Source organism: Thamnophis sirtalis, unplaced genomic scaffold (genome assembly GCF_051295495.1).
Source record: "Thamnophis sirtalis isolate CommonGarterSnake01/CBP01778 unplaced genomic scaffold, rThaSir2_p1.2 scaffold_10, whole genome shotgun sequence".
In the NCBI taxonomy this organism is placed as follows: domain Eukaryota; kingdom Metazoa; phylum Chordata; class Lepidosauria; order Squamata; family Natricidae; genus Thamnophis; species Thamnophis sirtalis.
In genome coordinates this window covers 62,415,483-62,551,993 of record NW_028261390.1, presented here as the reverse complement: position 1 = coordinate 62,551,993, position 136,511 = coordinate 62,415,483, and the positions used below count along the sequence as shown (strand labels likewise).

At 42.1% G+C, this 136,511-nt stretch overlaps 3 protein-coding genes across 10 annotated transcripts in view; 2 read left to right on the top strand and 1 right to left on the bottom strand.

The window, feature by feature from the left end:
• Nucleotides 1-19,659: 19,659 nt before the first annotated feature.
• Nucleotides 19,660-68,139, bottom strand: LOC148043912 (cyclic nucleotide-binding domain-containing protein 2-like). Of its 2 annotated transcripts, XM_087723795.1 has the most exons (15): nucleotides 67,911-68,139; nucleotides 65,750-65,858; nucleotides 60,728-60,805; nucleotides 56,056-56,144; nucleotides 52,807-52,969; nucleotides 51,145-51,228; nucleotides 42,697-42,761; nucleotides 35,857-35,934; nucleotides 33,986-34,046; nucleotides 32,117-32,174; nucleotides 31,292-31,341; nucleotides 28,538-28,597; nucleotides 25,915-25,962; nucleotides 21,229-21,441; nucleotides 19,660-20,301 (listed from the first exon to the last, which is right to left on the bottom strand). In XM_087723795.1, exons 1-14 carry the CDS (start codon nucleotides 68,051-68,053, stop codon nucleotides 21,238-21,240), a joined length of 1,290 nt encoding a protein of 429 aa, XP_087579921.1. In that variant the 5' UTR covers nucleotides 68,054-68,139; the 3' UTR covers nucleotides 19,660-20,301; nucleotides 21,229-21,237. The 2 variants fall into 2 exon arrangements, with proteins under 2 accessions (XP_087579921.1, XP_087579920.1); XM_087723794.1 differs by lacking the exon at nucleotides 19,660-20,301 and having other exon boundaries at nucleotides 20,697-21,441.
• A 3,863-nt stretch (nucleotides 68,140-72,002) lies between these two features.
• Nucleotides 72,003-85,542, top strand: EXOC1L (exocyst complex component 1 like). Its single transcript, XM_087723793.1, has 3 exons — nucleotides 72,003-72,355; nucleotides 81,648-81,778; nucleotides 84,868-85,542. The coding sequence occupies exons 1-3, from the start codon at nucleotides 72,235-72,237 to the stop codon at nucleotides 85,132-85,134; spliced, it is 519 nt and encodes a 172-aa protein (XP_087579919.1). The 5' UTR covers nucleotides 72,003-72,234; the 3' UTR covers nucleotides 85,135-85,542.
• A 10,746-nt stretch (nucleotides 85,543-96,288) lies between these two features.
• EXOC1 (exocyst complex component 1) overlaps nucleotides 96,289-136,511 on the top strand; it is a 48,978-nt gene continuing 8,755 nt past the window's right edge. Inside the window, exons 1-17 of one of the 7 annotated variants that reach the window (XM_087724714.1) lie at nucleotides 96,289-96,441; nucleotides 97,324-97,454; nucleotides 99,185-99,344; nucleotides 100,568-100,588; nucleotides 105,508-105,695; nucleotides 106,975-107,202; nucleotides 111,422-111,554; nucleotides 115,161-115,270; nucleotides 116,906-116,959; nucleotides 119,323-119,472; nucleotides 123,493-123,598; nucleotides 127,616-127,660; nucleotides 130,694-130,857; nucleotides 131,780-131,890; nucleotides 131,981-132,057; nucleotides 133,755-133,983; nucleotides 134,830-135,013. In XM_087724714.1, the coding sequence (XP_087580840.1) occupies nucleotides 96,318-96,441; nucleotides 97,324-97,454; nucleotides 99,185-99,344; nucleotides 100,568-100,588; nucleotides 105,508-105,695; nucleotides 106,975-107,202; nucleotides 111,422-111,554; nucleotides 115,161-115,270; nucleotides 116,906-116,959; nucleotides 119,323-119,472; nucleotides 123,493-123,598; nucleotides 127,616-127,660; nucleotides 130,694-130,857; nucleotides 131,780-131,890; nucleotides 131,981-132,057; nucleotides 133,755-133,983; nucleotides 134,830-135,013 (2,215 nt within the window). In that variant the 5' untranslated portion in view covers nucleotides 96,289-96,317. The remainder of the gene's footprint in view (nucleotides 96,442-97,323; nucleotides 97,455-99,184; nucleotides 99,345-100,567; nucleotides 100,589-105,507; nucleotides 105,696-106,974; nucleotides 107,203-111,421; nucleotides 111,555-115,160; nucleotides 115,271-116,905; nucleotides 116,960-119,322; nucleotides 119,473-123,492; nucleotides 123,599-127,615; nucleotides 127,661-130,693; nucleotides 130,858-131,779; nucleotides 131,891-131,980; nucleotides 132,058-133,754; nucleotides 133,984-134,829; nucleotides 135,014-136,511) is intronic. The other 6 variants (XM_087724715.1, XM_087724717.1, XM_087724716.1 and 3 more) reach the window with 6 other exon arrangements.

Below are 136,511 nucleotides of genomic sequence, written 5' to 3'. Positions count from 1 at the left end.
TTTTATTACTGGGAAGACTGAATCAAGAATACACGATGCCTGTAGTCTGCTTACTGTATATAGGCAGTCCTCAACTTGTGACCACTTTATGACAATTTATGTTGTTGAGTGAAAAATTTGTTAAGTGGAATTTCTCCCATTTCACGACTTTTCCCACCACCCTTGTTAAATGAATCAGCACAGTTGTTAAATTAACAACCATGTTAAATGAGCAACATGGCTGTTAATTTAACAACTGCAGCGATTCACTTAACAAGGATGGTGAGAAAAGACGTAAAACGGGACAAATTCCACCTAACAAAGGGTTGCTAAGTGAATCTGGGTTCGCCATTGACTTTGCTTGTCCGACGGTCGCAAAATGACTCCCGAACCCTGCAACCGTTATAAATATGAGTCAGTTGCCAAGCATCTGAATGTAAATCAGCATGGGGATGTTGCGATGGGGACAAGTGTGAAAAATGGTTCTAAGTCACTATTTTCAGTGCCGTAACTTCAAACGGTCATTAAGTGGACTGTTGCAAGTCGAGGACTACCTGTATTGATTCTCATATCATTAAGGGTATATGTTCAATACGGCTAAACCTGGCCGCTTTTCAAGAGGAAAAAAAAACGCTCTACAATATTGTATTGGACCTGGCTACTTGAGAGACCGCCTCCTGCCATTCACCTCCCAACGACCAATAAGATCACACAGATTGGGCCTCCTCCGGGTGCCGTCGACCGGACAATGCCGGCTGGCGGCTCCCCAAGGGAGGACCTTCTCTGTAGCTGCACCAGCCTTGTGGAACGAGCTACCCGCAGAGATCCGGACCCTCACCACTCTCCCGGCCTTCCATAATGCGACCAAGACCTGGCTGTTCTGGCAGGCCTGGGGCTGTTGATTAATTTCCAGCCCCACCTGATGGAATGGATGTTGTATTAATTTTTTAACATTGTATTTTTAAATACTTTAAATGTTTTTACTTTGTTGTGAGCCGCCCAGAGTCCCAAGGGAGTGGGCGGCATACAAATCTTATTAAAGTTCAAAGTTCAAAAGTACTTGTCCTAAATAGTTTAAAGAAGGAACAGGTAGTACCAGATGAAGAATACAACGGCTTGCTTTCCAACTTAAGAAATAAAATATACATTAAAAAAGAAAGAAATCAAATCATAAAGGTTGAAGGTGAAAAGCCAGGCAGATATTTGAAGGATGATAACAGCGTGTGACGTCTCCTGTTTCTATGCCCTTTGGAAGATGTTTTGTACTAATTTGCTGAATTCGGGTACCCACTAAAATGGCACTGATGGGGGCAAGTGCTCCTCGGCCTTGGTTTTTGCCCTCGAGTATACACACACACACACACACACACACACACACACACACACACACTGGATATCTGTGCTTCACGACGAAACTGTGTGATCAGGCAATGCAGGGAAAATCTGGTTCAATCAGTTGGCTCAGCGGTGGTCGGTGATTGAAACACATAAGGGAATATAATTCCCGCTGCCTTGAGTCCGGAAGCAGTTCCATAGGTGGAAGCGTAGACATTTTGGTGAGGTACCAACGTTTAGTACTGTAAGGAGCCCCAGGCCGCTTTTGAGTGAAGAAGAGGAACGCCTGCCAGTTTGAACTGAGGTAACAGAATGTGAGGCAACTGGCAGTTGGAACAGGGTTCTTTTCAGGTGGGGAGGGGGAGTAGAACTCCTTAGCATCAGAGCGTGTTAATTACTGTATAAGAAATATGAATGATGTGATGGTCGTTTTGAAAAATCCTTTCTTAGCAAGCACTTAGAAGCTGAGAGGAACATACGTGCCAAATTTCAATTTTGTAGGCTTTACGGTTCTGGAGATTTTGTGATGAGTGAGTGGTATTTGGCTTTTATATATAGAGATATTTTTCAAAGACTACAGAAAGACTATTCAGCATGGGAACATATTTGCTATTGGAGTGTTAGTGCAGATATCACAAATAGATAGATTTGGGGGAAACACTGAATGCAAATAGTCCTCAACTTATAACCGTTTGTTTAGTGATGGTTCAAAGATACAACTTGAAAAAGTGAGTTACAATTGGTAACTCATAATCGGTAACTTAACAACCATTGGCGCATTCGCAAAGTCAATTGATCAAACTTTCGGTACTTGGCAACTGGCACGTATTTATGATGGTTGCAGATTCTCAGGGTCATGGAGTCATTAGCAATCTCCCTAGCCAGCTTCTGACAAGCGAAATAAGTGTGTCATGCCCCCATCGGAGCCTGAATCTGTGGAGGAGGATGAGCAGGAGCTAGAGCCAATGGAGATTGAGGGGGCGGATTCATTGGCTTTGAAGGAGTGTGGGGTGGAGCAGTCCAAGGCCCCTCAGAATTGGGACAGCTTGTTATCAGGGAGGAATGGGGGCAGGATGACCGAGAGAGGGCAGTAGAGATGAGGACCAACAGAGCTCAGGCGATGAGCAAGGACCGCCCCCTCCTGATCCCTGAGCATGGAGAGTGGAGAGAAGGCTGGAACGGCGCAGGCCGACCCGACAACTTGGGAGGAGAGCACCCCCCACCCCTTTTCACTTGCCAAGAAAATGGGAGCATTTGAGGGGACATTTGGAGCATTAAAGGGGAATTTGAATTCTCAGCTGCCTGTGTGACCTTTCTCACCTTGTCCCGGGTCATCACAGAGTGGATCTGCTTAACAATCACACGATTCACTTAACAGCTTTTGCAAAAAAATATTGCACAACATTAGGTGCCACTCACTTAATAATTGCCTCACTTAGCAATGGAAATTATGATCTGGACTGCAGTCATAAATTGAAGGCTACCTGCCTTTTCTATATCCAGGCCTTGCTAGGTTATCTAATTTAAAAAGTTCTTTTAGAAAGTGCACTTTAATCCAAATTAGATATTTTAAACAATCCTAATCAGAACGTAATAAAAAATCCTCTCCTGATGAGAAAAAAATTGGCCATAAAACAATCAGGCATTGATAAGCAGAAAGTATTATCCACTTCCGCATGTCTTAGCAATTTTCTCCAAAGGCTCTTGCCAAAACATTTAAGAGAGAAATATATTTAAGTCCTTCGGTGTAAGTTTTCCTATGCAAGCTCCGTTGAAATACAAGTAGTCCCCGACTTACAAAAACTCATTTAGTGACTATTAGAAGTTGCAACGGCACTGAAAAAAGTGACTTATGACCATTTTTCACACTTACGACCATTGCAGCATCCCCACGGTCTTGTGATTTACATTTGGATGCTTGGTTCACATTTATGACGGGTGCAGTGTCCCTAAGTCATGGGATCATCTATTGCCAACTTCTGGCAAACAAAGTTAACGGGGAAGCCAAATTCACTTAACAACTGGGTTACTCATTTAACAGTTGTAGTGATTCACGCAACAAATGTAAAAGGAAAGTCGTAAAATGGGACAAAACTCACTTAACAAATTCCTCTTACATAATTCCTCAACATAATTTCCGGGCTCAATTGTGGCTGTAAGTCAAGGTTGACTACCTCTACATGGCAATGCTCCAAAATTCAATTGATGGAATAAAACTTCACTTCTATTTGTTCAGTAATTTCCCCCTCTCTTATATGTCTACGAGTTAGTGAAAAATTGTCTACTAGTTAGAAATAGGTAAAGGTGAAAATTGTCTACTAGTTAGAAATAGGTAAAGGTAAAGGTTCCCCTCGCACATAAGTGCTAGTCGTTCCCAACCCAGCTTATCTCCGTTTCAAAGCCGAAGAGCCAGCGCTGTCCGAAGATGTCTCCATGGTCATGTGGCCAGCATGACTAAATGCCGAAGGCGCACGGAACGCTGTTACCTTCCCACCAAAGTGGTCCCTATTTTTCTACTTGCATTTTTTACGTGCTTTCGAACTGCTAGGTTGGCAGAAGCTGGGACAAGTAACGGGAGCTCACTCCATTACACGGTGCTAGGGATTCGAACCGCCGAACTGCCGATCTTTCTGATCAACAAGCTCAGCGTCTTAGCCACGGATTAGCTGCATCCAGCTCCAACGGTCCTTGGAGGAAGCAGACTATCTAGACCCCTTCCAGTCAGGCTTCAGACCCGGTTACAGCACTGAAACCGCCTTGGTCGCATTGATGGATGATCTCTGGAGAGCCAGAGATGAAGGACATCCCTCCATCCTGGTCCTCCTTGACCTCTCAGCGGCTTTCGATACCATCGACCATGGTATCCTTCTGCGAAGACTGCGGGAGGTGGGAGTGGGAGGCACCGTGTTACGGTGGTTCTCCTCCTACCTCTCGGACAGGTCGCAGTCGGTGTTAGTGGGAGGGCAGAGATCGTCCCCAAGGCCCCTGAAATATGGGGTGCCGCAGGGTTCGGTCTTATCCCCCCTACTATTTAACATTTACATGAAACCGCTGGGAGAGATCATCCGTAGGCACGGGATTAGATACCATCAATATGCGGACGATACTCAATTGTATCTGTCCGCCCCGTGCCAAATCAATGAAGCGGTTGACGTAATGGGCCGGGGGCTCGAAGCCGTCATGGACTGGATGAGGATTAACAAGCTTGTGCTCAACCCAGAAAAGACCGAGTGGCTGTTGTGTTTTCCTCCCAAAAATTCGGCCATTAATCCAACACTCAGGCTGGGGGGTCAAATTTTACACCCCTCAGAGAGGGTTCGCAACCTGGGAGTCCTCCTGGATTCACAGCTATCATTCGACCATCATATAGCGGCTGTGACCAGGGGGGCATTCGCCCAGGTACGCCTGGTGCGCCAGTTGCGACCCTACCTGAACCGGGAGGCCCTCACAACAGTCACTCGGGCCCTCGTGATTTCTAGGCTGGAATACTGCAATGTGCTCTACATGGGGCTGCCCTTGAAGAGCATCCGGCGACTTCAGCTAGTACAGAACGCAGCCGCGCGAGTGATTGCGGGTGCACCCCGATTCACCCGCATTACACCTATCCTCCGCGAGCTGCGCTGGCTACCTGTTGATCTCCGGATGCGCTTCAAGGTGCTATTGACCACCCATAAAGCCCTACATGGCAGTGGATCTGGATACTTGAGAGACCGCCTTCTGCCAATTACCTCCCTACGGCCTATAAGATCTCATAGGTTAGGCCTCCTCCGCATCCCATCGGCCAGCCAATGTCGGCTGGCAACCACAAGGAGGAGGGCCTTCTCAGTAGCGGCCCCGACCCTTTGGAACGAGCTCCCCGTAGAGATTCGTACCCTCTCCACCGTCCAGGCCTTCCGCACAGCCTTGAAGAACTGGCTCGCCCGTCAGGCCTGGGGATAAGGACCACTACCCCGCCCGAATGTTGTATGCATGTTGCGTATTATTTTATTATGTGTTGTTGTCGTAGTATTGTATTGTATTGTATTCCCCTCTCCCTGGTTTCTGTGAGCCGCCCTGAGTCCCCCCAGGGAAAAGGGCGGCCTACAAATAAAATCAATTCCAATTCCAATTCCAATCTCTGATTAGTTAGAAATACATATGCAAAATAAAACCCAGACAAGATAGAAAATGTGACTGTATATTTGGCAAGAGAGATATTGGTAATGGACACTTAGTTATGGTCATTACTTCCTTCCTTAGACAGGAGAATAGTGAACTATGTACTTTGAAAAGGAAAACAACTATAATTACATTGTGGTCTGGTTCTATCAGAGTCGGCACAGACCCAACTCATTATGTGTAAACTCGATGTACCACACACTATATACTTGCATCCTTTACTGACAACAGTGTAGTTCTCTCAATGCGGCCCATTAAGGAAGGATGGGTAGAGGATATCCCTCCATATTACCAGAAACCAAGGCCCTTCTTCCATAATTAGAGGATATAGGACATTAGGGGGTACAGGGCGAAGGCATCTAATTAAATTAAAAGGAAATGAGCTAAATTGCTCACATCTAATAAAATCATCCCTATTGATTTCTGTTTCACCACGAATAACTTATTTAGAATCAAATTATTAAGCCAACGTGCCCTACGTCAACATCAAATTTTCATTAAAAAAAAAAAAATTCTGGTGTCCATTGGAGAAATGAAGATTCCTGTATAGAAGATGATATTTCTTGAAGGCACTCTTATTTTTTGAACATTGAAAACTCGGTTCCACCACAAATGCGCGTACGAGAAAAGCGCGTGTGACTAAAGCGCGGTGACAAAACCGCGCCGTCAAAACCGCGGAGACGAATGAGCGCTGAAGCGCGCCGACAACAGCGCGCCGACAGAAGCGCGCTGTAACAAAACCCTAAACCTAACCCTAAACCTAACCCTAAACCTAACCCTAAACCTAACCCTAAACCTAACCCTAAACCTAACCCTAAACCTAACCCTAAACCTAACCCTAAACCTAACCCTAAACCTAACCCTAAACCTAACCCTAAACCTTACCTTAACTTAAATCGCACTTCTGTCGGCGCGCTGTTGTCGGCGCGCTGTTGTCGGCGCGCTGTTGTCGGCGCGCTGTTGTCGGCGCGCTTTTGACATCGCGGTTTTAGCGCCGCGGTTTTGTCGGCGCGCTTTTGACGTTCGCGGTTATGTCGTGCCACGGAAAACTCTGCCAGTGGAGAAGGAGAAATATGAGGCTCTTGTACTGTGGCCGGTCACCTTTCTCCAAGTTTAATTGTTACGAAATGTAATTTGCTTAGAAACAATACTTCTGTCATCCCACCCCCCGGCGGGGGGAGATGAGCTGGAACAAAAGCCAAGAGCCAACAGAAATTGAGAGGGCAGCTCTGTTGGCCTTGGGGGAAACTGGGGAAGGGCAGAGTCAATCAAGGCTTTTCAGGATCTTGCAGACCAGGAAGAGAGACAGAGCTCAGGAAAAGAGCAAGGACCACCCTCTCCTGATCCTAGAACACGGAGACAAGAGAGAAGGCAAGAACAACGCAGAGCGTTTGGCTAATCTTGCTTACTAGGAAACTCACAGCCAGAAGCTGTTGAAGGTGGGTGTGAGAGCTTTGCTCCAGGACTTGTATTACATGTGGGGACATTTGGGGGCAAAGTTGGAGCAATAAAGGGGAATTAGACCTGTTCTCTGGCTGTGCCACGCTTTTGTGCCACGCCCCGGGTCATCACAACTTCACTCGTGAGCGATCAATGATCTACCATAACTCTGAATGGCCACTGGCTGTTCAGGTGCACAACCCTTGTTGTCTCCCACTTTGCAAACCTTCTTTTGTGGTTCAACAAGTGAGAGAAGGAGAAAGCCATGTTCTCCGAGGAAGTAATGTCTTTCGCCGTGCTAAAATCTGATCATTTGCAATTGAAATTGAAGAGTATTCGGAGACTTCAACTCGTCCAGAACGCAGCCATGCGAGCGATTGTGGGTGCACCTCGGTACACCCACGTTACACTTATCCTCCGCGAGCTGCACTGGTTACCGATCAGTCTCCGGATACGCTTCAAGGTGCTAGTCGTAACTTATAAAGCCCTTCATGGTATTGGATGTGGGTACTTGAGAGACCGCCTGCTGCCAATTACCTCCCACAGACCCATTAGATCTCACAGGGTTGGCCTCCTCCGGGTGCCATCTACCAGCCAATGCCACCTGGCTATTACCCGGGGGAGGGCCTTCTCTGTGGCAGCTCCGGCCCTCTGGAATGAACTCCCCGCAGGGATTCGGACCCTCACCTCTCTCCAGGCCTTCCGAAAAGCCATCAAAACCTGGCTTTGCTGGCAGGCCTGGGGGTGATGAGTTTCCTCCCCTCTCGACATGTATGGTTGTGCGACTGTTGTCTACTTTTATTATTTGTATTTTGTCTTTTATGTTCCCCCCCTTTTTTCCCCCTTGAATTGTTCGCCGCTCTGAGTCCTCCCGGAGAAGGGCGGCATACAAATAATAAAATACAAATACAAATACAAATGAAACGAAAGAGCTGAAGGACTACAATTTCCATTGCATCCTCTCCAGGTCCCTGCTTTTCTTCATCCACAACAATCCAAAGTTGCTTATTCTGAGTACGGCTCCAGAGCAGGAGTGGGGGGACTATGGCGCCTTTATGATCTGTAGACCAGGGGTGGGTTGCTCCTGGTTTGGCCAAACCGATAGTAGCGGTGGTGGGAGGCTCTGCCCACCCGCCTGGATGCTTCCGCGCATGCACAGAAGCATCGCGCGCAAGCACGCGCGTGTGAAACGTGCCCGGACTGTTAGTGAAAAAATTGACAACTCACCACTGTTGTAGACGTCAGTTCTCAGAATTCCGGAGCCAGCCGTGTGGTTCATGTTTTAGTCCTATCGAGTGTTCTCCATACTTTTCTTCCTTCTTTTCAGCCAGTATATTATTTTCTTTTAACTTGAGAAAGTTTGAATGCTTCTTATTTATACGCAGCAGTCCAAGAGGCACTAGAGAACGCAAATCAATACTGATGTCCAATAACTAAGGCATGTCGTTTATCTCTTGCATCAGGCTGAGCCATATTTAGATTGTACCCAGGAAAAGGATATGCGGCTCAGGCCTCAAGATCACTACACCAATTAATAGTTTGCCAGGCAGTGGAAAAAAAAAAAAGGTTGCCTTATATCAAATCAGTTACGCCATCCAAATATTGTCTATTTTAATGGCGTCCTCCAGGCTCTTAGGCAAGGGTCCTCTAACTACAGCCCGCAGTCTGGTTATGCCCCACTGACACAATGTATCCGGCCCACGCAGTAGTGGGATTAAGCCCTGGGTCAGTGGGTGGGCAGGGGAGGGTGAGCTGGCGGAGGGATGATACCAGTGGCTGGTGGACTGACGTGCGTGGGGAGACGGGAGCGTGTGGGAGATGGCAGAATCTGAGCCCTTCCTAGGGGTTTGCAGAAGCCACCCTGCCTAAGTGGGGAGGGAGGACAGTGTGTGGGAGACCGCACAGTCGGAGTCCTTCCTGGGTGTTTCCAGAAGCCGCAATATTTTAGGAAATATTACAAGGGCAGAATATTTCTCCTAAAAGGGATGCAGAAACTCGCACACACACACACACACCGCTCCCTTTGTCAATGGGCCATTAAGGCCCAGGCCAGTCTATTCTACATAACAAAGGTCTACCTCCTTCAGGAAGAGCCATAATAGGAATTGCCCAAAGCCCTTTCATTACATCATCACCCAGCAAGAGTCAGCCAAGCTTGGGACTCAGGACAGTCCCTGCATAGCCCCATGGGAGTCTGACAACCAATCAGAATTCAAGTTCAAATTCAAAGCCCAACAGAGGGTATAAATTCTCTCTCTCACCCATTTTTGCCCAGGATCTCAAACTATGTTGTCCTGACCACCACCATTAAACCGTCTTTTTAAGCACTCTCCATGTTTAACCAGTGTCTTTCTCCCCACTTAGAACTGAACCCAGATGGACATTTCTTCCAAATGAAAGCAGTATATGACCCTCTACGTTTCCTGCTACAGTACTCAGCAAGATGGCAATTTGCTGGTAAACTAATAATCCTCAAGTACATGTTTATTTTTAGTTTTGAAATTCCTCTCAAGAATTTGGGCAAAGCTAGATTCCTTGTGCAGTAGAAACCTTGATGATCGGTGCTTTGTTTTTCTCATGTTTACTAACCAATTACAGAGTACATGGCAGTTAGGTGGCAGAGACGCATATTGTTCATTTATTTTTGGCATACTGCTTTCAGCCACCACTTCTTCTTTACGTGTTGCATTGATCATTATTAATCAGAACAGAAATTCTGGAGAGCTTCATTGGGAAGTCCCACTTGCAAAGTTTTAGTTGTCGGCGTTTGATATTTTGTGGACCATGGCTTACAAATCAAGGAAAAGAAAGAATCCAGTGACTCAGCTTTTTAAAGAGCCCTAGGCAGAATGTAACATGGGTGCATTTAAATATCTGTTCTTCTAGGTCTCTTCTGCCAATATCAAGTGAATGGGATGAGCCACAGATGTAACACAGTGTCTGAAGCTTTCTATGACTTATTATTCGTAAGCTCTGAGAAACATCTCACTCCACTGATGTTAGTGTTCAATTGTGAACTACGAATGTTCAGAAAATGTAGGGACAAATAAATAAACCTCCTGCCCCTTGCCAATTACCTCCAAAAGACCAATTAGATCCCACAGATTAGGCCTCCTCCGAATTCCATCCACTGGCCAATGCCGACTGGCGACTACCCGGAGGAGGGCCTTCTCTGTGGCTGCTCCGGACCTCTGGAACGAGCTCTCCGTGGAGATTCGAACCCTCACCACCCTCCAGGCCTTCCGCAAAGCCCTTAAAACCTGGCTGTTCCGACAGGCCTGGGGCTAATGAGCTTTTCGTCCCCCCTCGAATGGTATGGTTGTTGTGTGCTTTTAAATTGTGGTATTGTTCTGTTCGTCTTTTTTATTCCTTATTGTACCCCCCCACCTTGACTTGGGTTGTGAGCCGCCCTAAGTCCCCTTCGGGGAAAAGGGCGGCATAGAAATATAATAAATTCAATTCAATTATGATTTTAAAGGCACAGGAGCCTATGATTATTGTTGCATTTGAATAGAGTAGAGTAGAGTAGAGTAGAGTAGAGTAGAATAGAATAGAATAGAATTGAATTGAATTGAATTGAATTCTTTATTGGCCAAGTGTGATTGGACACACAAGGATTTGTCTTTGGTGCAGATGCTCTCAAGCGTACATAAAAGAAAAGATATATTTGTCACGAATCATAAGGTACAACACTTAATGATAGTCATAGGGTACAAGCAAGCAATCAAATCATACTAGGAAACAATCAATATAAATCATAAGAATACAAGCAACAAAATTACAGTCATACAGTCATGAGGAGCAGGAAATGGGTGATAGGAACGGTGAGAATTTGATTTTTTTGATTTTTATTAACATTTGTAGGCCGCCCTTTTCCCTGAGGGGACTCAGGGCGGCTCACATAAAATCAGGGAGGGGGAAAATACAACAATGACATAGACACATATAATAAAAGTAATAAGCAACATACATTCATCATTCGGGAGGGGCAACTATCCTTGTCCCCAGGCCTGACGGGCTAGCCAGTTCTTCAAGGCTGTGCGGAAGGCCTGGACGGTGGCGAGGGTACGAATCTCCACAGGGAGTTCGTTCCAAAGGGGCTACTACCGAGAAGGCCCTCCTCCTTGTAGTTGCCAGCCGGCATTGGCTGGCCGATGGAATACGGAGGAGGCCCAATCGGTGAGATCTAATTGGTCGCAGGGAGGTAATTGGCAGGAGGCGGTCTCTCAAGTATCCGGATCCACTACCATGCAGGGCTTTATGGGTGATTAATAGCACCCTGAAGCGCATCCGGAGATCGACAGGTAGCCAGAGCAGCTCGCGGAGGATAGGTGTTATGTGGGTGAACCGAGGTGCACCCACAATCACTCGCGCGGCCGCATTCTGTACTAGCTGAAGTCGCCGGATGCTCTTCAAGGGCAGCCCCATGTAGAGCACATTGCAGTATTCCAGCCTAGAGGTCACAAGGGCCCGAAGTCTACTATTAGAAGACTAATAGTAGTAGTTATGCAGACTTAGTAAATAGTTTGACAGCGTTGAGGGAATTATTTGTTTAGTAGTGATGGTGTTTTGGAAAAAAACTGTCCTTGTGTCTAGTTCTTCTGGTGTGTAGTGTTCTATAGCGTCATTTTGAGGCAGATGTTGAAATAATTTAGGTCCATGATATGTGGGGTCTGTAGATATTTTCACAGCCCTCTTTTTGACTTGTGCAGTATACAGGTCCTCGATGGAAGGCAAGTTGGTAGCCATTGTTTTTTCTGCAGTTCTGATTATCCTCTGAAGTCTGTGTCTGTCTTGTTGGGTTGCAGAGCCAAACCAGACAGTTATGGAGGTGCAGACGACCGACTCAATCATTTCTCTTTCCCATCCCTTTTTTAGCAGGCCTTTTAAAGACTAAATGGGGTACCAAAATGCAATCTAAAATTAAACATTTATTTGCGACGTGAATGCCTCTATATGCGGGGTTGTGGAAGGTAGTTATGCACACAAATAGCACAAGGGCAGACCATGTGTCATCAAATGGCTGTGACACACACACACCCAGCAGCGCCTCCCCCAGATGTGTCAACAACCAGCTGCTGGCCAGACATCTTTTGCTGTCGCAGCTCTTGATTTTCCAATGTGGGAAGGAAAATCCATCTGGTTCAGATCCAACCTGGGAGAAAGACGCTGGAATCAACATGGAGGCCGATTGGAAAGAAACTTTATTAATGAACACAACTACAGACAAAGACAGGGTGAAGTTCTGGATCAGCTGAACAAACGGCTGAACAGGTGGATGGATCTCTATAGTTTCTGTAACTTTGGGATTTGTGCAACATGGGCTTTGTGTTTCTAAAAGGGTGTTGGGCAATTCCTATTGTGGCTAGTGGCTTTCATCCTGTGTTGGATCTTGGGTGAGGGGCTGCTTCCTCTAACCCAGGGGTCCCCAAACTTTAAGACTTGTGGACTTCAACTCCCAGAATTCTCCAGCCAGCTAATCCTACCATTCTGCTTTTGTTAGCCGTCAAACTTTGCAGCAGAGTTTCAAAATAGCCTGTCTTAAATGGATTTCTGCCTGCAGTATTTGCTTTGCTTATGAATGGAGCCCTCTAGAGAGTTGGCTTCCTCTTTCAATAAGCTCGTCATCTCCTTATGTGCTGGTATCTACTGTGGGCTGTTAAGAAAGATTTTGGGACTGCTTTCTGCCTCTAAATCATTTTTTCCTCCATTTCTCCTTTTGGGAAATATATTCTGCTTTTTTTTTAATATTTCCCAAAATATTTCGTTCTTCTGGGGAGTGGGGGCTTCCCACACCCAAATATATTGGCAATCAATTGTCACTGAATGTAGGGAAATGAGGAGGCAAGGAATTTCTGGTTGGTAAACATGGAAAGTTTAGTAAAGGTGGAGTTCTTGCCTCAGAGTCAGGAGGTTGTGAGTTCAATCCCAAGTAGAGGCAGATGTAGGGTCTCCTGCTTGGGCAGGGGATTAGACTAGATGACCTTCAAGGTCTCTTTCAGCTCTGTTAATCTGTTACTTCAAGTTCTACTAGCAGACATTTGAAGAATCACTGAATTAGAGAAATGCATTCCTAAAACCAGGGATATACACCAGTGGTGGGTTTCAACATTTTTTAGAACCTCTTCTGTAGGTGTGGCCTGCTTTGTGGGAGTGGCTTGCCAGCCATGTGGCCGAGTGGGAGTGGCTTGGCAGTCATGTGACTGGGTGGGCGTGGTCAACTTGTAAAATGTGGTGAAACACACTTAACAACGCTCTTCCTTAGCAACCAAAATGTTGGCTCAGGAACTCTGGCATTGAAGTATGCAAGTCTTAAAGCTGTCAAGTTACAAGACCCTTGCACCCCTAACCCTTTGGAACCCCCCCCCCAAGGGGTGTTTTATACTTGACAGCTTTAAGACTTGTAGACTTCAACTCCCAGAATTCCTCCTCCAGTCATGTTGGCTCAGAAACTCTGGCATTTGAAGGACGCAAGTCTTAAAGCTGTCAAGTTACAAGACCCTTGAATCCCTAAACCTTTAGAAAAAAAAAACCCAGGGGTGTTCAAACTTGACAGCTTTAAGACTTGTGGACTTCAACTCCCAGAATTCCTCCTCTCGCTCTCCATCTTGATGATGTGTAGACGGGCAGGGGGAGGGAGCTGGAACCGGTTCTAAATGGCACTGTAGATTTGTGGAACCTCTTCTATAGAAGAGGTTAGAACTGGCAGGAACCCACCCCTGATATACACCATTCTTAACAACTCCTGTGAACTGTTCACTGGACATATATACAGATACAGCTAATAGATGTGTCAGGCCTGGAAGCCATCTTTTACATTGGGCCTTCAGGCCTTCCCCATTCTCTGCCATGGGGAAATGGGAGGGGGCATGACATGGAGTATGAGTGATATATAGTCAAAATGACATGCTTTTCTCAAAGAGTCAAGGCCATCTTGCCCAGCAGCTGTGATAAGGTGATTGGGAGGCATCTCCAGTTTTGGATGGCGCTTGATTGGGCCATGTGATGGCCATGTGGATGCTGGGCAGGGACTTGAACTTTCAGTTGGGTGGGGGAAACCTGGAAACTTTCAGATTCGGGTTTTCCCAGATGTGCCAATATGACATCTCTCATTAAATGAAACTTTGAGGAAACTCAAGCGTCGGAGTCTTCTTTCGTTGGGGGTGTTACTTGGAACCCTAACATTAACCTGAATCCTTTTTAAAACTCAACCAGCTCCCCCCGAGCTCCAGGGTGCTGTTGGGGTCCTGAGCCCCAAGTGGACCTTCATAGAATAGATTAAGGTTGAATCCCTGGCCTATTTGCCCTCTAAGCCAACAACGTGTCTTTAATTAAAGTGATTAAGGTGAGAACATAAGAAAGGAGCAAGAAGAAATAGACGTGTTCCTGATTTGGTGCCTTAAAAACCAAAACCAAGGATGAACTGGCAGGAGTCTATACGGTTACAGCCAGATGTTGGAGACCTACACCTGCAGTATATGCCAGCGGTGGGGTTCCCTTCCCTACCGATTCGCAAATGTGAGTGCCTTCTGCGCACGCGCCGTGCTCACGCATTATGTCGGGGAGGTGGAGCCTCCCGCAGCCGCCGCCACCAGTTCGCCCAAACTGGAGAGAACAGGCTGAATATCACCTCTGATATATGCAAACATTAGAAGTGCTTGAAAAAAACAGTCAATGGATTGGAAATGAGTGACTATACTTCAGCTGATGAGAAAGATGAAGAATCATCCGATGAAGAAATGTAGCCTTGCAAGAGGATATGACAGAGGAGACAGCTCATCATAAGGGGGGGGGGTGGAATAAAGAAGCAAGATAATGATTTATGCCCTGTAGAAAATAGAAATGTGGCTGAAATGGAACCTCTTATACCACCCGAGATATAAAAACAGAATATTGACTTTCATCAAGAAAGTTCTTTTCTACACTCTTAGTGCTCGGAGAACGGGGAAAAAAATAAACAAAAGAATCTTGAAGCTCGGGTAGTGGAAGGTAAATTAATTTAAAAGACACGAAAGGGATTCTCATGATCTGAATATAGCAAAGGAAGGACATCGATTGTTGAAAATAAAAAAAGGAACAATATAAGGAAGGAGATTGTTAAAAGGTATCCACAACCGCTCAGAAATGGGAATAAATCGATTTAGCGGGATTGTAGGGCAGAGTTCCTGTAGAACGTTTCCAGCTTTGCGCAGTGGCAGGGGAGGGGGAGAAAGGGGATGATTCCATGCGAGCGGCTGGCAAACGCACACACGCACACTTCCATTTGCCCCAGCAGTGTCCATGCACACCTGCTGCTACCGAGATACACCCATATTACACCTGTCCTCCGCGAGCTGCACTGGCTGCCAATTGGTCTCCAGACGCAATTCAAGGTATTGGTTATTACCTTTAAAGCCCTACATGGCTTAGGACCAGCCTATCTGCGAGACCGCCTACTGCCATACACCTCCCAACGGCCGATAAGATCCCACAGAGTGGGCCTCCTTCGGATACCGTCAGCCGGACAGTGTCGGCTGGCGGGTCCCCGGAGGAGAGCCTTCTCTGTTGCTGCTCCGACCCTGTGGAATCAGCTACCTTCAGAGGTCCGGACCTTACCCACTCTCATGGCCTTCAGGAAAGCCGTTAAAACCTGGCTGTTCCGGCAGGCCTGGGGCTGTTGACCTTAGTGTTAAGGTCCAGCTCCGATTAGAACGTATGTGTGTTGTGAATTTTAAACTATTTTTTTACTTATTTTGCTTTTTTTTTCCCTTGGGCGGCCTATAAATTTAATAAATGAAATGAAATGAATGCTCACTTAAATGGAGCCTGCACAGGCACTCACCCCCTGATTGTGCAAGTGAGGATAGCAATAGCAATAGCAGTAGACTTATATACCGCTTCATAGGCCTTTCAGGCCTCTCTAAGCGGTTTACAGAGAGTCAGCATATTGCCCCCAACAATCTGGGTCCTCATTTTACCCACCTCGGAAGGATGGAAGGCTGAGTCAACCCTGAGCCGGTGAGATTTGAACCGCTGAACTGCTGATCTAGCAGTAGCCTGCAGTGCTGCATTTAACCACTGCGCCACCTTGGCATATACAGGCTCACCAGAATTCCCGGAATTCCGGGAGTTGAGGTCCACCAGGATGTGCATATACAGGCTCACCAGCCGTTTCCATGGCCCAGTTGCAAACCCCTCACCGTCCACTAGTGCAGGGGTGTGTTCAACATTGGCAACTTTAAGCCTGGTGGACCTCAACTCCCGGAATTCCGGGAATTCTGGGAATTGAAGTCCACTAGGCTTAAAGTTACCAACGTTGGACACACCCCTGCATGAGTGGGCCACAGCCCACAGGTTAGAGGCCCCTGTTGTAGATGGTATTTGAATTAAAATAAGGGAGGACTGAATTTTTAAAAAATAGGGTGAATTATAAGTGAGATGCCACAAGGAACAATCCCACTAAAGAAATGTTAATAAAAGACGTATTCTTTTGAGAGGAAAGCCCAAATGGAGGATGGAGCTTATTTGGTGAAAAAAAAGATTTCAGAATAGTGATTGATTACAAACTAAATGAATAATAGCAGTAAGATGACTGCAAAGAAGGCAAATGCAATTTTTGACTTCAGGGAGCAGAGCCGCCTAAGTATTGTGTACAGTTCAGAATAACACAGCTAGAAGAGAGGGGTGGGATTTAGCCGGTTTGCGCGAACCGGGTGCTAATTTTGCTTCTGGTTTGCTGAACCTGCAATGACTGGCTGGCCCCACCCTCCCCTCCCAGGAGTCTCCACGTGGCCCATTTTGGATGCCAGTTAAGTTCAGGGCCTGCCCGAAGGCTCTGGGAGGGCAAAAAACAAGCCTCCCGGAAGTTCCAGAAGTCCTAAAACTGGCCTGTTTGTGGCGTCTGGAAGGCCTTCAGAGCCTGGGGGAGGCTGTTTTTGCCCTCCCGGACACTTGAAGGAAGCTTCCGGAGCCTGGGGAGGGAGAAAACACCCCCCCCCCCCGCTGTGGTGCATGAGGCCGAGTAGGTCACACACATCATGGCCACGCCCACCCAGCAACTGGGCAGAAAACCGATTGCTAAACATTTTCAACCTTGGCGGTCGTCTAGTCCAGCCCCCTGCTCAAGCAGGAAACCCTATACAATTTCCCACAAACAGATGTCCAATCTCATCTTAAAGCGTAATGGAATACCCACAACGTCTGAAGACAAGCCATTCCACTGATTGTTCTCATTGTCTCACAGTTTAAATTGAATCCCTTGATGTTCGTCAACATCAGTTGACGGAGAGCAGGTGGGTTTGTTTTTATTTTTTTTACGCACACAACTATTTTGGATCAAATTCAAGCCCGTTCTTCATGCTTTACTAAAGAGAAAGCTAAAATAAAACAAAATCTCCCAGTCAAAACAATAGTTTAAATCAGGGATATTGGCTAACAACCCCAGGTCATTTTAAAGAATTATCGCACGGGGGCTCGAATACTTTTGGAAAAGCAAAAACAGCCTGCAGATAATAATATTTCAAATGGTTAGTTTTAAAGTTGGGATTTCAAGTTATTTTTCTTCACCCTACAAGAGAAGTATCTCCCCACCGTTTCAAGATTCTATGCTGTACTTGGCTTATGAAATTTAAAAAAAAACCATAGATGTATTCTGTAAGTTTTGGGTTTTCCCACTGGGACCCCGCCATGATATCAATATGCCCTGGCAACATTTCTCGGCCATATCCTATAATCGTGTTTCCAACTTGTTCCGAGTCCATTAAAACAGTTTCCCCCCAAAAGCTAAAAGCATTCAGTGGCAACTACGAGGTGTGTAAAATCCATTATGCTTCATCTTCTATTCTGCCCAAGGCAAACATCAGTTGTTGTCGAAGAGTGGGTGGGCTTATTGACTGTTTCAAGGTACTATGGGCAAGCAAGTTCGTTCCCTTCTGGCTACCCGGAAGCCTCCTCTGCTGTCTTTCTGATATTGACTTCCTAAAAGGTTGAACTCCTGGCAAAACTAGGCTGTTGGTCTACCAGAATTTCACAATGGTGCTAGACTTCTGCGTCAACCGTCAGTCAGTGGCGTTTTCCACAGCCAATGGCAGAATAGGAGAACAATGAATGACAAGACTTTGCTTGCCAAATTGGGATTTAGCGTGATCTGGGACCCCAGCCAAAAATCAAGGAAATAACCGTATTATTCTTCAAGTCAGCTGTGGCTGATTAGGCAACGGAAAGTCCCTTGGAGAGAAATGCCTTCCCGTTGAACGATTGGCAGCTCCCAATCTCAATTAACAAATGCTCTGTCTTACGGTTCCACCACAAATCCACGAAGCCCTTATCCGCGAAGACATAAGCACGAAGACTAATTCGCGCCGTTCTAAGCGCTAAGGAAAAACGCGACCCTACCGCAATGACATAATCGCAGAGGGCAAATTCTCGCATTCCCAAGCACTCAGTACCCTAAACCTAACCCTAAACCTAACCCTAAACTTAATGCTAAACCTAACGCTAAACCTAACGCTAAACCTAACGCTAAACCTAACCCTAACCCTAACCCTAAAACAAACCCCTAAACCTAATCCTAACCCTTACCTTAATTGAAGTCGGCTTTCTGCTGTGGCGCCGTTTTAAAGCGCCCTTCTGTTGCCGCGCTGTTATCGCACCGGTGATGATGCGTGGTGATGACGTCGCGGCTTTAGCGCCACGATTTTATCACCACAATTTTGACTAGCACGGTTTTGTCGTGCCACGCTGTCTTACACATTGGCAACAAAAATCAGAACACCCAATGCAAGCTGGGCAGATACGACCTCATAGATGACCCCCCCACTCTGTCAAGGACCTAGGAGTACTCATCTCAAATGATCTAAGCTCCGGAGCTCACTGTAACAACATTGCCAAAAAGACATTTTGCAAAGCCTTTTCTCCGGTAACACTGTACTGCTAACTAGGGCATACAAAACCTTTGCCGGACCAATCCTTGAGTACAGCTCTTCTGCCTGGAATACACACTGTATATCTGACATTAATACAATTGAATGAGTTCAGAGATGTTTCCTGAGAAGAGTACTCCACTCCTCTGCTCACAATAGATTCCCTTATGTCACCAGGCTCAAAATGCACCATCCACCCCCAGCCCTCTGAAGACAAACACAACCCTGATGCGTCCCTTGATGAAATCGAGTTTGACACCCCTGATATTATGGGATAAGAGTTTTATTTGCTAAATTTCATTTCATTTCATTTATTAAATTTATAGGCCGCCCAATCCTGGAGGATTCCGGGCGACTTACAACGAAAGAAGAAAAAAAGAAAAGCAAAATAAGTAAAAAAATAGTTTAAAATTCACAACACACATACGTTCTAATTGGGGCTGGACCTTAACACTAAGGTCAACAGCTCCAGGCCTGCCGGAACAGCCAGGTTTTAACGGCTTTCCTGAAGGCCATGAGAGTGGGTAAGGTCCGGACCTCTGGGGGTAGCTGATTCCACAGGGTCGGAGCAGCCACAGAGAAGGCTCTCCTCCGGGGGCCCGCCAGCCGACACTGTCCGGCTGACGGTATCCGAAGGAGGCCCACACTGTGGGATCTTATCGGCCGTTGGGAGGTGTATGGCAGTAGGCGGTCTCGCAGATATAGGTTTGACCTTTGTAACACATTTCTCAGTTGGCAAAATCTTTTTTTTCTCAATCTTGGGGAATGGGTTTTATACATTCAGAAGACATCAAGTTTATAATAAGTAGCAGTTTATTTACTGGTTGAATAAAAACAGCCTCTAATTGGGATTATTGCCGATAACTATATTTATATTTGTATTTTTTATTAAATTACTACTTTTAAAGAAACAAAAGGATTGGAAATTATGAATGGTAACTTTCCAGATGGAAATAATTAGTCAGTGGTCATGCTGTGCTGGAAGTATCATCAATTATGGAAACAGATTTACAATTTAGGATGGGTTATAACCAAATTATAACCAAGAGGAAAAAAAACAAATTGTGGGCTGGGGTGGAGAATTCTGGAATAACAGTAATGATAATAATAGACAGTAAATAAATTTAACAAATAAAATAAATAAGACCTGAGCATCTTATATTTACATAATTTTGAAAGAGAAATAGTCATCCAAACATAAATTACTTGACATTTAATTAATCGGTAGAATTTCTAAATGGATTTTCACAAGAGCAAGAGAGGAAGAAGAACATGGTATATATTATAATTTAAGTAATATTTATAAGTTAAGAAATTACATATTTTATCTTTTCGCAATTTAGACAGATCAAATGAGGGTTTTTTTGCTTAAGTAATAGCTGGCCTGTGTTTGAGTCATCGTAAATCCATTGTGCAGTACTGCAAATATAGTGGGCAGACAAGTATCCTATTTATAGAGATGTTCATTCATGGAAAAGATGTCTTAAGTCTGGTTGAGGAAAAAAAACATCATAAAGGAGAGCTAATAACACAATAATTGTCTTCCAGGGGATCCAAAATTGGACACTGTGGGGAAAAAAAATCCATACATCTATATGCTTTTTATAGCCGCTGGGAGGTTCACAGTTCAGAAAGATATATTACAGCTAAAATAGGCATAAACTCCCTAGCTGCCTCCAATCCCACAAGTAGGAACACAGTTTGAAATCCCCCAGTACTATAAATCCAGCCCAGCCACAGAGTCAAGGAGCTCAGGCAGGGGGGGTTGCTATGTAGGAGGGAGGCTGGAACACCACCAGCAGCCCAAACTGACCTCTCCTGGTGCTCAACATAAGAAATAGCATCGTGCATCTAGCAATCTGTGGATGCCTACCTGGCAGTGGTGGGTTTCAAATTGTTTTAGAACCTCTTCTGTAGGTGTGGCCTTCTTTGTGGGAGTGGCTTGCCAGCCATGTGACTGGGTAGGAGTGGCTTGCCAGCCATGTGACCGGATGGGAGTGGCTTGGCAGTCATGTGACTGGGTGGCCGTGGCCAACTTGTAAAATGTGGTGAAACTTACTTAACAACGCTCCTGCTTAGCAACCAAAATGTTGGCTCAGAAACTCTGGCATTTGAAGCACGCAAGTCTTAAAGCTGTCAAGTTACAAGACCCTTGCACCCCTAACCCTTTAGAAAAAAAACCTCCAGGGGTGTTCAAACTTGACAGCTTTAAGACTTGTGGACTTCAACTCCTTAAGTCTTACCAATATCTCACACACTGATATAAAAGCACCAGTGAATATAAATCCATTTTACAATACACAAAAGAAACGGATATGTGTTTTTTAAAAATAGTTATTGTCATATATTTTCACAAGTAAGTATTTTCTTATCAGGAGGAAAAAGTTGGCTTGCAATGCTTATAAAATATATTTACCAGCCATTACTACTTTTGATGCCTTTTAAGGTACTGTTTAATAAGTTTGTTCTTGTATCTGTTCCATGTTTGCTGTACATTGTAACTCTCCTGGATCATCCTCTCTGTGGGGTAACTTCTGAACATCTGTAATGCCATCTGCCTTGATTTAGTGGTTGCTTCTTCCAGAAACAGCCGTTTGGGAATAAATATGCACTCTGCGCCTTCACTGATCTGTGGAAACAGGACAATAGAAATAACAATCTCTTTTTCTAAACAAGATAAGTAATCCATATTTTAAGGCTACACACTATTGTGTTATGTATAAAATAAATCTGAGATGAAATATCAAAAAAAAGGTATCAAGCAGTGGTGGATTGCAGGCGGCACGCTCTGGTACGGGCGTACCGGAGCCTACCCAGAGCACCGGATATGGTGCTCCGGAGGGCCCACTCGGCCACCCAAGCTGCTTACCTGTCTTTTAAGTCTTCGGTGCTTCCGCTGAGCAGCTGGAGCATCGCAGAGGCACTAAGATGCACGCACTGTGCGCGTGTGCACCTGCGCTGCGCACGTCCATGTGGACGCCGCCGGTGTTAGATTGAGTAATGGATAGGCACACACAGGCTTAATGATAACAACAACTCTTTATTGAGTACAACTAGTAAGAACAATCCAGCGAACGTTGAGTCTGACAGCAGCCCTTTTATAGGGAGCTGTCAGATCCTTCGATCAATAGGATTAAACCTCTGTTCCCGCCGAAACAGAGGACCTTGGTGGAAACAACTGTGGTTAGGATAGATATCTAACAGCCGGGCCCGTTCCAACTGTACCGGTTGGAACAGGATCCGGAAAACATCACTGGTATCAAGGTAGTTAAAGTATTTATTGCAGGGGTAGGGCTCAAAAATTTCAGCAATGGGTTCTCTGCCCGGTTGCTGAGTAGGCGTGGCCATGGTGGGCATGGCCCAGTCGGCCTCCTGCACCACGGCAGTGGGTGGGTGTTTTTGTTTCATCAGGCTCTGGAGGCTTTCCTTGAGTCTCTGGGAGGGCGAAAACTGGCTCCCCCGAGCTCTGGTGGCTTTCTGGAGGCCTTCTGGAACTTCCTAGAGGCCTTTTTCCCCCCTCCTCGAGCCTCTCCACGGGCCCTTCACGTACCTCGCATCCAAAACATGCTTGGGAGGGGCGGGGTGGGGTGGGTGGGGCCAGCCAGGGGTGGGATTTGGAAGTTCCCCCAAACCCAGAAACATATAGCAGCCCACCCCTCATTAATCGGTACTCATATATGCTTGCTAAAAGTAGAACATTTATTTAAATGTAGCCCACAACAAAAGACTATTTTTAGTGTTAAGATGAAGAACAATCAGTGGTGGGATTCAAATAATTTAACAACAAGTTCTCTGACCTAATGACCAGCTGGGTAGGTGGGGCTCGGTGGTTATGTGACCATATGGACATGGCCAACTCAACATTGATGGGCGCTTTGCCTTAGCTGTTACAATGTAATGAGGGTTAACGGGAGAGGCAGTTTCTGTAAGCCGGGTAATAAAGCTTAAGCTAGAAACAACACCCGAGTGTTTCCTTCCTGCCTTCCTTACAGGATTAGCCCTGTAAAGTGGGGAAAAACAAAAGGAGATTTCTTCCAACAACCGGTTCTCCGAACTGCTTAGAAAGTTAGCAACCGGTTCTCCTGAATAGGTGCGAACCGGCTGAATCCCACCCCTGAGAACAATCTTATCCAAATATGAGAATTTTTATCAAGAAGATGGTTTGTCTAAAGAACAGTATATTCAAATTTCCAAATAAAATGAAGAGACTATCAGAGAAAATGTTACTGTCCAATAAATGATTTATCAGACGTGCATTCTTTGTGTCTGCTATTTCTAACTCACAATTAAATTTAAAACTTATTTAGGGCTGATATTAATTAGGGAACAACACCCCCCCCCCAAAAAAAAGTTTTATTTGAACCAGGAACAAAACACAACAACAAATCACATTCAATACCTGGTTTCAAAGTAGGAAAATATACATATATGAACTAACACCGTTTCATAGCAAGAGTTCCGATTTAATTAATTTATACCTTATGTGTTTCAGAAGACACATTTTAGGCGGCAAATACAAGGTGAACATGTATGAAAGTACTTTAGCAGTTATTCTAAATATTTATTGCTTTCCGTTTTGTTGTTTCGCAATAAATTGTAGCAGCGGCTAGAATTTAACCCAAAAATGTTTTATTTGGAACGCAGATAAGTATGCTCTTCGCTGAAGCTCTTGTCTTGTATTTCTTGTTTAAATTTACTATTCAAAATTAAGTGGATAAGACAGAGCACAACAATTCTGTAGCACTTAAGCTTAAAGCCCTAGAATCATATCATTTCCTACATAATTTCATAGTTATATTTCTTAATTTCATAAAGTCACTGGTCTCTCGGGAAACTGCTGCATGTAGGAAATTTTAAATGGCATCTTAATGTTATTTAAATAAAGTCAAATGAAGAAACAAGAATAAAAAGATACCTACTCATAACTACTATATTGTTTCGATAGTCAATTTAGCCACCATAAAAAGAATGTAATTTAAAAAATGATTATATACAAGAAACATCCTTGCATAAGGAGACCAAATCAGTACTTCTAGACTTATCTATATGTTACCAAGGCCAAAAAACTAGGTTTTTTTTTCTTCAGGAAACTTTTTTGGTAAGAAAAAACTTTTCCTCAGTGGAGCTGGCTGCTTCCATAGTAACAATTCCCGTGATTGTTATACCGTGTTCACTTTTAAATTAGGAAGTGGAGAAGAAAAACTAGCACAGCTCTGTTATCCCATAGTCTATTATTATTATTATCATTATATACTTTATTCATTAAACATGAAACTCAGCCAACTGAACATTCAAAAATGCATTAAATACCAGTCACTGGTGCTAATGGTTGATACGGTTTGCTGCCAGCATCCTAGGTATCAACCAAGTACCTTCTTAAAATCTAAGATGTTCCACTTGAGAGACCGCCTGCTGCCAATTACCTCCAATAGACCGATTAGATCCCACAGATTAGGCCTCCTCCGAATTCCATCCGCCGGCCAATGCCAACTGGCGACCACCCGGAGGAGAGCCTTCTCTGTGGCTGCTCCGACCCTCTGGAACGAGCTCCCCGTGGAGATTCGAATCCTCACCACCCTCCAGGCCTTCCGCAAAGCCCTTAAAATCTGGCTGTTCCGACAGGCCTGGGGCTAAAGAGCTTTTGCCCCCCCCCTCGAATGGTATGGTTGTTGTGTGCTTTTAAATTGTGCATTATTCTGTTCGTCTTTTTTATTCCTTATCTGTACCCCTTCCCTTGACTTGGATTGTGAGCCGCCCTGAGTCCCCTTTGGGGAAAAGGGCGGCATATAAATGTAATAAATTCAATTCAATTCAATTCAATTCAAGTAGCGCAGTTTTTTGTAGTTCCGCTGGTGTTATTGCAGGAAGCTGCAATTTGTTGATGTATCTTGTAAAATTCTTGGACATGGTGCCAAGTGCCCCGATGACAATGGGTATCACTGTTATATGCTTCATCCATAGCCGTGTAGTTTCGATGGCCAGGTCGCGATATTTCATTATTTTTTCTAGTTATTTTTCTTTGAATCTGGCATCTCCAGGAACAGCGATATTAATAAACTGTACACTTCGGCCCTCTACAACCATGATATCTGGCGTGTTGTGCTCCAAATGATGATCCGTTTGTATTCGAAAGTCCCACAACACCTTCTCATTTTCGATCACTTTTTCCACTTTATGTTCCCATGACTTTCTGGATACAGGTAAATCAGATTTTTTACATAATGACCAGTGGATTAATTTAGCAACTCGGTCATTTTTAGCTTTGTAATCAGTTTGTGCAATTTTGCTGTATTCATATATTAAATGTGAAACAGTTTCGACTTTGTTATTGCAAAGTCCGCAGTTTGAGTTGTCAGTGGATTTTTGTATCTTCGCTTTCATGGCATTAGTTTGTAGTGCTTGTTCTAGAGCAGCCAGTATTAAACCTTCCATTTCTTTCTTGGTGGTTCCCATCTTAAGCCATGTCCATGTCAAGTTGTCATCACATTTTCCTTCAATGTTTTTCAAGTGCTGTCCGTGTAAAGCTTTGGTTTTCCATCTATTTAATCTGTCATCCAGCTGTTTTTCTCCTTTGTTTCTGTTGTTTTTATGCTGTTCTCCGTTTTCACAGCCTGCAGCAATTTTTCTGTATTTTGGTTCACATAACCATTCAAACTTCATTTTTCTTCTTCTACAGTTTGATGGATTTGCCAAAGCCCCCTGCCCCCTATTTTTGTTGGCAGATAAAACCTGTCGATGTCACTTCGTGGATGTAAAGCGTGGTACATATTCAAAAGTTTGCGTGTTTTCCGGTCCAGGTTTTCCAGTTCAGCCAGAGTCCAATTGATGATTCCAGCTGAGTAGCGTATCACTGGAAGTGCCCATGTAATGGCTTTAATTATGTTTTCAGCATTCAGCTTTGATTTTAATATTTTGCGGACCCTCCTGATTCTCATCTAAGAAGCTTCTTCAGTTCTGAAGAATTGTTCACTTTATTTATATGCTCTCCTTTTTCACAAAGAATATTGATTTCTGAATTGACAGTGAAGGGTAATCTTCAATCTTAACATTATTTTTTAAATAAGGTAAACACATTTTCTTTTTTTCTAAAATAATGACTTACCAAACTGAGTTGAAGAGAACATGACTTGTCCATTAAATTGGCCAGTCCCTGTAATGATAGTTTAAGATAATGAATGAATTAATGCTAATAATATTGTTTCCATTTTTTTTAGAATTGTTTATTTATTTTACTTTATTTATTACATTTATATGCTGCCTATCTCAGTGTCAAGTGACTTTGGGCACTATTGTGCCAGCTAACTCTGAATCTTATTTTTCCTACTTCAGAATACTATCCAGTTATTAAAAACAGGAATCCTTTGTTTTATTTTTCTTTGTATAATAGGTATTTTAAAAATTAGTTGCAGTGGAAAGATTTTTTATTTGTTTAGCATATGGCATCAGCCATGTAATCACTGATATACAAATTTACTTTAAATAAAGCATCAACAAATGTGTATGTGTGTCTATACTAGCTGGATACCCATGCTTCGCTACGAAACGTAAGGAGCCCCACACCGCTCCTGAGTGAAGGAGTGGAACTGAGGTAACGGAATGTGAGGCAACTGGCAGTTGGAATGTGAGGCAACTGGTGGTTGGAACAGAGTTCCAGGTGGCGAGAGGGAGTAGAATGTCTAAACTGCCAGCCTGCATGCTGGATGAGTCATTCACTGGCCACGCCAATGGCCAGTTTAGCAAAGGGGTAGCATCAGAATGTGTTACTATACGGCAGCTGGCAGTTATAAGAATTACTGGTGATGTGATGGTCATTTCGCAAAAGCCTTTCTTAGCGAGAACCTAGAAGCCAAGAGGAACATACGTGCCGAATTTCGTGCATGTTTATCTTTTCCCACTATCTGTTGTTGTCGCTTGAGATCAGGAGGGGAAATATTAGAAAGTACATGGAACCATGAGAGTGGTGTGGATTTAAGGGTTCCAGATGTTATTCTTATTGGGTCATTAAGGTGAACATCAGTCTTGTTGGTATGGCAACTTCTTCCTCACGCGTGTGCGCAGGATTTGGTGACTGAGTATACTAATAATTGTGCAACTATATGCAATGTTTTTGCTTCAGCTTCTCCCCGTCTCCCCACAAGGTCAAACACAACCCTGATGTGGCTTTTAATGAAATCGAGTTTGACACCCCTGATCTAAAGGGACATTTATACCGGTAGGTAAAGCTTTCTGAGATGGTGATATTTAGGTTTTCTGAGTAAGAATTGGAGTTACTTCTCCCAGTTTCCATAATAGGGACCATACTTTCTGGCTACTATGGGTGAAGCAGAGGTAGGTTTCTGCCGGTTCGTCCCAGATTGGGTGAACTGGTAGTGGTGGTGGCAGGAGGCTAGATGCTTCTTCGCATGTGAAACCCACCATTGGGTTGAAGTCTAAGTTTTCAGTTATTTCTATCCGTCTTTCTTTATGCTTGTTGTTAACAGAGTATTATATTTCTTCTCCCAAATGAGGGTCACCTTTTCTTCGGCATTCTTCATCGTAAAGTGTAAAGATTAAATGTGGTATTATTTTCCTTAGCGTTCTTTTCAGTTTAGATCAATCATAAATATATATTGCATTGTGGTGAAAATTGAGACTTGATGGTTAGCTTAAAGTTATTGATTTCTTCAAGCCAAACTCATTTTATTAAAGACAGCCTTGGAAACACTTCTATATTTATGAACATTATAAGCTACAGAGATGTTAACATAGATAAAGAGTTATTGTTCTGAAGATCTTCATGTTAAAAAATGTTGACAGGGCATCCACCTGGTCCCTGTTTTGGATCATAACTTTTTAAAACGGGAGAAATGCTTTGATCAAAACCCAGGCCAAATTTAGTTTGCTTTAAGAAGATGAAGAAAATGGAGCCACATAAAAGGAATGCAGAGGAGTGAGAAATCACGAACAAGATGAGATTCTACTGCTCCCCTGAAGATTCTTCACAAACAAATACAACAAAAATGCATCTTCTTGTTTTAGCTGGCTACCAAGACTGGAAATAAATCCGACTTCAAAAATAACTGAGATGGTTTGTAGGAATGTATTAGCATATGTACAAAGGATGAGAGGCGTTGCCTTCTGTAGTTCCCGCATATTAATTACCATATTTATGGAATATAAGACGCAGCTTTCCCCCCCTCCCAAAAGAGCTTAGAAATGTTGGTGCAATTATACACTGAATACAGCTATTTTTAGCCTCCCGAAGCCCCACCCCCGCCTCCCATTTTTGCAAAAAACGGGCTGTTTTTCGCAAAAAGGGAGGCTTTTTTGCCTTCCCTCAGCCCCCAGCAGCCCTCTGCAGGCTTCATCAGGGCTGGGGCAAGGCAGAAATGGGGGCGTTTTTGCCTTCCCTCAGGCCTACTGAAGCCTGCAGCATGATGCTGGGGTCTTAGGATTACATCATGTTACACGTATATAGTTAGAAATTAACATCCAATCCAAAAATTGTTGGAGGTGGTCCTCAACGTATGCCCACAATTGAGCCAAAATGTGTGTTGTTCAATGAGGTTTGCCTCATTTTACAACTATTTTGCCAGATTTGTTAAGTGAATCACTGGAGTTGTAAAATTAGTAACATGGTTGTTAAGTGAATCTGACTTCCCCACTGACTTAGATTTTCTTTATATCTGCAGCATTTTAAAAACATATCCATATGTTCAATCAATTTGTACATTTCTAATACTCACAAAAATATCACCTTGCTTAAGAGTTCTTATCTTTAGCAGCTGGGCAGCTAAGGAAACTACCTGCATTGAAAAGAAAAAAGTGTGTTAAATGAATTATTCCCTCCCCCCCTTAATTATAGTTTGCAGCCTTTTAATTATTAAGAATTTCGCTTTGACTTAACTGGTAACTATAGCACAACTGATTATATTAAAGCAGTGATAGCTAACCTTTTCTCCTCACGTGTTGAAATCGTGCACATGTGCGTGTGCCCACACCCATAATACAAAGCACCCCGCCCCCTGTGACCTGCCCCCCCGTGCATGCATGCACAACCACCTGCGCTCCCTCTGCTGTGCTCCCTCTGCCCCATGCATGTGTGCTACTCCCCGCGCATGCATGCAACCCCCCAACGCGTGCTTGCAACCCCCACGCTCCCCATTCATCCTCAACCACGTACATGCACATGACCCCTCTGCATATGCGCACAACCCCCCAGACCGCCCTGTACATGCACTCATCTCCCACATATGTGGCAGAGACCCAGAAATCAGCTGGCCGGCGGGAGGCGCGCATGCACTCATGGTAGAGTTGAGCTGGGTGACAACTCATGTACCCGCAGAGAGGGCTCCGCATGGCACCTGTGGCCAGTTCTAAAGATAATATTTTGTTTAATTTAGTTTGGTAAGTGTAACTAACAAGAAAGAAATGGAGAAGTCATTGGATCTGCCCAATTGAAAATAAGAACAGGTTTAACCTTGAAAGGGTTTACAACCTGTTCATTTTAATCATCTTCGAATATCCTGTACAACAATCTGCTCCTACGAGTGTGTGATTGGGGGAATTTCAGTATGAGGCTATTCTCAGTTAGAAACATTTGTGGAACTGCTGGGCCATTGAAAGTTTTTCTCTCAAGGGTATTTAGTTCTTTCAACCCTACTTCAAAACATTTCTCTCTATTTTTTTTACTGTGTAATAATTATTATTAATAAAATATTATTGATTAGTCTTGTTTTATTTATTTTTATTGCTCTATATATGCCTTTGGCATGTTGTGAGTATTTCTGCTTTTCCTTGTTTGTTTAATGTAAAAGTCAAAGAATCTAGCACTGCAGCTTAATTGTTAAACCATTTCCCCCACAAACATCACCTGACTACTCCCTCAAGAGACGCATCTTCCTGAAATTATAACTTTTGTACATCAGTTGGACGATATGTCTCCATAAGCAGCAACATTTTCAAAAATGCTGATGTTTAAGGGAGATGTTTACTTGTTCTTGTTGTTCAAAGTGGGATCCAGGATCATTGACATTTATACTCCTCGAAGGCTTAGTGCCCTCTTTCTAGATACAGGGATTTCCATATTTCTTGGAACCCCCATTTGTACCCCTTATCAACTGATTGTAAAACAATCCTTTGTCAATGGTCAGTTGTACATGTAAGGCCATTTTCAATCGCTATAGGTAAAGGTTCCCCTCGCACATATGTGCTAGTCGTTCCTCAGCCTAGGGGGCGGTGCTCATCTCCGTTTCTAAGCCGAAGAGCCAGTGCTGTCCAAAGACGTCTCCATGGTCATGTGGCCGGCATGACTAAATGCCGAAGGTGCATGGAACGTTGTTACCTTCCCACCAAAGTTGGTTCCTATTTTTCTACTTGCAAGGTGGCACAGTGGTTAAATGCAGCACTGCAGGCTACTGCTAGATCAGAAGGTCAGCGGTTCAAATCTCACCGGCTCAGGGTTGACTCAGCCTTCCATCCTTCCGAGGTGGGTAAAATGAGGACCCAGATTGTTGGGGGCAATATGCTGACTCTCTGTAAACCGCTTAGAGAGGCCTGAAAGGCCTATGAAGCGGTATATAAGTCTACTGCTATTGCTATTGCTATTGCTATTGCTATTTTTTACATGCTTTTGAACTGCTAGGTTGGCAGAAGCTGGGACAAGTAACGGGAGCTCACTCCATTACGTGGCGCTATGGATTCGAACTGCCAAACTGCCGACCACTCTGATCGACAAGCTCAGTGTCTTAGCCACTGAGCCACCGCGTCCCACCGTGTTCATAAGTTAGTAACCCGGTTATTAAGTGAATTTGACTTAGCAATAGCAATAGCAGTTAGACTTATATACCGCTTCATAGGGCTTTCAGCCCTCTCTAAGCGGTTTACAGAGTCAGCATATTGCCCCCAACAACAATCTGGGTCCTCATTTTACCCACCTCGGAAGGATGGAAGGCTAGGGATTCGAACCACCAAACTGCCCGCCTTCTGATCGACAGCGTCTTAGCCACTGAGCCACCGCGTCCCCTTCAATCACTATAACCATATCTAAAATTCAACTGATAAATCTGATAGATCGAGCCGAGGTGGCGCAGTGGTTAGGGTGCAGTACTGCAGGCCACTTCAGCTGACTGTTATCTGCAGTTCAGCGGTTCAAATCTCACCGGCTCAAGGTTGACTCAGCCTTCCATCCTACCGAGGTGGGCGAAATGAGGACCCAGACTGTGGGGGCAATGTGCTGACTTTGTAAACCGCTTAGAGAGGGCTGAAAGCCCTATGAAGCGGTATATAAGTCTAACTGCTTTTGCTATTGCTATTGATTTTGCTTTTAGTTACAGGAGACCATTGTTTTACTGTAGCTTTTCCTAGCTTTCCTAAGGTTATCATAAAATACTGCCTGTTGGTGTCTTAAGTTTTTCCACGACAAGATAACAAACTATGATTGCAGAACCTTTTAGGCACGTATACACATCCACACATCCATCCATAAAGTATTGTCTTACCTGTGGTCCTTGTTTCTCAGGCTTGCATTTAGGTGTAATTTCCCCTGTAGCTTTATCAGGTGACCAAAAAGATGTAGATCACAATTAAACAATCATGAACAGCTTCTAAGGAGAGGCTTAGAGGTCTTTTGAAAATGTGTATGTTGAAATTAGTTTATTGGCCTATCTATATTTAAATATTTTAAAATTATAATTTGTCTAAAATTGTGTGTACACATACACATAGACATGTATATAATCTTTTAAAGAATCCGTCTAAAAGCATTACAATTTTTGAACTAAATTTTAATACTTGTAAATCTTTTTATCTCTTTTCTATTCTTGTCTTTTTTCCCCCTGTTGATTGTACTATAAACACCAAAGGTTTATAATATGAAACCTGCTGGAATCAGTTCATGGCGCCTGTAGATTTTAGCTAAATTTGGTTTTAATTAAAATAAGGGGAAAAAATGAATCAGGAAACACAGTTGATTCATTCAAGTTGCATTGTTGTGCCAATTAGGAAGTAAGTGCCTGCAAAATCTGCTTCATTTTATCTAACAAAGATCCTGATTACTAAGCTATAAATTGTAACTCTCTTTGCAGGTCTGTCTAAATGCATTTGAAATTATCAGTTATCTTGATAATTTATCAACATAGTTTCAAACTGTAGAGCAAAATACACTTGAAAAACTCAATGCTAGGAAATACAGTAGCAAACTGCATGTACAAACCGATTTTTGACCTAGAAAATAGTTACAAAGATTATAATATACTGAATTTTATTGCGCACAAATTAATCTATCAAGGATTATATTGAGGAAACGATTAAGTTAAAATAATTACCATTATCTTGAGTGTCAATTGTCCTTGGATCAAGCCTAGCTGCCTCTGTACAACAGCCCTATAAACTCATGGAGAAGGTTTATTATTTGTTTTGTTTCTTTATCTTTAACCTTTATTCTTTTTTATGAACTAAAATACAAATTTAATAGTTGGGGCGTGGTCTCAAGATGTCTCATTAACTCCACTGGAAATACCGTGAGCATGTGTTTAAAATATACTGGACTAAAAACACAGAATTTGAATATTGTAATTACCTTGGTTATTTTCCATAATGTGAGAAATACTGTTTATTATAAATTCCAATACTATGTGTCTTAACAGTTTCATTTTTCTACCAAACCAAATCACCACACCATTCATGCTTTGTTTTCTAGTTGACTACCTAATCTTGTTCATTTTAGTATTTATGATTTTATTCTAAACTATCCAGAGTTGCTTTGGATAGTGAGATGGGCGGCATATAAATTTCATAATAAAATAAAATCTATTATGTCTATCTATAAGACATAATCTATGTCTTCAGCCTTTTCCAATAACCTGAACTATAATGCCAATATTCCGATCCAACCTGCATCCTATACAAGTTGGGTTAATCTCCAATTGCTCATTGTAATAAAAGAATTTCTATAAAGCATCTGCCAATGCTTTAGAATTGTATCTCTTTGAGAATCTGCAGCAACCTATTTTTTTAAGTTTAAATTTTACCATATCTATTTCCTTCTTTCCAGACATTTTCCTGCTTATTGTACATCTCGACTCAGGCTAAACATTTTGTCTTCAAAATAAACAAAAGGATACAAGCACCAATATAAAGTGAAATAAAAACTATTTGTTATGACACTGATTCCAAGCTGAGGCATGACCAGATACTAGACTCAATATTAAATTGTACATCTAAAAACAGATATTTCATATATATATAATATATATGAAATATATATTATATAATCCCAGTAAGGGTATGGCTAGCTGATGAGAGCTAAATAGCTTGAAATAGATCTATACTAGTCTCCCTTTATTTATTTATCAGCACAAATAAAACACAAATATAACAAAGGCAACAGTAAAAATATTGGGTTTCTGTCTGGATGGTCTCTTGTGACGAGCCGAAGGACAGAGAATGGAAGCAGTGAACTTCCTCCCATATTTGGACATACCAGGGGTTGTGACTATATATATATATATATATATATATATATATATATATATATATATATATGTATGTATGTATGTATGTATGTATGTATGTATGTATGTATGTATGTATGTATGTATGTATGTATGTATGTAATATTTATGCTGATAAATAAATAAAGGGAGACTAGTATAGATCTATTTCAAGCTATTTAGCTCTCATCAGCTAGCCATACCCTTGCTGGGAATCGAACCTGTGCTCTATTGCCTCTTAGGCAGATGTGTTAACCATTGAGCTACAGGGCTCGACTCCTTATCAGCCAGGCCAGGGTGAAAGGTATATATTTAAAGTCACAACCCCTGGTATGCCCAAATATGGGAGGAAGGTCACACTTCCATTCTCTGTCCTTCAGCTCGTCACAAGAGACCATCCAGACCTTCCTCCCATATTTGGGCATACCAGGGGTTGTGACTTTATATATACATACATACATGTATACATACATACATACTGGCCAGAACTGGCTGAATACCACCTCTGCAGGGTTTTAAAATGTATTCTCACTTTAGTCCACTCCAACTTTGACAACTTTTAAGATATATGGAGTTCAACTCCCCACCCAGCATCTTAAAGTATCCACAAAGTTGATAAACTGCTGTAGTCAGTATTAATTTTAGCAAATCAAGTGATGCATTAATAACACTTGTTATTGTTTTCTGTTTAAAGATACTTACTGATTTTACAATAACAATGAAGTCAGAATCCAGGCTGTCCATTATAACACTTGTTCCTGCTCTATAAATACAAAGGAAAAACAGACTATCAGAGCTTACTCAGTAAGTAGGTTTTTAACTCAACATGATCATTAACTCATGCTGTAGTCTGAAAGTATATGAAATATGCTAAAAGCAACATTGAATTTCAATTGCTGTTTCATTTAGCCTACTCGTGTTTCTATTTTAATGTTGACTGTTCAGTGTCCTTTTCTTAGAAATCTTAATGGTAAACAATGATGAGAACTTTCCACAGAGAAGAATATGATATACATTCCTCAAATAAATTACAATATTTTGCTTAAGATTGATAGTACTTTGATCACTTTAGAGGTTTGCCATCAGTACTGGCTGTATAACAGCTACTTCTCTCCAAGGTCTGCATAATACATAATTGGTTTGTTTCTTCAATCTCCTGAATTGTATGGACTTTTAAAAAATCTGAACTTTTTCAAATTTAAAAATTTTCCCACCTAGAATTTTTACTTTTAAAGAAATGGTGGTAACAATGGCAGTCTCCCTCCTCCATAACCTACTGCACACACTTAACCTCCCATATAGATAGAGCGGCCTAGTGGTCTAGGGGTGAAGAATGGTGCCTCCCACTCAGAAGGTTGACTGTTCAATCCCACGTAGAGGCAAATGTTTCTCTCTCCTAGGATTCAAAGAAAAAAACTCTCTGCGGACATCTGGCCAGTAAACACTTTAATTCCATCCAGTTGCCCCGATTCTACTTCGAATTAAGGGATTACAGGATTGTAAAAAGGGAATTTTTATGGAGAGTGAATGAGAGCGTTAGAAGTAGGGCTTCTACTTTCCCTTGAATATTCCCTGGGAATATTTTCAGAGGATTTGCAATGACTAAACTGGACATGACTGAGCTAATCCCGAGGGAGGCGTCAAACACATCATCAGTTTAGAGTTTTTGTGCAAGAAATGAATTTGCAGTGCTTTTAACCGCTAGTCGGCGCCCTGATTTCTTGCACCTAACAGGGCTAGAGTTTAAACACATGCAAAAAATAAATGCAAGTAAAAGCCACTGGTTTTAATATATAAATTTGTGCTTGAGTTCAGCACAAATACTTGCTGAACTTTGCAAACCCATCTTTTTTTCTGTCAATCTCCCTTATCACCTTGCCTCATCTCTATCCAATTTTGTCTTCTTTTTTTTTCTTTTCTTTTTTTAATATCCAATTTTGTCTTCTGAATGTCCTTTTCTTACAGTGTAACTACCCTTCTCCCTCACCCTTGCTTCTGTAATATGATCTCTGGCCTGCATGTTCACACACATACACTTTGGTTTGGCTAGAATTGACAAGATAAGCAAGCTTCCCATTGGAGATTTTTCAGAGTTTATAAGGTGTTTTTTTTTAACCTCTTTAATCTTTTCCTTTTTTGGAGTTGGAGGAAAATACAGTAACTTGCCTAGTACAAGATTGTGGGCCTGATGAATAATACATATTTGTTTCATATTTTTTTAGCTTGTCTTATGTATGTTTCCTGGTAAAATCCCAATTTTGGGGGGGGACTCTACTTAGAGTTAGGGTTCAGTGTCTATAAATTTGGACAGGAAAATGGACATTGCCAAAGAATTCAGGGCACATGAGTATGCTTAGCAGAGCACTGATTTTTTGTGCCTCGCTTATGTACGTTTCCTGGGGAAATAACATGGGAAAATCCCACTGGACGCAAATCCATTTAAGGTTAGGTCTCCATGAATTTGAACAGCAAAATGGACATTGCCAACGAATGAATAATACAGGTTTGTACCTGTAGAAAATCTGCCATGTATTACTAATTGTTCTAGCAAGATACATGTTATTAATAACAACCTGTATAATTTCTGTAGAGAACAATGAATGATAAAATCTATTTTTTCTGACGGCCAAGTAGAGAACAGTGGAAGTTTCCTGCAGAAAAACAAGGCAAATAGATATTAGAATTGCTAATGAAATATTTGTTCCAAAACTGAAATATGTAAAACAAACCTACATTTGGTAGCAGGAAGCTTTGATGGCTCTCTAGTTATTCAAATCTTAGTTCTTGGTGAGATCACTCGCTCCTCTGAGAGTGTTTTGCTTGAGGATAATTTTTGATCTAATCTGAATTTTTAGTGGGCTGAGGTCTACAGTGCTTTAATCATCCTAGGCTGCCCCTATGCATTTTAGCTATTATCAATGGATTACACAACTCAACATAATTAATGTTAAGATAACAAGATACTACTATACATTGACATCTGCTGGTTGAGAATGTACATTGATATGGTTACAGATGCAGAATTATAAGGAGATGAAAGGCAGGTATCACAAATTATGGTGTTAAATGCTTTGCTAACATATTTTTCCAATATTTCTGGTAATATTTCAAACGTGTAACTGTGTTTACACACTAAGCCTTCATAACACTACAAATAAAGACACCTACTATTCCCTGACTAAGTGGCTCAGTGGCTAAGACACTGAGCTTGTCAAGCAGCAGTTCGAATCCCTAATACAGGTCTCCTGCGTGAGCAAAGGGGGTTGACTAGATGACCTCCAAGGTCTCTTCCAACTCTGTTACTTTTTACTGTATATTATCTCCAATAAACACAAATGAAAAACCTATAAGCTCTCATTTTCTGCCATAGGTCTGACTGGCCACTGTATCTTTAAGTTTCGTCCAATACGGTTTATAAGTTCTCATACTTAAATCCAAGGCAACATGCTCATTTTATCACCTAATTTATGCAAAACATGTCTATTTCAAGTGTGAAAAATTGTTCACTCCCAATTACCAATAAGGCTCCCACTGTTATAAGGGACATAATTTAAGTTATGGTCCCTATTTGTAGAAGGTCCATATTGGCTGTATAATGCTTGGGCACAGCATTATACCGTTTTCTATATCCTGCTCCATCGACATGAATAATGCAGCTTTTTAAGTGAGGGAAATTGTATGACAAGTTTCTCCCACTGTGGAAAATCTGAGGTGGCATGAAGTTGCACTGCAGTGGTGGGTTGTAGGCAGTACGCCCCAGTACGGGCATACCGGAGCCAACTTGGAGCACCGGATACGGTTCCGGTATGGTGCTCTGAAGGACACCCCCACCCCTGCCCGAGCTCCTTACCGGTGTTTAAAGGCTTCTGCGCTTCTGGGCAGGCGCATGGTGAGTACAGCACCTGCGCGATGCTCCGTGAAGCAGCTGGAGCATTGCAGAGCGTCATGGAGGCGCTAAGATACATGCGTGCACTGCACGTATTTGCACGTGAGCTGCACGCGTCCATGGGGACGCCGCCAGCCCTGTTCCAACCGGATTTGAAACCCACCACTGTTGCACTGGCAATGTGGAGGTGTACAGTATCCTCAATTGTTAAATTTGTAAACTTTAGGTGCAACCAGAGGTGGAATTCTGCCGGTTTGGCAGTTTCCACTACCCGATCCGATAGTGAAATTGCAGGTGGCCCCGCCCACCCACCCTGGCTCTATGCCCGCCCCATTTAGGCACTTTTTTTAGCCAAAGCGCATGTGCGAAAGGCTGAGTGCATGCATGGATGAGGCGCGGGTGAGCGAAGGTCTGTATTGCAGTTAACTCCTTGAAAGACTATTGTCTGGCTTTTTTTGGTGGGTGAATGCCATTAATTCACAAGAGGTAAATAAAGGAGGTTTTTTTGGTGACAAGGAGTTTGTTTCTTGCTTCTGCTAAGGCTGGGTCAGAACACTGTCAATGTGCAAGCCAGATTCACTTAATAACTGTGTTATTAACTTAACAATTATGGCAAGAATTGTGGCAAGAAAGGCTGTAAAATGATGCAAAACTCACTTAACAACTGTCTCGCTTAGCTACAGAAATTTTGGGCTCTCATATGTTGAGAAATTATTTAGATCCTTTGCAGCCTGTCTTTCTTCTTCTAACTAAACATGATTTTATAAACTGGTATCTTGTGCCCTCTAATGGACAACTATATAATGAAGAGAACAACCGGGGGTGGGGGACGGGACGACATCACATTCCTGAAAGTTTTCAGTCTTTAAGACGCTGTAAGGTCTTCTGCAGTCACAACATAAGCCTCAGATTGAAAATCAGGCTTGCCAGAGGCTACAACTTTTCTATCCTGATCTATGGAGTGGAGAGTTGGTCTCTGGCAAGAAAGCAACTTTGAAGAAACTAGAAGCATTTGAAATGTGGATTTATAGACGGCTGTTATGTATAGATTGGGTTGACAAAATCAGAAATGAGGAGGTGATGAAGCACCTGGGAAAGCCAAGGGAAATCATCAAAACCATAAAAAAGTGAAAGTTAGAATATCTCAGACATGTGATGGGACACCAAGAAAAATACAACATACTCAGTGGTGGGATGCTGCCGGTTTAACAGCAACACGCTTCATGCGTGCACGCAGTGCTGAAAATGAAGCATTTAGATCAGAGGTGGGTTCCTACCAGTTCGCACCTATTCGGTAGAACCGGTTCGTCAAATCTACTGAACCGGTTAGAAGAGGTTCCACCAGTGGACCCGGAAAGCAGGCCACACCTACAGAAGAGGTTCCAAGATTTTTTGAAACCCACCACTGGTCCTTGGATATGATTATTCTACACTGTCATGCTCCTATTTATAAAACTCAGGGCCTCTGTGAAAGGTAAGGATGACTACTGCGTTTGTGGCGCAATCAGAACATTGCGTGTATTGAAGTTGTTTTAACGCAAACCAAAGATGCCTTTTAAAAAACAAGTTTACATCATATTCTTATGCATGCCAGTGCTGTGTGTGAGGTAATTTAAGGTGGTTCTGACAAGTGTCGTCGGCATCTTCATATCCGGTCACATGGGTGGCAAGCCACTCCCATCCGGTCACATGGGCAGCAAGCCACTCCCACAAAGGAGGCCACACCCACAGAGTAGGTTAGAACAATTTTTGAAACCCACCACTGTGGGACACCCAGAAAAATACAGCATACTCAGTGGTGGGATGCTGCCGGTTTAACAACAGTGCTGAAAATGGAGCATTTAGATAGAAGCTCAGCTGCTTACCTTCCAAGTCAGCAATGGTAAATAAAGCTGGGGGGGGGGGAATCAGTTGTGCCGCATGATTTGAGATGCGCTAGAAAGCAGGAAATAAAGGACAGGATAAAGCAGAAGTGGGGGGGGGGGCAAGCTGAACATCTGACCTACCGGTTTGCCTGGTCCGAACCAGCTGAATACCACCTCTGAGCATACTCCACTTAATCCTCCAGGGAAAGACTGAAGGTGAATGAGGTCCATGCAGAAGAAGAACATCATGGCATTCAAAATCTAAGGGACTGGTTTGGACAAAACTCAGCAGCACTTTTTTGTGCGGCTGCTGATAAAGAATAGGATCGCCAACATGATCGCCAACGTCCGATGAGGGACAGGGCACGAGAAGAAGAATTTGGAACAATAAATGTGGACAATAAATGGCATTCTGTTGCATTTAGTAACAATGGTCGAATAAAAACAACTAAAGGGAATAACACCCCACTAACTGTCATCTTCCTGACTTTCCCTCTGCCCCCACCTAACTCTGATGAAAATTACAGCTTGGTCATCTGTGTGTTTCATAGGTATACCAGCCTAAACAAAGCAGGAAGGTTTTAAGCCGAGGTGGCCCAGTGGTTAGAGTGCAGCACTGCAGGCTACTTCAGCTGACTGCAGTTCAGCAGTTCGGCTGTTCAAATCTCACCGGCTCAAGGTTGACTCAGCCTTCCATCCTTCCGAGGTGGGTAAAATGAGGACCCGGATTGTTGGGGGCAATATGCTGACTCTGTAAACAGCTTAGAGAGGGCTGAAAGCCCTATGAAGCGGTATATAAGTCTAAATGCTATTGCTATTAATATATATTGCATTTATTAATATGTGGAACTGTTGTGGCCTGCCAGCGGCCAGCAGGAGGAGGAGGTTGGGGAGGAGCATGGGCCAGTCCTGGAGGCCGGCGAAGGCTCAGACGAGGGCTCTGCATAGGAGGTAGAGATTGGGCTGAGGCTGTCTGGCAGTGATCAGGTGCCTATGGAGCTAAGACAGCAGTGAGGCAGAAGAACAGTTAGAGCCCCTTCCCAGTGTGCGCATGCGTAGAGCTGCCAGAAGAAAAGAACAACTCAGAAATCAGGGTAGACTTGGGAGTCAAGTCACAAGTGGAAGGTGATTGGCCCCTCCCTGAGGAAATAAAAGAGGAGCGAAAGGGGAGGGGGCTTTTGCAGGAAACAATTCATTCGGTCAGTTGTTAGATTCACTTCAGGAGTGTGAAGATCTGTCCGTGAATCTCAGAGACTCTGTGCCCAGCCTTTCCTTGCACAGCACCTCATTTGGAAAATATTTACTTGGCATCTTTCCAAGATAGATAAGGTCTGTAGTCATAAACATTCCTTGGAAAGACTGTTTCCAGGCCTTGCTGAATGTGAATGAGAGGAATTCACATTCGTTTAATAAAAGGGGTTTTTGTCCAGATCAGGAATCTGGTTTCTTGGGGAACAGAAACTATGTGAAGAACTTTGGATACTGACTTACAAAGTATGTATCTTTAGTAAATATTTAAATAAGAGTGAACTCATTATGCATTTGTCAATGTCGCTGTTAGATGTAAGGATATCTGAGAAACTTTACAGCTAAATGCATATATTAATTATGGTCTTTAAGTCTTGAAGCAAAAATAACCCAGGTATGTATGAAATATTAAAACAGTTCTGAAGAATATAGTCTGCTCTGCAAAAGAGCTTAAGTTTGACATGGTCTTGCGAACATCAAAGGGCAGAATGACTGATCACTCCTAGCTGAAGCCAAAGATCTGTTTTTCCTTTTTTAAAATCACTTAACACCTATTACGTTTAGTACCGATGCACAGAATCCAATTTTATCCCTTTTAATTCTTTTCTGTTAATACATAGCTTTTTTTTCCCCCCTCCAGGAAAGACTGGAAGTGGAAATTATTTTAATAAAACTGGCAGTGACAATCTCTATAACTGACAAGTAGAGATTCTCTAGGCCAGTGTTTTTCAACCTTGTCAACTTGAAGATGTCTGGACTTCAACTCCCAGAATTCCCCAGCCAGCATTCGCTGGCTGGGGAATTCTGGGAGTTGAAGTCCAGACATCTTCAAGTTGACAAGGTTGAAAAACACTGCTCTAGGCCAGGGGTCTCCAACTTTGGCAACTTGAAGACTTGTGGACTTCAACTCCCAGAATTGCTGGCTGAGGAACTCTGGGAGTTGAAGTCCACATGTCTTAAAGTTGCCAAGGTTGGAGACCCCAGCTCTATGCTGTACAGATAGTACTCATTTTAGCGACCGTCACGTTTAGTGACCCTTTGCATTAGAATGGGGATGGAAAAGTAACTTTGTGACCAATCCTTGCCTTTAATGACCCTTGCAGGTATTTAAAGCAAAGGAAAGCTGGAGTAATATCATCAACACAGTTTGGTTGCACTTATGGAATGGAATGGAATGGAATGGAATGGAATAGAATAGAATAGAATAGAATAGAATAGAATAGAATAGAAGGATAGGACAGGATAGGAATGGAATGCAGAGTAGAATAGAATAGAATAGGAATAGAATAGAATAATAGGTTAGGATAGGATAGGAATGGAATGCAGAGTAGATTAGATTAGATTAGAACAGAATAGAATAGAATAGAAGGATAAGACAGGATAGGAATGGAATGCAGAGTAGAATAGAATAAAATAGAATAGGAATAGGAATAGAATAGAATAATAGGTTAGGATAGGATAGGATAGGATAGGATAGGATAGGATAGGATAGGATAGGACAGGAATGGAATGCAGATTCGATTAGAATAGAATAGAATAGAATAGAAGGATAGGACAGGATAGGAATGGAATGCAGAGTAGAATAGAATAAAATAGAATAGAATAGAATAGGAATAGAATAGAATAATAGGTTAGGATAGGATAGGATAGGACAGGAATGGAATGCAGATTAGATTAGAATAGAATAGAATAGAATAGAATAGAATAGAATAGAAGGATAGGACAGGATAGGAATGGAATGCAGAGTAGAATAGAATAGAATAGGAATAGGAATAGAATAGAATAATAGGTTAGGATAGGATAGGATAGGATAGGACAGGAATGGAATGCAGATTAGATTAGATTAAATTAGAATAGAATAGAATAGAATAGAATAGAAGGATAGGACAGGATAGGAATGGAATGCAGAGTAGAATAGAATAGAATAGGAATAGGAATAGAATAATAGGTTAGGTTAGGATAGGATAGGATAGGATAGGACAGGAATGGAATGCAGATTAGAATAGAATAGAATAGAATAGAATAGAAGGAAAGGGCAGGATAGGAATGGAATGCAGAGTAGGATAGAATAGAATAGGAATAGAATAGAATAATAGGTTAGGATAAAATAGGATAGGATAGGACAGGAATGGAATGCAGAATAGAATAGAATAGAATAGAAGGATAGGACAGGATAGGATAGGAATGGAATGCAGAGTAGAATAGAATAGAATATGAATAGAATAGAATAATAGGATAGGATAGGATAGGACAGGAATGGAATGCAGTTTAGATTAGAATAGAATAGAATATGTTACTAGCCTGAATGCTTAATCTCAAATATTTTGTAAAACAATAAAGTTACTTCTGTAAGTCTGTGGCTGTTCACTTCTTATCTAAAACACACACTTTAGGAGGGGGGGGGGAGCAGTTACCTTAAAAATCGGCAAGTTGCATGGTATTGTTCATACCTAATGGTAGCAAGAGCACATCCAAAAACCTGTTAAATGAAGAAGAAACAACAAATCTGTTTATAATCAGCTATTTTGTGCTTCACAACAGTCTTCTTCACTGTAGCATAGAAGAGTGATGGCTTATGATATTAACACTTCACGTGGTCTTGATTCTATCCCTCTGTTGATGCAGCCTAGAACTGTGTTGGCTTTTATGGTTCACTTACCAACTGCGGGAAGAAAGTTTGCAAAATGGAGCAAGACTCACTCAACAAATGTTTCACTTAGCAAGAGAAATTCTGGGCCCAATTGTGGTCATAAGACGAGGACTGCCTCTATTGTATTTGAATTTGAGCTAGTTAAATACCACCCACGGGTAGAGTAATCCTCAATATAAGATTTGACTGGTTTCACATTTGAATTTAAAGATGTGCATTAATGTTTAGCTGGGCACATATGAAAAGCAAGGGAAAGGGGGAACTGCCATGGAAGAGAAGTCTTAGAATTTAAAGGTGGTTTTAGAGGACAATCCACTATCGCAAAAACTGATTAATATGTCTGTTTCAAAGATGTAAAAGAGAAACAAAAATTAGGATTTTAAACTTAAAGGTAAAGATTCCCCTTGCACATATGTGCTAGTCGTTCCCGACTCTAGCGGGTGGTGATCATCTCCATTTCAAAGCCGAAGAGCCAGCGCTGTCTGAAGACGTCTCTGTGGTCATGTGGCCGGCGTGACTAAACGCTGAAGGCGCACAGAACGCTGTTTGCATGCTTTCAAACTGCTAGGTTGGCAGAAGCTGGGACAAGTAACGGGAGCTCACTCCATTACGCGGTACTAGGAATTCAAACCGCTGATCTTTCCGATAGACAAGCTCAGCATCTTAGCCACTGAGCCACCGCGTCCCTCTTATTTTAAACTTACTCATCAGAAATTAACCCCAAGATATCAGACTAAACAAGATCACACTTATTGCAATAATTGTAGCCATTATTCTTTAAAATTCTCTGCAGAGGTGGGTTCCTACCAGTTCGCACCTATTCAGTAGAATCGGTTTGTCAAATCTACCGAACCGGTTAGAAGAGTTTCCACCAGTGGACCCAGAAAGCAGGCCACACCTACAGAAGAGGTTCCAAATTTTTTTGAAACCCACCATTGCCACACAAACACACACACACACACTGAGAGAGAGAGAAAGGAAGAAATAAATAAAAAAAAGAAAAAAGAAAGAAAAAGAGTGAGAGAGATGAAAGAAAAAAGAAAAAAGGGACAGAGAGACAAAAGGAAGGAGAGAGAGAGAGAGAGAGAGAGAGAGAGAGAAAGAAAGAAAGAAAGAAAGAAAGAAAGAAAGAAAGAAAGAAAGAAAGAAAGAAAGAAAAAACACATGGCCGGCAAGCCACTCCCACCAGGTCACATGGCCGGCAAGCCACTCCCACAAAGGAGGCCACACCCACAGAGTAGGTTCCAAATATTTTTGAAACCCACCACTGATTCTCTGTATTCATTTCAGTCTTTAGAGAAATCCTTTCTCGCCAATTTATTTCTGTTACTCTCCTCAATTTCTTAGTATTGGTGAAAAGGTCAAGCAAACTGTCAAACTACAATTAACACTCTGAATTTGGAAACCGCCGTGGAAAGCATATTTCCACCTCTATCAATTTCTGCCACACCACCAGGTGATAAAGCCTTGCCTTGAACAGGGAGAATCCGCTCCACTCTTTAAAGTGCATGTCACAACTTTTTATCATGGAAAAAAACATAAATATTTAAAGTTAATGTCTGATGCTGGCAGTATTATCAGCCTGATGACTCATCCTCATATCTCCGTTTATTACATATTCAGTTCCCAAAGGTAGAACGTATTAAAAATGTAAGAGAAAACCTAAACTATTAACACTTTCATGCTGTAGATATTTATTTCAACATAGGCCGTGTTATAAAGTATGATTTCTTTTTTCTTCTTCTTTGAGAAGTCTTTTTCACCTGCTTAATGTGGTTGCTTCCTCTTAGAATTAAACACTTAAAATAAATTAAATTACACAATTTCCTCACATTTCAGAGCCTGAAGCAAAAACCCAAAACAATAATGGTTTCTGTCAGTATAATGATGATTTAATAGCTGACCAGCTCCTGTAAGGCTGTAAACTGAGATGATGACATGAGAATGAGTCAGCAGGGTTACTGCCACTTTAAGAAGCTGTATATATAAGGGAGGCCATGTGAGGGCATCTCTCTCTCTCCTCGTGTATCTCTCTCCTCGTATTCTATCTCCATTGTGGTTCCCCATGTAGAGTTGAAGATTACTTGCTTGCCTGGTATTTGCCTAATATGTATCTTTATAGCACAGAAGTGAGTACATTCCCTCACATTTTGTAAATATTTCAGTATATCTTTTCATGTGACAGCACTGAAGAAATGACACTTGGATACAATGTAAAGTAGTGAGCATATAACTTGTATAACAGTGTAAATGTGCTGTCCCCTCAAAATAACGCAACACACAACCATTAATGTCTAAACTGCTGAGTTACAAAATACGAGGGGGTGTACTCACTTCTGTGATATACTATATATAGGTCTTGTATATAAACCACTATTGGAAAGACAAAAACTCTGTGTATTGTATTTTGGTCCTGGATTGTCTCAAAACAGTAATCACGTTGTGCGCACTCTGACAATTTCATGGCAATAGTTAAGCTCTGAAACCATTATTACTGCTGTTTTGGAAGCACCAATTTTATAAGCCTGTGCAATGTGTCTTTGGTATATTTCTGACAAAGTGACTTTATTGATAAAGAGAATAAAGCCTCAGGGTTGAAATTAGGGCTCCTTGGTGCTCTCCAAGCTTGGTTGTTTTCTTGTAGGCATTTCATTACCACACTAGGTAACATCATCAGTGCTAGTAAGGAGTGGGGTTTGCTCTTGGTTTATATTCTAGTGACTTATCTTGTCAGTATTGGTGGGGTGGTCTTGGAGGTGCTTTGATTAGGCTGTTTATTGTTAGTTTGTTTTACAATTCCTTGTTTGGGGTGTTGTTTACTTCTTCATTGTTGGTCTGATGTTAATCAGGGGTTAATTATGATCATCTGCATGCTGATTGCTGGTGGGGAGGTGTTTTGGTCTGTTTGGCCTGTGGCTTGTCTCTGTTGTACCTTATGTAGATGTTGTTTATGTTTGTTTCTATTGATGCCCATTGCAATGTGTGGCTGTGAAAGTTGGACCATAAGAAAGGTTGAGTGCCAAAGAATGGAGGCCTTTGAACTATGGTGCTGAAGAAGACTCCTGTGAGTCCCTTGGACTGCAAGGCAATCAAATTGGTCAGTCCTAGAGGAGATCAATCCTGACTGCTTTTTAGAAGGCCAGATCCTGAAGAGGAAACTCAAAGACTTTGGCCACTTAATGAGAAGGAAGGACTCACTTGAAAAGAGCCTAATGCTGTGAATGATCGAGGGCAAAAGAAGAAGGGGACGACAAAGAATGAGGTGGCTGGATGGCATCACCGAAGCAATAGGTGTAAGCTTAAATGGACTCCGGAGGATGGTAGAGGACAGGAAGGCCTGGAGGAACATTGTCCATGGGGTTGTGATGGGTTGGACACCACTTCGCAACTAACAACACTGATGTACAATTTGTCAGAGTGCCAGACCTCCAGGAATTCCCCAGCTTTGTTTGGTCTTGGCTTGGCCTAGGATGGTCAGAGAGTCAATGATGTGACAATAGGTGAGGATGAAATCATGGGCTCATTCAATGTCACAGCCCTTTTCACATCCATAGATCTCGAATTAGCTGAAGAATCTATGACAATATTGCTCTATAGGACAAACGACTTAACCAAATGCACGGAGATTTCAACACACCAGGATCATGGATCTCATCCAGTTCTGCCTAACTATTTACTTTCAATTTGATGGACAAACCTATTAACAAATCAACATACAACTGCATGAAACATCTGGCTGTCTCCTGATTATTAGTCAGAAAACCACGTCGGCGAAAATGAATATGAAGATCCTCTTAAAGTTTATCTCAGAGCTTCCACGCTGTTTTTCTGGTTATTCTCACAAGAAAACTCTCCCACAAATGCTGAGGTTGAATGATAAATATAATATTTTGCATTGTTCTCAGGGATAATTAAAGCATTAAATGTTATTTCGCCATTCCCATTTGCACTCCTGCCCAAAATTCTCTAATGAGAATCATTAGAGAAATATATGAACAATATGGCAAGCAAATGGATTATAAATGTACCCACATGCAAAATAGGATCAACTTTCACTTCTAGTATATTAAAATGCATTTTGGATCTAGACCAGAATAGAATTAAGGACTAGAGGAAGAAAATCCAACTCTTTATTTTCTCTGAATGAGCTTTTTCAATGTCTTATTGCAACACAACACACATAAAATTATATTACAGTATTACACAGATCTATAATTAAGACTTGGAGATAGGCAGAGGAATATTTTTATTGCTGTGTCAAGGAACCTTTAATATACAGACAGCTCAATATAACTTCTGCAAAAGTATTGTTTAATTAAATTGAATTTGCACATGTCAAATTCTTCTCTAATGTGTCAACAATCTAGGCCACAATTGCTGAATGAAAGCACATTAGCTATATAAAAGCTTTGTGGATTAGTGTAACAGAATACAGTGTCAACATTTGTAAGCTGGAAATAAATTGCCAATTTCATTGTTATTTTAAAATCTGTTCTTCAAAAATAAATTAATGAAATGATTCCTAAATTATTCCAGTTCAGATCTTCGTGCTGGTAGGAATGACAGAAATAAAGTCTATTTGTGTGTGCATTGCACACCAAGACAACTAGACACAAGAACAGTTTTCCCCCGAATGCCATCACTCTGCTAAACAAATAATTCCCTCAACACTGTCAAACTATTCACTAAGGCTGCATTACTATTACTATTAAGTCTTCTCATTGTTCCTATCACCCATCTCCTCCCACTTATGACTACATGACTGTAACTTTGTTGCTTGTATTCTTATGATTGATAGATATTGATTGTTTCCTGATTGCTATTTGTATCCTATGACTATCATTAAGTGTTGTACCTTATGATTCTTGACAAATGTATCTTGTATTTTATGTACACCGAGAGCATAAGCACCAAAGACAAATTCCTTGTGTGTCCAATCACACAGCCAATAAAGAATTCTATTCTATTCTATTCTATTCTTTCTATTCTATTCTATTCTATTCTATGTTGATTATACTAAGCAAAAAAGTACAATGGAAAAAATCAAGGAAGGTTGATTTCCCAATCATACGCTTTGCCCTGTTACTATGACTGTAAAACAAAATATTATAAAATCTACCAATATAGCTAATGCATTAGAAATATATTTTGATTACTGCAGTTAAACTTATAACACCAAGAGGAAAAACATGAAGTTAATTGCTGAAGATTAGAGTGTTGACAGAACTGTAAAATACCACAAGGATGATTTATATTTTACACCTAAAATCTCGTAGGAGTCTCTTCTTTAGCCTTGATGGTCAATCAGAATGTTATAGTTATGAATATGCATACAAACCCAGCCTATGGGAAACCATAGCCGGTCACAAGCCCGGATAAATAAGGAGTGTTGGTTCCCGTGGCGACGGAACCGTGAAACAAGCTGAGAATCCAATGGCAGGACAACACACGGATAAACAGCTCTGTAATCCGTGACGTTCTGCCCTTGGCCTTCACAATGCAACGGTCACTGCCTTGTGGACGTTGACATTTACGAAGATTAAGTCCAAGTAAGTCCAATATGCATACAGGAGAAAAATGTTGATTTGATGATAAGTGTTACGGGGAATGTCCATTAGTACAACATTTAAGGGGACAAGGCACTTACCAACCTAGCTTTAATTTATGCCATACCATTTGTTGTTGTTAGTTGCAAAGTCATGTCCAACTCATCGTGACCCCATGGACAATGTTCCTCCAGGCCTTCCTGTCCTCTACCATCCTCCGGAGTCCATTTAAGCTCACATACCTACTGCTTCAGTGACTCCATCTAGCCACCTCGTTCTCTGTCGTCCCCTTCTTCTTTTGCCCTCCATCTTTCCCAGCACGAGGCTCTTCTCCAGGGAGTCCTTCCTTCTCATTAGGTGGCCTAAGTATTTGAGTTTCCTCTTCAGGATCTGGCCTTCTAAAGAGCAGCCAGGGTTGATCTCCTCTAGGACTGACTGGTTTGATTGATATGCCAAACCATACTTATGTTAAACACATTGGAATCAAGAGAGGCTCTCTGGGTGGGCACTTTGGGACACAGAGAACCTAAAGGCTAAAATAGATAGGCAAGTCTTCAAGAGCAATGATGGAAATGCTTTGGCTCATGCATTACCTCTTTTGCAGGACTGCAGTGAAAGCATAAATGAGGACACTGTTTTAAATAATTAACTAATGTAATTAATCTCACACATTCTGCCTTTTTGCTTTGGGTGCTTATAGAGTTAGCTTCCTTCAGAGGCAGTTACCAGAGTCAGTGAGGCTCTGAGAAATTAGTTGCTGCTTAATCTGGTCTCTCTCTCCCTCTCTCTCTCTTGTGGCAGAATACATATTCTGGAAATTTCCAAGAGGCTTGCCTGTGGGAAATCCATCCTATTTCTGAAAATGTCAATGCATTTTTCTTTTTTCCTTGCATTGAATCAACACAGTTCTCCATAGCCCTGTATTAATGGCGCAGGTGATCTGGTCATCTCCTCCTCCCTGTCCATCTGATGAACCTGTATGTTGTACCTAGTTCTGAAGGAAGAGATTGATCTATTATCTATTTTGCTGTTCTGTTCAACTGCTGAGGGTGCAGCTGGTAGCTTGGCGCTTCCTCCTGTTGGAAGAAATGTCCATCTGGGTTCAGTTCCAAGTGGGGAGAATGACATCGTAAACCTGGAGGGTGTTTGGAAAGATGGTTTGAATGGTGAACAGGACGGTTCCACCACAAATGCGCGAATGACAAAAGCAGCCTGACTAAACCGCGGTGACAAAACCGCGCCGACGAATGAGCGCTGAAGCGCGCCGACAACAGCGCGCCGACAGAAGCGCGCTGTAACCTAACCCTAAACCTAACCCTAAACCTAAACCTAAACCTTACCTTAACTTAAATCGCGCTTCTGTCGGCGCGCTGTTGTCGGCGCGCTTTTGACATTGCGGTTTTAGCGCCGCGGTTTTGTCGGCGCGCTTTTGACGTTCGCACTTTTGTCGGGTCACGGGACAGGACCACATAGTTTTGAGCCCTTGGGGAAAAAGGGGATCACTTTATTTATTTATTTATTTATTTATTTATTTATTTATTTATTTATTTATTTATTTATTAGACTTATATACCGCTTCATAGGGCTTTCAGCCCTCTCTAAGCGGTTTACAGATTTTTAGCAAATTGAGTCAGCAAATTGCCCCCAACAATCCGGGTCCTCATTTCACCCACCTCGGAAGGATGGAAGGCTGAGTCAACCTTGAGCCGATGAGATTTGAACCGCTGAACTGCAGATAACAGTCAGCTGAAGTGGCCTGCAGTACTGCACCCTAACCACTGCGCCACCTCGGCTCCTCCACATACCTTGAAGATCTTGAAGAAACAGGGCAGAAATGCTGAGAGTCCTGGGTTTTATGCCCTCTCTGGGCTATTGAATTTGAGCTTGTATTCTGATTGTTAGGCTCCCATGAGGCCACACAGGGGAAATTGTGTAGGTTGTTTTTTGAGTCCCAAGCTTGGTTGAGCTGTTGCTGTGGGATGATGTAATGAAAGGTCTTTGGGATTCTTATTATGGCTCTGCCTGAAGGAGGTAGATCTTCGTTATGTAGAATAGACATTATGGCACATCGACAAAAGGGGGGGGGCTGAGTTTCTGCCTCCCTTTTAGGGGGAAATATTCTGCCCTTTTAATATTTCCTAACATATTTAATATTCTAGGAGAGGGCTGGGTTTTAACTACCTACACTTAACATTTTAATACTTTTCCTCAGCAGCAAATATTTTAAAAAAAATAAAAATCCATGATGCAACAAACATCATTATCATAAACAGAATTTGATGGCTTACTCATCCTGATCCACCTCTGAGTTTCCTTTCCTTTCCATATAATCCATCATCCAGTTTAACTGTTGCACGAAAAGGGTCTGCGAAAAATGTATGCTTTAACTCATGCATTACACCTTACCACGCTACAAAACAACTTCCTGTTTTTGCTGCTGCGACCCATCAAATATCTCGGAAATAAATTGAGCAAAAACAAAAATGTAGGTAGTGATATTGTGTACATCAATGTCACAGCTGGAACGGATCTCTCCAAGCAAACGGAGTCGCCCGGAGTCCTCCAGGAGTGGGCGGCATACAAGTTTAATAAACAACAACAACAACAAATGTTAACACTGCCAAATTTAAAACATTTTGGGGAGAAAAAAAGTCTAGATCCCATACCTTTTTGTCAATCACAAGAAGTTCAGTATCAGATTTGCAAATAACTGAAGCAGGACGTCTCAGGTTTGTCAACAGACAGGTTTCCTTGAAAAATGAGAGCAGTTTTTAGTCCACCTTTCTATAAATTTACTAAGAAAAACGTACAAAAGCATATTACTTAGTTATATCAAAGTTACTCTTATCATTCTGTCTCCAATGTCTGCTCTTTGAGAAGATTGCTGAGATGGTGAGGCCACAGTACAATATAAATGGATTATTTAGATCCTTTTCAGTCTGGATTCAAGCCCATCTGTGGGGGAAGAGGCAGCATTGGTCATTCTCCTGAATGATTTATGTTGGGACCCAAATGAAGGGAATGTGTTGTGGCCCGGCAGGAACTGTTGGAGCTGCCGCCAGACTCCGACAGCGAGGGGTCTTATGAGTCGGCCCTAGAAGAGGTGGAGGACCCTGGACAGGGTTCCGACTCCGAGCAGGGCGAGGAGAGACTGGTTGGCCACCAGGTGGCATCTGAGCCTTGGATCAGTGGGGAGGAGACAAGAGTGAGTGATCCAGAAAACACCTGTGAGTTGTTCCGGGATGCACGCTGTCGAAGGGCTACTCGGCGTCAAGAACAACGGCGTAATTACAAGAGGTGATTACGCTCAGCTGATGCTTATTAAGATCCTCTCCTGAGTATAAAAGAGACTGCTTGTGCCACGCCTTTCTGCAGAAGTCAACGTTAAGGACTAACAAGAAACAAACTTGGCAGGCTGGATTGCTGCCAGAGTTTGTTTGCATTGCTGCCACGTTTTGTAGGACTTGCTGCCAGAGTGCTTATCTCTTTGTTTATGTGGCTTGCAGCCAACGAGAGTCTTGACTGATTAAAAGAAACCTTCTCATTTACGTTGGTTTCGGCTTTCATTCCTTGGCGGAGAAGGGAGATCAGAACAGGAATGTGTCTGCTTGGCAGAGGTGGGTTGCTAATTTCTTTACTACTGGTTTGGGTGCGCTCCCGCGCATGCTCGCATGCGCACACAACACTTCTGGGCATGTGCAGAAGCGTCCGGGTGGGTGGGCGGAGCCTCCCACCACCGCTACTACCGGTTCAGCCAATCTGGGCTGAACCAACAGCAACCCACCTCTGCAACTTGAGAACTATTGATACTATTGGCTATGGTATCTTATTGGCCTGCCTAAATGGGTTGGGAATCAAAGGTCTCATTTTTGCCATGGTCCCTTTCTCAGTGGATGTTCATGAAAACTATTTACACTGCCATAGAAGTGGAATTATGTATTGGAAACATTTAAAATTCCTAGCAATCAATGGTTGTACATTCTTTCTTAATACAAGTTTAAAATTATTCTTGACGCATTTCTCTTTCATGTTTTTAACTCTCTACGCCAGGGGTGTCAAACTCGATTTCATTGAGGGCCACATCAGGGTTGTGTTTGACCTCGGCCGGGGGGGGGGTATTAGGGTGTGTGGCCAGGGTGGGCTTGGCCAGCTCAATGTCAATAGTTTCGGGGGTACCTGTGGTGGCCCGAGAGCTCTGTCGGCAAAAATGGAGCTCGGGGGGGGGGGAGGGCTGCGTTCCAGACCTGGCCCTCGGGCCTTGAGTTTGCCATCCCTGAGAATCAGCATCTGCACAAATTATTGTATTTTATAAAGAGGAAAATCGTTACCCCTATGAAATCGTCTTCTTCCAGTTCATACAATGCTTTGGAGGCAAAAATCCCCTTTTCACATTTTTCATCAGATATCATGAATTTCAGCTTGCCAGACAACAGTAAGTAACATTCAGTTGCCAGATGTCCTTGTTTCATAATGACTGTTCCAGCTATGTATCTATAAGAGCAATATTTTAGAAGTCATTTTCTACAATATTTAGATGCGATCAGCAACTGATTTTCTTTTTAAACAAAGGGATATCCTTGTATGGAGTAGATGATAAATCTTTAGTAATAGGTAAATAGTCATCATTATTTTCAAATATTCAGACCTTTTATACCTTCTTTCTATGATCATAGAACAATCCTACCAACCTGTTCCAAATATTATTTAGTTTCATTGGATTTACTCAGTAGTAATTGAGTATTGTACCTTTAGAAATATGTCCTGATGTTTGGTACAAGCAATAGAATAAAATATTACGTTTCTTATCATCAAAGAACTAAACTACTTAACTCTACAGCTTCATGAATTTCAGCAATACGTTTAGAAGCAAACATTTTTCAAGTCATCTACTTGGAAAAGGTGATGTGGATAGATATAATCTTGAATGATTTTGCTTCATGATATTTTGTTCAAAGCACAGGAATGAGGCCACTCATTAGGCCACAAGATTTCACAGGCAATATGAGCATGAATATCTATAATCAGAAAATTCTCACCCTCCACACTTAAGTTGTTATAAGTACTCATGTCAAGCCAACCTGAAGCCCTCTGCCCAAGTAATTTTTTTTTCCTAAGCACAAAGTTGTAATAAAAGTGCTACCAGCTTCATCTCTTTGGGGGAAAACAATGGATGTTTGATATCATTAAATTAGATGTATTTATTTTTAAAAAATCTTTACGCTTTTAGGCCAAAACGTGAAGGCAAAGTTCTGTATTTATAGTCAGAAAAAGACAATATGGAATTGTTCTTGCTGTGTCCCAAAATTCATTATCCATCACATGCATGTTGCTACTTGCGTGAAATCTGGAGGATTTTCTGCAGATGATTTATTAATTTGCACATAGAACCTTATCAGGTACATTCAGTCTCCTTGATTTTTAGAGGACATTAAGTACACATGTAAAGGACTTTACTTTACTTTTCACCAATAGAGAGGTCAATGCCTGGAATGCTCTACCTGACTCTGTGGTTTCTTCCCTAAACCCCCAAAACTTTAACCTTAGACTGTCTACTGTTGATCTCACCCCATTCCTAAGAGGTCTGTAAGGGGCATGCACCAAGATGCCTAACTTCCCTGTCCTAACCATCCCATTTATTTGCATCCATTTCATGTATTCATAAACTTGTATATTTATATCTATTATCTCATACACGCTTGACAAAACAAATAAATAAAATAAAATAAAATAAAGCCATAAAGAATGCATAGATATGTTAAACGCATCTCTTTCTGGCACCCTTCTGCAGAGATTTTTCTTGCTTTTGACTGGATACAATGCAGGAAATCTTAGCAAAATAATTGCTCTGGCATTAATTTATTTATATTGAGGCATTATTGCAATAATATTTAGAAGGATCTTTCCTCTATTAAGTGGAAAATCATATTTATTGCAATTTTAGAAATGGCATACTCTGACACAAAATATTCATGAATTTCATTGCTTTGCCATGAAGAGTTAGGGTGGTGCAGTGGTTAGAATAGGGTATTGCAGGCTAATTCTGCTGACTACCGACTGCCAGGAGTTCAAGTCTCACTGGCTCAAGGTTGACTCAGCCATCCATCTTTCCGAAGTGGGTAAAATGAGGACCCAGATTGTTGGGGGTAATAGGCTGACTCTGTAAACCACTTAGTGTTGTGGCCCGCCAGCGCCCAGCGGAGCTGGCAGCAGATTTGGACAATGAGGTGGTTGGGGAGGAAGATGGGCCAGTCCTAGAGTCTGGGGAAGTCTCTCTTGAGTGCTCTGTCTCAGAGGCAGAGAGAGGGCCAGAGCCGTATGCCACTTATCAGCTGCCTTCAGAGTCAGACATCAGTGAGGCAGATGAACAGCTGGAGCCTGTTCCCAGTGTGCGTATACACAGAGTTGCCAGACGAAGGGATCAGCTAAAGAACAGGGGTCGACTTGGGAGTAAGGCCACAGATGGACGATGAATGGCCCCTCAGGGAAATAAAAGAGGAGCGAAAAGGGAGTGGAGTTTGCAGGAGATAATTAGTTCACTTAATTGGTTCGTGACTCTTCTAGACTCCTTGCCAAGTTTCACAGATATCGGCCTGTCAGCTCTCCAAGCCAGATAAAGTTGGTGACTGTAAATCCTCCCTTGAAAGACTTTGCTGGATGTGAATGAGCAGAATTCACAATAAATTAATAAAAGGTTTTTTTTGGCAGGACAAGGAGTTGCTTCATGGTCTTGGGAAGCCTTGGTCAGAACACTTAAGAGAGGGCTGTAAAACACAGTGAAGTAGTATATAAGTGCTATTGCTATTGTCATATATCTGAATTCAGCAAGGTCACTTCCCTCTCTTCAAATATATTTCAGCACAGCTTTTTTAAGTGCCAACACCGTGTCCATTTTCTAGCATTAATCAAGAGGATCCATGTTTGGAAAGAATATATTTCCGTACATTTATAAATCATTGCTAAAATAATCCCGAAGCATTTTGAAAAAAAAATCCATTTAAAAACAGTAAAGGCCAAATTCTTTTAAAAAGTGCTTGGTTTCAATTATTTTTTTAAAGGGTCTACGAAGCACCAGATGACTCGGCCAACAGATACATCTGTGGATTATGCAAACTGCAAGCAAAACTTGATACCATAGCTAAAGAATCTCCTCTAATTTTTGTCCTCAACTTGAAAATGTTCCCTCTACTAAATGAAGGTCTGTTGGAAACTTTATAGACAAGCTGTAAAGTGCCAGCTAGGGGAAAAAAACAATACACAATACTTTAATGAGCTGTATACATTATCTTTCAAAGTAACAGCCATCTATACTGTTGTATTTTTCTTAGTCACCAAAGGTCTAGGAGTTCTCCATTAGAAGGCGGCTGTTGAATCGTGGAATACCAAAGTAATATTATGGTAGCTTTCATCTGTCAATATTTTATTGTAATGGGGCAGGTCATTTCTAAAGAACGATAAATATTTAATTGGGAAAAAATTTCAGCTTTCTTGAAAAACGTTCACCTTCTGACCTAGCTTTCTGATGAGAGCTTATGGATCTCATCTGCTCTCCAATAGTATCACCCAGGCTCCTTACTTACTTTTGATAGATGAAAGCTTGGCAGAGCTTCTGTTGTGCATCGCTGGGCAAGCTGTGAAAGGCTCTGCTTGTCTTCAAACACAACTGCATCTACAGGGGGCAGGAGGAGAACTTATTTTACAAGCAATACGGGGATTGACGGCAAGGCACTATCAATTTAGCACTGTGCACATTTTCAGAATCTTAATGTTCTAAATTCATTTTAGCTTTATGAGTTCCTTTTAGCTTTATTTATGAGACTAAGCCAGGGGTGTCAAGCTCGATTTCATTGAGGGCCGCACCAGGATTGTGTTGTACCTCAGGGGGCCAGGGGGTGTGGCCAGGGGGGACGTGGATAGCTCAGTTCACCAATGAAAGGACGAACGACAAAACCACGCCCGACTAAACCGCGGTGGTAAAACCGCGTGTTCTAAAGCGCTCCAACGAATGAGCACTGAATCGCGCCGACAACAGCGTGGAGACAGAAGCGCGCTGTGAAACTAAACCTAAACCTAATCCCTAACGCTAAATGTAACCCTAAACATAACGCTAAACGTAACGCTAAACCTAACCCTAAATCTAACCCTTAACCTGACCCTAAACCTAACCCTATACCTAACCCTTAACCTAACCCTAAACCTAACCCTTAACCTAACTCTAAATCTAACCCTTAACCTAACCCTAAACCTAACCCTAAACCTAACCCTAAACCTAACCCTTACCTTAAGTTAAATTGGCTTTCTGTCTCCGCACTATTGTAAAGCGCCCTTCTGTCTCCGGGCTGTTGTTTCTACGCTGTTGTCGCCGCGTTGATGATGTTGCGGTTTTAGCGACACGGTTTAGTCGGGCGAGGTATTGACGTTCGCCCTTCTGGCGGGTAACGGGCCAGCTCGATGTCACTCATTTGTGGTGCCTCAGGCGGGGCTGGGGGGGGGATCCTCCTGCAGCCCTCTGCCAGCAAAAATGAAGCTCAGGACATCCGTGGACATTGTTGGGCCAGTGCATGGCAAATGGAGAGGTGTGTATTTTCACTTTTAAATACTCTATGGTATGCAGGCACGCACGCAGCCCTTGCATAAGTGACAGGTCAGTGAGCACCTGCAAATTGAGCTGTGTGCGTACGCTCCCATCTGTCACTCACGCAGCCCAATTCCGAACTGGCCACTGCCTGATAGCGGGCTGCCGCCTGGGGATTGAGGACCCTGCCATAAAATATCAACATCTGCCTATCCCAGATCCCTGGGAAGGGTGGATAAAAACGGCAAATCAAGTCTGAACATCTGGCTGACTGTGTGATGAGCCATAATTAAACTTGCATGCCATCCAACTCTGGGCAGGGAATCTGGGCAGAAACTTAGTATTTACTCTCAGATCTCATCCAACATCGTCTACTTTAGGTAAAGGTTCCCCTCGCACATAAGTGCTACTCATTCCCGACTCTAAGGGCGGTGCTCCGTTTCAAAGCCGAAGAGCCGGCGCTCTCCGAAGATGTCTCCGTGGTCATGAGCCAACGGCGCACGGAACGCTGTTACCTTCCCACCAAAGGTGGTTCCTATTTTTCTACTTGCATTTTTACATGCTTCCGAACTTGCTAGGTTGGCAGAAGCTGGGACAAGTCACGGGAGCTCGCTAGGGATTCGAACCGCCGAACTGCCAACCTTTCTGATCGACAAGCTCAGCGTCTTAGCCACTGAGCCATCACGTCCCTTAATGTCTACTTTATGTCCTTTTAAATTGTCATCTCTTTTTCTCAGACTGTCTAAGAGGAAGTCTGTTTTAATGGAGTGGCAAGCACTCTGTGACATATCCCAAATGACACATTCAATTCAAGGAACAATGTTTAATAGAATTATTGTTGTAGGATAACAGGCTGACACATCTCAACTCTGTTCTGTTCATTAAAACTGCCTCTGCATTGCTTTAATATAACTTGGGTGAGTTTTCTAAGGTAACTGTTCCTAATCTGTCATCCACTGCCAACTCTTCTGATTGACAAGCTTAGCATCTTATGCTATGTCCCTTATATATAAATTATAGTCAATAATAAAAAACACAAGAGAACTGAACTGGGATAATTCAAAGTCTCCCAAAAGCAGAACTAGCAGAAATCTCCACTACCAGTCACAATCCAGATGTGTTTTGATTGGAAACCCCAGAATTCCTTGAGTCCAATAAAATATTCTAATTCTAGTTTGACTGAAGGCAGAGAATTACAGCTTTTGCAAATTGTGACACCACTATGACGCACAATTATGATGCAGCAACTTAGGGAAAATCTGTCATCATGCAACTAAAGCAATATTTTTTTTAACAAATTAAAGCCCTAACTCATCTTATTATAAATCAGGGAAACATATTTTTTCTTGAGTCCCCAACACAGGTGTCGGCAACCTTAAACACTCAAAAAGCCGCAAAGGACTTAGCTGGAAGCCCCCAGGCGGCGTCCTCGTGCACGCGCACGGTGCACGCATGCGTACTAGCGTCTGTGCGATGCTCCAGCTGCTCCTGGAGGATCGCGCAGGCGCTGTATGCGTCCTGCGCATGCGTGGAAGCGCAGAACTCGTCAAAACCGGGTAAGGAGCGTGGCGGGCGGGTGGGCCCGTCGCCGTTCCCGGAAGTTACTTACTTTCGGGTTCGCCGACCAACCGGTTCGCAGGGACCGCCGCGAACCAGTTGAAACCAACCCCTGCCCCACTCCCTAACCCCAGCCTCCGCCACGCATGCATGCGCATCACCCGCATACGCCCCACACATGTGCAGCAGAGCCCCAAAATCAGCTGGATGGCAGGAGGCACATGCGCATGCGCGGTGGAGTTGAGCTGGGGTGAGAGAGGGCTCTGCGTGCGATAGGTTCGCTATAGGTTCTTTTTTTCAGAAGCTTTTATAGAAAGAGACTTCTAATTTGACAGTTGCGGTTTTTATTGTAAAGGAACTCCCAATCGGGAATCTTTCTTTCTTTAAAATGATTTCCGTGGACAAATTACCAATGGAAAAATCCAAATAATTACATTAGCAAAGCCGATTATTAGTTGATGGATAGTTTTACTTTGCTAATATTGTCACTGTTTCAAGAAATAATGATTTATAAATCACATTTATCGAGTCAAACAAATCTCTGGCATAGATTTTGATAAACAGACCATAGCTTGTCGGTTAATGCCCCAATATGTAAGGTTACATTTCATAATGTAATGTTAAAAGATAAAACGCTTGTCAATATTTATCAGCTTTACAGAAAAGCTTTTATATTGAAACACTTAAATAAAAAATCTATGAGATCTAAAAGCCTGTCTATTATACAGAGAGTTAACAAAATGTGTCTTTATATAGTAGCACATGAAAGTAATTACACAGCATATTAAAACTACAAAAGCTGGGTTTTGTTGGATAGTATCCCAAATGCCAGAGGATTTCCTAATTTCACCTCCTTCCAAAATCAGAGACAGGGTTCTCTAAAGTCAAATATCCCCTCTTATTTCTCTGTCAAATGGAAAATTATAAGCATTTCTCTTGTCATGTAGTATTTGACCTACAAGTTGCGGCCAACACAGCATATACTCGGTGTGTGTGTGTGTATGTGTACACACACACACACATACAAGCAGGATACCCGTTCTTCGCTATAAAACTATGTGATCGGGCCTGATAAATTTACGATCGGGCTTGATAAATTGACACTTAAAGCTTGAAAATTAATGAGTAGTTTAAAAAGGCACTGTATTATTTCGCTAGAGATGGTAAGATAAGTTTCTGTTACAGATTAAGACATTGTTGTAAGTCTAACAACAATAAAATAAATGAGCTTGAGCCCTTTAATCCCACCAGCACCCAGTTGCAACTGGCAGTTGGAACAGAGTTCTTTTCAGGTGGGGAGGGAGAGTAGAATGTCTAACTCCTTAGCATCAGAGTGTGTTAATATAATACTGTATAAGAAATACTAATGATCTGATGGCCATTTTGACAAATCCTTTCTTACTGAGCACCTAGAAGCCAAGAGGAATATATTATTGTATGTAAATGTTGAATCATATTACTCATTTATTAAATGAAACATCATGTACTTCCAAATGTACTGCCAAATGTCAAATTTGTAGGCTTTATGGTTCTGGAGATTTCATGGTGAGTGAGTGGTATTTACCTTTTATATATATACATAGATTTCTTGGATTATGCGTAGAAATAAAAGTAAAAGAACCAAAAAATACTCTCACATCTATTACCATAATGCTGTACCATTATTTATAAAAGTTTGTAACAACAGACTCTCGTTGTTAGTGAAATCCATCCAGAATTATCATTAGAATAGTCAAATTATTTACATGCAGTTTACTGTGAAGAAATAATATTGCTTGGCTATTAAAAAAGAAACCTCTCTTTTCTTCTTGGAAGAAGGGATCAATTTGCCACAACTAAAAGATAAAAAGATCAGCATAGATATCATTGGAAGTACAAGATGTTTCATTTAATAAATGAGTAATATTATTCAAAATTTATATACAATAATGGCTACCACCTTTTAGGATTCCTGGGAAAAAGGGTGACAGAATGTATCAAACAGAATGTTAAAAATTAATTAAATGACTGGATTGAAATATTTGTATAAGCAACAATTGTCTATACATTTTTTTCATGTTATTGTGTTCAAAATTATCAATCAAATAATTGTTCTTAGTTAGTTCATAGTTATCTCTTACCTGCAGAATGTCCTCTGGTGTTCTTTCATTTGGACATATCCGTAACAGATGCATAAGTCTTTCAAAAGGTTTATTTTGCTACATAAAGAAAATGTAAACATTATTCGGGATATTTACAGTAACTAAACAGTTCCCCTAGTGACATAGGAGTACGAACAACAGAAAAGTATGCATTGCAACTACAGCTGGTTTCAGGTGTTTATCTTGGTTTGACTATATTCAAGAAATAGCAGTTAGCAATAGCAGTTAGACTTATACACCGCTTCATAGGGCTTTCAGCCCTCTCTAAGCGGTTTACAGAGTCAGCATATTGCCCCCAACAATCCAGGTCCTCATTTTACCCACCTCGGAAGGATGGAAGGCTGAGTCAACCCTGAGCCGGGGAGATTTGAACAGCCGAACTGCTGAACTGCAGTCAGCTGAAGTAGCCTGCAGTGCTGCATTTAACCACTGTGCCACCTTGGCTCTAAATAATGACATACTATAGGGCCATGATGAGCCCTCGCTGGGGGAACACGAGCTGTCGCCCCAGCTCAGCTCCACCCCGCACATGCATGAGCCTCCTGCTGGCCAGCTGGTTTTCGGGTCTCTGCCACGCATGCGTGGGGGCACGCAGGAGATGTACGCATGTGTGTGGGGCGGGCACACATGCACGATGGGCGCACCTGTGCGGGGCAGGGGGAGCTCAGAGGGTCGCATGTGCATGCACAAGGGAAAGGGCACACATGAGGGGGTCACATGTGCATGTGCAGGGGGCGCAAAGGGGGGTCGCGCGCCCATTGCATTATGGGTGCATGTGCGCTTTCAGCACACAACAACAAAAAGCTTAGCCACCACTGCTATAGGGTCATAGAATCAGAAAGCAGGAAGGATCCTTCAGAGATCTTCTAGTTCAAGACTGGAGACCTTAACGCATCCCAGACAAATGGCTGTCTAATATTTTCTTGAAAATCTCCAGTGATGGAGCACCCACCACTCTAAGAGGCAAGCTTTTCCATTGATTAATCATTCTTAGCATCAGGAAATTCTGTCCTATTTCCAGGTTGAATTGCCCTCTGACAAATTTCCACCCATTGCTTCTTGCTCTGCTCTCAGTGCTTTGGAAAATAAATCAATGCTCTCTTTCCTGTGACAGCCCTTCAATACTGGAAGACAGCTAATGTCACCCCCTAATCCTTCTCTTTGTTAGGTTCAACATACATTGTTCCCTTAGCTGTTCATCCTATAGTTTAGCCCTATTGTCATCTTTGTTAGTCTTTCCTACATTCAATACAATACAATAGCAGAGTTGGAAGGAACCTTGGAGGTCTTCTAGTCCAACTCCCTGCCTAGGCAGGAAACCCTATTTCAGACAAATGGCTATCCAACATCTTCTTAAAGACTTCCAGTGTTGGAGCATTCACAACTTCTGGAGGCAACTTCTGTTCCACTGATTAATTGTTCTAACTGTCAGGAAATTTCTCCTCAGTTCTAAGTTGCTTCTCTCCTTGATTAGTTTCCATCCATTGCTTCTTTTCCTGCCTTCAGGTGTCTTGGAGAATAGCTTGACTCCCTCTTCTTTGTGGCAACCCCTGGGATATTGGAACATTGCTATCATGTCTCCCCTAGTCCTTCTTTTATCTTCTTTTATCTTCTATCTAGGGCCTCAGCATGTTTTTTTGTGTGTCATGATAACCAGAATCGGTTAATCCAAAGGTGTGTGTTTGTGTATTTTTTAATATATGTACTGGGTGTGGGCGCACAATAATTTCAACAGGTTCGTGTTATTTTTAAAGTAAAACATGTATCTTTTAAACATCCATAGAGTAAAACTTTAGTCTGTAGTCCAGTGGACTTGATTTTCAAAGTAGATGAAAACATTGTTATAATAAAACAACAGCAACAAATGGTTTTGCATATGTTTTAATGGTTAGGAATCTGTTGTGACTCAGCAGACGTCTTCTGTGAGTCTTTTCAGGATGCAAGATTAATTATGTAGCTGGGGCTCGTTAGGGGATATTCTGGGGATAAAAGGACGGATGGTGCCACGCCCTAGTTGCAGGAGTCAACGTTCCTTGGTTTGTTCAACATTGATTGATCATCAGTCGTGGTTTATGTAAGATACACTTGGAAAAGTGCTTCGTTTTCTGTAACCCTGATTCAAGGATACACTTGGAGAAGTGCATTGTGTTGTAAGAGTTTTTGTTTGGTATTCTGTTATCTGGTCAGAGACTGTATTTATGTTATTTTTGGGCTCGAAGCCAGTCGGAGCCGAGAACTGATAAAGAAAGTTCCTTTTAAGTTTGCCTGCCTGCCGTCTGTTTAACGAGCAGAGAAGGGGGGACAGAACAGGAATCTATATCAACCAGACTTCAAAAAAAAAATGGTACCAAAAACATTCTCATAGCAAATCTGATTTTGGTATAACTTTAAGCTTATAGGATTATGTACTACTATTATGAATGCTTATAGTATTTAATTTACATCCTTTAAGTGAGCTTCTCAACCCTCATTTTTGTAATTTTGCATTGCTTTTGTTGACATTATAATTTTGATAACAATATCAGCATTATTCCATACAAATCCATTTAAATCGAACAGGCTGAATTTCATTTAACGACATGTATATATATATATTTTCTACTTCCACCTTTTTCCATTTCTGACTCTCTCAAGAGACATTCCCAAGAGTCAGAAAATGTTTTGGAACTGTGTATTGTTACTTTATGGGGAGCTATACTTAGAGATCACTTTTACAGGAAAGTGCTCTCCACTATCTGGAAATGGGCCACAATTAGTTTATTAGAAGCACATCCAATTCCAAAGCTTCATTCTGACCACTATGTTGTCAAAGAAAGATAGGGTGTGCTTAATGTTTTCCTCTAATGTACTTATCAACTTCTGGATTAGAATCAAAATAATCAAGAAATGTTGAACTATTAGACTGAAGAATGAGATATACATTTAATTATTTAGGAAAAGCGACATTTATTTATTATTTATATTTCATAACCACCCACCTTCCTCAAACACATTTTATTTTTATTTTTATTTATGTACACTGAGAGCATATGCACCAAAGACAAATTCCTTGTGTGTCCAATCACACTTGGCCAATAACCAACTCTATTCTATTCTATTCTATCAATACATTATTTTAATATATTAAAATATTCAAAACATTTTTGATAGAACAGAATAGAATAGAATCATTATCAAGTGATAAGATAAAACAGTATGTATGTATGTATGTATGTATGTATGTATGTATGTATGTACGTACGTACGTACGTATATATATCCCAGTAAGGGTATGGCTAGCTGATGAGAGCTAAATAGCTTGAAATAGATCTATACTAGTCTCCCTTTATTTATTTATCAGCACAAATATAACATATATATATATGCTTCCTTAGCTTCCTCCCATAATTGGGGCTTACTAGGGGTTGTGACTCTAAATATATATATGTATGTATGTATGTGTGTGTGTGTGTGTGTGTGTGTATGTATGTATGTATGTATGTATGTATGTATGTATGTATGTATGTATATATATATATATATATATATATATATATATATATATATATATATATATATATATATATATATATATATATATATATATATATATATAGTTTTATCTTATCGCTTGATAGTGATTAATATAATCCTTTTTGGTTTGGCATGGTATGTTTTACTTTTCCAAAAACATGATTGTTCCAAATATTTGTTTGTTTATTAAACGTGCATCTCCCCATCTCAAATGCATAACTAGGGTCCTAACAATTATAAACAAAATAAAAACAGTAAGTTGAAACTATACATAACATAAAATAACAGCTGGGCAACAACACATAGCAGACACCCACAGGCCAAAGCAGCTGAGAAATGGGCCAGAGGAATATACACTATATTGCCAAAAGTATTCGCTCACCTGCCTTTACTCGCATATGAACTTACTGTAAGTGACCTCCCATTCCTAATCCATAGGGTTCAATATGACCTCAGTCCACCCTTTGCAGCTATAACAGCTTCAGCTCTTCTGGGAAGGCTGTTCACAAGGTTCAGGACGGTGTTTATGGGGATTTTTGACCATTCTTCCAGAAGCACATTTGCGAGGTCACACACTGATGTTGGATGAATTTACGTGGCCTACCACTTCGTGGCTGAGTTGCTGTCGTTCCCAAACACTTCCACGTTCTTATAATACAGCTGATAGTTGACTGTGGAATATTTAGGAGCGAGGAAATTGCACGACTGGATTTGTTGCATAGGTGGCATCCTATCACAATTCTACGCTGGAATTCACTGAGCTCCTGAGAGCGACCCATCCTTTCACAAATGTTTGTAGAAACAGTCTGCATGCCTAGGTACTTGATTTTATACATCTGTGGCCATGGAAGGGATTGGAACACCTGATTCTGATTATTTGGATGGGTGAGCGAATACTTTTGGCAATATAGTGTAAGATATGTTCACCACCTTGAAGTATTTCTAGAAAATAAGTATGAGTAAAAGCAATTATAAATATATTAAAAATACGAATGTTCCACATAGGCGGCTTTTGTTCCCTTGCCCAAACTGATGTGCGATGCATTAAGGTGACAACTGGAATATATTTCAACATTCCTATTCCAATATTTCATACTTCCAATGAAAATCATATTTGTATATCTTCAGATAAAGAGGTTGAATCTATATCCCACAGTCTATTAAAATGTCTATTTTATAGAAAACGATGATTAAAATTTATAAACTCAATTATTGCAAAGTTTAATTTCCATCATAATAAGAAAGTCATTCTTTTCCTTTTAAGGGATCCTTTTTTAAACATTCCAGGGTGGAGGCTAAATTTTTGTCTGTAGCTTTAGCCCATTAGAATCAATTGGTACATTAACCCTCATAGCTTTGATGGGCTTTACTTTTATATAAATTACACACGATTGTTTAAATTTGATGAATGGATTTTAATGTACGTTGGTTTGATCTTGGACCAGAAATTAATAAATAATAAAAGTAGAAAACATTAAAAATACTTACAATCTTTTCTTTAGAATAATCCCTGATATTGAACAAAAGATCACCTCTGATATTCGTCATCTGCAGCTTCAATATTGCCCATTGCACAAATGGACTTTGTTCAATATATCTGTAGAAGAAAAAAAGGAAACTTTAGACAATGAACTACAGAATATATAAAATCTTTCATACATATTTTTTCAACACATCATCGTTGCAAAAGCAAAAGCATATTAACGTCAATGCTCTCTTGCTTGTTTCCTTCAGCTACCTGAAGCATTCCCAACTTTTTATAGCTTTGCAGTTGCCAAAAAAGCCAACACAGTTCTAGGCTGCATTAACAGAGGGACAGAATCAAGATCACGTGAAGCGTTAATAACATTTTATAATGCCTTGGTAAGGCCACACTTGGAATACTGCATCCAGTTTTGGTTGCCACGATGTAAAAAAGATGTGGAGACTCTAGAAAGAGTGCAGAGAAGAGCAACAAAGATGATTAGGGGACTGGAAGCTAAAACATATGAAGAACGATTGCTGGAATTGAGTATGTCCAGTTTAATGAAAAGAAGGACTAGGGGTGAAATGATAGCAGTGTTCCAATATCTCAGGGGTTGTCACAAAGAAGAGGGAGTCAAGCTATTCTCCAAAGCATCTGGAGACGAAGAAGCAATTGATGGAAATTAATCAAGGAGAGAAGCAACCTAGAATGAAGAAGAAATGTCCTGACAGCAAGAACAATTAATCTAGACTTGCCTCCAGAAGTTGTGAATGCTCCAACATTCCCAAGTTTTTAAGTTTTTAAGAAGAGATTGGAGAACCATTTGTCTGAAATAGTATACGGTTTTCTGCCTAAGCAGGGGGAGGTGGTGGACTAGAAGACCTCCAAGGTCCCTTCCAACTATCCTATCCCACTCTACTCTATATTTTACTGTTCTATTCTATTCTATTCCCATTCCCATTCCCTATTGTATTCCATTCTATCCTACCCTACTCTATATTTTACTATTGTAGTCCATTCCGTTCCATTCCCATTCTATTCTATTCTCCTCTATCCTATCCTATCCTATCCTATCCTATCCTATCCTATCCTATCCTATCCTATCCTACTCTATATTTTACTATTCCATTCTATTCCATTCCTATTCCTTCTATTATATTCTCCTCTGTTCTAGCCTAGCCTACTATACTCTATATTTTACTATTCTATTCCATTCCATTCCCATTCTATTCTATTCTCCTCTGTTCTATCCTACCCTATCCTATCCTACTCTACTCTACAAGCCATATTTTACTATTCTATTCAATCTCATTCCATTCCCAACTGTATTCTATTCTATCCTATCCTATTCTTTATTTTACTATTGTATTCCATTCCATTCCATTCCCATTCTATTCTCCTCTGCTCTATCCTATCCTATCCTAGTCTACTGTACTCTATATTTCACTATTCTATTCCATTACTTATTCTATTCTATTCTATTCTATCCTATCCTACTATATTTTACTATTCTATTGCATTCCGTTCCATTCCCATTCTATTCTATTCTCCTCTGTTCTATCCTATCCTATCCTATCCTATCCTATCCTATCCTATCCTATCCTACTCTACTCAATATTTTACTATTCTATTCCATTCCTATTCCCATTCTATTATATTCTCCTCTGTTCTATCCTATCCTCGCCTACTATACTCTATATTTTACTATTCTATTCTATTCCATTCCCATTCCCTATTGTATTCTATCCTATCCTACTCTATATTTTACTATTCCATTCCATTCCCATTCTATTCTGTTCTCCTCTGTCCTATCCTATCCTATCCTATCCTATCCTATCCTATCCTACTCTACTCTATATTTTACTATTCTATTCCATTCCCATTCCCATTCTTCTGTTCTGTCTTCTCTTCACTTCTCTTCCATGCCATGCCATCTGGGTGACCTTGGGCCATTCGTTCTCTGCCAACCATAGTCTGGTCTAGTCGCAAATTGGGCGGCCGAACTCCTTCCGACCTTTACCCACCGGTGATCGCTACAACTCTCCCCCCTTGGGGCGTCATGGGGCATCAAAGCACCCTTCAGTTCCAGGTTCCAGCCCTTTAAAGCAGCCCCGGGATTCCCTTGAGCTCCCGGGGGCTTCCCACCCGTTTCCCAGGAAATGAGCCGCGGCGCCCTCGTTTTACCTTTTGCCGCGCAAAATCAGGCCGCAGAGATGCGCGACGGCGACGGCCGCTCGGCGGAACCGGCAACGGCCCGGCGAGAGGGAAGGGGCGCGGGCGGAGGCCGGGAGAAGAAGCGGGCCGACGGAGGTCCCCGAGGCGTCCATGCCCGGTCTTCGGCTGTCGCTCGGAGCTGCCCCGGGGCAGGTAGCTTCATGCCCGGATCGAAAAGAAAGGGCAAGCGAGGGAGTTGCCTTCTCCTTTCACTTCTCGGCGGGAACCGCAAACAAACGCTCAAAGACGGGCATTCAAGCGGGGCTTGTCGCTTTTACTCCCCATGGAAACTTGGAGGCTCGTCTGAAGAAGAGCTGGGTGGAGGTGCTGCATCGGTTGGATTCCCGCTTGTCAAGTTGGCCCTGGCTGGGATGAGGCTGGGTGGGTGTAGTAGGGCTGAGCTGGAGGTCAAGATGGGCTCGGCTCCTTGATTTGGTAGTCCCAGGTTGGCTGGAGGTTGGAGTTGGTGGTGAGACCAGCACAGGATTCTTCTCCTCCATCTTAGAATAACAAGAGTTATCGGAAGGGACCTTGGAGGTCTTCTAGTCCAACCCCCTGCTTAGGCAGGAAACCATGCACCACTTCAGACAAATAGTTATCCAACACATTAAAAACTTCCAGTGTTGGAGCATTCACAACTTCTGGAGGAAAGTTTGACCACTGATCAATTGTTCTAATTGTCAGGAAATTTCTAGGTGGCTTCTCTCCTTGATTAGTTTCCACCCATTGCTTCTTGTCCTACCCTCAGGTGCTTTGGAGAACAGCTTGACTCCCTCTTCTTTGTGGCAGCCGCTGAGATATTGGAACACTGCTATCATGTCTCCCCTAGTCCTTCTTTTCATTAAACTAGACATACCCAGTTCTTGCAACCGTTCTTCATATGTTTTAGCCTCCAGTCCCCTAATCATCTTTGCTGCTCTTCTCTGCACTCTTTCTACAGTCTCCACATCTTTATTACATCGTGGTGACCAAAACGGAATGCAGGATTCCAAGTGTGGCCTTACCAAGGCCTTATAAAGTGGTATTAAGACTTCACGTGATCTTGATTCTATCCCTCTGTTTATGCAGCCTAGAACTGTGTTGGCTTTTTTGGCAGTTGCTGCACACGGCTGGCTCTTATTTAAATGGTTGTCCACTAGGACTCCAAGATCCCTCTCACAGTTACTACTGTTGAGCAAGGTACCACATCTGTCAATCTTGTCTGGAAAGGTCCTCTGATATGATCAGAGTAAGCACGTCTGCAAGAAGACAACCCAACTCAGAGAGCACCAAGGACCCCTCATTAATAGAGGGATTATTAAGCTGCATTAACAGAGGGATAGAATCAAGATCATGTGAAGTTCTAGTATTGCTTTACAAAGCCTTAAATAAGGCCACGCTTGGAATGCTGCATCCAGTTCTGGTCACCACAATATAAAAAAGATGTTGAGATTCTGCAAAGAGTGCAGAGAAGAGCAACAAGGATGATGAAAGGGCTGGAGGCTAAAACATACGAAGAACGCATGCAGGAATTAGGTACCTCTAGTCTAGCCTAATGAAGAGAAGGACTAGGGGAGAGATGGTAGCAGTGTTTCATTGTTTGAGGGGCTCCTTCAAAGATGAGGGGGGTGGGTCAAACTACTTTTCCACGCCCACCAAGCCATGCCCACCAAGCCATGTCCACAGACTAGTAGTTAAAATTTTGAATCCCACCACTGCCCAGAACAATGTTATTTTCCCCACAATATAACATTAGTCGGTTTTCCTCCATGAAGTGGAACTATGTATAATTTACAAACCTCCTTTGAACCTTGAAGTTTAATTGGTTTAGGTAAGCACCTTTATTGAGGGTGTGATAAAATAAGCATGCAAAAGTGAGACAAAAAAAAAAGCACATTCAGGTATCCTTTTTTTAATATTGTTGCTGGGGATGAATTTCCAGTGCTGTGCAGAAGAATCTTAACAGAGTTTGTCTGTTTCAATTTTGCCTAATAGCTGAAGGTTGACAATCAAGCTTGCACACCGTCAATTATAGGTAGTCCTTGACTTATGACCCCAATTGAGCCCAAAATATTTCTGTTGCTAATCAAGTCAGTTGTTAAGTGAACTTTGCCCGCGTTTTATGACTTTCCCTGCCACAGCTGTTACGTGAATCACTGCAGTTGTTAAGTTAGTAACACAGTTGTTAAGGGAATCTGGCTTCCCCACTGATTTTGTTTGTCAAAAGGTGGCAAAAGGGACCCCATGTGACCCTAGGGCAGTGGTGGGTTCTAGCCACTATTACAGCCGTACCCGTAGTAGCGGGGAGCAGGGGCCACCGCCTGCATTCAATAGCTGTTTATAACACAACTGGCCAATTGCACATGCACACACAGTGTGCGGTGCCTGCACAACTTCCGCCGAGCAGCTGGGTATCGCAGGGGTGGTGGCATGTGCATGCGTGCGCTGCGCATGACTAGGACGCCCGGCCCTGGGCACAGCATACTGGTAGCAATGGGGACCGGAACCCACCACTACCCCAGGGTACTGCAACCATTATAAATATGAGTGTGTTGTCAAGTATCTGAATTTTGATCACGTGTACATGGGAATATTGCAATGGTTGTGTGAAAAGCGGTTATGTCACTTTTTAATGCCGTGGAACTTTGCACAGCCACTAAATGAACTTTTGTAAATTGAGGAGTACCTGTAATCCAATTATCTGGGTTCATCTAACAAGCTGAATTCAAAACTTAGCTATATAGCCTATGCGTGGTTCTCACAACGAAATTGTGATTGATCAATTTTAGATTGTACATGTATGTGTGAATTTGGGATTAGGAATTCAAAGGTAGCCAGAGAATCTTGTTTTTAATCCAAAGGTTGTTTTTTTTAAATTGCCAATTATCTCCTGTAACAATATTTTAATAAGCTAACTAAACTGCATTCAATATGACTATGGTGTGTTTATTCCGTAATGACTATTTGGAATTCCAAGCTTGGCTGTAAAGCTGTGAATTCTTATCGGGGAATAGCATCTACTGAATTGATTGAGAGTTATGCCCCATATAGATATATAGATAAGACTGCGGTTACACTACGTTTATATGGAAAATGTAAGAGTTACTTACGGTTTGTATTTTACTGACTTACATCCATAAGGCATAAAAAAAAAAATACAAAGTTGATTTAAACATCAGTTGTAAAAAGAGGTTTTAATGGCATTATTCTACTCATTGTCTTGGAAAGATGAATATAAGAAAAAAAATCAGTTAATGAGCACCAAATGAATTAATTATATCGATAATGGATATTCAATTATATTAAATATCAACAAGGTATGTGGATTCATTTTCTAGTCCTTTTCTCCCCCAAGCATTGGGTAGCTGAGTAGTTTGCTAGTCTTAACACTTTCTGATCCTTTTTTCTTTCTTTCCACCCTCCTAAAAAAGCGGGTGAATTGTTTTATATAAGAACAGTTTACAAATAAATAAAGTAGAGGTAACGAGGGCGACGTAGAATAAATGAAGACATCATAAACTCTTTGCAGAGGGATGAGCACTATATTCTAGATAATGTTGAAGGAGATGAATGATCAGAATTGGAAAGTATTGATATTACTGGCATATTCATTACTGTGATGAAGTACCAGCAAAGAAAGGGTTATTTAGTCATTTAGTCATTTAGTCATTTATTTCCCACAGTACTAGACCCTGGTTGACAGAGATTTTTTTCCTGCGTCTTAAGAGTGGAGACTTAGATATAATATCAAAGCTTTCTTTTTTTCTGAACCGATTGGAAGGTTTGGAGCCAAAATTGGCTGCCTTTCCTTCCCTTCTGAAACGACGCACGTACACTTGTGGGAAAAACGGCAGCGCTGCAGATGAGGGCGTGAGAGGAGATGTAACTTCTGCTCCCGTCTCCCGCCAAGTCTTAACTCTAAATGGAAAAAATCATCTCAAATCAATACCTCCAGGGCAGCTATGGGATAACGGAAACAAAATGTTGTTAGCGCGACTGGGGATCTTGGGTTTACTTTGGTTAACAATGCTTCTGCTGCTGTTTCCCCATAATAGCCAGGGGGCTGCTTAAATCCCATAGGAGCGGATATTTATTTCCATCAACAAACTATGGCAGAGCAGAGGATCGTTGGAGAAACCGGGCACTGAATGCTACTGCTGTTTCTCTAGCCAGCGAGCTGGACAACTGGAACCTGGTGGCTTGATGTTTTGGTCGCAGAATTGACTTTCTGATCTCTGGAGCAATCAACCCACATCATAGAAGAAGCAAAAGGAGTGGAAACAGAACATCCCTAATTGGGACCCAAACCCAGGCAATGTCATCTCTGTTGAAGGAGGATCTCAACAAGAAGCTATTCAGAACTCTAGGGCAAAAATTGTACGGGTTCATTGAAATTGAGTGTTCGGGCCAAGATCGGTTTTATCTCTGTGCTTCAGGTAAATGGGGTCGGGACATCAGGAAACTTAAACTATCTCTGGTTCTTTTCTATCCATTTGTTATAGTGTAAGAGTATTTTCCTGATTCAAAATTGATTCTAGCCATTAACTAACTTGGTGTTCTGAGAAAAAAAATACTATTCTATTAGCCTCAGTTCCTTTATCTGCTAGAGAGGGAATATACTGCCATATAAATATATATTGTTATTGCATAATTGCTGCAAGTAAGATGCTTTAAACATACTTGATATTTTGAACGTACTAAAGTAGTTAAGTATTATAAGCTGACAGGATCTATTTCTGATCGCTGTATTTATAAGGATTTTCAATAAATGTCATAGCAGTCTAAAATAAGACAGAACAACCTAAATGCGTGTACTTAGAATTAAGATCTATTGAAATCAATATAGTTTCCTTCCAAGTAACTGACTAGCATTAGGCTTTTAAGGTGTTCAGGATTAAAAGGCTAATCATCTGCACAAGCATGGATTTTAAATATTAATAAACTAAATTCATAGTACAATCGCTTTTTATAGTATTAGGCTGTACCCTTCCCCCGAAAATTCAATGTGGTTCACTTTTTCGATAAATGTTTTAGATGTCTAGTGCGTAAATTCTTAATGCTAAGGTGGCGGATTAAAGATACTATGCTTGAGAAATTGAATTTCCTCAAATGCTGACTGAAATAGTAAACATCCTTGTGTGAAAGTAATTCACATTTAAGTAATTTTAGATCAATATATTTAGGGTTGAACTGTCTATTTTGTTAACTTCCTACTTGAAAAGGACCACATTGATTATTTCTGAATTAGAAGACATTTTATTTTCCCATAGAAAGCAGCAGTCTAAATCTTTCTAAAAAGAAACAGTGAAAATATAATTATATGTTAATAAAACACATTTGATATGTGGTTTTAAAAATGGTTAGTTCGGACATTTTTATTTATATTATGTAATAACCCTTTCCCCTTATTTTTGCTTCTAATATAAATAAGACTATAAGTTGTTATTTTGACATTAATATTTTAGAGCCCAATAATTGATGCAAGTCACTTTCTATTTTGCAAATCTAATATCACTCATTGACCCATTTTTATAATGAAGCGAAGTATTACTGATGAGCAGAATGTCCATCTATATAAAATATACTATCGTAGAAAAAATATCTTCGCCAAAAAACCTCGGCATGTTTGTTTAGAGTACTCCATTGTTTTGACTTAATGATTTTTCCTTTTCATGATACGTTATCACTATTTTAAAATAAGTGCTTTGTAAGTCCTAAGCTGTACGTCAAGAAAATCTAGACTTGCAATATTGATTTCACTGAATAACGTATTAAGTAAACATTAATTAATAAGAAGAGACACTGATTGTAACTTTTTAAGTTGCTAAATATTTCTTAATGCAGGACATGCAAAGAATGTAGATTCAGAAGGATGACTTTTCCCCCCTGAACTATTGAAGGAGCTCCTATAATATCACTAAAAGTACTATATCCAAAGCAGCAAGACAGGGTTGGTGCAGAATTTGGGCTTGGAATGTTAGAGAGGAGAAGAGAAAATGTAAGTGTGTGTGTGTGTGTGTGTGTGTGTGCGCGCGCGCGCAAATGCGCGTACCAGCATAACTCTAGAACGCCTAAAGCAATTTCAATCAAACTTGGTACACAGATGACTTACTCTCTGGAAACTATGAGGGTAAGACACCCCTAGCACCCGTCAGAGGTGGGGGTGGTGGTTCTGCTAAGATGCAGCCTGTTGTGCCTTTAAATGGCTTCTACTGTACTGCAGTAAAATTGCTTCTACTGTACAGTGCAGTGGAGTTGCCATGGTAACGGCTTCACAGTACTCTACAAGGGGGCTCCCTCTGGTAAGGGGGAAAATCCAACATTAGAAATTATGTTCAGTCCGTACATTTTTTCCCCTATAAATAAATACCCGGGTAACACTGGGTTATCGGCTACTTAAATCTAATGAAGTAAAGGACAGAATCAGATAAATGGATACTTTTTTTAAAATGGAAAGAAATTGTGCCCTGCTATTTGTAGTTAAAAACCTGACAGGAAGTTGTTATCAATTCTGAGGAAAGTCATGCATAAAAAATAAGAAACTTCCTCAAGATAACGCACAAATACACATGCACGCACACAAACTTGTATGCATATATGTGTGAATGATTTCTTAAATTGAATATTGCTTCATTTCTTTGGTGTGTACCCCTTTGGGACACACATGCATTGTCAAGATATCCATTGGAAAAAGAATATCTGTTCCATCCTGAGTTCCCTCCTGCAGATGTCCTTTTTCTTTTGTCCATCCAAGCAGACTTGCCATTGGAAATAAAATCTGAACAAATATTGGGGGGAAAAATCATTCCAAAACTCAGAATCTGTTTTGCTCACTGAAATCTATTTTAGCATTCACTCCCTGTGCTTCTCACCTCATTCCCTTTAGCTTCAGAAGGAAACCGGTTCCAATCCATCTGATTGATCATTGAATTGCTCAGTAATTTTCTATGTAAATTTCCACAAACTAATTTTGAAAGAAATCTAAGCGATTGCTAAATTATACTAAAATCCAGATTTGGGCCCCTTTTTTCCCTCCCATTCTCTTGTATCTGATTCTCGAAGATTGCTTGGCAAGTCCCCGCAGTTTTCTTGGAAGCGTTTTACACAAATGATTTGCCATTGTCTTTTTTTTAGGACTGAAAAGAAAGTGATTGGCCCAAGGTCGCCTAGCTGATTTTGTGCCTAAGGCAGGATTAGAACTCATAGTCTCTCTGTTTCTAACCTGATGCATTTAGTGACTCACTACATCAGACTGGTTCTCAATGAGGAGCTGTTTGCGTAGCAAAAGGATTTGTGGTTTTATTTTTTAAAGAAAAGTCTTTTGTGCTACTTTTTAAAGCAGGGGACTAAAGTATTTAAAATTGCCCTAGGCATGTTCTGACTTTTGCTTCGGTATAATGATGTTAAATGACAGTTATAGCTTTATTTACTTGAAAGTAGATAAATAGCAAAGAAAAAGAAAAACACCCTTAAGTCAAGCTTGACTTTTGGCTTCTGCATCCAAGCAAAATTTTTGGCAATGTTACATCAAGAGGGTTCTCATTGCTTTAGACGGGAATGGATGTTGTTATTCTTTTGTTTTTTATTCCCCAGGCTATCCTACAGCTTTAGAATTTCTATATGATTTCCCCAAACAAATTCTAGCCACAGCTACCCTTATTTAGATTCTGCAATCAACCAAGGTTAGCTATGGGCTGTCTATCACTGAGATGAATATGGCTGAGGATCTCTTATTGTTTAAGAAAGTATGTAGGCACTTTTTTGTATGCTACCAATCTAAAACCATGAAGAACTGCCAATTCGTTCAGCTGATATTCCGATGCACCAAAGGATTTGAATCAGGATAAGATCATTTTTTATATTCCTACTAGCTAATAACCTGGTGTTGCCCGGGTATTTATTTATCCTAATTCTGTATTAGGTTGGAGCCCCCTTGTGGAGTACTGTGAAGCCGTTACCATGGCAACACCACTGTACTGTACAGTAGACGCCATCTTAAGGCACAACAGGCTATGTCCTAACACTATCACACAAACGCACACTATCACTGTCAAAAGTACTGTGATTTGACACTATAGATATAATTCATTCCTTTTCGTTTCAGTGGCCCAGGCATTCCAGAGTTATGCTGGAACACACACACACACACGAACACCCACATGTACACACCGAGAGGTGTTGGGGATGTCTTACCCCCACAGAATTTGTTTTCAAAGAGTAAGTCATCTGTGTAGCAAGTTTGGTTGAAATTGCTTGAGGCGTTCCAGAGTTATGCTGGAACACACACACACACACACACACACACACATACACACACACATATCCCAGAATTCCACTATATATATAGTGCCCCATCTAGGATTATTTTGTATAATACAGATCAGTGGTGGGTTTCAAATTTTTTTAGAACCTCTACTGTAGGTGTGGCCTGCTTTGTGGGAGTGGCTTGCTGACCATGTGACTGGGTGGGAGTGGCTTGGCAGTCATGTGACTGGGTGGCCATGGCCAATTTGTAAAATGTGGTGAAACTCACTTAACAACGCTCTTGCTTAGCAACCAAAAAGTTGGCTCAGAAACTCTGGCATTTGAAACATGCAAGTCTTAAATCTGTCAAGTTACAAGACCCTTGAACCCCTAACCCTTTAGAAAAAAATCCCAGAGGTGTTCAAACTCGACAGCTTTAAGACTTGTGGACTTCAACTCCCAGAATTCCTCCTCTCGTTCTTCATCTTGATGATGTGCGGACGGGCGTGGGGCGGGGGGAGGGATCTGGAACCAGTTCTAAACAGCACTGTAGATTTGTGGAACCTCCTCTATAGAAGAGGTTAGAACTGGCAGGAACCCATCCCTGATACAGATGGACATATAACTTTGCTAAATAAATAAACACACTGTGCTAAAATAGAAAGATTTCTACCTTGGTGGTGGAAATGGTGTAAAACTTTCACTCTATACAGATCATGATATATTATATCATATTATCTCTGTTTCTTTCTGAAAGCTTAGGGGAAGATACTATATATTGCATATCCTATTTGAATAGACCATATAGATTTGCATGCATGGGTCTTTGTGCTTCTGCACTACTTACACAGAGTCTCAGAAACACTGCACATTCAGATTGTACATTTGTAGGTTATATTACGATTGTTTGAGATGCAAGGATCTCATGCTACTTCCATTGTAATTGACTGGATACCTTACACCCCCTGTTCTTTAAAGTAAAGTGCAAAATATATGTAAAAACCAATAAGAAATAAATCACAATTGTTTGTCAGGAACTGCAAACTAACTTAATTCAAACACTATTCAACATTCTATGGGGAACACTTTATAACATACTGTATGTGTCATCAAGATCTGCTGGAAAGGCAAGGTTTTAATTATGTTTTAAAATCCAAGTAAAGTTGGAATCAGACAGGGGTGGGTTTCAACCGGTTCGCGGCGGTCCCCGCGAACCGGTTGGTCGGCGAACCCTGAAGTAAGTAACTTCCAGGAACGGCGAAGGGCCCACCCGCCTGCCCGTGCTCCTTACCGGTCTTTGAAGGCTTCTGCGCTTCCACGCAGGCGCATGGCACATACAGCGCCTGCGCGATTCTCCGTGAGCAGCTGGATGCCACATATAGCGCCTGCACGATTCTCCGCGAGCAGCTGGAGCATCGCACAGGCGCTAAGACGCATGCGTGAACTGCGCGCGTGCACGAGGACGCCGCCGGTCCCGTTCCAACCGAACCGGAATGGGATAAGCAACCCACCACTGGAATCAGATATCTCAAGAGGAATGCTGCTTCAAAGAAAGACAAGAGTGCAAATTTCTAGATCCTGAGAAGGCCATACTGCAGGAATCTTAGTGCCAAGCCATAGAGGTTTTATAGATCAGTACCTATCTATTCATAGGTACTACATTGTTCCTATAATGTGGGGTTCAAGGCAGTGGTGGGATTCAAATAATTTAACAACCAGTTCTCTGCCCTAATGACCAACTGGGTAGGTGTGGCTTGGTGGTCATGTGACTGGGTGGGCGTGGCCAACTCAACATCACTTATGTCGATGGGTGCTTCGTCTTAGCTGTTAGAATGTAACAAGGGTTAACCGGAGAGGCAGTTTCTATAAGCAGGGCAATAAAGATTAGGCTAGAAACAACACCAGAATGTTTCCTTCCTGCCTTCCTTACACGATTAGCCCTGTAAAGTGGAAAAAAACAAAAGGAGATTTCTTCCAACAACCGGTTCTCCGAACTGCTTAGAAAGTTAACAACCGGTTCTCCCGAATAGGTGCGAACTGGCTGAATCCCGCCACTGGTTCAAAGGCTCTGGGTCAGATTTGGGGGAATTATAAGTAACTCACAGAGATTCCCACGTTGACAATCTGTTATGTGCAATAAACAGCATGTTGTTATTGGTTTGTTACAATGTTACCTTCTTTTAATTGTAATTAGCCGGCCAGAGTCAGATGCTGGGGGAAGTGACATATAAACTGATTGCCTCCTTTTAAGGGAAAAAAAAATCCGCTTTTAATTACCTCCAAATTTGAGGTGATCATGAGAAATGTTGTTCATTAATTCTTATACAGCATTTTTTTTTATCTGTCACAAGGCAGTCATTAATCAATCAATCAGAATAGAGCTGGAAGGGACCTTGGAGGTCTTCTAGTTCAGCCCCCTGCTCAAGCAGGATATCTTCATTAAGTCTTGACTGGTTCAAGTAAGCTTTGTTGAATAAACCATAGTGTCCGGGTTCAAGTCATTATTTAATATAATATGTGCAACTAGGTAGTAAAAAATAATGTAGCACGTACATTGTTAAAATGCAATAACACCATTTCCCTAAGAATGCATTCATGTAATCAATTGATAAAAGATGTATTGCTATTAACAGAGTTACATGAACAACAAAAAAACACCCCAATTGAAATTAAGAATAAGAAATGCCAACCTTTATGTTTGGCGATCTTTTCTATGAACTGTTCTCTTGAATTTCTTGACCACCTCGGACTTCTGAGAGGTTAATAACAAAAAATTCAAAGACCTCTCAAAATATTGTACAAAACTTTTTTGGGTTATAATTCCAATGAATTGGAATAAGTAGCAGAATTTTGGGGATACTAGCAAGACCTCCTGATAGTTCATCCTTGAAAACTGAACTCAGTGCTAAAACACTTACAAAATTTGGAAGCAACTTCTTGTCATGGAGTTTCAAGTTGCAAAAAGGACTGCAGTTTGAGGTGTGTGCGTGTGCAAATCCAGAAAATTGTGATACAAGCACAAACACTTGTGTAACACCTGGTAAACTTTTGAAATCATTAAATTTGATTCCAACTTAAATTAACTGCATTTATAATCTTCAGTGAAATCAGACACAAAGCTACCCCCCCCCCCCCGGCCTTAATATATTTTGTGGTTGGAACAATAATCTGAAAAAATTCGAAGAAGGGGCTAGGAGAACGTTGCCATCTGGATCTAGTCAAGTTCTGTAAATGAGGCAAGGCAGTTACGTATAAAAATCATATTAGAGCTTAATTAAGTCATGTGCTAGCTCGGTCTATTGATTTTAACAGGAACTAAGTAGAGCTAATGTAATCTGGATCTAATCCAAGGCTATTATTTGTAGGAACGCCACCAGTTTTTAAATCTCATAAAGTCACTTTTAAAATTACTTGGACGAAGGTTTATTTAGCAAACAATATGGAGATGGTTTGCTATGACCTCCCTCTGCAAGATTCTTGCACTTTCAGATCCTAGTGCATCCCAGAGGCTGAGTTGAATTAAAGAAAACCAAAGCAAAGCTTATACTTCCCAGTGAGGCTTTTGGTTTCTTTTTCTAATGTCTATTTTCTTCCAAATATTCAAATGAAAACACTTCGGAGACTGAGACATGTATCAGTTCTCCATATAACGGGCGGGTTCCTACCAGTTCTAACCTCTTCTATAGAAGAGGTTCCACAAATCTACAGTGCCGTTTAGAACCGGTTCCGGCTCCCTCCCTCCGCCTGTCCGCACATCATCAAGATGAAGAGCAAGAAGAGGAATTCTGGGAGTTGAAGTCCACAAGTCTTAAAGCTGTCAATTTTGAACACCCCTGGGGTTTTTTTTCTAAAGGGTTAGGGGTACAAGGGTCTTGTCACTTGATAGCTTTAAGACTTGCACACTTCAATGCCAGAGTTCCTGAGCCAACATTTTGGTTGCTAAGCAAGAGCGTTGTTAAGTGAGTTTCCCACATTTTACAAGTTGACCACGCCTACCCATTCACATGGCTGGCAAGCCACTCCCACAAAGCAGGCCACACCTACAGAAGAGGTTTTTTTAAAAAATGAAACCCACCACTGCCATATAAGTAAAATATGAGTAATTGGAAAGTTTAGGGCTAGTGATTTGGCCTTTTCCTTATAACAGGGGTGTCAAACTCAAGGCCGGGGGCCAGATCCAACCTGCAAGGTGCTTAGATCTAGCCCACAGGGCCGCCCTGGAAAAGAACCGGCCTGTGGCGCCTCTGCCAGTGAAAATGGAGCTCGGGAGGGCCACCTGCGGCCCTCCCGAGCTCCATTTTCACTGGCAGAGGGTTGCAGGAGGACATCACAGCTAAAAACAGAGCTTGGGAGCTCATTTTCGCTGGCAAAGTGCTTGGGCCACCACAGGCGCCCCCGACAGAGTGACATCGAGCTGGCCACGCCCACCCTGGCTATTGAGGTTAAACACAACCCTGATGCGCCCCTCAATGAAATTGAGTTTGACACCCCTGCCTTACATTATATTTTGCCCATTGCTGTCAGAGTTTTCATGAATAATACTAAAAATATTTCTAAATGATTTCAGTAATACAATGATTTTATATTTCTTATTAGCTCTTTTTAATATTTTTAGTCATCACTTAAAGTTTCAACTAAACTTTACCAATTCTCACTATATTTATTGCTGTGTTTAAATTTTTAAGCTTGTAATTTTAGTTGTATTGGTATCATGGTTTATAGTTTGCACTAGCTATTTAAAAACAGTTAATTTGTATACATATAGGCTACGCTTTTATTTCATTGAGATGGATGTTATTCTATATTTCAAAACTTTGTCTTGCTGGTCCGTGCGGGAATAAGGATGACTTTAGGTTGCTTATTTCTTTTAAATCACGTCTTCACTGATCTACACTTAAAGTTTTCAGAGTAATTTGTAATTATTATTTTTTAAAAACCCTTCTATTTCCAATAGATTTCCAACCTAAAAGACACAATACAAAAGTAAAATTGGGCATTAACAACACCATAAATTCTTTAACTATTTAGTTTAGTTTAGTGTAGTTTAGCGGCAATACATTAGATGCAATGTGGTTACTTATATTTAAAATAAAAAACAAATTGTTTGACCCATCAGTAAATTGTTGAAACCAAGAATTTGGTGTTACGATTTCAGTCGTAGATTGGAAATAATTCCAACTTATTTCAAAGTAAATATGCTTCAAATCTAATTTTAAATTGCCCTTTTAAGTTTAAATATGGACAGTTTGTACATTTTATTTAAATATGTACATTTTGATACCGTAGTTATACCTTCATGAATTAGGTTAAATGAGTTTACATGGCATGAATGCTAAAAGTAACTGCAATTGCTGAATCTTAGAAATGCTGGGCCTAACTCACCAAATGCTATCAGAAGGCATTTTTTTTTCCTTAATAAAGATTTTATTTTTGTATTCTGTATGAAAATATATTGTGCACGTAAACCAATTGTTCATCCTGCAGTGTCAAAAAGGGAAGAAGTGCAAATATCTGTGGTAAAACACTACAGAATTGGCCTTGATGAGAACTATGAAATATCTCAAAAATGGCTTCTGGATGATTTGGAGATGATAGACGGAAGAGAGGCAGATTCTGTAAGTACTGCATTTTATTATAAGGCACATATTCTGTTGTTGATGATATAATAGCTAGGATGTAAACGCCTGTGGAGATTCTCAGTCATCCGGGTCGTAGCTGTCTCAAAGATGCTTTTTCGAAAGGCAACTGGACTGTTTTTTCCTTGAGGAAACATTTTGCTTCTCATCGCAGAAGCTGCATCAGTTCGGGTAGGATGGTGATAGAAGGATTAGTTCTGACAGGATTGCGGGGTAGGTTGGAAGGACGCAACGCTTCAAGGTGCTACTTGTCACCCATAAAGCCCTTCATGGTAGTGGATCTGGGTACTTGAGAGACCGCCTACTGCCAACCACCTCCACGCGACCAATTAGATCCCATAGATTAGGCCTCCTCCGAGTTCCATCTGCTGATCAATGCCGACTGGCAACTACGCAGAGGAGAGCCTTCTCGGTGGCAGCTCCGACCCTATGGAACGATCTCCCCGTGGAGATTCGTACCCTCACCACCCTCCAGACTTTCCGCACAGCCCTTAAAAACTGGCTATCCCGTCAGGCCTGGGGCTAAAGACTGTAACCCACCCGAATGGTATGAATGTTGTGCTTTTAATTATGTATCGTTTTACGTGTTAAATGTTTGTTCCCCCCCCCCTTCGAGTTGTAAGCCACCCTGAGTCCCCCCAGGGAAAAGGGCGGCATATAAATAAACTCTAACAATAACAATAACTAACAATAACAATATTTCTCTGCAGTCATCTGGTCGTTAGTACTCTCCCTGAGAGCTCTTTAGGCCACTTGAGGGTTTATCTGTCCACTCAGGATTATCGCTATCAGAGTTCAAATGGGGGAGGACAGTTTTTGGAACTGCTGAAAGGACATCTTGTAGACATGAGATAGGGGATGTCTTCTCCCTCCCCCTCTGTTGAGAGAGAGCTGCTCGATGTTAACATAAATGGCCTCTTTCACCCCCCCTTTTCAAACCAATGGTCCAAAAGAGGTCATTTAGGTTAAGATCTAGCACTCCAGGGTCAACAGAGATAGAGGGAGAAGATAGCAACTATCTCCCGCCTAGAGATGGGGGGGGGGACTGCTACGGTTTTTCCCAGGTTTGGGAGAACCCGTAGCTAACATTATGGCCAGTTCGGAGCACCTCCAAATCCCACCACTGGCTGGCCCTGCCCATCCAACCTGCCCCTCCCACCCCGCCTTGCCCAGGAGTTTCCACGCAGCCCGTTTTGGATGTGAGGTAAGTTCAGGGCCCATGTGGAGGCTCGGGGATGGGGGAAACAGCTTCCCGGAACCCACTTTGCCCTTCCAGAGGCTCGAGGAAAGCCTCTGGAGCCTGGGGAAGGCGAAAATGCCCCCCCCTGCCGTGGTGCAGGAGTCCAACTAGGCCACACCCACCATGGCCACGCCCACCCAGTAACCGGGTCAAAAAATCCATTGCTGAAATTTTTGAAGCCACCCCTCCCTGCCTGTCTACAAGGAAGTCCTTTTGGCAGTTCCAAGAAGATTTTGCCCCTATTTGAAGTCAAGTCCTGGCAACGTAATTGAATCCTTAACTGCGAATATAGCAATTGTAAATTACCGGTACTGTTATTGTTGCAAAATGAAAAAGAGAAAATGAATGGGAATAGGCATGAATGGGTCTATTTTGACACTATAACTTCAGCATCCCTGAAGTGAGCCTTTCCTCGTGCTGTCTTTGCCACATCCTTGATTGATTGTTAATTGTTGCTCTATTTGAAGCTATCCTGGGAAAACTTCCAAAAAACATCGTAGTTAGACTGCATGCCTTCCTAAAAGATCTCATTAATTGGCAGCTGGTTTCCAACCACAATTGATCTGATATTCTAATCATCTCTCTTGCCCTCTTCCTTATTTTGCATGTGGATGAGAGCTCTTTTTTATCTGCACGCCGCTTGTCAGAAGTAACAACAAAGCAAATCTTTCCCTCTCTTTTTGCCCAGGTCTTAGAAGATTCTCTAGAGTACATTTTACAGATAGTCTGTGATTTACAATCATTCATTTCGTGACTGAAGTTTCAATGTTGCTGGGAAAGAAGTAACAAGACCATGTTTCCCCTTAGCAATCAGCATCCCCATGTTCACCTGATCAAAGTTTGGAGGCTTGGCAATTGGCATGTATTTATGATGGTTTGCCGTGTCCGAGTCATGTGATTTGTTTTTGTGACCTGACTGTTCCGATCTAGGCTTCCCCAAAAAGCACCAAGCAGATTCCTGGTCCCGACAAAACCCCTTTTATTTAAACAAATGTGAATTCCTCTCATTCACATTCAGCAAAGGCCTGGCAAACAGTCTTTCAAAGGTGAATTTATGACCACAGACCTCATCTAGCTTGGAAAGCTGCCATATCAATATTTTCCAAAGACAGCGCTGTGCAAGGAAAGCACTTGGCACAGAGTCTCTGAGATTCACGGACAGATCTCCACACTCCTGTAGCGAACTAAGAAACGATTGAATGAATTGTTTCCTGGAAAAGCCCACTCCCCTTTCCCTCCTCTTTTATTTCCTATGGGAGGAGCCAATCACTATCCACCTGTTCCTTTACTCCCAAGTTGACCCTGATTTCTTAGCTGTTCTTTTCTTCTGGCAGCCCTGTGCATGCACACACTGGGAACAGGCTCCAGCTGTTCCTCTGCCTCACTGCTGTCTAGCTCTGAAGGCTTGGCCCCACCTCTGCCTCTGATGCAGAACCCTCGTCCGAGCCTTCCCCAGCCTCCAGGACTGGCCCATGTTCCTCCCCAACTTCCTCACTGTCTGACTCTGCTGCCAGCTCCACTGGCCGCTGTGAGGCCACAACACTGACAACCAAGTCAATGGGAAAGCAAGGATTCACTTAACAACCATGTTACTGACTTAATAACTGCAGTGATTTACTTAACAACAGTGGCAAGAAAGGTTGTAAAAACTCCCTTAACAACTTTCTTAGCAATGGAAACATTGGGTCCAATTATGACTGTAAGTCAAGGACTATTGATTTATAGATGCTACTTTACATCCGCATGTTATTTTAAACTCTATGTTAGTTTGAATCTTCTTTCTGAGCAGAAAGGCAGCAAATAAAAACTTTTTTTTCTCTCCTTTTAGGATAACCCATGGTTTGATATGCATTTCAAGCAAGTTTACACTTGGGAAGCTTATAGCTGCGCATCTAAATACGCCTTTGCAAGAATATTAAACAAGTTGAACGAGATGTATCTGCAAAAGGATCTGAAGATTGTGAACTTTGATTTTACCTACATTAACGACACAGCCCTCTGGTCATCCAATAATGGGGATTGCTTAGTACTGATGAGCATCTGCTTTTATGCATTCAATCTTGTGTGCCTTTCTCTGTGTCCCATGCCAGGTTGATAGTTGCAGATTTGAATGCTGCTACCAAAAAGCTAGATATTCAGTACTATATCAGGGTTTCGATTTTCATAACGTTTTTAGCCAATTCAGTCTTGATAATAAGTTTAAGTGCCAATTTCCCGAAACCCATGTTTTTCAGCATCACAAAGCATGTTCATGTTAACTGCAAACTCCACTGAACTTATCTTGGCTTGCTTCTCAGCAGCCATTTATATATTTCGGCTGCAAAGCTACACAACACTCTGATTTGTATGACTTTTATGCTCCCAACTTTCCAATAGAAGCCGCAAAGACTTGCACGCAGTATATAAATCCTCTGTAACTATGCATGCAGTGAATTTCTTTGGAGTTTAGTTGCCTTTTTTTGCAATGGTTTTCTGTGGACTTTCGAATAAAAAACATTTCTGCTGACTTGGGTCCAATTATTCTGCAGGAAGTTGATGCCAAAATGCATAGTGATGCATTTTATAGGCATAGTGAAGTCCATGAAACGAATTGTGGCCTTGCATCAGAGGTAGTATTCAGCCGGTTCTGACTGGTTCTGGCGAAGCGGTAACAGAAATTTTGATTATTTGAAGAACCGGCAAATACCACCTCTGGCTGGCCGCGCCCCTATCTATTTGCTGCCTCCTGAGTCCCAGCTGATCGGCTGGGTCTTCTTTTGTTGCCCTGCACAGGAGAACAGAGCTGGAAAGCAGGTTAGTGAGGTGGGGAGGGAATCGGGATTTTGCACTATCCTTCCCTGAGGAGTGGGGGGGGAATGGGGGTTTTGCAGTATCCTTCCCCTGCCATGCCCACCAGGCCACACCCACCAAGCAATGCCCACAGAACTGGTAGTAAAAAATTTGAATCTCACCACTGCCTTACATACTTGTATCTCAGCTTCTGATGTAAGAAAGGAACCCACACTATTCGCATCATGAAGTCGTGGCATGCATTTCATCACCCTCAAATAACTCATGTTTTGCTCTTTGAAAGAACCCAAATATAATGCATATGTATACCCCTGTTCGGGAGAACTAGCTTACACAAGCTTGCATAATTTCTGACCAGACTGAACTTTGTTCTTCATTATTTACTAAGGCTGAACATTTTCTTGGGTGCCCCATCTGATACTGCAAACTATTAGGTTTGGCTTGGTTGAAAATCCCAAACTTTGGCTGCTGAATTGTGTTCAGATTGCATGTTATCAGCTTTATATGCTTCCATTATTTAAAAAAAAGTGTGATTGCTAAACTTTGGCTGCTGCAAATGGTTTCTCTCCGTTCGCATTTGAACTAGCCAGAATACAGCTTACCAATCCTAACATAATGACTTGTCAGTGTGTTATGTTATTGTGCGAAACTTTTTTTCTACAGCGAAACTAATCAATGAATATTCACATTGATTGCATGCATGCTGTGTTGTATGTAGCCACCAAATCTGTTTCTTATTACCTCGAATTAGGAAATTAAAGTCTGATAAAGGATTTGATTTCAAGATTTAGATAAACAGATTTTTTTAAAACAAATTCTATTAAGAGAAGATTAAAACTAACAAACTATTACAGAATAAATAAAACAAAGAAAAAGGACAAAAGACAAAAGATGAAAAAAATAGAAAGGACTTCCGTTTTCCTTTGCAGCAAATATAAATATGCTTACAAACTTATCTCTTACTCTGTATTTACCCCAAAATGTTTTTATATTATATTTTTTTCTAATCATCGAAACAACTCATATGCATTCTCCACGCTCCCGTTTTCATACAAAAAGTCTGTAAAATCCTTACAGATTTCCATGAATGTCGATAAGGTCAATTTAGCCACCTTCCGTGATCTTAGATATTTAGATATTTTAGATATTTATTGGGATTTATATGCCGCCCTTTTCCCTGAGGGGACTCAGGGCGGCTTACAACGACAAGGGAGGGGAGGTGCAAGGTCAAAACAAAACAATATGTGAACAACAGAAAAATAATAAAAACCCAACTTTCATTCAACAGTCAAACACTCGGGCGGGTAATTAGGAACCTATCCCCAGGCCTGCTGGGAGAGCCAGATCTTGAGGGCTGCGCGGAAGGTCTGGATAGTGGTGAGGGTGCGGATCTCCATGGGGAGCTCGTTCCATAGGGTCGGAGCAGCAACAGAAAAGGCTCTCCTCCGCGTGGTCGCCAGTCGGTATTGACTGGCGGATGGAATTCGGAGGAGGCCCAGTCTGTGAGATCTAATTGGTCGATTTAGGGAGGTAATCGGCAGAAGGCGGTCTCTCAAGTACCCAGATCCACTACCATGGAGTGCTTTAAAGATGGTCATCAGTATCCTGAAGCGCACCCGGAGACCGACAGGCAGCCAGTGCAGCTCGCGGAGGACAGGTGTAACGTGGGCGAACCGAGGTGCGCCCACTATCACTCGCGCGGCTGCATTTTGGACTAGCTGTAGTCGCCGGATGCACTTCAGGGGCAACCCCATGTAGAGCCCATTGCAGTATTCCAGTCTAGAGATCACAAGGGCTCGAGTGACTGTTGTGAGGGCCCCCCGATCTAGGTAGGGCCGCAACTGGCGGACCAGGCGAACCTGGGCAAATGCCCCCCTGGTCACAGCTGACAGCTGGTGATCAAAAGTCAGCTGTGGATCCAGGAGGACTCCTAAGTTGCGGACCCTATCTGAGGGGTGTAGAATTTGACCCCCCAGCCTAAGCGTTGGTGTATTAGCCAAATTATTGGGGGGGAAACACAACAGCCACTCGGTCTTATCCGGGTTGAGCACCAGTTTGTTAGCACTCATCCAGTCCTTAACGGCCTCCAGACCCCGGTTCATCACGTCCACCGCTTCATTGAGTTGGCACGGGGCGGACAGATACAATTGTGTATCGTCCGCATATTGATGGTATTTTATCCCGTGCCTCCGAATGATCTCGCCCAGCGGTTTCATGTATATGTTAAATAGTAGGGGGGATAGGACCGAACCCTGAGGTACTCCACATGTTAGGGGCCTCAGGGACGATCTCTGCCCCCCCACTAACACCGACTGCGACCTGTCCGAGAGGTAGGAGGAGAACCACCGCAAAACAGTGCCTCCCACTCCCACCTCCCGCAGTCGTCGCAGAAGGATACCATGGTCGATGGTATCGAAAGCCGCTGAGAGGTCAAGGAGAACCAGGATGGACGCATAGCCTCCATCTCTGGCCCTCCAGAGATCATCGGTCAATGCGACCAAAGCGGTTTCTGTGCTGTAACCGGGTCTGAAGCCGGACTGGAAGGGGTCAAGATAGCTAGCTTCCTCCAAGGCCCGTCGAAGCTGAAAGGCCACCACCTTCTCAACAACCTTCCCGATAAAGGGAAGGTTGGAGACAGGACGAAAGTTGTTTAAGATGGCTGGATCTAACGATGGTTTCTTTAGGAGGGGTCTCACCACCGCCGTTTTGAGTACGGCGGGGAAGTGCCCCTCCCGAAGGGAGGCGGTGACAACCGCCTGGATCCAGCCATGTGTCACCTCCCTGCTGTTAGCCACCAGCCAGGAGGGACACGGGTCCAGAATACAAGTGGAGGCACTTACAGCTCGGATGGCCTTGTCCACATCCCCAGAGGCAACTTCCTGGAACTCAACCCAGAACTGATGTGGCAAATGATCCTCCTGTGTCTCAACTGGATCTACTGCGGTGGAGTCCAAGTCCGATCGAAACCGAGCTACTTTGTCCGCCAAGAATTGAGCATAATCCTCAGCCCTGCCCTGCAAGGGGTCTCCCGCATCCCTCCTATTAAGGAGGGAGCGGGTTATCCTGAACAGGGCGGCTGGGCGTGACTCGGCGGACGCAACCAAGGAAGAAATATATGATCTTTTTGCAGTTCTTAATGCTCGGACATAGTCCTTGGTGCAGGTAGTTAAGAGTGCTCGGCTTGCCTCGGACCTATCGGACCTCCACTGGTGCTCTAGGCATCTCCTCCGGCGTTTCTTCTCCCGGAGTTCCTCGGTAAACCAGGGAACTCTCCGGGATCCACTGACCCGGAGGGGCCGTAGTGGCGCAATCCGGTCGAGAGACTCCGACGCCGCCGAGTGCCAGGCGGCAGCCAGAGTCTCCGCCGAACTGTGGGCGAGGGAATCAGGAATCTTCACTATCACATTCCGTGGTCTTCACTAATCATTCCTCGATTGTGTTGAACTTTTCCACTTTTGAATAGGAGTAATCTCACTGCAGTCATATACTAAAAAAAAAAAAGCTTCACGGTGGTTGCCTGACCATTTAATCCTAAAAGAAAAAAGTCTTTGGTCTTTAAAATCTTCCGAATTATTTTATTCATCAATTCTTTTTTATCTTTTATCATCATGTATTTTGTTAACATCTGTTCTGTTAATCTTGAAGCCTTCCAGTGCCCCCAAATTCTTTTTATTTACTCATTAAAGTTCAATTCCCGTTAAAGCATGGGTGTCAAACTCGATTGCGTCATGTGATGTATCGTGACGTTTTCATCTTTGCCGAGCCGGGGTGGGTGTGCCGGTTCCACGCGTTCGACTAAAGGGCGCTCGACGAAACCGCGTAGCTGACGTCATCACAGGGCGACAACAGCGCGGAGACAGAAGCACGCTGTAAACGCTAAACCTAAAATTAACCCTTAAACCTAAACCTAACCCCCCCTAAACCTAAACCTAAACCTAAACCTAAACCTAAACCTAACCCTTAACCTAACTCTAAACCTAACCCTAAACCTAACCCTTAACCTAACCCTAAACCTAATCCTAACCCTTAACCTAACTCTAAACCTAACCCTAACCCTTATCCTAACCCTAAACCTAACCCTAACCCTTAACCTAACCCTAAACCTAACCCTTACCTTAACTTGAATCAGCTTGCTTTCAAAGTGCTATTTAAAGCACCCTTCTTTCTCCGCGCTCGCTGTTGTCGCCCTGTTGATGACGTCAGCGACACGGTTTAATCGGGCGCGCTTTAGTCGAGCGTGGTTTTGTCGTGCCACGGGGTGTGCCCTGTGCATGATGCATACGCCCCGCAGACTGCCAGTTTCACACCCCTGTAAAAGTGTTTTGCCAAAACAAAAAAACAAGTCATCAAGTAAACAGAAGATTCTCAGTGCTGAATTATTTCCCTGAATATTTATTACTTGCATGATCCCTGTTCACAAAAAGTTACATCACAATATATTCATTACTTGAATATATTTTAGCAGAGTCACATCAATATCTTTGGAATGTATCCATTTGTCAAAACAGGACAAAAATCAGTTTTTAAAAAAAAAATGTATATAGAGATAGAAGAGCCGAGGTGGCGCAGTGGTTAGAGTGCAGTACTGCAGGCCACTTCAGCTGACTGCTATCTGCAGTTCAGCAGTTCAAATCTCACCGGCTCAAGGCTGACTCAGCCTTCCATCCTTCCGAGGTGGGTGAAATGAGGACCCAGACTGTGGGGGCGATATGCTGACTCTGTAAACCGCTTAGAGAAGGCTGAAAGCCCTATGAAGCGGTATATAAGTCTAACTGCTATTGCTATTGCTATCTTCAAAATCTAACACCCAAATCACAAAACATGAGGCAAATAGTTAACCCTCTCAATATTTAAAAGACCAGAGAATGTAGTGATAGTTGTAAGAGAACTTTTAAGACTTTTTGGAAACAAAATCAATTAGCCAACTTATAAATGCTCACCATTCATTTAATTTTTTTTTAAATGTAATTGCTATTTTTCACATATTTTTGTACTGAAAATTATGTGGCTCTGTACTTGTTAAATTCCAACTGTTTCTCCATTGCTTTGTTCTTTATACGTTTACAGTATATATCGTAAAATACAATGGATGTGGAAATTGGATAATAAATTTAAATTGTTGTGATGTTACACTTGTTTTCATATTCAAGGCTCAATGATTCAAATATCTTTAAGTTATTCAGTTAACAAAATAAATGAAAATACATTTTGAAGAAAATATATTTAAATGACAGAGATAGATTTCTGTTCATCTTTTTTCTGATGCCAGTCATTTAGCTAGAACTGATCATATACTTAATTATGCTGCTTGCTGCCATATTGCGGTTTCAGAATGAGTTGAAAAAAACATTGAAAAGAGATTACTATATTAGTTTTGCCACATTTGTATCAACTCTCTGTTCGTTTTGATTTAAATATTTCTTAATTGGCCTGCATTCTTGCACACTAAGGCAATGTAGGCAAGTACACAACACACAAATAAAAAGACCTAAGCTTCATTTCCACAAAACCAAAGCACACACTTAGACAAAATAAAATCTTGCAGGATAAGGCAATGAGGGCAGAGACTGATTTGGTTAATTGCTGCCTATGATCTCATTTAATTAGAGCTGGAGAAAGAGGTGCTCACTCTGAATTAATGAGTGCAAATCTAATTTTGATCCCGGGGGTTGTCCAGCACCACTTTAATTGACGCTCCATTCACCTATCAAATCAACAGTTTCCTTCCTTTCCTAGGAATGCATCATTGTAGAACTGTGTTTTCAGTCTTGGCAACTTTAAGATGTGTGATTTCAAGAGCCGAGGTAGCGCAGTGGTTAGAGTGCAGTACTGCAGGCTACTTCAGCTGACTGCTAGTTCGGCAGTTCGGCTGTTCAAATCTCACCGGCTCAGGGTTGACTCAGCCTTCCATCCTTCCGAGGTGGGTAAAATGAGGACCCGGATTGTTGTTGGGGGCAATATGCTGACTCTGTAAACCGCTTAGAGAGGGCTGAAAGCCCTATGAAGCGGTATATAAGTCTAACTGCTATTGCTATTGCTAATATCCGCTGGCTGGGGAATTCTGGGAGTTGAAGTCACACCTTATAATTGCCCTGGTTGAGAAATACTGCTCTACAGTAATGTACTTTCTTCCTCAAGGTGGAGTAGAGGTAAATTGGTACTGTTGGAAGAAATGTTCTTCTGGGTTCGGCTCCAAGTGGGGGAAAAGACACTGGAGACATGGAGGCTGCTTGGAAAGATGGTTTTAATGGTGGACAGGACCACGTGGCTTGAGTCCTGAACAGAAAAGGTGATCACATGCTTCAATGTTGGTGGAGGAAAAGAGAAGGGCCGACTGAGATGCTGAGATCTTGGTTTTATCCCCCTCTGGCCTTTGGTCTTGATCTTGTATTCTGATTGGTTGTCAGACTCCCATGGGGCCATACAGTGGCAACTCTCCAGGCTGCATTTTGAATCCAGGTTTGATTGAGTTCTCAGATGCCATGTGGCGAGTTGGATAAAGGGCCAATATTATCATGCCTTAATCCCATCCCCCTGGAGCTGAAGGGGAGAACTCTTTATTATGTAAAGTGGACTAGCTTGGCCTTCTTAATGGCCCATTGACAAAGTGGGGATGGGCAGGAAGATACAGGGAGCTATTCTGTCTTTTAAAACATGTTTCTTCCTTTTCACATCCAGAGAAATATTCTGCCTTTTCAATATTTCCTAGGATATTTCATTTTTCTGGGGGAGGGCTGGTTGATAACTTCCGTCAGTACAAAAATCCTACATTGGTGTTTGCTGCCCTCACAACCTTGGCAACAAAGCCAGTATGTGCCATTGCTGTACATTACATTACATACATACATACAAAAGTACATAGTATTTGTATAACCTTCATGTCAATATTGATTCCTGATGACTGGACAAATTCCTGGAGTTTTTTTGCATGATCCTTTGAAGTGATTTTCCTTTGCCTCCTTCCTAGGACTGAGAGAGAGAGAGATTGGCCCAAGTCACCCAGCTGGCTTTGTGCCTAAGGCAGAATTAGAACTCATAGTATAACAGAGTAACAGACTAACCAAGTTGGAAGGGACCTTGGAGGTCTTCTAGTTCAACCTCCTGCTCAGGTAGGAAACCCTACACCACTTCAGACAAATGGTCATCCAACATGTTCTTAAAACTTCCAGTGTTGGAACATTCACAACTTCTGGAAGCAAGTTGTGACACTGATTAATTGTGCTAACTGTCAGGAAGTTTCTCCTTAGTTCTAGGTTGCTTCTCTCTTTGATTAGTTTCCATCCCTTGTTTCTTGTCCTACCTTCAGTTTCTTTGGAGAATAGCTTCACTCCCTCTTGTTTATGGCAGCCCCTGAGATATTGGAACACTACTATCATGTCTCCCCTAGTCGTTTTCATTAAACTAGACATACCCAGTTCCTGCAACCGTTCTTCATGTGTTTTAGCCTCCAGTCCCCTAATCATCTTCCTTGCTCTTCTCTGCACTTTTTAGTCTCCACATCTTTTTTATATCGTGGCGACCAAAACTGGATGCAGTATTCCAAGTGTGGCCTTACCAAGGCCTTATAAAGTGGTATTAACACTTCACATGATCTTGATTCTATCCCTCTGTTTATGCAGCCTAGAACTGTGGAATGGAATGGAATAGGAAATGAATAGAATAGAATAGGAAATTAATAGAATAGAGAGTAGAGTAAAATAGAATAGAATAGGAAATAGAATAGAATAGAATAGGAAATTAATAGAATAGAATAGAATGGAATGGAATGGAATGGAGTGGGATAGGGTAGGGTAGAATAGAGTAGAATATAATATAATATAATATAATATAATATAATAATATAATATAATATAATATAATATAATATAATATAATATAATATAATATAATATAATATAATATAATATAATATAATATAATATAATATAATATAATATAATATAATATAATATAATATAATATAATATAATATAATATAATATAATAAATATAATATAATATAATATAATATAATATAATATAATATAATATAATATAATATAATATAATATAATATAATATAATATAATATAATATAATATAATATAATATAATATAATATAATATAATTAATATAATATAATATAATATAATATAATATAATATAATAATATAATATAATATAATATTATAATATAATATAATATAATATAATATAATATAATATAATATAATATAATATAATATAATATAATAATATAATATAATATAATATAATATAATATAATATAATATAATATAATATAATATAATATAATATAATATAATATAATATAATATAATATAATATAATATAATATAATAAATATAATATAATATAATTCTTTATTGGCCAAGTGTTATTGGGCACACAAGGAATTTGTCTTTGGTGCATTATGTGTATTTATGCTCCTTTTTATCCCTTATTGAAGTGCACAAGTCATAAAAGGGCTGTGGTTCGCCACTCCAAAGGAATCAGAAAAGAGCACATAGGATAGCAAGAGAGCAATGAAGTAGGTGTGTGTGTATGTCTGTCTGTGAAGAGGGGGTGGAGAGAGGAGGACTCGACGCTGACGCCTAGTAACGCGCCTCTCTAGCCTTCCCCCCTCTCGCTGTCAATGCCTCTTCCGGAACGCTTCCGCGTCTGTCACGTGACCGAAGCGGGAAGTTCGGCCGGTATGGAGAAGGCGGGACTTTAGAGCCTGGGGAGGGACCGAGCTTCCCGGGAGCGCCGAAGACTGCAAGGGGGACCCGTCCGGGCGCCGGGTAAGAAAGGGAGACGTCGGAGAAGGTCGCTCGGTAACGCGCTGCTTCCGCCGGCGTTTTTCTCTCTCTTCTTCCTGTAAGGACGGCCGTATCTTTAAAACTCCGGCCGGCCGCTGGATGGAGCACGAATCCTCTTATCAATGGGGAAAAAACCGCTTGCTGTTTTCCACCCCCCTGGTGGTTGTCCGGAGTTTTGCACCCCGGGTCTTGCGTCCCTGGGCTTCGCTTTGCAGGGTCCTCCTTTCCCTGGGCCGCTGTCAACGGCTTGCTGGCTTTCTCCGTCTTTCGCCTAGAGCCAGTGTTTCCCAACCTTGTCAACTTGAAGATATCTGGACTTCAACTCCCAGAATTCCCCAGCCAGCATTCGCTGGCTGGGGAATTCTGGGAGTTGAAGTCCAGACATCTTCAAGTTGACAAGGTTGAGAAACACTCCCTTCCTTGCTTGTAATTCTTCATTGAAACGGACGAGAAAGGAAAAGGGGTCCTTGTTGTTGTCCCCCCCCCAAAAAAAAGTGGAATGTAAATCGTGACTCAGTTTCCAGGGGGAAGCGGTAGTGAGAAATAGATTGACAACATTCACAGCGTGTGTGATTAAACTCGGATTGATGGATTGTCCATAGTGGCTGTGGGAGCTGGGCAGCATATAAATTTAATGGATGATGATGATGATGATGATTAATTGCCCCATTTTGGGATTCTGACCATGTATCCAAATATAAACTAACCAGATGAATTGAATCCACACAATAAAAGCCTTCTCCAGAGCGGACCCAATCAGGCTTCCCATATTATGCAGATGCTTCTGCGATTTTAATTTATTTTTTTATTTCATTTACTTTTATGAAATTTGTATGTCACACATCTCCCCTACAAAGTGATTCTGCTACATCTTTTATTGACCAAGTGGAGCACTTTAACTGCATTGTTTCCTAAATATACATTGGTATCAAAGGTTTATCTCCTCCTCCTCTTGCATTAAACCTATATGCTGTCTCAGTCTCTATGAATAATACCTTGCAAAATTATTCCTTATTTCAAGATTTTATGCCCAAAGTAGCTCATACAATATCAGGAGGTATTTGTGTGTTCCCCTTTGGTGAAACTTGTCTCTTTTTCTGTCCTAGCTGGCTTTTAAAAAGATTTTTAATTTCAAAACAAAATTGGAAGTTGGCAGATACTACATAAAGCCTGTAATGTGAATGTGATGTAAAGCCTCAGTCTGTAATGCCTTATTTATTTGCAAGGGTGTTTTGGACTCCAGAAAATTCCAAGTAGAATAATGTAGATGATAGCTACGTAGATAACATAGAGCATTTCATGTACATTTGGATAAATTAATGTCACATTTACTTCTGCAATTATATTAAACATATTTTGATTCATTGATAAATGCATCATTGCCTAAATACTACCAAAATACCATTATGAGCTGGTGTGAAAATAGACAACATTTTTTTATGCGTTTGTTTAAAATGCATTTTATCTCAAAGAATAAATATGAAAAAAAATGTGTGATCCATTTAGTAGGAGAGATCTTTTATATAGCTGAATAGCACAATGCAAATTTGTGAGTTATTTTTGTAGGCCCACCACATTTATTATATAATGGTTTACGGGCTACACTTGGTATAAAGCTAGAGGAACTAGGAATGATTCTGATGAGGCATGTAATAACTTTATCCTCTTTCTTACAGTTTGGAGAAAATGACGGCCATCAAGCACGCCTTACAGAGGGATATTTTCACTCCAAATGATGAGCGTTTACTGAGCATTGTTAACGTTTGCAAAGCGGGGAAAAAAAAGAGAAACTGTTTCTTATGTGCTACAGGTATGTAGATTTTAAATAATAGATACAATTTGTCTTTAGTTCATTGGATTGTGATGTATGCTAGGATAACTTAATTTAGGAATAATGTTTTGTTTGTTATCAGCTACACCCCATGTGTGATGTAAAGATGATTACATACCATGTTCATTGGTGACACTAAATAAAACAAAACAGCTTGAATTTTCTTTTAGAAGAAGCCATTGTACATTGCTGCATGTTACCCAAAAAGGTTTTGCTATAAAGCTTTAAATCTTAAGATCAATGACTGAAAGATATCTAAGGGGAAATTTCCAAAAGCTGGGATATTTGTCTCTATTAATGATAGAAAGCATCTCGTATATAAAAAACTGAATCGATCAATTCATAGCTGAATTCACAAACATGCAAGGAAAATAATGTTTAGAGGCCAATTATATGTTGTGAATCCTCATTCCCAGTTTTACTTGCATGGAGGCAATTTACTGATTATCTGCCACCAACGTATCGACTCTTAGTTTGCTCCCATTCCAGAGAAAACTCTCAACTATTTTGTAGTTAGAAGTTTTACATTATTTCTGCACGTTTTGTGGTTAAAACACTCTGGTGGCTCACATTGGTCATCTAGTTTGTTCTCATTCTTACTTTTGAATGGATGATTATGAAATATTTGTTAACCTGAGGATATTTCGGAGAGCCTCTTGCTTGATTTAATCCTCAGAGGAATTTTTTTCTGCCTTTTCCATTATGAATGACTTTGTACACATTCTGGAAGCTTTACTTTTCCTTTCAAGCAACTTGGGGAAAGTACGTGTTTAAATGCTGATTTCCCTCCCCCCCAATGTATTTGTGGGGAAATGTGCATTTTCTTAAGAGCGTAATCATTTATTTATTATCCTTAAACAGTGACAACTGAACGCCCAGTGCAGGTGAAGGTGATCAAGGTGAAAAAATCCGATAAAGGTGATTTCTACAAGAGACAGATTGCGTGGGAGCTTCGGGATCTTACTGTTGTTGACGCCAAGGATGCCATCAAAGTATGTCTAAAATACAACCATCCATCTTCACTGTACAAAGCATAAGTAGACTTTTCACCTGAATATATTGTTATGCTTTCATCATTTCATCATAGAGCCCTGGTGGCACAGTGGTTAGAATGTATATTGGAGGCAAGCTCTGCCCACAGCCAGGAGTTCGATCCTGACCAGCTCAAGGTTGACTCAGCCTTCCATCTTTCCAAGGTTGGGTTGGACTAGATAACCTACAAGGTCCCTTCCAACTCTGTTAATCTGTGAAAAGGTTGATAAAATGACCCAGATTCCTGGGGGCAATATGCTTAGAGAGGGCTGTAAAGCACTATGAAGCGGTATGTTGCTATTTGATGATCATTGGAAATCAGGGTTACTGTTGTTTTGCATACTTACCTGGGAATGTGTCCAAGTGAACTTGGTAATATTTACTTATATGGACCAGGCTGCATCCTTAATTTCTAGAGAAATCTATGCGCTAGGTCAGTGATGATGAACTTATGGCACGCGTGCCACAGGTGGCACACGGAGGCCTCTCTGCCGGCATGCAAGCCATCGCCCCAGCCGTGCTCCACTGAGCATGCTTGCGTGCCTCCCACCAGCCAGCTGATTATCTGGTGTCTGCAGCACGGGTTGTTTAATCAAAATGCAGTTAAAACACAATACAAGGCATCGGGAATATAACTATATACATCCAACAGGAACAGGAAATGCCTCACAGGAACAGATAGAGGTAAATCCTAGAGAGGCAGGAAATGCATCACTGAACAATGGAGATGAATGCTAGAGAGGAATAAAGCTGCATACAAGGCAGACATAACACCTGTAACAGCGTAGGCATGAATGGGGCGCAGGGGGATCGTACACGCATTGTCTGTGTGGGGATCACATGCGCGGAGGGCGGGGGATCATGTGCTCATTGTATTATGGGTGTGCACACATGCACGCTGAAGTGTGTGCACGCAAGCTTTTGGCACATGAGGACAGAAAGGTTAGCCACATCACTACTCCAGGTGCACTTTTGCTCTATAGTCTGGCCTATGTCATCTTTAAATTGGTCTGCAAATGTGTTGCTTAAGAAGAGTGTATGATATATTTTTTTTCTTTAATTTCCTTTGTTTTAACAAATTTTAGACTGTGTTTGTTAAAAAGCTATACCGTGTACGGGCTCTGGGAAGTCGGAGGGAGGGAAGGGAGGTGGGGTCTTAGGGGGGAGGGGGGGAAATACAGTACATGTTAGATTTTAAAATAACATGATTGCACTTGTATACTGTTGCTCTTTAACTCTAGTGTTAAAATAAGACAAGCTGAATATATTGATAGATAGCAGAGATACACCGAAGGGAGGAGTAGAGGGATAGAAGAAAGAGGGGTAGAGAGGGTGAGAGAAAGGATTGGAGGGAGGGTGAGAAGGAAGGGAGGGAGTGTATTGGGAGAGAGGAGTGATAGAGGGGGAAGGGAAGTAGGATAGAGGGGAACGTTGGAGGGAAGAACGAAAGTTGGAGGGGGGCGAAAGAAAGGGTGTATGGTGGGTCGAAGTGGTGTATTGGGTTTGTATTTTGGGGGGTATTGTTGACAAGAGGGCGGGCTGTGTTTATTGTTCAATGTTATATGCCCCAGTTATGCACAGTATATATGTGATTCTATGAAATGAAATGAAAATAAAACATATTTACCAAAAAAAAAAAAAAAAAGAAGAGTGTATGATAGTTGTCATTTGTGTCATGTCTGTTTTTTAGGAAAGTTCTGAGTTTGATCTGCACTTTGACAAAGTATACAAATGGGTTGCCAGCAGCATAGCAGAAAAGAATATTTTCATTTCGTGTATTTGGAAACTCAACCAGCGGTATATTAGGAAGAAGATTGACTTCATCAATGTTAGTTCTCAGCTTCTGGAAGGTAAAGATTTCAGCTGAATCCTTGCTATGCTGTTTCTAAATTTAGCATTGCAATTAGAAAATTCATATTGTCGCTCTTATTTTTTCTTATCTCTAATATAAGTAGCTTTCTTGGCTTTCAAGTGTCGTTCAACTTGACTCTGATCCTGTATTCAGAACATGAAATAATTTCAATGGAGGTTTACATTCTTTGTCACTTTCACAATATTCAAACTTTATTCATTTGGTATAATGAATGGATCTCTGAATTAGAATCTATGAAAGTTAATTCCCCCAAACTATCTAGTCTCAGCCTGACCCAACTTCAATCTTAACCAAATCTTTGCTATCCCAGTTCACTTATATCAGGGAATGAACCTTTACGACTTTTACATAACACATCTTCCCCTTAATTATGACTTTTATGTGAATCTATGCGTATAACTTTAGGCCATAAAATTATATATGAAACCTTTTTTTTCTTGTGTACCCTATTTGAATTTACTTTATTTGTATGCCGCCCTTTTCCCTGAAAGGGACTCAGGGCGGCTCACAATTCAAGGGAGGGGGAAACAAACAAAGTTACAAAATATAAAGACCATACACAGTTAAAAAACACAACAATCATACCATTCGAAGTGGGGCTGCAAGTCTTTAGCCCCAGGCCTGTCGGAACAGCCAGGTTTTAAGGGCTATGCGGAAGGCCTGGAGGGTGGTGAGGGTACTATTGTAGGGAAATCCTACCTATATACAGTATGAGTTGTATCATTTATGTCTTGGGAATTTGGTTATGATGCCACTTATGTAAGATCTAAACCAAACGCCATGGGGTAGACGTGCTTGGCTAGTAGGTTTGGGAGATTTTTGGCAAATTAAATACCGCACTTATAACAACTTATCAGATCTGCTTTGTAACACACCCAGGTTGTCAGGCTTAACCTGTTTTCTCTCACAATAGCTGAACACAATTTTGTTGTCGTGAGGGTAGTTTTAATTACTAAACTTCTAAGCTGGTGTAATCTTAAACCTCATAATAATTCATATGATCACCCAGGAGTCACAACATAGCTGCAAAGGAAATGTGCTTTGTAGTTTGTTTTAAAGTTTTCCTAAGTTTTCAAAAAGTTTGTAACAAGAGACAAATTGTTGCCATTTTTATGAAAGAAAAAAATTGTGTCCATTGACTGCTTAGCTAATATTCTTTGCTTCTTCTCCTCTGCTTTTCTCACACTTTCACTTCTCCAGAGCTACCTAAAGTCGCTGAAGGTGCGTAACACCTTTTTCCTTCTGTATTTCTTTTTCTGTGTTAACTTAATTCAGTTGCTTTGGCTCCGAAATTGTGCGTAACGCTTCATTAAAGCAGATATTTCATTCAGGTTTTGGACAGAAACGCTTTGCAAATACAGATTAAAAATACTACTCAGATGTTTTTAAACAACGAGCAGGTTGAACGGAATTTGAATATGAAGACAAGAGTGCAAAGCTCAATAACTTAAATGCTTTTTGATGAGAGTTTTCAGAATCTGCCTTTTCAGTACAATTCAGTTCAACATTGAATTGACTTTTTGAGTAAGTTAAGACTAAGTTTTTGGTGGAAAGTTTGGTTAACAAGTAAATAAGTATTTGATTCTTTGTTCATCCAAAGTTGCTTGAAACTCAATATTTTGCTCACAACCTCTCATCAGACCACTGTAATCATTATTGGTGCTAAAAGCATCGTAAATGATTTGTTTGCGTGTCTTAAATATATTCTACCCACACATCCTACACTTAAGTTACTATATTAAACCAGAGCACACAAAATTGGGAATAAATTTTATTGAACTCACTTGAGTTTATTTTGACTAGAATTGTCTAGAATGGAACACACACAGGGGTAGGGCGGGATGAGAACTAGTATGGTATATTATTGATTAAAGTTTAAAAACATAGAGACCCTGGTTCTCGTTTTTCCTTAGACATGGAAGCCACTGGGTGATTTTTGGGGGCTAGACATCCAAGCCTAGATGTAATAAAAAAACCAGCATGGTAGATTGTGATCCATAACATTTAGCTATGAGTAGAGTAGAGTATTTTAGGAGCATTTTGAGATTCAGATGGTCCTCTTCTGCGCTATTTTTATAGAGTCAGTTTGGACTAGCCTTTGCAAATTCAACATTATGCACATTTTTGTTAATTTTGCTGAAGAAACTGATGTATTCTTGGCATTCTTTATTGAATATGGAACTCTGTTTTAATTTACTGTCTGCTTCTGGATTACTTTATCTGTTTTGCCTTCGGAAATGGCCACAGAAATGAGGAACACTTTAATTGGATCTTGAGATCATGTCATATTCCACATGTATTTATGCAATTATGCTTCTAATGTTAGGAAGAAAGCTTTATAATGAAGTGTGTTCCTGGTGAAGCTAATCATGGAATCATCCAAATACATACTCAATTTGTTGACTTGTTGCCAGTCTAGTATTTGCATGTAGTATATCAACGTTCCCCAACCTTTCCAGCTTTATGGAATACATACTCCAAATGGAGTAGTTATTTGTTTTGTAGTGGTCTCCAGTGTTTTTTCACAATCCCTTATATTAAGAGTTATTATAAATAGCTCTTTCCATAGATAAGCTCAGAAATTAGCTAACATGTATTCTACAATCAGCTGTGGTGTAATGAACTTAAACGTGACCCGTCAAAACCGTGGTAGACAAAACCGCGCTCGACAAAAGCGCGTACCTGACGTCATCAGCAGCGCGATGAAAAAAATTAAAAATAAATTGAAATTAAAATAAAATTAAAGCAAGCCGATTCACATAAAGGTAAAGGTTAGGTTTAGGGTTAGGGTTAGGTTAAGGGTTAGGGTTAGGTTTAGGGTTACGTTAAGCGTTAGGGTTAGGTTTAGCGTTAGGTTAAGGGTTAGCGTTAGATTTAGCGTTAGGTTAAGGGTTAGTTTTAGGGTTAGGTTTGGGGGGGTTAGGGTAAGGTTTTCGCTTTAATTTTAAATTTACCGCTCACAGCACGATGTTTTCGTCGCGCTGTGATGACGTCACGTACGCGCTTTCGTCGAGCGCGCTTTTGTCTACCGCGGTTTTGTGGTGGAACCGAACTTAAAATGTCACTGACATATATTTCCCAGCAGTGTTTTTTTCACTCTGGGAAACAAGAGAAATATTAGAAATTGTGGTTTAGTAATATCCAGCGTGTCACGGGTTTCTCAGCCATTTACTTAAATAAATGAGCTGAAAGCCACCCTACAAGTTCTCATATACAGGTTCAACTAGGCTTAGTCTAACTCACCTCTTTAAAATTGAGCAAGATATAATTGCAGAATAGTGAGATTGCTTGCTTAAATAACAAGTCTCGTGGAAGTCTCATTTGCATATATGTTAAAATTCTAAGGACAACACTGATAGAAAGGCCTCGATTTGCGAGTAATTAAGCCTGAAATGCCATTCATCACTTGGGACAGCCATTTTTGTAGTGCTTGTTAAACGAACCCATTGTTCACCATGGGTTGGTTTTTACTGTAAACTGGAAGTAAGCATCAGTTTCCAGCAACGCTGTCATAAATTGTAACCATGGGGCAGTGCAAACACGAGCTGGTTGTCAAAATGTGGTCAGGCGACCACGGGGTGGCAAGTGGGGTTTAGACAGATGTTGGAACTTTGAATCTGGCTCATACGTTCCTGTTTCAGAGTCTTATCTTTGGATGGTCTCTGAGCGATCGGTTGTAAGTCAAGGGCTAGGGGCAAGGCAATGGTGGGTTGCAGGCAGTATGCCCCAGTATGGGTGTACCGGTGCCTGCTCGGAGCACCAGGTACTGTTCCGGTACAGTGATCCAGAGGGCCCACCCGCCCGCCTGTCGTCCTTACCTGTATTTGAACTCTTCGGCGTTTCCGCGTACGGCACATACAGCGCCTGTGTGACGATCCGCCGAGCAGCTGGAGCATCGCGGAGGCGTCGCTGGAGGGTAGGATGCATGTGCACGCTGCACGCATTCATGTGATGGACGCTGGGCCCCATTGCACCATACCTCGGTTGCACCGGGATCCGGGATCCACCACTAGGGCAAGGGGACAAACAATGCAATGAGATAGTAAAGCAGCAGTGATACATGAGAAATACCTTTAGTAAATGAAAGCTAGAAAAGTTACATTTGAACGCATCCGAGTCTTTCCTAAAAGGGGCAGCATGAAAAGTGGAACAACAAATGCAAACTTGGAGGAGCAGTAAATCTGGAACAGGGATTTTCAAACTTTAAGAAGTGTGGACTTCAACTCCCAGAATTCCCCAGTCAGCATTTCCCCCAGGAGGCATTCTCAGGCATGGCCCCTCCCTAGTCCTCACAATGATGTTACACAAACAGGAGCAGATCTGTGTGCAACTCTTTTCCACCCCTTTATTTTTGGGAGAACTAATGAGGGTCAAGCTGAAAGATTTTCCCCTAAAGAGACTGATGTATACACTATGTTTCAGAGCTTGGGATTAAAAAGTACACTTTAAATGGGTAATTAATCCATGCGCCTTAAAAATGACTCATAACTGTTCTGACCCCCCTCTTCATACACCAAAGCACGCCGAGACAAAGATACTTCAAAGATTTATTAACACACAGACTAGACCTTGGCAGCAATCCAGCACAGACTAACCTTGGCAGCAATCCAGCCTGCCAAGAGAGCCACGATAGTTTCTCCAGCTCTAGTAAATACGTTGATTCCTGCGACGAGCAGGTGGAAAGTCATTCCTTTTATAGTCTTGAGAGGAGCCTAATTACCACCAGCTGAGTTCAATTATCTCCTGTAACTGCGTAACTGTTCTTTAGGCCTATTAGCCCTCCGTTGCCGGGCATCCAGGACCAACTCCCTTGTCTCCTCCCCACTGCTCCAATGCATGACGTCAGGATCACACTCCCTTGTCTCCTCCCCACTGCTCCAAGGCGTGACTTTGGGAGCACGCTCCCTTTGGCTATCACCGCTGCTCCAGGCCTCAAGCGCCTCCTTGTGGCCAACCAGCCTCTCTGCGCCCTGCTCAGAGTTAGAACCCTGTCCAGGGTCCTCCACATCTTCCTGAGCTGACTCACAGGGCCCCTCGCTGTCGGAGTCTGGTGGCAGCTCCAACGGCTCCTGCTGGGCCACAACACATAACTATAAGTAATTATGAAGCTAGATTTGACCTTGTGTCTGAAAGATTGTTGCTAAACCAGGATATATCAGTGATGGAGAATCTTTTTGATACTGAGTGCCCAAACTGGAATGCCTGTGCATTCTTGCGCATGTCCGTGCGCTGGAGTGCCGGAAATGCATGCGGGCCAGCTGTCCTTCACATGCGCCAGAGCATCAGAAACCCGAAGACTGGCTGGCTGGCGGATGTATGCCTGTCTTTTGGCCTTTTTCAGGCCGTTTTTTCGCGCTGTTTTTTGGTGCTCCAGCACCCGCAAAGACCACTAGCTGGAAAACCAGAACGGCAACTGGCAACAGCACCCGTGCCCACAGAGAGGGCTCAGCATGCCACCTCTGGCCCAAGGTTCACCATCACAGGGATATATCAAGAAGAAGCAGGAATAATAAGGCATGATTATTATTGGCCTAATTTTTCCTCAATATTAAATTTAAACAAAAATCAGGATAGGTTCCAAAATTAGCTATTATGCTTCCTTAATTCTGAGAAGTATGAATTTATGAGCTATATTTTAATAACGTGCAGATTAAAATAAATTGTCTGAAAGAAGGCGCTGCAGAGAAATGTCCTTTTATTATTGTCACTTTGTTATTGCCTTTTCTATTGTTTTTAGTGTAAATGGTTTCCAACATTACCACTCTAAATATTGATACTGTTATCAACTGAAGGAAATATCACAGATTTTTCAATCATTATAAATATTTATCTTTCTCTTGGAATATATATATTTTTGCCATTTGGTTAAAAATCGTAGAGCATTGTAAAATTTCAATTTATTAATAGCTCTAACAGATTAAGGACATAGGTGAAATTTAAGCAGGATATCTTTATGCTACATGATGTTAGATTAAAGAACCTGTTTAATGTGTTGGACTTACAGTGCAGCCTATATTACATGAGTATTTCCTTTTGTTTAAAAGAGAATTAGAATTACCCAGAATGCTTTTGATGGCCAGTGCAGCTGTATCCATTTTTTTTTCATAAATTATGACCACTTCTTTTACCCTCCTCTTTAGAATCTGTTCCCAGTGGTGAAAATCAGAATGTGGCAGGAACAGACGAAGAGGCGGTGGATGAATATCAAGAATTAAACGCTAGGGAAGAGCAAGATATTGAAATAATGATGGAAGGCTGTGAATATGCTATCTCTAATGCAGAAGCTTTTGCAGATAAGTTGTCGAGAGAGCTACAAGTTCTTGATGGGGTAAGGCTCTTCTTTTGTACCAATGATATGATTGATTGATTGATTGATTACATTTATATGTTGCCCTTTTCCCCAAAGGGGACTCAGGGCGGCTCGCAATTCAATCAGGGAAGGAGGTACAGACAGGGGGATAAAAAAGACGAGACATAACAATACAAAAATTTAAAAACACACAACAACCATACCATTCGAGAAGGGGGGCAAAAACTCTTTAGTCCCAGGCTTGTCGGAACAGCCAGGTTTTAAGGGCTTTGCGGAAGGCCTGGAGGGTGGTGAGGGTTCGAATCTCCACGGGGAGCTTGTTCCAGAGGGTCGGAGCAGCCACAGAGAAGGCTCTCCTCCGGGTAATCACCAGTTGGCATTGGCCGGCGGATGGAATTCGGAGGAGGCCTAATCTGTGAGATCTGATCGGTCTATTGGAGGTAATTGGCAGCAGGCGGTCTCTCAAGTACCCAGGTCCAATACCATGAAGGGCTTTAGAAGTGACGACTAGCGCCTTGAAGCGTATCCGAAGACCAATAGGCAGCCAGTGCAGCTCGCGGAGGATAGGTGTTACGTGGGTGAACCGAGGTGCACCCACAATCGCTCGCGCGGCTGCATTCTGGACAAGCTGAAGTCTCCTAATGTATATGGGGGTTATTACTTTAGTATTTCACTCTGCTTAACAATTAATTCCCACAACACTGTCAATAATTTACTAAGGATGTTTTACTATTCTTCTTCTCTTCCTTCATAGTATCTATCTCTCCCCACTTATGACTATAACCATGTTGTTTGTATCTTTCAATTTATATTATTTTTGTTTCCTAGTATGACTTGATAGCTTATTAGTAACCTTGGCTATTACTAAGTGCTGTATCTTTTTATTCTTGATGAATGTATTTTATTCTCTTACATACACTGAGAGCATCTGCACCAAAGACAAATTCCTTGTGTGTCCAATCACGCTTGGCCAAGAAAGAATTCTATTCTATTCTTTTACATTGTGTTTTAAGCCAGAGGCCCCCAACCTTGGCAACTTTAAGACTTGTGAACTTCAACTCCCAGAATTCCTGGCTGAATTTTACTAAGCTGGCTAAGGAATTCTGGGAGTTGAAGTCCACAAGTCTTAAAGTTGCCAAGGTTGGAGACCCCTGGTTTAAGCTGCCTTGAGTCACGGTGAGCGAGTAGGCGGCAAATTTCAAAATTTCCAAATAAAGAAATAGTTGCCGTTGCAACACACTTTTTGTGTTTACTTCCAGTTTGACGATATGGTTAATTTTTGCTGCTTGCTTTATAGGCAAACATCCAGTCAATTATGGCCTCTGAGAAACAGGTGAACATTTTGATGAAATTGCTGGATGAGGCCCTAAAAGAGGTGGACCTAATTGAATTGAAGCTGAGCAGTTACGAAGACATGCTCCGGAGCGTAAAAGAACAAATGGATCAGATTTCAGAAAGCAACCACCTAATTCATCTTAGCAACACAAACAACCTGAAGCTGCTGTCAGAGATAGAGTTCCTTGTTGTAAGCATTTAAATATTCTTAATTCCGTGTGTCATCCATACAAAATCTTTGGAGTGATGCAGTTTTAAGGATTATGGGTTTGCTTGTTTATCAGCATCAAAAACATAATGCTACTACAGGTAGTCCTTGACTTATCACAGTTCACTTAGTGACCTTTCCAAGTTACAATGGCACTAAAAAAAAGGGACTTATAACTCTTCTTCCCACTCGTGACCCGTCAAAACCGCGCTCGACTAAACCGCGCCCGATTAAACTGCGTCGCTGATGTCATCAACGGCGACAACAGCCAGCGCGGAGAAAGAAGGGTGCTTTAAATAGCGCTTTGAAAGCAAGCTGATTCAACTTAAGGTAAGGGTTAGGTTTAGGGTTAGCTTTAGGGTTAGCTTTAGGTTTAGGTTAAGGGTTAGAGTTAGCTTTAGGGTTAGGTTAAGGGTTAGGGTTAGGTTTAGGGTTAGGTTAAGGATTAGGTTAAGGGTTAGGTTTAGGATTAGGTTTAGGGCGGTTAGGTTTAGGTTTAGGGGTTAATTTTAGGTTTAGGGTTTACAGCGTGCTTCTGTCTCCACGCTGTTGTCGCCCTGTTGATGACGTTAGCGACGCGGTTTAGTCGGGCGTGGTTTAGTCGAGCGCGGTTTTGTGGGTGAACCCTTCCCACTTATGGTTGTTGCAGCATCCCATGGTCACATGATTTACATCCAGATGCTTGACAACCGATTCAACTGATTTATAATAGTTACAGTGCCCTGGAGTCATGTGATCAGGGCTGCTACGGGTTCGCCTGAGTTCGGGAGAACCTGTAGCTAACCTTAGGCCGGTTCGGAGAACCTCCAAATCCCATCCCTGGCTGGCCCCTCCCCACCCTTCCCGCCCCACTCCTCCCATCCGACTCCTCCCTTCCCAGAAGACTCCATGTAGCCTGTTTTGGATGCGAGGTAAGTGCAGGGCGTGTGCAGACACTCAAGGGTGGGGGAACCTGGCCTCTGGAGTCCAGGGAAGGCAGTTTTCACCCTCCCAGAGGCTCGAGGAAAGCCTGCGGAGCCTGGGGAAGGCGAAAATGCCCTCCCTCCCGCCGTGGTGCAGGAAGCCGACTAGGTGACGCCCACCGTGGCCACGCCCACCCAGCAACTGGGCAGAGAACCCATTGCTGAAATTTTTGAAGCCCACCACTGCATATGATCACCTTTTGGGACCTTCTGACAAGCAAAGTCAAAGGGGAAGCCAGATTCACTTAGCAACTGTGATACTAATTTGACAACTACAACGATTCACTTAACAAATGTGGCCAGAAAAGTTGTAAAATGTTGTAAAATGGGGCAAAACTCACTTAACAAACTCTTGGGCTCAGTTGTGGTAATAAGTTGAGGTGTACCTGTAATCTAAATATATCACAATAGTGTTTATTAGATTTGTTCCCTCCGTGTAAGCCTTTTCTGATTTGAAAATCTCTTTGAGCTTTTGCTCTATTTTTCAGATGTCATGATAAGCCCAGGGGGAGATAAAATACAGAACAGCACATTTTTTTAATGTTTAAACCAAAGCTCAAATTAACTTTTATTATTTTGGCAGTGATTTGTTCTCCAAGCCTATTTCAATTTAGTTTCTGAATGTTTCATCATGCTGTTGTTACCTTGTCTGGTAACAGAATATTCAGAAACTAAATTGAAACAAGCTTGGAGACCAAATCACTGCCAAAATATAAAACCCGAGCTACAAATATTTTCTATTATTTCTAACTTTTATTACATAACAAGTTGTAAACAGATTTGTTAAAGAGTACGGTAGAGTTAACTGCTTTTGGTTTCTGGTAACTGTTAATTTATAATTCATCTGTTGACTGTCAGTCTTTGATTTTCAGCGCACAAAATGCATATTAATAGAAAGAGGCTTCTAGAGAGGTGAGGCTTGAATTTCCATCAGAATTCCCCTTCCGCTGACATCTCCCAGCCTTCTCTTTCTACAGGTTCCCTTCCCCTAACATATAAATTGAGAGGAGGTACCCTCCTTTGATTGACATTTCTAATGTCAAATTATCATAGGAGTTCTTGTGGCCCACCAATGGGCAGCAGATTCGGACAGTGAGGAGGTTGGGGAGGAGCATGGGCCAGTCCTGGAGTCTGGGGAAGGCTCTGATGAGTGCTCTGCGTCAGAGACAGAGATGGGGCCAGGGCTGTCTGACAGTTATCAGCTGCCTTCGGAGTCAGGCATCCGTGAGACAGACGAATAGCTGGAGCCTGTTCTCAGTGTGTGCATGCGCAGAGTTGCCAGATGAAGGGAACAGCTAAGGAACAAGGGTCGACTTGGGAGTGAGGTGGATGGTGAATGGCCCCTCCCATAGGGAATAAAAGAGGAGCGAAAGGGGAGTGGAGTTTGCAGGAGAGAATTAGTTCATTCCTGCATTCTGTATTGTGGCATCTGAAAGATATCGGCCTGGCTACTCTCCAAGCCTGATAAAGGTTGCTAATTGTGAAATATCTGGAAAGACTGTGGGAGAGGAAAGACTTTGCTGGGGAAGAATTCACTGTAAATTAAATAAAAGGGATTTATTGGGATGAAGACTCGGCTTCATGCTGCTGGGGAAGCCTAAGTAAGAACAGGAGTGTTCTAAAATGCTCTTTTACTTCCACAAGAGAAAAAGACAATTTCAGAAAGAACTAGATCAGTTTATCAAGGGGTTTGAGCACCCCAGTACACCTATAATTAAGATATAAGAGCTAATATGTATACAAATCTGAGCAGCGCAGTGGCTTAGAGGTGAAGATGCTCGCCTTCTACTTGGAAGGTTGTGAGTTCAATCCTAGGCAGCAACAGATGCTTATTTGAGAGCAAAGAGAAAAACATTGTGAACTCTGCGTAGGTGTCAGAAAGAGCAGCCGGCCAGTAAATGTTCAGTTCCATTCAGTCGCCCGGACGCCACCCTGAAGCAAGGCAATTCACAGTTATAAAAAGAAAAAAATGCGGAATATATACATATATTTTAAAAAGGTGAAAAACAGATAAACTGCAGTATTAGGTAGAGCGAGATAAACTATGCATGCATTAAAAATTAGCTGATGTGATGATGTAGTAGAGTTACCTTGACAGGCAAATCCATTTGTTTGTTTGTTGTCTCCTGCCTTTATTATTTTTATAAAGAACTCAAGGCAGCAAACTTATCCAACATACCTTCCAGTGGTGGGATTCAAATAATCTACCAACCAGTTCTCTGCCCTAATTACCAGCTGGGTAGGCGGGGCTCGGTGGTCATGTGATCATGTGAGCGTGGCCAAGTTGATGTCACTCAGGTCGATGGGCACTTCGCCTTAGTTGTTACAATGGTAATAAGGGTTAACTGGAGAGGCAGTTTCTGTAAGCAGGACGATAAGGGTTAGGCTAGAAACAACACCAGAATGTTTCCTTCCTGCCTTCCTTACAGGATTAGCCCTGTAAAGTGGGGAAAAAACAAAAGATTTCTTCCAACAACCACTTCTCAGAACTGCTTAGAAAGTTACCAACCAGTTCTCCCGGATAGGTGCGAACTGGCTGAATCCCACCACTGGTACCTTCCTCCTATTTTCTCCTCAACAACAACCATGTGAGGTGAATTGAGGGACTGACTGGCCCAAGGTCAACCTGCTGCCTTTCAAGCTAAGGTGGAACTTGAGCTCACATTCTCCCATTTTCTATCCTGGTGCCTTAACTGCGAAACCAAACTGGCTCTCTTAATATGTCTTCGCAAATCCTTGAGACTCTTTTGGTAAAACTTGGGAGACCAGTTGTAATTCAGGAGAATATCTGAAAGGTGATAGTTTGAGGCGGCGATGGGTTTCGGCTCCTGTTGCAGCCGGTACGCTGCAACACGAGCCGAGCGTGCACCACGGGGACGCGTGCTACGCACGCATGCGCAACTACCGCCTACAATGCTCCAGCTGCTCTGCGGAGCATTGTGAAGGTGCCGTACGCTGCGCCTGCATGCGCAGATGGCCTGTTTCCTTCAAATGCAGGTAAGTAACGAGGGCGGGCGGGCCCTCCAAAGCACCGTTCCGGTATGGTGGCTGCTGCTTCCGGCAGGCACCGCTACGCTCGTACTGGGGCGTACCACCTGCAACCCACCACTGGTTTGAGGAACCACGATTGAAATGGTCTTATTAAAACATGTGGAAAAAAAGATTAATTGGTCTTGTTTTTATAACTGAGAAAAGTTATAAAGTTTGGGCTTGAGAGTTGGGCTCCCCTCTTGTTGCAGAACCACATGGACTTGGCCAAAGGTCACATCAAGGCCCTCCAGGAAGGAGACCTCTCCTCTTCCCGCGGCATTGAGGCCTGCACAAATGCAGCAGATGCACTTTTGCAATGCATGAATGTAGCTCTTCAGCCAGGTAGGCATTAAAAAAAGACAACAACAACAGCTGTCTATATTGTGACTGGATTCCTCTGATTGAAATGTCCTGCTTTCTTTTAAGTTCTTAAAAAAAAACCAAATTAAAATCAGATCAATCTTTGTTATAGTTATACCAAATAAAGTAGAGAAAAAAAAAAGGCTTAAGGTTGGAATTATAAGTGACAGTCAGTTTAATTTTTGTCTTAACTGCAATAAATGTTAAAAGGTTTCATTTAAATATGAGTGATTTGGGCTAGAAAAAGGTAAGTTTGTCCTCAATTTATTATTTTAGGAATAAGCCATATTTGGCCTATTATAATCAGGCAGGTTCAGTTGCTTTTGTGTCTTATTTTATGTGGAATTAGGCATAACCTAACTATTGTATTGTATTGTATTTTATTATTTGTATGCCGCCCTTCTCTGGGAGGACTCAGGGCGGCGAACAATTCAAGGGGGAAAATAAAAAGACAAAATACAAATAATAAAAGTAAACAACAGTCGCACAACCATACATGTCGAGAGGGGAGGGAACTCATCACCCCCAGGCCTGCCGGCAAAACCAGGTTTTGACGGCTTTTCGGAAGGCCTGGAGAGAGGTGAGGGTCCGAATCCCTGCGGGGAGTTCATTCCAGAGGGCCGGAGCTGCCACAGAGAAGGCCCTCCCCCGGGTAATAGCCAGGTGGCATTGGCTGGTAGATGGCACCTGGAGGAGGCCAACCCTGTGAGATCTAATGGGTCTGTGGGAGGTAATTGGCAGCAGGTGGTCTCTCAAGTAGCTAACTATGTTATATGTGGCCTCTGGATTAGTGTATGATAGCAGGAGCTCTACATATTTTAGAGAGAAAGGAAGATAATCTCGACCACAATATGTAGGATCCATTGCCCAGGCTAGGGGTGGGGAACTCTAGCCCCTTTGATGACCTGTGGACTTCAACTCCCAGAATTCCTGAGCCAGCATCGCTCAGGAATTCTGGGAGTTGAAGTCCACAGCTCATCAAGGGGCCATAGTTCCCCGACTCTGACCTAGGCGGAAGGAGTTGAAGCATTTTTAAAATCCAGAACAAGATAACATTTGTAAGTGACCCGGGGAGGTATTTGCTTAATTCATGAGGAGGGGCAGCACAATCAGATTTGCAAGATTCTGCTACTATTGCCAATCTTGCAAGTATTGGCAAGTATTCGTAGAACATAGAATAATAGGGTTCTTGGAGTTCTTCTTCTCCAAACCCCTGCTCAAGCAGGAGACCCTATACAATTCTGGACCCATGGCTGCTGAGTCTGTTCTTAAAAACCTCCAGGGATGGAGCACTCTTGACTTCTGGAGGAAAGCCATTCCACTGATTAGTTGTTCTCACTGTCAGCCTTTCTGTGGAGTTGGTTTCCTGGTCCTGTCTGGTCTACTAGAAAGGCTGATATATACCGTATTTTTCGGAGGATAAAATGCACCTCCCCCCCCCCCAAAAAAAAGAGGCTGAAAAACTGGGCGCATCTTATACACTGAATACAGCATTTTTTGCCTCCTGAAACCCCTTCTTCAGAGCCTGTAGAAGGCTTCCAAAGAGTTCTTGGGGGCTGGGGAAGGCAGAAATTAGTGAAAAATGGGCCGTATTTTGCTCAATTTTGCCCCCCGCCCAGCCCACAGGAGTACTCTATAAGCCTCCTAAAGGCTATGCATACAATTTTTTGGACAAAAAAAGGGCCGTTTTTTGCTCGTTTTGGAGAGGGGCACCCCCCAGAAGCACTCTGCAAGACACCTAAAGACTATTCATGTCCTTTTGGGGGAAAAGAAAAGTGCCCGTTTTCACAAAAAATGGGCTGTTTTGGGGAGGTTTGCAGAGTGCAAAAACTTTTTTTTTTAAAAATCGCCTCTTAAAAACCTTGGTGCATCTTATACTCCAGTGCGTTTTATACTCCGAAAAATACAGTATATGGTTTGGCCCTTGAAGACCAGTGGGCCTTTTCCTGACTTAGCGCTGGTCCTGTAGAACACCATTGCTCCAACACTAGATTTGGACCTGACTCTGCTGGTCTTTCACCAAGTACTGAAGACTTGGATGTCCTCTGGAACATGGGGATGGGAGATTAAAGGGCCATGTGAGATGTTACCATAGTCAAATGCTTATTGTGTTTGTGTTGTGGGCTGCCAGCGGCCAGCAGAGCTGGCAGCAGATTCGGACAGTGAGGAGGTTGGGGAGGAAGATGGGCCAGTCCTGGAGTCTGGGGAAGGCTCTGATGAGGGCTGTGTCAGAGGCAGAGATGGGGCCAGTTATCAGCTGCCTTCAGAGTCAGACATCAGTGAGGCAGACGAACAGCTGGAGCCTGTTCCCAGTGTGCACATGCGCAGAGTGGCCAGACGAAGGGAACAGCTAAAGAGCAGGGGCCGACTTGGGAGTAAGGCCACAGGTGGATGGTGAATGGCCCCTCCCAGAGGGAATAAAAGAGGAGCGAAAGGGGAGTGGAGTTTGCAGGAGACAATTAGTTCCCTTAATTGATTCGTGACTCTTTGAGATTCCCTGCCAAGTTTTGCAGATATCGGCCTGTCAGCTCTCCAAGCCAGATGAGGTCTGTGACTGTAAATCCTCCTTTGAAAGACTTTGCTGGATGTGAACGGGCAGAATTCACAGTCAATTAATAAAAGGGGATTGTGTCAGGACAAGGAGTTTGCTTCATGCTTTTGGGTAGCCTAGGTCAGAACAGTTCGTTCTCAGTGACCTTTGGAGGTTTTCGTGATTTTTCATATATTGCTAGCCACCTAGGATTGTATATTATATGAGTGGCCATATATAAATCAAGGAAATTGGATTGTAAAACCAATAATATTGGTCCCTTGAAGAGTATTCGGCGACTTCAGCTAGTCCAGAATGCGGCCGCGCGAGCGATCGTGGGTGCACCTCGTTTCACCCACATAACACCTATCCTCCGCGAGCTGCACTGGCTACCTGTCGATCTCCGGGTGCGCTTCAAGGTGCTACTTGTCACCTACAAAGCCCTTCATGGTAGTGGATCTGGGTACTTGAGAGACCGCCTACTGCCAATTACCTCCACTCGACCAATTAGATCCCATAGATTAGGCCTCCTCCGAGTTCCATCAGCCGGTCAATGTCGACTGGCAACCACGCAGAGGAGAGCCTTCTCGGTGGCAGCTCCGACCCTATGGAACGAACTCCCCGTGGAGATTCGTACCCTCACCACCCTCCAGACCTTCCGCATAGCCCTTAAAACCTGGCTGTCCCGACAGGCCTGGGGCTAAAGACCTCAACCCCACCCGAATTGTATGAATGTTGTGCTTTTAACGATGTACTGTCTTATGTGTTTAATCTGTTTGTCCTCCCTTCCTTCTGAACTGTGAGCCGCCCTGAGTCCCCCCAGGGAAAAGGGCGGCATATAAATAAACTACCTACCTACCTACCTACCTAATATTATTCAGAAGGAGGAATAATTACAGTTCTGCAGGTTCCCTGTAGACTTGCCAATAGAGGAGACCAATAGATTCTACTTGTCCTGAACTATTTTATTTATTTATCACCTTTTGAAATTGACCGTCTCCCTCGCAGAATGACACACCTGTAACGATTCAAAACCTCTTTCCATCTTCTGATTTTAGGACATGAATTGCTTCATGCGGTTAATCAACAGCAGCAACGATTTAGTGACCTGCGTGAGGTGTTTGCCCGAAGACTAGCCAGCCACCTCAACAATGTCTTCGTTCAACAGGTGCTGCTTTTCTCTTTTCTCACTTTGGAGTTGGTTTCTCACTTCGGTTTTCAGAGTTTTCAAGAAAGCCTGTCCTGGTAAAAGCTGTTTTTTTTTTAACCATCTTCTTGCACGCTTCTCCGTAACGAAATTTGAAATAGAAAACAAAATGGAATTAATTATTCCAGTTGCCGGTACCCTTTATGTAAAATCAATTGATTTGCAGGGTGCATCTAAATCAGGGGTCAGCAACCTGGGGCTCTGGAGCTGCATGTGGCTGTTTCATCCCTCTGCTGTGGCTCCCTGTTACCAGTCGGCTCCACAATTGATAGCGCTTTCAGTTAGGACAGGTAGAGGAATAAGGATGGCGTGCTAGGAGGAGACTCTATGGTGGGGGAGCTGGACTTCCGGTCAGCTTCAGAATTGAACGGGGGGTGGGGTGGGGTGGGGGCTTCCAGTTAGGACCTTTGTGGCTCTTTGAGTGTTTAAGGTTGCCAACCCCTGATCTAAATGAACAGACACTGCCTGTTTTTTTTTTTTTAATGCGGGAAATCCAGTATCCATTCTTTTAAAAAAACATGCAGAAATTGGCATTAATTCAGGCAGCTTTATAAACATACTGCAGATTTGGCATGGTTAACATAACAGAAAATAATGGAATTTCTTTTACAGCAAAAATGTTTTATAATTATATCATATGGAAAAAAATGTATTAATTGTGAGGCTTTGATAGAATCAAGGTGGGTGTTGAGTCAAACCCAAGAAGACACTTTATTGTACAATAGCATTAAGGTTGACTGGAATAGCGTTTATCTTATGCATTTTGCTCCACAATAATAAAATGTTCTGTAAAGGTAGTGATTAGTATAGTTACATGGAATGATATATTGCCATCTAAAAGAGATTTACTTTGGAGGTCTGTCTAGCATTCTAGAATAAATGAGAAAATAAACAATCCACAGAATGAACAGAATAGAATAGATTAACTTCATTGTCACTTTGAATGTACACTAACTGGCATACATGAACATGAAATTTCATTGCATTAAAAGGCTATATCCATGGCCCAAATATCTGAGCCAGTGTTCTTCAATCGTGATTGTTTTAAGATGTGTGGACCTTGATTTCCCAAATTCTCCAGCCAGCATGTGAAAGTTGAGAAACACTCTTCCAAGAACTGGACCAAACCAAAAAAAATAACATTCCAATTGTGAATATCCTATCCAGATTCAGCCTTGTAGGGCAGAGCCTGAGGGAGAGAAGGAGATAGGAGAGGATCAATGGGATCAGCCTGAGGGAGAGAAGGGGATAGGAGAGGATCAATGGGATCAGCCTGAGGGAGAGAAGGGGATAAAAGAGGATCAATGGGGCAAGTCTGAGGGAGAGAAGGTGAGAGGAGAGGCCGATCGTAACTACTCATTTATTTTCAAGTTGTTGTGTTGATTTATCAAGCCCGATCACATAGTTTCACGGGCATTCAGCTAGTATAGATATACAAGTGGGTTTATAGTAGTCTCCAGATGGCCCTGCAATTGTACAATTTATTCCAAAGCAATTCCTCCTAAAGTGTTATATTCACCATTCAAACTTTGTGATGGGTTGTTTGGGCAAATCTGTTCAGTTTTTTTTTTATCCCTGTATTTTATCTCCAAATAGTTTATTGAACTGGAGAAGGGTCTCAGTAACAGGGCCTACTATCTTTCAGTTTCTGTGAGTATAGAGTTTGAATCAAGCTGCTTGAATTCTACTTGGCCTCTTTTTAAAACAAGCTTGCTAAACCTAACTATTTCTTGCAGTGTTGCTTCTCTAAAATAGAAAAAATTCAGCTTATGAGTTGAAGAATAAGTCTTTGTGACCGCTATGTCTTTTTAAAATCTTTCACACTTTGAGCACCTGGTAAAGAAGTATATCTTAGGTGAGAAGATATTGAATTTAGATGGATGATGATTTATATATATATATATATATATGGTTAATATGAAATGTATTTAAAGTGCATCGAAGTGTGTTGTTTGAGAATTACACATGGATGCACTGGTCTATTTATCATAATGGATCATTTCCAAAGGCACATTTTCTCCCATTAGATAATTCTTCGCAATTACTAAATTATATATAGGGTCCTTCTTATCCCAACTCTAGAAGCTGGTTTGTGCTTGGTTCTCATTGACTCATTTGAGCCTTTTGTCCAATTGAGGATTTTTTAAAATTAATTCATTTGTTTTCTTGCAAAACATGGGTTTCCCCCAAAGCCTTCCATGTTGTGAATAGATTATTCAGTCTTGACTGCATAAGAAACCACTCTGGGAAAATAGGTTTGCTAGAGCAAACGTGGACAGATATTTTGGCAAAAAAGAATATGGAAATTTTGAAAGCCTGTTGCTGAGGCTCCCATTAAAATGATTGTTGTGATAATACTGGTAGTAACTAGTGACTCCATGGAGACCCAGTTTGGTCTGGTGGCAAAATCACTAGGCGAGAAACAGGAAATCTGCCAATCTATAGGTAAATATGTAGATTAACTGAATATCCTAGTCAATATAAATTCTTGTGACCCAATAAAAGCACACACGACAAAAGCGCGCCGACAAAACTGAGTCGCTAAAACCGCGATGTCATCAACGCGCCGACAACAGCGTGCTGACAACAGTGCGTCGACAGAAGGCCGATTTAAGGGCGATTTAAGTTAAGGTAAGGGTTAGGTTTAGGGTTAGTTTAGAGTTAGGTTTAGGGTTAGGTTTAGGGTTAGCGTTAGGGTTAGCGTTACGTTTAGGGTTAGGGTTAGGATTAGCGTTACGTTTAGGTTAGGGTTAGGGTTATGTTTAGGGTTAGCATTAGGTTTAGGGTTATGTTTAGGGTTAGGTTTAGGTTTACAGTGCGCTTCTGTCGCCGCGCTGTTGTCAGCGTGATTCAGCGCTCATTCGTCGGCGGGGTTTAGAACTCGCGGTTTTGTCACTGCGGTTTAGTCGGACACAGTTTTGTCGTTCGCCCTTTTGTCGGTGAACCATAAATTCTACATATCCAGTGTTGGGTCAATCAAATTTTGCAATTGATTCACGTTTATCAAGGCCAGGATACAGTGATAATGAATTTTTTTTTAATTTTTATCGAACAAAAGTGAAGAAGTTGGATCACATTGATAAGGTCTTATTTTTTTCTCCTGTAGAAAAATATTTGGTCAACAGTGTAGGCTTATATGTACGTGAATGGTGTCCGTTAACTAGCGCTGCCTTTGTATTAACATCTTGTCTGGAGTTGCCTGCCAAACGCTTACACGGATAGTCCTCAACTTACAACAGTTCATTTGGTGACCGTTTCAAAGTTACAACGATACTGGAAAAAAGGACCCGTGGCCGTTTTTCACCTTTACGACCATTGCAGCATCCCTATGGTCCCATGACCCAAATTCAGCTGCTCAGCAACTGGCTCATATTTATGACGGTTGCAGCATCCCGGGGGTCATGTGATTCCCCCTTTGGTGGCCTTCTGACAAGCAAAGTCAGTGGGGAAACCAGCTTCCCTTAACAACCACGTTAAGTGGTTTATTTAATCGTGGCAAGAAAGGTCAAGAAATGGGGCAAAACTCCTTTGACAAATGTCTCACTCAGCAACATCCATTTTGGGCTCGGCTGTTGTCGTAAATCGAGGACTACCTGTAATGAATTTTACTTAAAAATTGTCTTTGACAAGATTGAAGAGCATGAGTCCAGGCAAAGATTGCACATAAAGGCAAATTTTTGCCTCGCATATATTTGAAACCTTTGTATGTTTGTATATATTGATATTAATCAAATCATAAGTTTCACAAGGGCCACCTTGAACTTTTCAGTAGAAGGAGCAACTTCTGATAAGAAGGATGCGTTGCGGTTAATCTGCAATCCAGTGTTTATTTTGTCTTTTATGTTGTTTCTGAATGTCGTCATTGCTTTTCACTGAACAACTGGTAGGCTTAACTAACCAATGACAAGCACAGCCTCTTTTTCTCTATGATTAAATGGCCGTCTGTCTGGCTTGGCAGATTTACCGCTAGAATTCGTTCAAGCATCTTCCTTCTGTTGCTTCCTTCCATAAAGGGCCACGACCAGAGCTCCACTCTTGCTCAGCACTCCGCTGAGCTGACTTTGCCAAATCATCACCCTTTTCACCGAGACCTGCTCCGGTATGCCAAACTTATGGAATGGTTAAAAAACACAGATTATGGCAAATACGAAGGGCTGACGAAGGTAAGTCGCTCATGTTAAGTAAGCTCCCTGTTGGGAGAGCGAGTACGTTTAGCGAAGCGTTGTGAGAGTTGTGTTGGAGAACACACAACCCAGCATACAGAGACGCAGTTTAAGTAGGCTTTTACTTCCGTGGAAATAGAGGTATCAGAGTCCATCAAACAGTCCAAGTCATACACGGATAAGACAGTCAGTCATCAATGTCTTTCAGTTAAAGGATAATCCAAATAACATAGTCCATAAACATACAAACAGTCCAGTACTCTAAGTTTGCTAGCAGTTGCAAAACTTACAATAGCTCACGGCCCTTTCTAACAGCCAGCTTCCAAAACACTCAGATCAGATCAGCCCAGCATCTAACGAACAGAGAGCTAACAGTCATTCTGGCTGATTGAGGAAAACAGCAACCAATCACATTTTACAGTATGTCTAAAGCAACAGGTACAGCATTGTTACATGATTTATATATTGCCAACCCAACTGTTAGAATTATATTCCTAACAGCTCAAAAGGGCGAAATCAAGATACGGAATAAGGCAGTCTTGCAAAACACACCTTTCACATCTGCAACCTCTAGATCAGCGGTCCAGATCACTGGCTGGGGAGGGGAAGAGGGGAACCAGGCCACGTGAGCGGTGAGCGGCTTCATGCATGCATGTGCAGCTCGACTTGCGCAACTCAGGTTGTGAGTGCATACATGAGTGTAGTCACATGTGGGCCGGCTTGTCTCTTCCAAGAGTCAAGCTGTTGTACACTGATCCGTCGCTCACACCGCCAGTTGCAAATAAGCCAACACCCAGTAGTAGCGGGCTGCAGCCCAGAGGTTGGGGAACCCCCTGCTCTAGATCAGAATGTCCGATTATTTCCCAGAATGTGCCAGCGCTTGAATTTGGGGAAAGCTACTTCTCCTTTACAAGGTCTTTTTAAGCTCGTATATTAAGAGAAAACATTTCCCCCCCTTTTGGTGCTTGCAGTTTTTCTTGGCCATTCTTGTTTTTCTTTTGCATAAAAGTGCTTTTTATTAAAGAGAAACACAGTAATAATAAAAACCAAAATGAGATGAAAAATAGAAACTCCAAATGCAAAAAGAAGAAAAAGTAGGAAAAAAAGAGAGAAAAGAAAGGGGGGAGGGGGGAGAAATAGAAACTCCAAATGCAAAAAGAAGAAAAAGTAGGGAAAAAAAGAGAATAGCAATAGCAATAGCAGTTAGACTTATATACCGCTTCATAGGGCTTTCAGCCCTCTCTAAGTGGTTTACAGAGTCAGCATATTGCCCCCAACAACAATCTGGGTCCTCATTTTACCCACCTCGGAAGGATGGAAGGCTGAGTCAACCTTGAGCCGGTGAGATTAGAACCGCTGAACTGCAGATAGCAGTCAACTGAAGTGGCCTGCAGTACTGCACCCTAACCACTGCGCCACCTCGGAAATGGAGGGGAGGAGGGGGCGGAGAATACTTAAAGAAGCAGAGCCAATCAATTCAGGTGAATGCCAGGAGTTATTAGTTCCTGCCTTCACTAAATCGCCCGGTTGTTCTGATTTGCTTTATCTCAAGATGTATTATTTGATCAATCTGATTTTATTTCCCTTCCCAAAGCCAAGTACTGTTCTATAGTCTGCACAGTATAAGAACTCTGTAGTATTAGTTCTAATACTGTGCAATGGTATTGATTCCAGCCCTTTTTAGATACTTGAAAACAGTGGTCTCCAACTTTTTGGGCACCAGGGACCAGTTTCATGGAAGACAATTTTTCCACAGACCGTGGAGTGGGTGGGGCAATGCTTTCGATTTATCTCACTTGCCCACTGCTCACTTACAGCTATGCCACCTGGTTCATTTCATTTATTAAATTTCTATGCCGCCCAATCCCGGAGGACTCCAGACGGCTTATAGAAATGAAAAAAAATAATTAAAAAGAATTATTAAAAACAATGGGACACAACAAAGTTAAAATGGGAACACAACAAACACCCAATCAGGAGGGGGCTGGACCTCAATCAAGGGGTCAACAGCCCCAAGCCTGCCGGAAAAGCCAGGTTTTAATGGCTTTGCGAAAGGCCATGAGAGTGGGTAGGGCCCAGATCTCAGGGGGCAGCCCATTCCACAGGGCCGGAGCAGCAACAGAGAAGGCCCTACTCCTAGGCATCGCCAGCTGGCATTGTCCCGCTGACGGCACCCGAAGAAGGCCCATCCTGTGCGATCTTATTGGTCTGAGGGAGGTATGTGGCAGAAGACGGTCTCGCAGATACCTGGGTCCTAAGCCATGTAGGGCTTTAAAGGTGACGACCAGCACCTTGAATCGTGCTCGGAGACCAATGGGCAGCCAGTGCAGCTCGCGGAGGATAGGTGTGATATGGGTGTACCTTGGCACACCCAGTATCGCTCGCGCGGCTGCATTCTGGACTAATTGCAGTCTCCGAACAATTTGTAACACTTCGGTTCGTAACAGGCCACGGACCCTGGGGTTTGGGAACCCACCCCCGCTTTAGAATAACTACATTTTCCCTTTTATCTTAGTTAATTGTGATCTGTGACTGAATAAAGATTGATTTGATTTAAGAAGCAGCAGTACACTCAAGTTAATATTTTCCCCCTAACCTATGAAATTACATATATCCATCACATACAATTACATGGAGGACATAAGCGTCTTCCGATATCAACCCTCTTTTTATCTTTTCCCGGCCGTTTGACTATTTTTCAAGTTGTATTTCAGTTGCTTTGGCTGGTGGCTTGTCTTTGCTAGGCACCAAATGCTTCTCTCTAGAGGCATACTTGTTTTTAAGTATGCTTAACGTTTCTTTTTGCATCTCTGCAAGAAATTAGAGATGGTAAGTTCAGAAAGAAGCAAAAAAAAAATGGGCTTTGTGCAAAAGAGACTACTTAGGGATTTCACATTAACGATCTTTTGCTTTTTGGTACGCGACCAATATTGTTGTCAATTGCCAATTACCTCCACTAGACTGATAAGATCGCATAGATTAGGCCTCCTCCGAATTCCATCAGCCAGCCAGTGTAGACTGGCAACTACCCGGAGGAGAGCCTTCTCGGTGGCTGCTCCGACCCTCTGGAACGAACTCCCCATGGAGATCCGGACCCTCACCACCCTCCAGACCTTCCGCGCCGCACTTAAAATCTGGCTATCCCGGCTGGCCTGGGGTTAAAGACTCTAACCCCTACTCGAATTGTATGACTGTTGAGTTCTTAAATGATGTAGTGCTTTTATGTTGTAAATTGTTTGTCCTCCCCCCCCCCTTTGAACTGTGAGCCGCCCTGAGTCCCCCCAGGGAAAAGGGCAGCATACAAATAAAGTGAAACTAAACTAAACTAAAACTAAACTGTTGTAAAATTAAACATATGTGAAGGTTTTGCAATATGGCACTGCAAGAATTTGACATTGGTAAACTGATGACTATTGGCTAGACTACCTAAGCAATGGTACACCGACAAATACGCGCCGACAAAACCGCCGCGACAAAACGGCAAAGTCGAAAGCGCGCCCACTAAAGCACGTCGACAAATGCGCGCTGACAAAAGCGCGCCATTGAAAACAACGCGAAAACAACGGCAACAACGTTAACAACCCTAAACCTTACCCTAAACCTAACCTTAACCCTAACCCTAATCCTAACCTAAAAACCCTAATCGCGGTTTTGTGGGCGTGGTTTTGTGGGCGCGGTTTTGTGGGTGCGCTTTAGTGGGCGCGCTTTCGACTTTGCCGTTTTGTCGCGGTGGTTTTGTCAGCGTGCATTTGTTGGGTGCAGATTTGTCAGGTCACGCTAAGCAATTAGTGAAAATTGGATAAAATTAATTTTAAAAAAATATCCCCCAGACTTATTGATTTATAGACTGAAAATGAATGAAATAAGCTCTTTTCTTCATTCTGTCTTGTTCTAATAACTTTACCGCCGTTCACGTGCTAATTTGCACAAAATGATCTTAAATGCCTGGACATCAAAACAGATGAAATTGTTTGTATTCTCTCTTGGAGCCAACTGTCTCTGCTTTTTTTTTTTTTAAAGAACTACATGGATTATTTATCACGTTTGTATGATAGAGAAATAAAGGATTTCTTTGAAGTGGCCAAGATTAAAATGACAGGCGCAACTAAGGAAGGAAAGAAGTTTGGTAAGTTTTTAAAAAATCAAACAAACACCAAAGAATCTTTTTTTGTTTGTTTGTAGTTAATCACTCAGAATGTAGCAGAAATACAAAATTATTTCAAACACCTTAAAATATATATATATCTCTTTGCTAGATGTAACTAAATATCAGGATGCAATTATGCTTCGGATAAGCCTCAGCCTTGTGCATTAAAAAGGGAGGCTAATTTAAAAAAACACACACTCTAAAGTAATTTTCTGCAACACGTTCAACAGAAATGAAATAGAATTGTTGACATCTTGCAAGGCTTTTGTAAAATTTTGTTAGAGCTCGAGAGGAGGTTCAGTGTTTTCCTGTAAATTAGATAATAACCCCTGGGCTGGAAAGATTTATTACACTATAAACCCTGTTCCTTGTTTGACAGGCAGAGTAAACGGGGGAGCTCTCTTTTAAGCTGTTGTTGGTGCTACCTGATTTATTGTAGATGAGATTCTGGGGAACTTTTTCACACTTTACGACCATTGTAGCATTCCCCTGATCACCTGATCAAAATTCAGGCAGTTGGCCACTGACTCATACGTATGAGTCCCAGAAGGTCCCCTCTTGCGACCTTCTGACCAGCAAAGTCAATGGGGAAACCAGATTCACTTAACGACTATGTTACTAATTTAACAACTGCAGCAATTCGCTTAACGACAGTGGCAAGAAAATCGTAAAATGGGGCAAAACACTGTTAACAAACATCTCACCTTAGCAACAGAGGTTTGAGGATTCAATTGTGGTCGTAAGTTGAGGACTACCCGTATACCACTACTTTTCTGGAGGGAAGAAAATATACTTCTAGCAGCTTGTGTTTTTTTTTTTTAATCAGCAAGACTGTTTTTTGTTTTTAATGAAAAGCAAGTAGCGGTATAGGGAGAAGCAATAAAAAATACATATAATCTAGTTTCTGCGGGTAAACAAATCTTTTCTAGATACGCAGTTTGAGTTAGGTTGGATCCAAAATCATGCCTTCCTTCAAGAATAGAAAATTGATGTAGCCACCCAGAGCCTGTCTCCAATTAAGAAAAATATAAATATTACTATGTGCAACTGAATTCTTAGAACGCATTTGCTCCATTTTTAAATGCTTGAACGTCCTCACCCTTGATGTTTTTGTTTAAAAAGTCAGGATTTGATTACATTGTTTTAAACTTTATATTTACAAATGTGGAATTAGCTGAAATATGTTTTTTAATTTGTTTTGCTTGCTTTTGCTGGAAAAATCCAGCAATTAGATCCCACAGATTAGGCCTCCTCCGGATACCATCAGCCAGCCAATGTTGACTGTCGACCCCCCGGGGGAGGGCCTTTTCTGTGGCTGCTCCGGCCCTTTGGAACGATCTCCCCGTGGAGATTCGGACCCTCACCACCCTTCAGGCTTTCCGCAAAGCCGTTAAGACCTGGCTGTTCCGGCAGGCCTGGGGCTGATGAGTTCCCAGCCCCACTCGAATTGCTGATCGTTGTATGGTTTTAACTTGTCTTTGTATCCTGTCTTGTTCCGTTGTTTTTGTATCCCCCCCCCCCCCACTTCCCCATATGTCTGTTCGTCGCCCTGAGTCCCTCCGGGGAATAGGGCAGCATACAAGTCTAATAAATGGAAATGGAAATGGAAATTGGCAGATTATAAGACACTGTATAGTTTCTCCTGTTTGAGCAAGGGGCTGGACTAGAAGACCTCCAAGGTCTCTTCCAGCTCTAGTCTATTCTATTTCCAAGTTTAGCATTATACAATGTGCTGAAGATACCTTATTTGGCTGCCTACTCTAAAAAAATATATCTCTAAATATTAAGTTCATTATGTTTTTATATTAGCTGGTTTTAACAAACTTTTTCCTTCCTGTGATAGATCAAAATAGGATACCCATAGCAATGGGTCAAGCTGTGTCTTGCGCAAACATGAAATAATTGCACACATGACACAAATTTTATATGTGTGTGGCGTGCATGCTTACGTGCATGCTTACTTGGAAGTAAATCCAAGTGAATTCATGAGCCTTCCTGGACAGGATTCCACTGAATTTTATTTCTTGCGGGCACTTTCTGAACTATACCATCGATCATTTTATCAGCCGGTGGCAGTTGAGAGTGCGATTTCCAGATTTCTTTTACAGTATTTTAGGTCACGTTGTCTCTTGATTTTGTATTTGCAGTCGCAATGTTTGTCCCCTCCATCTGTGCTCAAACCCAGCCACACTTAACATTACAGCAAAACGGATAGAAAAACAATCCTGTGTTACACACACAAAACTTATTACTGCCTGTCTTAAGTTGTAAAAATGAGGCTATTTGTACGGTTTGGTACAAAGACACACCTTAGCCTCCTGATCGATAACTCACACTTTAAAGATTTGCTAAGCCTTTCACAGCTTTTCTTGGTGGGCCTCAGGGACCTTTGAGGACGGTTTCCCGGGAAAATGACGATTTGACATTGCTATGTAAAGTAGCATTTCTCTCTTGGCTCATAATTTGGGGTCGTCCCATTATCGTTGGGACGAACCCAACAATGCAAGCATGAAGGTGGGGCCCATTAGGGACTAAGGCAGTGTTGGCGAACCTTTTTGGCACCAAGTGCCGAAACGGGAATGTGTGCATGCCAGAAACCGGAGGAGCAGCCGCCCCGCAACGCATGCGCGCACTGGGAGGATGATCCTTTGGTTTCCGTCACGTGCATGTCAGCTGATCTTCATATTCATACGTGCGCCAGAAATCAGAAGATCAGGTGGCCAGTGCTCATGCATGCGCCGGAACCTGGTAAAGCAACGAGCAACGGTTCTGCGTGCCACTTCAGCCACTCGTGCCATAGGTTCGCCATCATGGCGCTAGAGTCTAGAGCGGTAAGTCCTTTGGACGTCAACTTCCGCTGGCTGGGGGATTCTGGGAGTTGAAGTCCACAGGACTTAAAGTCACCAAGGTTGAGAAACACTTGTCTAGAAGATGTCCAATGAAAGTGGGTTTCTTCATACAGTCCAAGGAAACTACATCCACACCTCTTGCCATGCTGCAGAGAAAGTTGGGGTCAACTTCTGGATCAGGGTGGGGGGGAAAAATAAAGCTACAATTGGCTGTCAATCAAATTTGACTCCTGGTGACTATAGAAGGCACATCCAAGTACTTTGGTTTCCAGCAGTGTGGAAAGAGGTCTACAGATTGTCCTTGACGTGCAGCCATTTCTTTAGCAGTGATTCAAAGTTGCCGTGACGTTGACAAAAAGTGTATTTATGACTGGTCCTCGCCCTTACAACCACCGCAGCATCCGCAGCCTTCCAAGCTCACCTGAGTGCTGTTTGCGGCCTTTTCAGCTGGCTTCGGAGAAGCAACTCATACGGGGAGACCCGATTTGCCTTCAAGACCACACGGCTTACATAGCAACTCGGGCCAAAAAGGTTATGGAACTGGGCATGACTCACTTAACAACTGCCTTGCTTAGCAGCTGAAATCTTCATCCCAACCTGTGGTTGTAAATCAAGGACCACCTCTTTAGCCCAGGATCTAATGTGAACATTGTATAACAGGAGTCTCCAATCTTGGCAACTCTAAGCTTGGAGGACTTTTAACTCCCAGAATTCCCCAGCCAACAAAGATGAGTTGAAGTCCGCCAGGCTTAAAGTTGTAAAAAATCCTATCCCACACTTTGTCCAGTTCAGATCTCGTGGTTCCTTTGGGCTGCCAGATTCTTTGAGCAAGATCTGCTTTCTTTTATAACTCATGCGCACTTGATGTGCACCATCTTGCATTCAGGATTCACCACCATTTCTGGATGAAAAAAATGGGAAAAATAATGGAGAGACTACTTAACACATGTTTCCCGCCTATTTAAATTAGATCCCACCTTAGTGCCTTCCCAGCTATGTATGTTTGCCACTTGTAGTTACTTGCTTCTTATAGTTCTCTGCATGTTTCTTTCCAGCTAGTGCTTAACTTGCATCTCGTGCATGATTTGTGCCAAATGCATTTTTAACTTGTCTTTGTCTTTGATGCTTGCAACCTAATTCATCCCAGCCACCCTGCCTCGAAAAGAAAGTGCTGTCAAACAGGAAACAGAGAGTGAGTATCACCAGAACTTTTAAGTGGTTATTGCCAGTGCATTTTATGTTTTGGTTAAAAAAAAAAGGGGGACACGGAGGCTCAGTGTCTAGGACGCTGAGCTTGTCGATCAGAAGGGTCAGCAGTTCGGTGGGTCGAATCCCTAGCGCCGCATAACGGAGTGAGCTCCCGTTACTTGTCCCAGCTTCTGCCAACCTAGCAGTTCGAAAGCACATTAAAAAAAATGCAAGTAGAAAAATAGGAACCACCTTTGGTGGGAAGGTAACAGCGTTCCGTGCGCCTTAGGCATTTAGTCATGCCGGCCACATGACCACGGAGACGTCTTCGGACAGCGCTGGCTCTTCGGCTTTGAAACGGAGATGGGCACCGCCCCCTAGAGTTGGGAACGACTAGCACATATATGCGAGGGGGACCTTTTATCTTTACCTAAATTAACAAAACAAGAAACAACAACAAATTATCATGGCAAAGCCTGTCAGATGCGGTGCTTTTGCACTGATCTGAGGTACAGGAAAAGCAGGCGTTCGATTGGGGAATCGCGGGAAAAAAAACTTGAATGCTGCAGTGGGATTTGAGTCATGGGCCAAATAAAACGTCTTTCACGATTTATGTTAAAATCAGGAAGATCGTCTCTTCCTCGTATTTCTTGGAATGGGAGACAAGTCTTTCCAAAGTGCAGGATGCTGACCCTGTGAAGGAATCCACGAGGATTGGTAGGGGCACTTAAGGACAGCTGCAAGCCCAGTGCAAGGAACTGAAAATGGTTAAATAATGCTAGCATGGAATTCTTCTGCATCCCATCATCCTTATTCATTGTAGGAATACCATTTTGTGCATACAGAGTCTGACTGGTGGAGAACTTTCTCCCATGCCTCGTCCCCCTACACTTCAGTTTTAACTTGCAGCCAATCTGAGCTCGTATACTGATGTGTAGGCCTCCATATTTGCATTTTCAATTAGCTGTCGGCCGTTAATTTTGAGAAACATGGTCCCCAGTGTGTGCTACCTGACTCTTCCCGCTTACATTCTTGTGGCGCCAAGTAAATTATTTCAGACGTTAACACTTGGTTAGCCCAAGATCTATGGCACGATTGGTATTCAGTGGCATTGCCATCTGCATGGGCATCAAGTCATCTGTAGTCTCCCCCCATGCGTTGTATGCTGAGAACTATTGTGCTGCTCTTCGAATGTGGGTTGTTGTGACAACACACATCAGGTTTCATGGCTTGGGGCTATTGTGGATCAGCATTTCATGAGACCTGGGTTGAGCACTTTTCTAGGGTGACTCAGTGGCTAAGATGCTGAGCTTGTCGATCAGAAGGTGGGAAGTTCAGTGGTTTGAATCCCTAGCGCCACATAACGGAGTGAGCTCCCGTTACTTGTCCCAGCTTCTGCCAACCTAGCAGTTTGAAAGCATGTAAAAATGCAAGTAGAAAAATAGGAACCCCCTTTGGTGGGAAGGTAACAGCGTTCCATGCGCTTTCGGTGTTTAGTCATGCCGGCTACATGGCCACCGAGATGTTTTCAGACAGCGCTGGCTCTTTGGCTTTGAAATGGAGATGAGTACCGCCCCCTAGAGTCGGGAACGACTAGCACATATGTGCGAGGGGAACCTTTACTTTTAAAGCACTTTTGTCTATACAAAGGATGATCTCCAAGGGCTTTTCCCACCCAATGTCCTATTGCACTTCCTACCCCTTTTCAAATGTTGGGCTACTCAATTACAGTTTCTCAGTTTAAGAATGAGCCTTCTCAAATGAAGACGAATATACGTGTCCCAGGATCCAATCTGGGTCGGTCACCAGGACAAGAGCTTTTGAGTTCAGAAGTTCTCTAACTAGAGAGAAGTTCCCTGAAGATGGAGCCCATCCTCCAGCATGAGTCCAAAAGTTCGGAAGACAAAACTTCTGGTCCCAGTGACCGACCCAGCTTGGTTCCTGCAATAAGCTTTCTTTCTCCAGCACACTTGGAAAGAGGTATTTAGAAGACTTTAAATTAACCACTGTTCAGGTAGTGATTAATCATAATGACCAGAAACAAGCCAGTTTCATAAAGGATGTTTGGAGGCTAGCTTCTTTGCCCTGATTGTAGTTATGATTAACAGCAGTGCAGGGTGAATAAAGAATAACACTTGAGTCATGTCAAATGTTTTGGTTGTGACTCCAAATCCCTTCCCATTTGCCGCTGCCAGCCTGGGCTGATGTGATTGATGCCCAAAAACAATTAAAGAGAAACAAGACCTCTAAAAATGCCTTACACTGTCCCAAACAATGATTTGTCTAAAATTAAAGCAGAGGATTGCATTCTGCTCAAAACTGCTGGGGTGGTGGTGGATGGAGTGAGACATCTCCTCCTAATTTAGAATTTAATTTGCCCATTTTAGAAGGATGATGTCAGGGTTGGAAGCCCACACACACACTCCTGGAACTTTTTTCTTTTAAAGCAAGGGAGCAACACAAAATTGGGAGTCAAGATATTTTGATTCACCTGTAAGAATTTCAGAATTCAAATTCCTTTCCAGTTGAAATGAAATACTGTATAATCAAACCGCAGCAAACAGCTAAAAGCTGGAAGAATAGGTGGCATGGGAGAGGTTTCTACTTAAAGCCCCCCCCCCCTTTCCCCAAGAATAAGGAGACTGTCCCTAATTTTTTTTCAGGAGTTGGTTGCTTCTACTTTCTTCCAAAGAAAATAGTAATGTGTTGCTTTTGTTCCGCTTTGCTTCTAGAAGATGCCCCTTCGTGAATTGTTCCTGGCCCTTTTCTGTCTTGCCCTTACTTGTGCTCTTTCCTGGATTACTAGTGGCCTTAGGTGCTAATTCCTGTATTGGCTGATCCTAAATGTCTGTCGTTAAGTGTGCATTTCTGAATTAGTTTACTATTTATCTTCGGTGAATCAATGGGGCAACACCGGAACAGTTGGGTTTATTCTATAGGGAATGCCCTCATAATATGCAGGTAGATGAGGAGGTTGTTTTTAACGGGTGATGCCTACGATGTTGCAACGACTCATCTGGTTTGTATTACGTCATAGGCCTTCATGGAAGCTCTGGGAAGTTGACCGGCTCAACATCTAGCTTGAACAAACTCTCCGTTCAGAGTTCAGGAAGCCGTAGATCTCAATCATCCTCCTTGCTAGATATGGGAAACATGTCCGCTTCTGACCTTGATGTAGCAGATAGGACTAAGTTTGATAAGGTAATGCAATGATTCTGGGTATAATTGCATGCCAGCTATTGCGCCTCCCAAAATACTAAAAATATTTCGAGCAATTTCAACCAAACTCGGTACACAGGTGAACTTACTCTCTGAAGACAAATACTGTGGGGGCATAAGACACCCCTAACACCCCTTGGGGGTGGTGGTGGTGTTCTGTTAAGATGCAGCCTGTTGTGCCTTTAAATGGCTTCTACTGTACTGCCGTAAAATGGCTATACAGTGCAGTGGGAATTGCCATGGTAACGGCTTCACATTACTCCACAACGGGGCTCCCTCTGCTAAGGGGGAAAATCCAACATTAGAAATTACGTTTGGTCCGGACATTTTCTCCCTATAAATAAATAAATACCCGGGCAATGCCAGGTTATCGGCTAGTTAACAAATATAAATGCCACTGCAACCTTCTTGTTTCACATGAATCAAGTATTCCAAGCTCTTTCCCATACCTGGGACCAAAGATCTTCAGGCTGTAATTCTTCATATTGTTTCTCAGAATTTGACGTCAAAGGGAAAAGGATATCCGATGGGCCCACAATAATTGGCAGAAATTCCTCTGCTGCCTTTTCAACACGTGGAGAATCCACATGGCAGCAGTTTCTGCCTTAGCAAGATAGAAAAAGAGGCTATGAGTAGGCTAGAAGCTGATCTCCTAATTTTTTTTGTCTTTTAATGACAAAAACTCCTAATATTAGCTTTTAATATTTTAAGCACCTTTTCCAAATCTGGCAGAGCTATTTTCTTGAGCTATTTCTGCTTTTTCCTTCTTCCTCTAATAGCGTCTTCTGACCACAGGTACAGTCAATTGAAAACACTTCCATTGCTCTTAAATGGAACATAATGGCAATAAGAGATTTGTATATGTGTGTTTGTGTGTGCTAAATATCTGTTTTGATCCTCATAGATTTTTGAACAGGTCTTAAGTGAATTAGAGCCTCTCTGTCTGGCAGAGCAAGACTTCATTAGTAAATTCTTCAAACTTCAACAGCATCTCAGCATTCCTGGAACACCGGTGGTAGGACTCTCAATTTGGAAATTATTGACTCAGAACTAAATGGCTGTAACCTTAGCCTGATTTCCATCCAAATTTTCATTTATTTTCCAGAGCGATACCGAGGAGACTGACGGAGGAACTTTAACAAAACCACACAATATTGGTGGGCTGCAATCAGCATATTCAGAGTATGTTTCCAATTAGCAGAGGGATCTTTTGAACATGAAACACTCTTTGTGTCTTGAATACATTGTGAATCTTTGTTGTTGCTGAAGAAGTTAGCTGCGTATAAATCACATAAATAAACATGCTTGCTCCTGGGGCAATGAACAATTCCAAATAAAAAACCACAGAAAATTGTGTTTAGTGTGGCCTTAAGCATAACGTATTTTATTTGGTTTGGTTTGGTTTGGTTTATTGGATTTATATGCCGCCCTTCTCCCAAGGACTCAGAGCGGCGTACAACATTAAAAAAACCCACATATTACAAAAGTTTTAAAAAAAATTAGAGTATCCAAAAAACAAACCCAATTGAGATTAACAATAACATTTTTTAAAAAATTCAATTAAAATTAACAATAATATATCATTTATTTTATTTTGTTCAGGCCAGGGCGGCTTGCTGGAAAAGCCAACTTTTTAGGGCGCGTCGGAAGGACCGGAGGTCGGAGATAATACAAAGCTCCGGGGGCAGCTCATTCCAGAGGGAAGGCGCTCCCACAGAGAAGGCTCTCCCCCTGGGGTTTGCTAGCCAACACTGCCTGGCCAACGGCACCCTGAGGAGGCCAACTCTGTGGGATCACACTGGACGGTGGGAGGCTACCGGTGGCAGTAGGTGGTCTCGCAGGTATCCTGGGCCTAAGCCATGGAGCACTTTAAAGGTCATAATTAGTACCTTGAATCGCACCCGGAAGACAACCGGCAACCAGTGCAGGCCGCCTAAAAGGGGCGCAACATGGGAGTACCTAGGTGCCCCCATGATAACCCGCGCAGCCGCATTCTGGACCAGTTGAAGCCTCCGGGTGCTCTTCAAGGGCAGCCCCATGTAGAGAGCGTTACAGTAGTCCAGGCGAGAAAGGACGAGAGCATGAGTGACTGTGCACAGAGCATCCCGATCCAGGAAGGGGCGCAACTGACGTACCAGGCGAACCTGGTAAAAGGCCCCCCTGGTCACGGCCGTCAGGTGTTCTTCTAAACTAAGCCACGTATCCAGGAGGACTCCCAGATTGCGGGCCCTCTCTGAGGTCCCTTCCAATTCTGTGAATCTGTTAAATCTGCTAAAAGAGAGGGTCGAGTTTTGCACACAGCAAATGATAAGTTATGCAAAAGCTCCTAATCCTGGTGGGTAAAAGGCATTGCTGTAAAATCAAAAACAACTCAGTTGGATAAATTGGTACCTTCAGCTTTTTGTGAACTAGATGAAGTTTTTAAACTCACAAATGTGTTGAAATAGAGCCATATTCTGCTTCTGGCCTTCTTTATCTCCCAAGGTGCTAGGCTGCAGGGAAGGAACAAATAACAGCTCCTGTAGTCTCAATCATCTCCAGAGTATTAAAAAAAAAATAAGCTGGGAGCAACATGAAGCTAGTCATATATCTGCTTGTCGCCCCACTAAGATGATAGCAGTGTTTCATTAGTGTTTTTCCAACTTAGCACTGACTGGGGAACTCCGATAATTGAAGTCCACACATATTAAAACTCCTCAGTTGGAAAAATACTGAAATCGATCAGTATTGAGTTCCTCGTGAGGCTCTGTGAATGGACGATGACTTAGAAAATTAAAAATAATCAAACAATGTCCTTAAAATATATATTAAATCTCAGTCTTTGCCTAATACTTATAAGTGTTATTAATATTTATAATACTCCATGCCGTCTGTTGCAGGACTCACATGATCCGGCAAATGATGATAAAAATATTTCGCTGTGTTGAACCGGAATTGAATAACCTCATTGCTCTGGGGGACAAGATTGACAGCTTCAATTCTCTCTATATGCTAGTGAAGATGAGTCACCACGTCTGGACAGCGCAGAATGTGGATCCCACCTCCTTCCTTAGCACAACTCTCGGAAACGTTTTAGTAACCGTCAAACGAAACTTTGATAAATGCATTGTAAGTTTTTGAGCACTTTTGATGATTAGATGATTCGTAGTGGGTTGAATGCAGTTTGGATTCAGGATAAAATTCAAAAGTCAAAGTGAGATAATAAAACGGGATGGCCTGTGTTGTGCTTTGGTATTGCCATTTGTTGTTGTTGTTAGTTGCAAAGTGGTGTCCGTCCCATCGCGACCCCATGGACAACGTTCCTCCAAGCCTTCCTGTCCTCTACCATCCTCTGGAGTCCATTTCAGCTCACGCCGACTGCTTCGGTGACTCCATCCAGCCACCTCATTCTCTGTTGTCCCCTTCTTTTGCCCTCCGTCTTTCCCAGGTTCTTCTCCAGTGAGTCCTTCCTTCTCATTAGGTGGCCAAAGTACTTGTGTTTCCTCTTCAGGATCTGGCCTTCTAAAGAGCAGTCAGGGTTGATCTCCTCTAGGACCGACTGATTTGATCGCCTTGCAGTCCAAGGGACTCTCAGGAGTCTTCTTCAGCACTGTAGTTCAAGGGCCTCAATTAGCATAGCGTGTAACAGTATTGTATAAATATTTAGCCCTTTAAATGGAGCCCTTTCCCCTCCATTTCATGTGGACGAGAAGTTGAAGAAAGACGAAACCTGTGGAATGAATACACACTCACACATGGGCCCACACTGATTTTGTGCGATTCATATTTCTGTGTAGCAAATGCAGAGGAATACTAACATGCCTTGACAATCTTATTTTCCCCGAATGTAACTAGATTCCCTTTGTTTTATCGTTAGATCGGAGATACCCTTATTTATCAGGAATCAGTTACCTGCATGGAAATAAAAGTTTTAAGCTTAAAAACATGGCTAATCTTTTCTTTTTAATATTTTAGAGTAATCAGATAAAGCAGATGGAAGATGTAAAGATATCCAAGAAGAGCAAAGTTGGAATTCTTCCTTTTGTTGCTGAATTTGAAGAGTTTGCAGCCTTGGCTGAATCTATCTTCAGAAATGCTGAACGCAGAGGAGATCTAGATAAAGCTTACCTGAAACTTATTCACGGGGTTTTTGCTAATGGTAAATTCTCTTTGATCTGCTATGTCATAAACAGTTATCTCATTTTGATGAAGAATTGAACTGATATTGCCGAATCGTGTTCGGCATTATTGCACTACAAGTCACTTCCAAATCATTTTTGTCACTTGAGAGTTTGTATCACTGGTGGGATTCAAAGTTTTTTACTACCGGTTCTGTCGGCGTTGCTTGGTGGGCATGGCTTGGTAGGCATGGCAGGGGAAGGATACTGTAAAATCTCCATTCCCACCCCACTCCAGGGGAAGGTTACTGCAAAATCCCCATTTCCTCCCATCAGCTGGGACTTGGGGCGTGGCCAGCCAGAGGTGGTATTTACCGGTTGTCTGAACTACTCAAAATTTCTGCTACCGGTTCTCCAGAACTGGTCCGAATCTGCTGAATGCCACCTTTGGTTTGTATCTATCAATCACGCATGAAGTGTTTTACTATTTCATCCCATTTCTTTGCAACTCTCTTGTCAATTCCCAGATTCTGATTTAGAGGTAATTGTTGTTGTTTGTTGTTGTTTATTGGATTTATATGCCGCCCTTCTCCCAAAGGATTCAGGGCGGCGTACAACATTAAAAAAAATACATATTACAAAAGTTAAAAAGGAAATTAGTTAGAGTATCCCAAAACAAACCCAATTAATATTAACAAAACATAGGTACAGTCAGTAAGCAAAACTAAGACATAATCTAGCTGAATCTGGGGAATTTCAAGGGATTATGATTTGGGCATGCCCACTGAATGCTACGGCTGTGTGGAACTCTTTAAGTTATAAATGCAGTTTGCTTGATTTTGACTTTACATGCTGTTCAGGCCAAATCCTGACCTATCACTTAGTAAATTAGTTGATTCTCACCAGTTATAGTTTAACAAAGCATGAGTGGTGGCCTACAGGTGGAACTCTCGCTTCACAATCAGGAGGTTGTTAGTTCGATCCTAGGTAGAGACAGATATTTCTCTCTCTGGGCATGATGAGAATATATCTGCTGAATGTAACTCCGCATTGGTGACAGGGAAGGGCATCCGGCCAGTAAACACTCCACTCCATTCAGCTGCCCAGAATTGAATTGAATTGAATTGAATTTATTGGTCTTGTATGCCGCCCACTCCCGAAGGACTCCGGGCGGCTTACAATAAACAAAGGAAGGGGATAAATAGACAAATAGACAAACAGCAATTTAAAATACACAACATTCATAGTTCCCGTGGGGCTGGCTATTTCAACAGCCCCCCAGCCTGCCGGAGCAGCCAGATGTTCGTGGCTTTGCGGAAGGCCGGGAGAGTAGTAAGGGTCCGGATCTCCATGGGGAGCTCGTTCCAGAGGGCTGGAGCTGCAACAGAGAAGGCTCTCCCCTGGGGAGTCGCCAGCTGACATTGGCTGGCAGATGGGATCCGGAGGAGGCCTAGTCTGTGCGATCTGATCGGTCTATGGGAGGTAATTGGCAGGAGGCGGAATCCACCACTGCAAGAGATTATGGGGTCATTAAAAGCC

Coding starts and splice junctions, on each gene's coding strand:
- EXOC1L (XM_087723793.1), top strand. CDS start 72,235: ATGTCATCTCTGTTGAAGGAGGATCTCAACAAGAAGCTATTCAGAACT. Junction 72,356..81,647: donor GTTTTATCTCTGTGCTTCAG/GTAAATGGGGTC, acceptor TTCATCCTGCAG/TGTCAAAAAGGGAAGAAGTG. Junction 81,779..84,867: donor ACGGAAGAGAGGCAGATTCT/GTAAGTACTGCA, acceptor CTCTCCTTTTAG/GATAACCCATGGTTTGATAT.
- LOC148043912 (XM_087723795.1), bottom strand. CDS start 68,053: ATGGACGCCTCGGGGACCTCCGTCGGCCCGCTTCTTCTCCCGGCCTCC. Junction 52,970..56,055: donor CAAGCTTTCATCTATCAAAA/GTAAGTAAGGAG, acceptor TTGCTCTTATAG/ATACATAGCTGGAACAGTCA. Junction 35,935..42,696: donor GCAACTTGCCGATTTTTAAG/GTAACTGCTCCC, acceptor GTTTTTCTGCAG/GAAACTTCCACTGTTCTCTA.